The following is a 105887-nucleotide window of genomic DNA, read 5'->3' as shown; positions in this document are numbered from 1 at the left end:
AAAAGGGTCATTTTCAAAATGGCAATCTGTAACTAGGGGGGTGCCGCAGGGATCAGTGCTGGGGCCTCAACTATTTACAATACATATCAAGACTTGGATGAAGGAACAGAGTGTCTTGTGGCCAAATTTACTGATGATACAAAGATAGATGGAAAAGCAAGTTGCGATGAGGTCACAAAGTGGCTACAAAGGGATATTGGCAGGGATATTGCGAATGGGCAAAAATTTGGCAGATGGAATATACTGTGGGAAAATGTGAAGTCATCCACTTTGGGAGGAAAAATAAAAAAGCAAAATATTATTTGAATGGAGAAATACTACAAAATGCTGCGGTACAAAGGGATCTGGGTGTCCTCGTACATGAAACACAAAAAGTCAACATACAGGTGCAGCAGGTAATCCGGAAGGCAAACGGAATATTGGCCTTTATTTCTAGGGGGATGGAGTTTTTTTTTTATTCGTTCATGGGATGTGGGCGTCGCTGGCGAGGCCAGCATTTATTGCCCATCCCTAATTGCCCTTGAGAAGGTGGTGGTGAGCCGCCGCCTTGAACCGCTGCAGTCTGTGTGGTGAAGGTTCTCCCACAGTGCTGTTAGGAAGGGAGTTCCAGGATTTTGACCCAGCGACAATGAAGGAACGGCAATATATTTCCAAGTCGGGATGGTGTGTGACTTGGAGGGGAACGTGCAGGTGGTGCTATTCCCATGTATCTGCTGCTCCTCTCCTTCTAGGTGGTAGAGGTCGCGGGTTTGGGAGGTGCTGTTGAAGAAGCTTTGGCGAGTTGCTGCACTGCATCCTGTGGATGGTACACACTGCAGCCACTGTGCACCGGTGGTGAAGGGAGTGCATGTTTAGGGTGGTGGATGGGGTGCCAATCAAGTGGGCTGCTTTGTCCTGGATGGTGTCGAGCTTCTTGAGTGTTGTTGGAGCTGCACTCATCCAGGCAAGTGGAGAGTATTCCATCACACTCCTGACTTGTGCCTTGTAGATGGTGGAAAGGCTTTGGGGAGTCAGGAGGTGAGTCACTCGCTGCAGAATACCCAGCCTCTGACCTGCTCTTGTAGCCACAGTATTTATATGGCTGGTCCAGTTAAGTTTCTGGTCAATGGTGACCCCCAGGATGTTGATGGTGGGGGATTCGGCGGTGGTAATGCCTTTGAATGTCAAGGGGAGGTGGTTAGACTCTCTCTTGTTGGAGATGATCATTGCCTGGCACTTGTCTGGCGCGAATGTTACTTGCCACTTATCAGCCCAAGCCTGGATGTTGTCCAGGTCTTGCTGCATGCGGGCTCGGATTGCTTCATTATCTGAAGTATAAAAGCAGGGAAGTCATGCTACAACTGTACAGGGTGCTGGTGAGACCACACCTGGAGTACTGCATACAGTTCTGGTGCCCTTATTTAAGGAAGGACATACTTGCATTGGAGGCAGTTCAGAGAAGGTTCACTAGGTTGATTCTGGGTACGGAAGTGTTGTCTTATGAGGAAAGATTGAACAGGTTGGGTCTATAGTCATTGGAGTTTAGAAGAATGAGAGGAGATCTTTTTGAAACATACAAGATTCTGAGGGGACTCGATAGGGTAGATGCTGAGAGGATGTTACCCCTCATGGGGGAATCTAAAACTCAGGGACATAGTCTCAGAATAAGGGGTCGCCCATTTAAGACGGAATTGAGGAGGAATTTCTTCTCCCAGAGGGTCGTGAATCTTTGGAATTCTTTACCCCAAAAAGCTGTGGAGGCTGAGTAATTGAATACATTCAAGGCAAAGTTAGACAAATTTTTGATCAGCAAGGGAGTCAAAGGATATGGGGAAAGGGCGGGAAAGTGGAGTTGAGGTTAAAATCAGATCAGCCATAATCTCATTAAATGGCAGAGCAGGCTCGAGGGGCCGAATGGCCTACTGCTGCTCCTATCTCTTATGGGTCACCTTATCGAATGCCTTTTGAAAATCCAAATGTACGATATCCACTGGTTCCCCTTTATCTACCTTGCTAGTTATATCCTCAAAAAACTCCAGTAGATTTGTCAAACACAATTTCCCTTTCATAAAACCATGTTGACTCTGCCTAATCATATAATGATTTCCTAAGTGCCCCGTTGCCATGTCCTTAATAATAGATCCCAGCATTTTCCCGACTACTGATGTCAGACTATCTGGCCTGTAGTTCCCCGTTTTCTTTCTCCTTCCTTTCTTGAATAGCGGTGTTACATTTGCTGAATAGCGGTGTTACAAAGGAAGGAGGCTTTGCTGGAACAGAAGGATATGTTGAAAGGATTAGTTGAAGAAGGGTGGGAGGAGGCTCACGTGAAGCATAAATACCAGCATGGACCTGTTGGGCCACATGGCCTGTTTCTATGCTGTACTTTGTAATTCTTTGTAATATGGCTAGCACAAGGTATGTTTTGTGGGACAGGATACCTTTCAAGCTTCGCAAAGGACCATTCATCAGATGGCCTGGCATGAAACTAGCTATGCTTCTGTATTAACACTGTTGAGATTGAATCTCACTCAACGTTTAAACCTAATTCTAAGCCAAGCTCTTTCATTCTCTTTTTAAACTTTTTCGTGTTTTTTTTTTACAGTCATCAAGGTGAGAGATGTCAGTGTCAATGAACAAACTCCATTGCCTTTGTATGCTATACTGTTTGTATTGAGTACTTCCAGGTCAGGTACAGCATAGATTAAATGCAGAGTAAACCCTCTGCTCTGCCCCAGCAAAATGCCTTGGTCCAAATCTCAGAAGAGCACCAGTTTGATATTTTCCATTTCCCAAACCAGCCATCCTTGTGTCCCCTCTGAATGAAGCAGCCAATATAGTGCCAAATTAGAGAACAATTTCCCCATGCCCAGGGGAAATCTAGATCCATAATTGCCCAAACCCCTTTAGATAGGACTCTTCCTGCTAGAAAAAATGACTTTCATGTTATTGATTGAGCTGGATTGGAACCAAGTTCATGAATGGGAAAGGGCAGTATGGACCACCCAGTCCACCCATGTTCCTACATTCCATTGCACTGGGCTCTCCACAAGAATTTTTTTCTTTTGCAACACTTCATCAGGCAAAATGATTGTAAGGAAAGGCCTATTACTAGAACATAGTTGTGTTGTCATCTGTTATTGTGTAAAAGCATTCTTTCTCAGAAGGCTGGCTATTATCTTCACAACTTAGCAGCATGCGGAACATGAAACCAGAGAAGACTATAATTTAAACCGCAAACCAAATTTTCCATTTTAGGTATTAAAAGTAAAAAAAGCGTTCATGCAAGAATCCTAAAATGATAGTTACCGGGGAGGCAAATCACCCTGCCATCAGAGTAGAGTTTGGATCCAACTTAAGAAATGTGTATCAAGGAGGGTGGGGGGGGGTGGCATTATTGATTAAGGAGAATATTGCAATGCTGGAGAGGGAGGATGTCCTTGAGGGGCCAAAGGCAGAATCTACTATTTGGTTAGAGTTAAGAAACAATAGAGGTGCCATTACACTACTGGGCGTATTCTACAGGCCACCAACTAGTGGGAAGGATATAGAAGAGCAAATTTGCAGGGAAATTACAGAGAGGTGCAAGAACTATAGAGTAGTGATAATGGGAAACTTCAACTATCCTAATATAGACTGGGATAGTAATAGTGTAAGGGGCAAAGAGGGGGAGGAATTTCTGAAGAGTGTTCAGGAGAACTTTTTTGATCAGTATGTTTCCGGCCCAATGAGGAAGGAGGCATTGTTGGATCTAGTTCTGGGGAATGAAGTGGGTCAAGTGGAGCAAGTGTCAGTGGGGGAACATTTAGGGAACAGTGATCATAGTATCATAAGGTTTAGATTAATTATGGAAAAGGACAAGCAGCAATGTAGAGTAAAAATATTTAATTGGAGGAGGGCCAATTTCAGTGGATTGAGAATGGATCTGGCTCGGGTAAATTGGAACCAAAAATTGCCAGGCAAAACTGTAATCAAACAATGGGTGGCCTATAAAGAGGAGATGGTTCAGGTACAGTCTAGGTATATTCATTCCTATGAGGGGGAAAGGTAAAGCAACCAAAGCCAGAGCTCCCTGGATGATGAAAGAAATAGTGAGTAAGATGAAACAGAAAAAGGGGGCGTTTGACAGCTGTCAGGTTGATAATAAAAATGAGAACCTGGCTGAATATAGAAGGTACAGAGGAAAAGTGAAAAAGGAAATAAGAGGGGCAAAGAGAGAGTATGAGAACAGACTGGCAGCTAACATAAAAGGGAATCCAAAAGTCTTTTATAGGCATATAAATAGTAAACGGGTAGTAAGAGGAGGGGTGGGGCTGATTTGGGACTAAAAAGGAGATTTACGCATGGAGGCTGAGGTACTAAATGAATACTTTGCATCTGTCTTTACCAAGGAAGAAGATGCTGCCAAAGTCACAGTAAAAGAATGAGATACTGGATGGGCTGAAAATTGATAAAGAGGAGGTACTAGAAAGGCTGACTGTACTTAAAGTAGATAAGTCACCCGGTCCGGATGGGATGCATCGTAGGTTGCTGAGGGAAGTAAGGGTGGAAATTGCAGAGGTGCTGGCCATAATCTTCCAAACATCCATAGATAGGGGGATGGTGCCAGAGGATGGAGAATTGCAAATGTTACACCCTTGTTCAAAAAAGGTTGTAAGGATAAACCCGACAACGACAGGCCAGTCAGTTTAACCTTGGTGGCGGGGAAGCTTTTAGAAACGATAATCCAGGACAAAATTAATAATCACTTGGACAAGAGTGGATTAATAAAGGAAAGCCAGCACAGATTTTTTAAAGGCAAATTGTGTTTAACTAACTTGATTGATGAGGTAACAGAGAGGGTTGATGAAGGTAATGTGGTTGATGTTGTGTATATGGACTTTCAAAAGGCGTTTGATAAAATGCCACATAATATAGGCTTGTCAGCAAAATTGAAGCCCATGGAATAAAAGGGGCAGTGGCAGCATGGATACAAAATTGGCTAAGTGACAGGAAACAGAGAGTAGTAGTGAACAGTTCTTTTTCGGACTGGAGGAAGATATACAGTGGTGTTCCCCAGGTGTCAGTGCTGGGACCACTATTTTTTTAATATATATTAATGACTTGGACTTGGGTGTACAGGGCACAATTTCAAAATTTGCAAATGACTCAAAACTTGGAAGTGTAGTGATGAGGATAGTAATAGACTTCAAGAGGACACAGACAGGCTGGTGGAATGAGCGGACACATGGCAGATGAAATTTAATGCAGAGACATGCGAAGTGATATATTTTAGCAGGAAGAATGAGGAGGGGCAATATAAACTAAATGGTACAATTCTAAAGCGGGTGCAGGAACAGAAGACTCGTGCACAAATCTTTGAAGGTGGCAGGACAGGTTGAGAAAGTGGTTAATAAAGCATACGGGATCCTGGGCTTTATAAATAGAGACATAGAATACAAAGGCAAGGAAGTTATGTTGAACCTTTATAAAACACTCGTTCAGCCACAACTGGAATATTGTGTCCAATTCTGGGCACCGCACTTTAGGAAGGGTGTGAAGGCCTTAGAGAGGATACAGAAAAGATTTACTAGAATGGTTCCAGGGATGAGGGACTTCAGTTATATGGATAGACAGGAGAAGTTAGGGTTGTTCTCTTTAGAGCAGTGAAGGTTGAGGAGATTTGATAGAAGTGTTCAAAATCATGAAGGGTTTAGTAAATAAAGAGAAACTGTTCCCATTATGGAAGGGTCGAGACCCAGAGGACACAGATTTAATGTGATTGGCAAAAGAACCAAAGGTGACATGAGGAAAACTGTTTTTACGCAGCGAGTAGCATATTTGGATTTTCAAAACATTTGATAAGCTGAACAAGAGGTTGTTACACAAGATTAGGGCTCATGGGATTGGGGGTAATATATTAGCATGGATTGAGGATTGGTTAACGGATAGAAAACAGAGAGTAGGAAAAAACGGGTCATTTTCAGGTTGGCAGGTTGTAACTAGTGGGGTGCACAAGGATCAGTACTTGAGCCTCAGCTGTGTACAATATATATCAATGACTTAGATGAGAGGACCGAGTGTAATGTATTCAAGTTTGCTGACGATGCAAAGCTAGGTGGGAAAGGTGTGAGGAGGACGCAAAGAGGCTGCAATGGACAGGTTAAGTGAGTGGGCGAGAAGGTGGCAGATGGAGTATAATGTGGGGAAATGTGAAATTATCTACTTTGGTAGGAAGAATAGAATAGCAGAATATTTTTTAAAAGGTGAGAAACTATTAAATGTTCGTATTCATAGGGATTTGGGTGTCCTTGTACATGAATCACGGAAAGTTAACATGCAGGTACAGCAAGCAATTAGGAAGGCAAATGGTATGTTAGCCTTTATTGCAAGGGGGTGGGAGTATAAGAGTAAGGAGGTCTTGCTCAATTATATAGGGCTCTGGTGAGACCACACTTGGAGTACTGTGTATAGTTTTGGTCTCCTTACTTAAGAAAGGTTATACTTGCCTTAGAGGGGATGCAACAAAGGTTCTTGAGATTGATTCCTGGGATGAGAGGGTTGTCCTACAAGGAGAGATTGTGTAGAATGGGCCTATATTCTCTGGAGTTTAAAAGAATGAGAGGTGATCTCATTGAAATATATAAAATTCTTAGAGAGCTTGACAGGGTAGATGCTGAGAGGCTGTTTCCCCTGGCTGGAAAGTCTAGAACTAGGGGTCTTAGTCTCAAGATAAGGTGCGGCCATTTAGGACTGAGATGAGGAAAAATTTCTTCACTCAGAGGGTTGTGAATCTTTAGAGCGGGGGAATGGGACTAACTGGATTGTTCTTACACAGAGCCGGCACGGGCTCAATGGGCCGAATGGCCTCCTTCTGTGTTGTAACCATTCCATGATTCTATGATTCTATAAGTGCAAACTGTCTGGTCAAAGGCTTTATTGGCATGAATGGATACTGACTCTAGTGGAATCTTGACTTGCTTGTGTGCCACTAGCACTATTAGAAATCTGTGATAGTAACAGGATCTCATTAATAACTCAGTTTTATCATTGTGATTTTCTTGCCTTCCTTTCCTTTTATGAATCGGTAATTGTATATGATCTCTAAAGTTTAAAGACTAGAGATTTTTTTCTGCGTACCCCTGTTTATAATGTTACTGATTCATGCCAATAATGAACGTGATTACTTGAGGACTAGCACTAATAAAATCCCATCTGATACATGCAGTACATCAGGGCTGGCAGTTGGTTGGTACAATTTTGACAAACATAGTGTCAATAAAAAAAGAGACTTAAATGTTGAGATGGCTCTGAACATTTGAGCACCAACACACAGCATTATAGAGTGCAACGGAATAGGTTCACTCCTCCATTGCAAGTTCATATTTCCTCTTTCTCAGAATTTAAATTTCTGTTGGTCTGTTCTATATTTCTAGTCCTATCATTACAGACTCTCGCTGTTCAGTCTCCACATACAATTCTTGCGTGTGATACTTCCTCTAAAGCTTTAGAGATGGGGGATAGTGCCCATGACCCCTTTTTTCTCATGGAACAACTTTACTTTTCTGCTTCAAGCCATTCCACTTGCGAGAAAATAAATAAATTAACACCCGCCAAAAAAATAGCTTTTGAAATCATCTATTTCATGATAAAACATTTCCTTTTAAGAGATTATGAAAAATTCCAATATTCTAACCATTGGATCAATAAATAACTCAGCTTTACAGATATTTTAGTAAATTATCCTAATTAGAAAATCAGTAACATTATAAACAGGGGTACACAGAAAAAAAACTCCATTCTTTAAACTTTAGAGATCATATATAATTACTGATTCATAAAAGGAAAGGAAGGCAAGAAAATCACAACAATGATGAAACTGAGTTATTAATGAGATCCTATTACTATCATAAACAGCGATGACTGTTTTCACCAGATGGGTGCAAAGATTCTTCTTAGCTGTTAGCTGTCTCATTCCTGTGTAATTAACACTCTCTGTTCCAACACTATATAAAGAATTAGAGTAATGTAAGGGCTGATTTTAACTCCTGGCACAAATCGGACAGGCGGGGTGAACAGGAAGCCCTCATGACATCGCGGGCATGAGGCCCGGGAGATTTTAACTCCCGACCTTATTTCCACTTGATTGACAGGCTGCCCCAATCGTGGAAGGAATCGGGCAGATGTCCATAAGGCACGCGCAATTTCTGGCAGACTTATATTTCTGACTGGCATTTAAAAAAATTAATCAATGGCTAGTATTAATTTATTATTCTGGACTTTGCTCTGGACTTATTTCTGGACTGCGCACAGTTCTGGTCACCACATTACAGGAAGGATGTAATTGCACTAGAGAGGGTGCAGAGGTGATTGCCAGGACTGGAGAATTTTAGCTATGATAACAGATTGGATAGGCTGGGGTTGTTTTCCTGGAACAGAGGAGGCTGAGGGGTGATTTGATTGAGGTGTACAAAATTATGAGGGGCCCAGATAGAGTGGATAGGAAGGATCTATTTCTCTTAGCGGAGGGGTCAATAACCAGGGGGCATAGATTTAAAGTGATTGGTAGACGGATTAGAGCGAAAATGAGGAAAATATTTTTCACCCAGAGGGTGGTGGGGGGTCTGGAATTCATTGCCTGAGAGGGTGATAGAGGCAGAAACCCTCAACTCATTAAAAAAATACCTGGATGTGCACCTGATGAGCCATGACCTGCAGGGCTACGGACCAAATGCGAGAAAGTGGGATTAGGCTGGGTGACTCGTTTCTCAGCCGGCACGGACAGGATGGGCCAAATGGCCTCCTTCCGTGCTGTAAATTTTCTATGATTCTATGATTTGTTCAAAACTGACAGACAGAAGGTTCTGTGATGATACATCCACAGCAGGTCAGATCAATAATTGGGATAAAGGACACTGCAGGGTATGGAAGAAGGGACCAGAGAATGGCTTTCATTAAATGTCACTTCATGGCACCTCCACCTGGTGGTCCATTCTATTTATGGTGTAGCAGGATGCAACATTTTACATTTGCTTTTGAAGTATGAAAATACAAACTACAAGAAGTATACTGTGCACTGGACTTAAACAGTTCAAAACTTTATGCAGTGGAGACTTGAAACTGAATATTAGAAAAAAACCTCTATTGATTTCTTCTCTCCTAGGGCTATAGAAAATTTCAAAAAAATAACATCCTAAAAACAAAAAGAAGTAAAAACACCAGCTGTGGTACTGAATCACACAGACCAGGATGGCTAATGGTTTCACTCTGTGAATTTTAGTTGATTTAGCTAGGATAACAGTCAAATGGCCAAAATTGGCTTCAGCATCCCCAGGCTAGGAAGGGTGAAAATAATCAACCAAGGTTTCTGCTTCTAATCACTACTCAGCAATCCCCTACTGGAAAATACATGGACATCAGGTGAGGGCAGGATCAGGTTTGATGTGATTCCAACATTCACTGTCTGGGCTCAGAGACAAAGAATGTCTGTTTAGTGGGCTGGAGATGGAGTGCTGCCAGTGGCTCTGGAACCATACTCTCTGCATAAGTCATTGTTGTCAAGAAAGGAGGAAAGGAAAGTAAGACAATTGTGGGACATTAGGAAGGAATGTTTGTGATTGATACAGCAGGATGTCCATTGAGCAATCAAATGTCAGGTTCAATTGTTATTTGAATACAAACTTTCTTTATGACCACGTTTCATCAGGAGTTTGCTGAGCCGCTAAACACTATTCAGCATTGAGTGCTCCATCAGTGGGGACATGGTGGCTTGTGGAGAGCTGCCAGAATCATACCTGCCCTCCAGAATATGTCTGTGCACTCTGCTGTGGGTGGAATACTTCCACTTGGCCATGTGTCATGCAGCTTCTTTGAAAAAGTCCATGGTTTAGGCAGTTTCTCCTTCTTAGCTTAAGAAGCAAGCATGCTGTTGGAAGACACTGTAAGAACCTAAGGGGGAAAAGGAGCAAATTCTATAACAATAACAACAACAACTTGCATTTATATTGTGCTTTTAACATAGTAAAACGTCCCAAGGCACTTCACAGGAGCATTATCAGACAATGTTTGACACCGAGCCAAAGAAGGATACTTTGGGACAGGTGACCGAAAGCTTGGTGAAAGAGATAGGTTTTAAGGGCTGTCTTAAAGATGGAAAGAGAGGCAGAAAGGTTTAGGTAGGGAATTCCAGAGCTTAAGGCCTAGACAGCTAAAGGCACGGCCGTCAATGTAGGGTCAAAGGAAATTGGGTATGCACCAGAGACTAGAATTGGAGGAATGTAGAGTTCTTGGTGGATTGTAGGGCTGGAGGAGGTTACAGAGATAGGGAAGGATTTGAACACAATGAAGAAAATTTTAAAATCGAGCGTTGCTGAACCGGTTGCCAATGTAGGTCAGCGAGCACAGGGGTGATGGGTGAACGGGACTTGGTGTGAGTCTACTCTACTAAACCCAGTTGGTTAATGTATTAATGCTCCGTACCATGAAGTAATAGCATATGGGTTCAGCATCATTTATAAGGGGGAATCCAGATATTGGCAGGAAGACAGCAAACCCTTTTAATGTATGTAGTCTATGCTATTGTATTTCATGCTTGCTTTTAAAGTTTCCTCCAAATTCTCAGAGAAAGTATACAAGAGTTGTATTTTTTTTAGAGAAACTCAGCAGCAATTGAAGTTATTTATCCAATCTTTTGTTCAGCTTTTGGAAAGGTTCAGCCATGCAGCCACGCACTGGGAGACTGAAGAGAGCACGGTAAAGCAGAAGAGGCAGTGAAGCAAAGTGATGGAGATAGCAAGGCAAAATGTGTGAGAGAGTGAATTAAAGCGAGAGAGAATATTGCAAAGTAAGAGAGGGGAGATAAAGTGAGAGTGTTAAGTAAAATGTGGAGAGTAAGACAAAGTGAGAGGCAGTGGCGTTGATTTGAACTTGTTTTGCCTGGCGTTAACAGGGTGGTAATGGCCTCAAAATCGGGTTGGTAGCCTTCCTGCCCCGTTAACCCCAACAGTGTGCCCGGTGCCATTTTTGAAAGAGGCCTAGCACTGGACACCTAAAGCACCTGCCTGTTTCAGGCATTAGTCCCATTTCAACATGCAAATCGAGTTCGAGGACCCGATTGGCATTTAGGTTGGGAATGGTCCGAGTGTTTGTTGTGCATGCACCAATTATTTCCACGGGCAAAAGAGCCAAAGGTCCCGCCGTGGTAAGTTTGATATTATGTTTGGGGCAGGGTGGGGGGGGGGTCAAAGAGAAGATGCCGTGCTTCTCCACAACTCCAAAAATAATCTGGGCCGCTGCCGCCCCGGGGCTCCCCCACCTATGCAATCACAACCTCCCACACCCACCCCTCCCCCCCACCCAGCACTAGCTTGATGGCAGACGAGGCGGCTCTATGTTGACCAGCCTTAATCCAGTGAGCTGCATCGGATGGCCGTTTGCCGCTCTGCAGTTTGCTTGCCCAATGTAAATGAGGCCAGTGCCTCAAAATCGCGGCTGCCTCTTTGCCGCTGGTACAGGCAACCGCTGGTTGGTCGTCCAAAAGTCAACATTGACCCTAGTGTGTGAAAGGGCATGATTCAAAGTAAAATGGTAAAGCAAAGTAAGAGAAAGAGAGAATTAAACTGAGAGAGTGAAGCAAAAGTGATGGAGACAGTAAGGTTCTCAGGGTGAGCAAGTCTATTAAGCCTTCCGCCCACATATATGATGCTTAAACAATTCCTAGCATTACATCAATAAAGCTGCTCGGATGTCAGGAGTCACTTTGTTCTGTAACTTTATCTTTCATTTCTTTCCAACTCATATAATCCTAATAAAACTTTTATATCCTCTTAATTTTTTATACTTAATGCTTTACTTAGGTTTTCCTTAGCCTTCGCAATCCCATTATCAAATTGAAGGTGGGATTGCCACCACTCAAAATTAGCTTCTGATCAATAAAAATCAACTCTAAAGGCTTAAGAGTTAGGTTTCAATGTTTGCTACCTATGTAGGAGAATGCTTAGACTTGTGTGTACACAGGAAAATGTACAGGAAATGCATCAAAGAAAACCTGGAAAAATGTAAGGATAAAATAATTGTGTACAAGAAAGTGTGCTGATGATTTGGCAATACAGGGATTCACATCCACATGGTGAGTTTCAAGTTATGGTTACACTCTATTCTCTGGGGTCAAAAGATTTGAGTCCAATATCAAGAGCTTAGGTTTATAATTTAACTTGGCAATCCACTGTACTGCATTATTGGAGGCACTGTCCTTTGGATGAGACAATAAACTAAAATTCCATCTGCCTGTTCCGATGGTTCAGGTGGACGTTAAAGATGCAGTGGCACTATTCAAAAGAGAAAGAGGTCTCCTGTTGTCCTGACCAACATTCTTCCCCCAACCAATACCACCAAGAACAGGTTAAATGACCATTCATCTCATTGTTGATTAGGTGATCTTGCTATGTGCGTAAATTGTTGCACATTTGCCTGCGTAACATTAAAAAGTAATTCATTGTATGCAAAGTGCTTTGAAACTTTTCTGAAGGATATGATTAGTTCCGATATATATGCAAATCCTCCCTTCTTTCAATGCATCCTAGCTGCCAATTACGTAGGCAAGATCTGGAGGCAGTTCTGCTGCCCATACTCTCACCTGGGGAATGGAAGTACATGGCTTGAGAGGAACTACATTTAGGGGAAAATAAAACTAAAAAAAAGACAAAGGCGGCCATTCCAGTACAATTAAAATGGCAGCTTACAAGCTGGCACAAGTAGGCCTATGCTTGCACATTCATTAATGTGTGCTAGCCTCTGTGCCTTTTTTTGACAGTGACTTTCTGGATGTTACAATACTCAGTATACAGGAATTTCTGCCAAACGACATGTCACTGAATACTAATTACGACCATTAGTTAATGGAAGTAGAATACTCCAGTTGTCAGTCAAAGTGTTATTTGCCTGAAATGAACAATGGACTGACTGTGGTTGCTTAGCACACACAGAAAAAGCTGTAAATGAGTATTCAAGCTGCACCATAACAAAGCCCTCCTTTAGAGTAATTTAAAGCTGCAATACTGTACTTGGTAAATACAACTTCTTGGTTTGAAATTTATGTCAAAATAAAGAATAATGGATACAAGCCAATATTCTAATTGAGGGGTTCAGGGGTGGAATTGCTCTATCTGTGGTAATGTTGCCAGCCATTTACTGCTTATAGCTGCACGGTTATTTTGGCGCTAACCCTACTTTTAGCATAATTACCACAACTCCATATTTTCTGCAGTTAATTAAGCACAGCTGCAATGCATTACTGCACGACAACTAAAACACTAATTATACCAATTATTAAAGAGCGGACTAAAATAAAGCCAGCCTGCAATTTTCTACATCGGATAGCAGTATGATCCACGTGTGCTAGAAGTCACAATTAAAATGGGGCTAAATACTGCTTGCGCACACTGACTCTTTTAGCCACACTAATGAGTAGCAGGAATGTCTCATCTGAGTGAAGTATTTATTTTGGCAGCAGCTGCCTGACAATAGAAAAGAGCAAAAAGAAGGAGAATTTAGGGATGAGGTAATATCCTTTCAGAAGAACATACTGGCAAAGAAGCAAATGTTTGGCTTTGACAAAACAGTGGCTTCTGTGTTGGTTTTCCCTCCATTGACACTGTGCTTATTGACCTATACTGTCAGTTGCATTCAGAGCTGGAATCACCATCTTTGATTCCCACTATGTTACCTGTAGCTGTCAAGCCTCTGCAGCTCTCAACATCTATTTCACAAGTTCCTTTTTTTGACATTCCGAGGAGTGATTATACAGGAATCCCATCATACGCCATTTTCAAACAAATTCAGGAGTTCTCAAATGCAGTGCTAATTGGGCTTTTCAATGTACCTATAACAATTTGGGAAATTTTTGTATCTTTTAACTGCTTTAGATCAGGAAAATATGTCTCACAAATTCACTTCAGCCAGCAATATCACAAAGAGAAACACACTAGCCTGGATTTTAATTCTAGGTGAGAGTTGTGTGGGTGGGGCCGAGGCAGCTGGCAAACTGTTCGGATCCCCCGCAGCATGAGGCCCGAGAGATTTTAACTCCCAGGCCTTATTTCCATCTTGGAAGTCGGAGTCCCGCCCGAACACGGCAGGAATGACTACCTAGCCAGTGGGGAGTGGGATTTCAGGTAGCAGGTCATCACCGGGGACCCGAGGGAACAGTCCACGGCATAAGGTAAGTGGTGAGTGGGGGTCTGGAGGGGAGTGCGGTCAGGGAAGGAGGAGGGAACCCTGGGGCAGGGAAGGCCCAAGGTTTTCTTGTGGGGGCCGAAGGAACACAGCTCCTCCTCCCAGCCCACAAGGGAATCAAAATCAAATTAATTTGGTTAACATTTCTGGGACTTTTCCGGCCCTGTTCCTGCTTGCCTCCAGATTTCACTGCCGGCAATGCGTGACTGCCGCGGTCGGCAGTTAAAATCATGTTGGGGTGCTAACCGCATCATAGGACCCCAACATTTAAATATTAATGAAGCCCCAGTTTGCCTACAGCCTGATGCCGAAAGCCTGGCTGTTAAAATGGGAGCAGGCGTGAGCACGTTGGGAATGGAGAGGAAAGTGCATGATCTCTATTTTAACCACCGACCTGCCCCATTCCCACTGGGCAGCCAGAGTTAAAATCAGCTCTATTGTATTTGTAGCAGAAGTACAGACAAGTTCTCTGAACTGAAACCCCTAAAGAATTTGAACTTAAATCAAATCATTGACACTTTGAAGGACAATGCGAATATTATATGTCAAACCCAGTTCATACTTTGTGATTCTAACTGCTGTCAGGTATCAAACGCAAATAGATTTCTAGATGGCCAGGAAACTACAGTTCACACCTATCTACTCATGTTAAAAATGGCTAACATCATGATTGCCTGAACATTGAGAGAAATTGTTTGATTTTCAAAGGGACCCATCTTTACATGAAACAATGGACATCTGATATAATTCAAAAACAGTTTTCAGCTTCCTATTTTAGCCCCCAAGCTTTGACAATGCAGCCCCATGAAGCCTAGGAAGCTTCGTACTATTGGTACTTAAATTTCTGATTTGCTGGTTTGTCCTGTTTGAATTTTGTGGGCCTGGAGATTTGGAAAGGACTGTTTCTAGTGCTGCTGTCTCTTTGATGGATAAATCCTAAAACAGAACATCAAGATCTGTTAATATTAGTAATTTGATGTATATGCAAATTAACAGGAACACAGATTTAACTTTATATGTAGCTCGCAAGGATCTATGAGGCCTTTGAAGATAAAAGCTTGGACATCCCTGTCCTATTTGACTTGCTGATAAGACACACCCAAAAGGACCTCCATGCAGAATTGTTCCTGTCTAATTCCCAACTGAGACTGTATTTTCAAGAGTTTGCTGAAGTTTCTAAATGGAATACATGGGATTATCAGTCCACCTGAGGTAATGCCTCATGTTTGAGATGAAATTAATTTGATGAGTTCTATGATTTGTTTGAAATGTTAAGGCATACAGTTTGATAAATTAATTTGTAATTTCTAGTTGTGAACAGCTTAGTCTCAGAGAAATATTCGACAGAGCTCACAATTTCAAACCATTATCATTTTTTTTCTATTATAGTGTAAAAGCTGTTAATATTTTGATTGCTTGCTTGGATATTGTTTGTTAAGGGTAATCTTCAAAGAGATAAACCCTTATAATCCAGGAACCTTCTCGATAACCTAACTCTTCTAGTCATCTAGCCTCTTTTATATAAAGGGGTAATAGGAACTCTGAGAAGTCATCTCATATGGATGCTGTCTTTATCTTTAAATTATTGAAAGTGCTACATTACTATCCAGTTGATCTTTTTGCTGTTGTCTATTTTTTAGTATTTTCTATTTTATTTGTAAATAGAGCTGAACAAGTGATCTTATCTTGTGTGCAACAGTCCAGTGGCATGTTATATTTCCACTTCTGAGGAGGCAGGAGAACAAATGAGTATTTGATGTATTCTCTAGTAAGCATTTACCACAATTCAGGGTTAATTGTTAGGTGTTGGAAAACTGCCCAAACGTTAACCATGATTTCAATAGAACATTGCCCCATTGTTTTTCTTAGTACCAGTGTTGGTAAATTCACTTCAGCAGAGAGTAGTTTTTCACTTAGAAAGGCTGATAAAGCTCTGTCCAATAAAGTCCTAATTGAATAAATAAATGCCATTTCCCAGTAATGGTTGCTGCAATTGGGCATAGATTTCAATCACATTTAGAGAGGCTTATCTGATGTAATTCGAGCTCAAAGGAGTGAAACAGCAAAGAATGTGCTGATTTGCAAACTTTCATATCACAATGCACAAAATATGTGAACACAGAAAATGAGTATAATGCTTACATTTTCATTTGAGAATTTGTTTTCTTTACGACCCCTTCTAGTAAGATAAACAATGAACACAATAGTTTGAAGAAGCATCTAGTTAGGTGTCTCTTCAATGCATAGTTAACTTAAAAAGCAGACTAGTGGTATCTTTATTGATGGCATCATAGAAGCGTAGAAAGTTACGGCACAGAAGGAGGCCATTCGGCCCATCGTGTCTGTGCTGGCCGATAGAGAGCTATCCAGCTTAATTCCACTTTCCAGCACTTGGTCTGTAGCCCTGTAGGTTACGGCACTTCAAGTGCACATCCAAGTACTTTTTAAATTAGTTAAGGGTTTCCGCCTCTACCACCCTTTCAGGCAGTGAGTTCCAGACCCCCATCACCCTCTGGATGAAACAAATTCTCCTCAGCTCCCCTCTAATCCTTTTATCAATTACTTTAAATCCATGCCCCCTGGTCACAGACCCCTTTGCTAAGGGAAATAGGTCCTCCCTATCCACTCTATCTAGTCCCATCATAATTTTATATACCTCAATTAAATCTCCCCTCAGCCTCCTCTGTTCCAAAGAAAACAATCCCAGCCTATCCAATCTTTTCTCATAGCTAAAATTTTCCAGCCCTGGCAACATCCTCGTAAATCTCCTCTCTACCCTCTCTAGTGCAATCACATCTTTCCTGTAATGTGGTGACCAGAACTGTACACAGTACTCAAGCTGTGGCCTAACTAGTGTTTTATACAGTTCTAGCATAACTTCCCTGCTGTTATATTCTATGCCACGGCTAATAAAGGAAAGTATCCCGTATGCCTTTTTAACCACCTTATCTACCTGTCCTGCCACCTTCAGGGATCAGATATTGTGCAGTGATAATTGTTAATAAAGTTAATACGTGTACAAAAACCTAAAGTGTGTATGCAAAGGGGAAAAAGCCAGAATGTGGTAACTGTTAAACAATGTAATTTTCAGATCAAAAATGAATGGGCAAATTCTGGGTGGTCCTGTCAATTAGAACAATGGCCTAAAAATTGCTGGAGTGGGGCAAGGACTTTTTTGCCTCACCCTTCAGATCGTATTATTTTTGCACTGCAATTTGACGGAAGTCCAAATTGATAATGGTGAAGTCAACGGGGCATCTGGGACCTCATGAACATTGGGTCCAATGGTCTATCTCCTTAACCAGTAAAATTCAAGGATAGAGAAACAGAGCAAATGACAGAAAAGGAAATAGAGTGAATTAGAGTCAAATTAGATGCAGAAGGAGAAAGAAAGAGAGGGAAAGAGAGTAGATTAAGAGAGAGAAAGAAAGGAAAAGTAAGACAAAAAAATGTAAATTTAAAATACCTCTAGGAACAATTTACTACCTGCAGGAGTGATACTCCAGTTTCATTGTTCCCTTTCTGGGACTCCAAGGTTGAGTAGTGTGTCAGGATCATTAATCACGTTATTAACAGGGACCTAACGATATGAATTACTAGCCTTAAATAACTGTGGTGAGATTAATTAGAAATAACGGCACAAATTCAGCAATTTCTTGACACACAATGAATGGGGAGGCCCATGGCGAGATGGTAATTTTTTCAATTTTGGCAAGGCTAAAGGCAGAGTGCCACAAATCATCCTGTTATTTGTGGTGAATCGTGACTCACGGCATATCTCTTCTTTGCCACAAATTGCTGGTTTTTTTACGCACTCATAAAGGTTAGCGCCGTGAATTCGCCATTACTTTTGCAGCAATTTTTGGGCCAATGTCCTTTTGCATTTGGGACTTGAGTTTAAATGCAGTCCAGGTTGATAGGATGAAAGTATCCTTTCTCTAGTAGCTGTAAAGGTTCTATGCAAAACTAATTTGTACAGTCTATACCCAGTTCTTAATGAATGGAGGCGCACAGTACAAAACTGTCCATAAGGTTACAAATTGCCAATCCGATTAGAAGCCACAATGATGGCTGGTGTGTGAAATGGAAATATCATACTGATAAAGGAAGCTACTCTTCTGAGCTTCAGGTTAAAGTTCATTGTTGGGGTAGAGTAGAGGGATATTTACTTTATATCTAAGATACACCTGACCTGCTTGGTGCTGACATTGGGTGAAAAAAATGTTTCCAGAACTCAAAATTTCCCCTCACTTTCCACCCCCCCCCCACACCGTAGGAAAATAAATAAATGAATAAAATTGAAAGGCTCTATTGAATCATAGTTGTCATTGAGGGTGGGTGGATCTTAAGTACACTACACAGATTGATAGTGGGCACATAGGCTGTGTGATTAACCTCTCATGATAGCAGAGGGAGCTATGGTAACAAGGAGGAGGACTCACTATAGTCTTGCACTAGTCCGACTTGATTGTTCTATGTTTTTCATATTAGTGTTATCTTAAAAAATTGATATAACCAAAATCAAATGTAGCTTGGTTTGCTGTAAAAAGAATTTGTAGTCATTAAAATTTAACCCATTTGCCAACAAGAACAAATCAAAACAATATTTATTCATAGTGTATTTGGAATTTGCTGTGTCAGCAGGATACAGATTCAAGAACTCAAATGTAGTCACAAAAATAACATTTCTGCTTTTATGTGAATTATGTGCTACTAATGTGCACCCCAACTCCCTTTGCCCCACTACTGGTGGCTGTGCCTTCAGCCATCTAGGTCCTATGCTCTGGAATTCCCTCCCTAAAACTCTCTGAGGTGGAAATGGAGGCCAGGGTGGGAGACCAGAGTGGGAAATCGGAAGTCTGGTCGGGGGGAGCGGTGGCGATCGGCGATGGTTGGGTGCGGGGGGGGGGGGGGGGGGTAGTCCCACATTCTTTAAATGTGGTAAGTAAGTATATTTCAAAAACTTATCTTGTTGGTAACAGGCTGGTACCGACTGCCTCAGGACAAACTAATCATGCGGTGGGGGCTTCAAACAGATGTTAGGTCCCTTATTTGCATATGCAAAAGGTCTAACACCTGTTTCAAGGGTGGGCACTGCACAATGATTTTTTTTTTCCTTTTCCATTATGGCAGGTGATGCACTTCTGGCCAGAAGTGTGTGCATGCTTCCTGCCCGCCATATTTGGGGCTTAGCAGGCCTGTTAGTGCCCGAAAAATGAGCGCTGCGTGGCTGAATTTATAAGCCTCTGTCTCTGTACCTCCCTCTCCTCCTTTAAGATCCTCCTTAAAACCCATGTCTTTGACCAAACTTTTAGTTACCCCTACTAATATATCCTTCGCTGGCGCGGCGTCCATTTTTGTCCAATTACATCTCTGTGAAGCATCTTGAGATGTTTTTCTACATTAAAGGTGCTATATAAATGCAATCTGTTGTCGTTATAGACATTATCGAAATACATTCTCCATGACCTCGACATTTGCAGGAAGGGTGCGGGGTGCTCGATAGCACGAATAAAAACCAGCAAGGCTGGGGACGTGGAGGTCCTGCCGCATTTAACAGCAGAGCCTCATTATAATATTATAATGTGGGAGCCTGATTTAAATATGTTAATGAAAAAACGGCAATGGACACGTATACGATGGATTGGGGACGAGTTCCCCGTTTTAACATTTTTAGCCGCAGCCCCCCCCCAACCCTCATCCACCCGTCGTGGGGGGCGGGGGGGTTAATATCAAGGCCTATATGTTTTGTGGTGAAGTGAAAACAAGACCATCAGGTAAAGATTCATTCTCCAGTTGTTTTCTTTTATTACCTTTTAACTTTCCATCAGAGGAGTGGGTCAGTGGCTAGACTCTGACTACATGATAGTCAGGAAGTAGTTTTTCCCAACACCCGCCCAAAACAAATTCTCTGCAAAAAATTAGACAAATCTGCTTTACATACAGTCTACACTTCAGCTCTGCTCAAATACACAAAGCATGATGCTCAATTCATAGGAGAAAATTGGGTGCAATTTTATGCACTTTATAAACTGGGAATTTGCGTTCTCTAGGTATGCTAATATGTCAATTACTTGAAAACTGAGTGCATCTCATACATTACAGTAGGGTCACCAGGTCTAATACTGGACATAGGGTGAGGTTGGGATGGAGCTAGGAGATTTGGCTTAGGAAAATCATTAAAATTGTATTAAGGCACATCATTTCAGCTGTTATGGGCTTCACAGAATTTACAGCACAGAGAGAGGCTATTCAGCCCACTGGACTAGCTCTTCAACTGGAATTATCTACTAATCAGGGGATACCTTTATTTCAATGCCATCTTTCTCTCTTTTTCTGTTTTTGCTGCATGATTTTCTGACTCCGGCCTGTTTTACAGCTATTTGTGTAAGTCACGAGATCATTGTGGATGAGGGAGGCCATTTGGCCTATCTCAGTTTATCCACTATAAAGTCCCTTCTTTTCATGCATCCAATTGGTTCTTAAATGTTCCCAGAGTTTTAGCATGTCCATTCCATGTGTTGATCACGCTATGTGTGAAGAAGAATTTTCTGATATCAGTCCCAAATTTGCCTTTTACTAGTTTGAGCCTGTGACCCCTTGTTCTATTCTCAGTTTCTCCAATCTTTCCTCATAATGGAGACCTACAGATCAACCTTATGGCTGTTCTCTGCAATGCTTGAATATCTCTCTTGTGTCTTGGTGACCAGAACAGGTCACAGTACTCAAGGTATCATCTGACCAGAGCACTGTACAGTTTGATCATGACTTCCTCTAACTTGCATTCTACTGTTTTGGCTGTACAGTTCAACATTCTATTGGCTTTGTTGATTGTTGCACTGCATCAATTGGACATTTTGAGCAACGAGTCTTCTAAGATTTCAAGGTCTTTGCTGCAGATTTGGATACAGTTCCATTCACAGAACTCACAGAATAGGAACTTGATTTGAAGGCCCTGGTTGTTTTGAAACCATAAACCATTCAAATTGGTCTAGTTTTGATATTTTACCATAAACTGGTTGGAAGAAATCTGCCAAATACTGGGTATAAAAAGGACCGAAGCGACTAGAGAACTGGACATTTACTGCCCAGTTTACCTCGAGAAAATACAGCCTGGCCAAAAAAACTCATGGCCTCCCTGTATTAAACACAAGCACAATTGCAAGAATGGAGGAACATATATGCACACAGTAGATGTGTGAAAAGGAACATTTAAAAAAAATCTTTAAATTTTTGTGCCCATCAAGACTGGGGCGTAGATATTTTTTCTACTTTGTGTCAGCAACAACCACTTGAAAGTCAGGTATAGCACAGATTAGATGCAGAGCTAAATTCCCTCTATTCCTTTCCAATTTATGTGCCTTAATTCAAACAATAAAAGAGTGCTATTCACTGCACCAATTTGTAATTTCCATTATCCACACCAGCTAACCTTGATGGCTTCTCTAAGAAATGCCATCGGCTTAGTCTCAATTGCTGCCAAATTTGGGTAGCTCTTTTACTGTGTACTCACTAAGAAGTGGATTGAGACTGCCCAGTTTCATTCCACTTTAATCTCAATAGTATGGTCAGAATTCATCCCCAAGTCCCAAAGGCAAAAGGACAGCATACAAACCCACTGCACCACCCAGTCCCTCGCAATGATCATTTCAACATGCTCCTGATAAAGGTTATATTTAGAAACTTTTGCTATTTACTTGACCTGAAAACACGTGGACACAATGTTTTTGAAATCCTGGATTAAGAACACACCAAATAAGTCAAACTGACAAATGTTTACACTTATCTCAGAGCAGCAGTGAGCAAGTAGGTGCATACCAGAGAAGTTGTGTAACCCAGTAATAATGTACTTTAAAAAAAACTCATAAGAGCCCAGCACCAGTCATGCGACGCTGTATCACATTACTGCTCTGTGACAATGCCTGTAACATGTACTGGTTTGCGTTATGGCACCACATTTCCACTATGAGGTCTTGTTCTTATTGGCAATAATTTATGAGTGAGCACAAGTTTAGAAATTAAAACAAAAAAAGACCAAATTTGTGATACAGTGTACAAAACAACAGCTAGCTGGTGATAGCATAAGCGCTGGCACAGTTACAGACAGACGATGTTTATAAATTGCTTTAGCTTCATCCTCACTTTTTATGATGTCATCTGACCCTGTCAGCTGTATTATACCCTTAGAACTCCTTCCCACTATCCTACATGAAATGTGACTATTTTTCTCCATTGCGTTTATAATAAAGGTCATTCAAAGTCAAAGGTCATTCAAAGTCAAAAGTCAGTAGTTTGGCTTCTAACTAACTAAATTTGTGAATCTCTAGTGTCAATCTTATATTGACCAGCCAGCTTTGCATCTTTTCAAAATCCAACGGATCAACAGACTTTGTGACCAACTGACTGAACATTTAGAAAATATTATTGTACATGTCACTGTACCATTGATTGATATTCTGTTATTTAGGACAGTGACTCAGGTACCAAAATCGATATACTCCTGGATGCCATTATTGTCAATTGAGGGTCAATTTTAACCCAAGTGGGTTTCGGGCTGGCAGGCGGGGGCGCGACCATACGCATTTGCTGGCCTAGATTTCAGGCCCGAGGTATTTTAACTCCCGGGCCACATTAAAATTTGACTGGTGAGTTTCCCACCCAATAGCGTCGGGAACGAGAAGCCCGTCCACTTTCTGTGTGTAATTTCCGGCTGGCCTCCACAGGCTAATTTAAAGCAGGAATCCACCTCTTAAAGGCAGGTTGCATTCACTTTACTGACATTGCTGTCATTTAGTGCTGCAAACTGAAAGATGAGTCGGAAGCAAGCCCCCAGGTTCTCTGAAGCCTCCCTGGAGGTCCTGGCGGAAGAGGTGAGGGGGAGGAGGGAAGCTCTCTTTCCCGTCAATGAAAGGAAGAAACCCAAAATGGATGTTCACCAGGCCTGGAGAGAGATAGCTGAGATTGTCAGCTACAGGAGCATTGCCCCCAGGACTTGGGTTCAATGCAGGAAATGTTTCAATGATCTGACAATAGCAGCAAGGGGACTACAATCTTCATTTCTCCAATTCTCTCTCAATAACACCTGGCAACAGTCTTTCCTCCGTTCGCCCAGCACTCTGAACAATTCTTCAAATGCATCAAATCCTTCACCATCCATCACATGGGCACACTATACCACCTTTGATTCTCAGTCCAAACACACACTCATCACTCGCTTGTTGCCTTCAGAGCAGCTACTAACAGCATTCCCTTCTCATATAGGGGCTATTGTAGAACAAGGAACTCTTCTGATGACTCCTTTCTCACTTCACACTCCAGCCACTTGCTTTCCATTCAACACCACCTCATACTGCTTGCATTTTGCTTCTTCTCCCTCTCAGCATATGAACTACAAGCAGAAGCCCTATGCATCTGCACTCTCCTTTTCAGTAGCCACTCACTAACTCTCACCCTTCCTTTCTGCTGAAAAAGCAGCGCACAACACAAGGGGGAGGAGTAAGACCAAGGGAGGAACACTCAGCATCATGATCCTCTCTCAGCTGGAGCACCAAGCTCTCGAGATCACTAGCCCCTTGAGAACTGTCCGAATTAGGGATTTCGAGGCTGGGACTTAACTCTCTATTACTTGTACCCCTTCATGTACCTCAGAAAAATGCACAATCAGTTTGACAACATCAAGCTGCATTATGAAGGCTGTCATCTGCTGCTGTGCAGCCTGTCAATGCCAGACCAGCTCTTGTCCCTTTTCTCTAAGTCCTTCTCAGCAGAAGAAGACACCTCACAAGCTGGAAGCGGACTCCTCCATACTTTCAGCCATGGTGCTGAAATTCCTTGGCAGGCCTTCCAGTATCTTGTATAACTGCTTGTGTGAGGCCAGCAGTTCTCTTTTCATAGCTGGGCCCCTGAAGGAGAACAATCCTTCTGAGGAGGCAACATCATGCGCTCCATCCCTTCCAAGCACCAGCACAGATACCGGCACCCTGGCTAGATTAGAGAGTGAGTTACCGATGACTGCACCCAGCACGAGTGAGCAGGAGCAGGCAGTGGTGGCAGGGACAGCCCAGTAGACAGCTCACTAGAGGGCAAGGTTCTCTCCCAGCTCCGCTGAGGAGGACAGAGATTGAGACTTCAGGGGCCCAGCTATGAAAAGAGAATTACTGGCCTCGCAAAAGCAGTTTTACAAGGTATTGGAAAGCCTGGCAAGGAATTTCAGCACCATGGCTGAAAGTATGGAGGAGTCCGTTTCCAGCTTATGTGGTGTCACCTTGCACAGCATCACCACTCTGTAGTCTACCTTGGAGCTTGTGGCCAGCTCCAGAGATGCTGTAGCCAGGCCCTCACAACAGGAGTCGATGTTACCAGCCTTTGCAGCTTTGGTAGAAGTTCAAGTGACTGCCATCCAGACTCTGGGCTCCACCTAGAAGAGATTGGTGGACCGAATAGATAGGGGCTTTCAAGGTGTCACTCATCTCCTGCTGTCTGCTCTCGCACAGATCAAAGGGGCTGATGAGCTGCAGCTCCATGGGAGTGGCAGGGGAGCAGTACATGTGGTTCTCTCTCAGGATGTCAGCATATCAGCTTCCTCGACACCCCTCAACCAGTACCTGCCATGGTGCCAGAAAGCCAGCTGGGCTAGATTGCCCAGGCAGCAGCCAAAGTGCTGCAGTCTGCAGCTGGGCCCTCACTGGCTCGAGTAAGTTGCTGGCCACAAGCATCTCAAGGGTCCCAACATGAGCAACAGCAGTCTGCCACCAACTTTGCTGAAGCCATTGGTAGAGTTAGTCAACCTTATTTTAATAATTGCACTATTGGTTGACACTTGGATAAGAGATGAATTCAAGGCAATTGTTGCGTTTGGCATTAAATGAATTACCTTTATCACATTTGGCATTTTGGTTCGCAAGCCCAACAAGAGAGGGGGCAGTTTCGGATTTAGTTTTAGGGCATGAAGCTGATCGGGTGGAAAGGTTATCAGTGGGAGAGCATTTTGGTGGTAGTGATCATAATTCAGTTAGATTTAGTGTAGTCATGGAAAAGGACAAAGATAGAACTGGAGTAAAAGTTCTCAACTGGGGAAAGGCCAATTTTACTAAGCTGAGATGTGATTCAGCAAAAGTGGACTGGAAACAGCTACTTGAAGGTAAATCAGTGTCAGAGAAGTGGGAGGCATTCAAGGGTGAGATTCAAGGGGTTCAGAGTAAACATGTTCCCACAAAGAAAAAGGGTGGGACTGCCAAATCTAGAGCCCCCTAGATGACAAGGAGCATACAGAGTAAGATAAGGCAAAAAAGGGGAGCTTATGTCAGACACCGAAAGCTCAATACTGCAGAAAGTGTAGAGGAGTATAGAAAGTGCAGGGGTGAAATTAAAAAGGAAATTATGACAGCAAAGAGAGGGCATGAAAAAATATTGGCAAGTAAAATTAAGGAAAACCCAAGAATTTTTTATCAATACATAAAGAGCAAGAGGATAACTAAGGAAAGAGTAGGGCCGAGACCAAAAAGGTAACCCATGTGTGGATGATGTGGGTATAGTTCTTAATGAGTATTTTGCGTCTGTCTTTAAAAAAGAGGGGGACGATGCAGAGATTGTAGTTGAGGAGGAGGAGTGTGAAATATTGGTTGGGATAAACATAGTGAGAAAGGAAGTATTAAGGGGTTTAGTATCTTTGAAAGTAGATAAATCGCCAGGCCCGGATGAAATGTATTCTAGGCTGTTAAAAGAAGCAAGGGAGGAAATAGCGGAGGCTCTGACCATCATTTTCCGATCCTCCCTGGCTACAGGTGTGGTGCCGGAGGATTGGAGGACTGCTAATGTTGTACCGTTGTTTAAAAAGGGAGAAAGAGATGGACCGAGTAATTGTCGGCCAGTCAATCTGACCTCGGTGGTGGGCAAATTATTAGAATCGATTCTGAGGGACGGCATAAATCGTCTTTTAGAAAGGCATGGGTTAATCAAGGACAGTCAGCATGGAGTTGTAAAGGGAAGGTCGTGTCTGACTAACTTGATTGAATTTTTTGAGGAGGTAACAAGGAGGTTCGATGAGGGTAACGCATTTGATGTAGTGTACATGGATTTTAGCAAGGCTTTTGACAAAGTCCCACATGGCAGACTGGTCAGAAAAGAAAAAGCTCATGGGATCTAAGGGAAAGTGGCTATTTGGATTCAAAATTGGCTCAGTGGCAGGAAGCAAAGGGTAATGGTTGACGGGTGTTTTTGAGACTGGAAGGCTGTTTCCAGTGGGGTTCCGCAAGGCTCAGTACTAGGTCCCTTGCTTTTTGTGGTATATATTAATGATTTGGATGTGAATGGGGGGAGCTTGATCAAGAAGTTTGCAAATGATACAAAAATTGGCCGTGTGGTTGCTGGTGAGGAGGAAAGCTATAGACTGCAGGAAGATATCAGTGGACTGTTCAGGTGGGCAGAAAAGTGGCAAATGGAATTCAATCCAGAGAAGTATGAGGTAATGCATTTGAGGAGGGGAAACAAGGCAAGGGAGTACACAATAAATGGGAGGATACTGAGAGGCGTAGAGGAAGATAGTGACCTTAGAGTGCATGCCCACAAATCCCTGAAAGTAGCAAGACAGGTAGATAAGGTGGTTAAAAAGACATACAGAATACTTTCCTTTATTAGCTGAGGCACAGAATATAAGAGCAGGGAGGTTATGCTAAGACTGTATAAAACATTGATTAGGCCACAGCTTGAGTACTGCGTACAGTTCTGGTCACCACATTACAGGAAAGATGTGATTGCACTAGAGAGGGTACAGAGGAGATTTATGAGGTTGTTGCCAAGGCTGGAGAATTTTAGCTATGAGGAAAGATTGGATAGGTTGGGGTTGTTTTCTTTGGAACAAAGGAGGTTGAGGGGAGATTTTAATTGGAGGTATATAAAATTATCACGGGACCAGATAGATTGGATAGGGAGCACCTATTTCCCATAGCAGTGGGGTCAGTGACCAGGGAGCATGGATTTAAAGTAATTGATAGAAGGATTAGAGGGGAGCTGAGGAGAATTTTTTTCACCCAGAGGATGGTGGGGGTCTGGAACTTACTGCCTGAAAGAGTGGTCGAGGCAGAAACCCTCAACTCATTTAAAAAGTAGTTGGATGTGCACTTGAAGTGCCGTAACCTACAGGGGCTACAGCCAAGTGCTGGAAAGTGGGATTAAGCTGGATAGCTCTTTTTCAGCCGGCACAGACACGATGGGCTGAATGGCCTCCTTCTTTGCCGTAACTTTCTATGATTCTTGAACTTCTTTTCACAGCAGCTTCTAAGTCTGCATTGTCAATATGTCATTCATTTAAAAGTTGCTGAATGGCTTCAATGTTCTTTATTGCAGGTTTAAGGGAGTGGTAAAGGGGGTAACAAAGACTGTAAATGCAGAGGGGCTTTGTGTCACTTTTCAGAGAAGGGAAGTGAGCAGGTCACCGGAAGTACTGGTCCATCAACTGATCTCTGGCCTATCAGGCTGAAATATGCTATGCTCACCCTCCTTCTTCTGCGCCTTCATCCAATTCTTCTGCATCAGATGATGACTCTTCCTGTTGCTCTGCCCATCCAATCCTCTCTATATATTGCAACATACAGCACATTACAATGATGCGACAGGCTTTGTGTGGGGCATATTGTAGGGAGCCCCCAGACCCATCCATGCACCTGAATCTTTGTATCAGTAGTGCAGCAGTGTGCTCAAGGATAGTGCTGGTGGTGCCAAGGCATTGATTATACCTGAGCGGTTCAGGTGTGGTGGAGTTGTGGAGGCGTGTCATTAGCCATGGCAGCAGCCATTCGTTTACGTTCCTGGAAGGATGGAATAATGGGGGGAACGTTGAGGGTTGCACGATGAAGGCATTGTGACAGCGACCTGCAAAAGTGGCAGAGACTTGCATGATCCTTCTGCAATGATCACACATCAGCTGGGCATTAATTGTGTGATAGCCCTTCCTGTTGATAAACGCTGCTAATTCATCTTCTGGTGCCTTGACGGTTACATGAGTGTAGTCTACAACACCATGGACACAAAGGAAGCCAACCATTGCTGCAAATTCCAGAACTCTCTCATTTTCAGTGCTGGCGCCCAATGAAAATGCTGGCTCTGGCACATATAGTGTATCGGTGAGCTGCTTGTTGCAGCTGTACACTGCCGACTGGGAGATGCAGATGTTGTCCCCTTTAACAGCCTGGAACGAGCCTGAGGCAAAAAGGTTAAGGCTGGCGGTGACTTTGACAGCCACTAGCAAAACATGGCCACTTGGGCCAGCAGGCATCAGATCCTGTTGCAGGTAGTTGCATAGATTAGCAACTGCCTTCTACTGCAGTGCCCCTCAGTCATATCAAGGAAAGTGACTCGGCTTATTGACCCTATAGGCTGGGAAGCCCTTCTACGAGCAGCCCTCCTCGCCTGCCGTCTTCTAACACGCCCGCTGCAGCTGTTATCCTGGCCGTTGAGGCTGCTGCTCCTCCTCTTCCTCCATCCAAAGCAATGAAGCAAAAAGAGCACTGTGAGCTTAATCAGGGTGAGTGAGGCAAAAAAGACAAAAACAAACAATCTCCAAGCTCAAAAATCCATTGGAAATCCAGTCAGCACAATAGCACACAGATCCATATGATCTCGGTGTCTGGAGCTGAGTTCCCCTTTAAATATTGCTTCCAGTCAGTCAGTGCCTGATACCAATTCTCATAAGATTTTGATTTAGGGATCAGTGGGTTGGTCTCTGGGTAGGGCTTCTGTCCTGCCCAGTTAAAATCGTGTTGATGTCCTAATTACATCATAGGACAGTGATTTACATGCATTCCTGAGGCACCTGTCTGCTTCTGATGGGCACCTCAGCCACCTAAATTAAGTCAGCAGTTGGCAGCCAGCAAGATTACAGCAGGTACGGGGCAGTAAGTCAGATCAATCGATTTTAATGCCCCCCCCACCGCCCCATTCCTGCCCGGACCGTCTTTTTTATTCAACAGAACATATCTAGGGGTTTAAATTAAATAAACCCCCGGTACTGGGCACGGGCATCGCAGTCCGCAATTAATCCACAGCCGGTGGTTCCGTCACAGGTAGCACGAGACATGGAAAAAATAAGCTACGGGTCTGCACAGAGTCTGAACGGCGATCAGACATCACACACGTAAAACACAGATGCAGGTCCTATCCCTACGTTTACAAACTGATGAGTTATGTTAAAACATTGAATAAAGGTTGCGCACTACTAAATCCCACATCCTCCAATCTGCATGCCAGACCTCATCAAGCTGACGATCTGAGTTTGTACCAGGCTCATGAGAGTGCATGCGCCAAGGTTCTCTGCTGATGAACTAGAGACCTTGGTGCAAGGGGTGGACAGAAGAAGGGGCATCCGATATCTGCAGTGGGGACAAAAGGCCCTCCAGACATATGCTGAAGAGTAGGGCAGGCAGTCGGGGACGAAGTCAATGCCAGGCGCGTAGCACCACGAACATGGATGTAGTGCAGGAAAAATCTCAATGCGTGGTCAAGATGAGTGAGGCCAACTGTCAAGTGGCATCTCCTACCAACTGCATCTCCTACCAGCTGCATCCACTGCTCCACGCACTAAACACCCCCCATCACCCACATACCAACAAACTCTTTCAATCAGTACTCCACTCTTCCAATCAGTCGCTTCCATTCACCCTCACACATTACCACTATTGCAAGCCGCATACCCACAACTCACAGGCCACACACACTGGAAGCTATTCAACAATAACAGGCGCATCACCCAGACATCCTGCAGGACACTCACCGACACACTTCTCGCTTTCTTGCAGGAGACGGTGGCGCATAACAGGCAGCAGCAAGTGGCAGTTTCATTTAGCCCCTCGAGCCTGTTCTGCCATTCAGTGAGATCATGGTTGATCTGTGACATAACTCCATATACCCACCTTAGCCCCATATCCCTTAATACCCTTAGTTAACAAAAATCTATCCATCTCAGATTTAAAATTCACAATTGAGCTCGCATCAACTGCCGTTTGCAGAACAGCGTTCCAAACTTCAACCACCGTTTGCGTGAAGAAGCGTTTCCTAACTTCACTCCTGCAAGTCCTGGCTCTAAATATTAGGTTATGTCCCCTCGTTCTAGTATTCAAGGATAGGAAACCTCCAAAAACAGGTACAAATGCATCAGCAGCTAAAATCAATAATCTATCAACTAACCTGTAAATCCTGCATCGTCCCTTTAAATAGCACTGGTGGGGGGGGGGGTCCTTCAGGCACTCTATGACATGTTTAGCTGGTTGTGATTAAGATAGTGTGTTGAGTGGAGCGTTAAGAGCCAAAATGGTGTCTATCATTTTAAATCAGCATTGCACACTGATTGAACGCATATTCTCCTTACTTTACACGTTGCCAGCGTTCGTTATCTGCGCATGCGCTAAGCCCATTACCAAGATGGCGTCTGGCGGACGTGCGCGCACATCGCAGACACCATCTTGGACATTCGAGAGGCCACGCAGCGCCTAAACAATGGGCGCTACATGGCCCAATTTCTAGCCTCTAATGTCTTAACTAATTTTAGCCTTGATTTTTTACATTGTATCATAGTAGGTACATCACAGGAGGAGGCCATTCGGCCCATCGTGCCTGTGCCGGCTCTTTGAAAGAGCTATCCAATTAGTCCCATTCCCATGCTCTTTCCCCATAGCCCTGTAATTTTTTTCCCTTCAAGTATTTATCCAATTCCCTTTTGAAAGTTACTATTGAATCTGCTTCCACCACCCTTTCAGGCAGTGCATTCCAGATCATTACAACTCGCTGCGTAAAAAAATGTTTCCTCATGTCGCCTTTGGCTCCTTTGCCAATCATCTTAAATCTGTGTCCTCTGGTTATCGACCCTTCTGCCACTGGAAACAGTTTCTCCTTATTTACTCCGTCAAAACTGTTCATGATTTTGAACACCTCTATCAAACCTCCCATTATCCTTCTCTGTTCGAAGGAGAACAACCCCAGTTTCTCCAGTCTCTCCACATAATTGAAGTCCCTCATCCCTGTTACCATTCCAGTGAATCCCTTCTGCCCCCTCTCTAAGGCCTTGACATCCTTCCTAAAGTGTGGTGCCCAGAATTGAACACAATACTCCAGTTGAGGCCTAACCAGTGTTTATAAGGGTTTAGCATAACTTCCTTGCTTTTGTACTCTATGTCTCTATTAATAAAGCCCAGGATCCCATGCTTTTTTAACAGCCTTCTCAACTTGTCTTGTCACCTTCAAAGATTTGTGTATGTGCACCCCCGGGTCTCTCTGTTCCTGCAACTCCTTTAAAATTGTACCATTTAGTTTATATTGCCTCTCCTCATTCTTCCTTTCAAAGTGTACCACTTCACACTTCTTTGCATTAAATTTCATCTGCCATGTGTTTGCCCATTTCACCAGTCCGTCTATGTCTTCCTGACGTCTGCTACTATTCTCCACATTGTTTACTACATTTCCGAGTTTCATGTCATCTGCAAACTTTGGAATTATACCCTCTATACCCAAGTCCAGATCATTAATATATATCAAAAAGAGCAGTGGTCCTAATACTGACCCCTGGGGAACACTACTGTATATTTCCCTCCAGTCTGAAAAACAACCATTTCTGTCTACTACTCCCTGTTTTCTGTCCCTTAACCAATTTTGTAGCCACGCTGCCATGTCTCTTTAATCCCATAGGGTTTAATTTTGATAACAAGTCTATTATGTGGTACTCTATCAAATGCTTTTTGAAAGTCCAGAGACACAACATCAACTGTACTACCCTCATCAACCCTCTCCATTACTTCATCAAAGAATTCAATCAAGTTTGTCAAACACGATATGCCTTTAACAAAATCCATGCTGACTTTCATTTATTAGCCCATACTTTTCCAAGTGCCCATTAATTTTGTCCCGGATTATTGTCTCTAAAAGTTTTCCCACAACCGGCATTGGGCTGACTGGCCTGTAATTATCAGGTTTATCCCTCTCTCCTTTCTTGAACAGGGGTATGACATTTGCAATCCTCCATTCCTCCGGCACCGTCCCCATATCTAAGGAGGATTGAAAGATTGTGGCCAGGGCAATTTCCACCCTTTCATCAGTAATCTGTGATGCATCCCATCTGGACCAGGTGACTTTTCTACTTTGAGTACTGCCAATCTTTAAAGTACCTCCTCTTCATCTATTTTTATCCTATCCAATATCGCTACTACCTCCTCCTTTACTGCTACAATGGCAGCATCCTCTTCTCTTGCAAAGTATTCATTTAGTACCTCAGCCATGCCCTCTGCCTCCAGAAGAAGATCTCCTTTTTTGACCCTAATCGGTCCCACCCTTCCTTTGACTACCCTTTTACTATTTATATGTTGATAAAAGACTTTTGGGTTCACTTTTATTTTATCCACTAATCTATTTCCACACTCTCTCTTTGCCTCTCTTGTTCCTTTTTTTTTAGATGTCCTCTGTACTTTCTGTATTCAGCCTAGTTCGCTACTGTATTATGAACCTTACATTCGTCATAAGCCTCCTTTTTCTGTTTCATTTTAATGTCTATATTTTTAATCATCCAGGGAGCTCTAGCTTTGGATACCCTTCCTTTCCCCCTCGTAGGAATGTGCCTACTCTGTACCTGAACCAACTCCCCCTTGAAGACCTCCCATTATTCAATTACGGTTTTGCCTACCAATTTTTAATTCCAATAGAATGATAGAAAATTTACGGCACAGAAGAAAGCCATTCAGCCCATTGTGTTCGTGCTGGCTGAGAAACGAGCCACCCAGCCGAATCCCACTTTCCCGCATTTGGTCCGTAGCCCTGCAGGTCACAGCTCTTCAGGTGCACATCCAGGTATTTTTTAAATGCGATGAGGGTTTCTGCCTCTACCACCCTCTCAGGCAGTGAGTTCCAGACCCCCACCACCCTCTGGGTGAAAACATTTTTCCTCATTTCCGCTCCAAACCTTCTACCAATCACTTTAAATCTATGCCCCCTGGTTATTGACCCCACTGCTAAGGGAAATAGGTCCTTCCTATCCACTCTATCTAGGCCCCTCATAATTTTGTACACCTCAATCAAATCACCCCTCAGCCTCCTCTGTTCCAAAGAAAGCAACCCCAGCCTATCCAATCTTGTCTTATAGCTAGAATCCTCCTGCCCTGGCAACATCCTCATAAATCTCCTCTGCACCCTCTCTAGTGCAATTACATCCTTCCTGTAAGGTGGTGACCAGACAATCCACCTGGGCAAGATCCCTTTTTAACTCACTGAAATTAGCCCTCCTCCAGTTAAGCATTTTCACATTTGATTGTTCCTTGTCCTTTTCCATAACTAAACCTAAACCTACATAAACCTAATGATATTATGATGACTGTTCCTCAAATGCTCCCCCACTGAAACATGCTCCAACTGCCCCACTCCATTCTCCAGAACTAGATCCAGCACTGTTTCCTTCCTCGTTGGGCTGGAAACACACTGTTCCAGAAAGTTCCCTTGTACACATTTCAGGAATTCCTCCCCCTCTTTGCCCTTTACACTGTTACTGTCCCAGTCTATATTGGGATAATTGAAGTTGCCCTATTATCACTACTCTATAGTTCTTGCATCTTTCTGTAATTTGCTTGCAAATTTGCTCCTCTATCTGTTTTCCAACATTTGGTGGCCTATAGTATACACCCAGTAGTGTAATAGCTCCTCTATTGTTCCTTAATTCGAACCAATTAGATTCTGTCTTTGACCCCTCAACCACATCATCCCTTTCCAGTCTATAATAGTTTCTTTGATCAATACTGCCGCCCCCTCTCCTTTCTTTCCTTCCCTATCTTTCCTGAATACCTTATAGCCAGGAATATTAAGTACCCAATCCTCCCCTTCTTTGAGCCAGGTTTCTGTTATTGCCACTATATCATAGTCCCATTTGGCGACTTGAGACTGCAGCTCACCAACCTTATTTACCACGTTACGTGCATTTATGCACATGCAGTCCAAACTCATCTTAGTCTGCCTAGAAACATAGAAACATAGAAAATAGGAGCCAGGAGTAGGCCATTCAGGCCTGCTCTGCCATTCAAAATTAACATGGCTGATCGTCTAACTCAGTACCCTGTTCCTGCTTTTCCCCCAGATCCCGTGATCCCTTTAGCATTAAGAAATATATCTATCTCCTTCTTGAATACATCTAATGACTTGGCCTCCACTGCCTTCTGTAGTAGAGAATTCCACAGGTTCACCACCCTCTGAGTGAAGAAATTTCTCCTCATCTCGGTTCTAAATGGCATACCCTGTATCCTTGGACTGTGACCCCTGGTTCTGGACTCCCCAGCCATCGGGAACATCTTCCCTGCATCTAGTCTGTCTAGTCCTGTTAGAATTTTATATGTTTCGATGAGATCACCTCTCATTCTTCTAAACTCTAGTGAATATAGGCCTAGTCGACCCAATCTCTCCTCATACGTCAGTCCTGCCATCCCAGGAATCAGTCTGGTAAACCTTTGTTGCATGCACTCCATGGCAAGGACATCCTTCCTCAGATAAGGAGACCAAAACTGCACACACTACCCCAGATGTGGTCTCACCAAGGCCCTGTATAACTGCAGTTAGACATCCCTGCTCCTGTACTCAAATCCTCTTGCAATGAAGGCCAACATACCATGCGCCTTCCTAACTGCTTGCTGCACTTGAATGCTCGCTTTCAGCAACTGGTGTACAAGGACACCCAGGTTTCGTTGCACCTCCCCTTTTCCCAATCTATCACCATTTAGATAATAATCTGTCTTTCTGTTTTTACAACCAAAGTGGATAACCTCACATTTATCCACGTTATACTGCTTCTGCCATGTTCTTGCCCACTCACCCAACTTGTCTAAATCACATTGGAGCCTCTTTGCATCCTCCTCACAGCTCACATTCCACCCCAGCTTTGTCGTCTGCAAACTTGGAAATGTTACATTTAGTTCCCTCATCCAAATCATTGATATATATTGTGAATATCTGGGGCCCAAGCACTGATCCCTGCGGTACCCCACTAGTCACTGCCTGCCACCTGGAAAAGGACACGTTTATTCCTACTCTCTGTTTCCTGTCTGTCAACCAATTCTCAATCCATGCCAGTATATTCCCCCCAATCCCATCTGCTTTAATTTTGCACACTAACCTCTTGTCTGGGATCTTATCAAAAGTCTTCTGAAAATCCAAATACACCACATCCACTGATTCTCCCCTATCTATTCTACTAGTTACCTCCTCAAAAAACTCCAGTAGATTTGTTCAGCATGATTTCCCTTTCATAAACCCATGCTGATTTTGTCCAATCTCATTAATGCCTTCCAAGTGTTCTGTTATCACATCTTTTATAATAGACTCTAGCATTTTCCCCACTACTGATGTTAGGCTTTTTTAAATAGTGGGGTTACATTTGCCACCCTCCAATCTGTAGGAACTGTTCCAGAGTCTATAGAATTTTGGAAGACGATCACCAATGCATCCACTATTTCCAGGGCCACTTCCTTTAGTACTCTGGGATGTAGATTATCAGGCCCTGGGGATCTGTCAGCCTTTAGCCCCATTAATTTCCCTAGCACTATTTTTTTTACTAATACTGTTTTCCTTCAGTTCCTCCCTCTCACTAGACTCTTGGTTCCCTAACATTTCTGGGAGGTTATTCGTGTCCTCCTTTGTGAAGACAGAAGCAAAGTATGTGTTTATTGTCCTGCCATTTCTTTGTTCCCCATTATAATTTTCCCCATTTTTGACTGTAAGGGACTTACATTTGTCTTCACTAATCTTTTTCTCTTGACATATTTATAGAAGCTTTTACAGTCAGTTTTTATGTCGCCTGCTAGTTTATTCTCACTCTATTTTTCCCATCTTAATCAATCTCTTTGTCCTCTTTTGCTGAATTCTGAACTGCTCCCAATCCACAGGCTTGCCGCTTTTTCTGGCAATTTTATATATCTCCTCTTTGGATCTAACACTGTCCCTAATTTCTTTTGTAAGCCACGGTTGAACCACCTTTCCTGTTTTATTTTTGCGCCAGACAGGAATGAAAAATTGTTGTAATTCCTGCACACGTTCTTAAGCATTTGTCCCCTCTCTGATGCTTCCTCTTTACTCTAATGCTATTTGTCCCTCCCAGTCATCTGTGTACCTTGTTTCTGTTCTCTAATGTTTCATCCTGGTGCCCGTCCCCCCGCCAAATTAGTTTAAACCCTTCCTTTAAACATGAAGGAGTTACATGCCTTCGATTTAAACAACAACTTGCATTTATATAGCGCCTTTAACATAGTAAAACGTCCTAAGGCGCTTCACAGGAGCGTTATCAAACAAAATTTGACACCGAGCCACTTGAGGAGATATTAGGACAGGTGACCAAAAGCTTAGTCAAAGAGGTAGGTTTTAAGGAGCGTCTTAAAGGAGGAGAGGTAGGAGAGGTAAAGAAGCGGAGAGGTTTAGGGAGGGAATTCCAGAGCTTCGGGCTTAGGCAGCTGAAGGCACAGCCGTCAATGCTGGAGTGATTAAAATCAGGGATGCACAAGAGGCAAGAATTGGAGGAGCGCAGAGATCTCGGAGGATTGAAGGGCTGGAGGAGGTTACAGAGATGGGGAGGGGCGAGGCCATGGAGGGATTTGAAAACAAGGATGAGAATTTTAAAATCAAGGCATTCCCAGACCGGGAGCCAATGTAGGTCAGCGAGCACAGGGGTGATGGGAGAATGGGACTTGGTGCGAGTTAGAATACGGGCAGCAGAGTTTTGGATGAGTTCAAGTTTATGCAGGGTGGAAGATGGGAGACCACCCAGGAGAGCATTGGAATAGTCCAGTCTGGACATAACAAAGGCATGGATGAGGGTTCCAGCAGCAGGTGAGCTGAGGCAGGGGCAGAGACGGGCGATGTTATGGAGGTGGAAGTAGGCGGTCTTGGTGATGGAGCGGATATGTGGTTGGAAGCTCATCTCAGGGTCAAATAGAACGCTAAGGTTGCAAACGGTCTGGTTCAGCCTCAGACAGTGGCCAAGGAGGGATGGAGTCGGTGGCAAGGGTACGGAGTTTATGGCAGGGACCAAAGACAATGGCTTTGGTCTTCCCAATATTTAGTTGGAGGAACTTTTTGCTCATTGATGTCGGACAAGCAATGTGACAAATGAGAGACAGTGGAGGGGTCGAGGGAGGTGGTTGTGAGGTAGAGCTGCATGTCGCAGCGTACATGTGGACTCTGATTTGCTTTCTGATGATGTCGCCGAGGGGCAACATGTAGATGAGAAATAGGCGGGGCCAAGAATAGATGCTTGGGGGACTCCAGAGGTAATGGTGCGGGAGTGGGAAGAGATGCCATTGTAGCTGATTCTCTTGTTACGACTGGATAGATAAGAATGGAACCAGGCGAGCGCATTGCCACCCAGCTGGACGACGGAGGAGAGGCATTGGAGGAGGATGGTGTGCTCAACTGTGTCAAAGGCTGCAGACAGGATGAGGAGGGATAGTTTACCACGGTCACAGTCACATAGGAAGTCATTTGCGATTTTGATAAGTACTGTGGCAGGGGCGGACACCTGATTGGAGGGATTCAAACATGGAGTTGCGGGAAAGTTGGGCATGGGTTTGGGAGGCGACAACATGTTCAAGGACTTTGGAGAGGAAAGGAAGGTTGGAGATGGGGCAAGGACGGAGGGGTCAAGGGTGAGTTTTTTGAGGAGGGGGGTGATAATGGCAGATTTGAAGGGAAGGGGGACAGTACCTGAGGAGAGGGAACCGTTAACAATATCAGCTAACATGGGGGCCAGGAAGGGCAGTTGGGTGGTCAGCAGTTTAGTGGGAATAGGGCCGAGGGAGCAGGAGGTGGATGAGCTCGGAGAGGGCATGAGGGGAGATAGGAGAGAAAGTAAAGATGCGAGTTCAGGGCTAGGACATGGGGGAACCGTTGGGGAAATTTGGCGTGGTGGACTAAGGGAAGGGAGGGAAGTGGCAGAGGCAGTCGAATGGATAGTCTCAATCTTAGTGACAAATAAGTTCATGAGCTTTTGCACTTTTCGTTGGAGGTGAGGGTGGAGGGGGCAGGGGAGAGTAGGGGTTTAAGAAGACGGTTTGTAGTGAAGAGAAGCCAGGGTTATCTTTGCATTCCAGGATGATTCTGGAATAGTGAGCAGTTTTGGCAGAGGAAGTCCCGATAGTGCTTTATGTGGTCCAGCCAGATCTGGTGATGAATAGCTAAACCAGTTGTCCGCCATAAACATTCAAGTCTGCGTCCCTTGGACGTAAGGGAGCGGAGATGAGGACCAAACCAAGGGGAACGACCAGGCTGAGAGAGAGTAATGGTTTTAGTGGGGACAAGGGCATCAAAAGTGGAGGTGAGGATGTGATTGAGCAGATTGGTAGCTGCAGAAATGTTGTGAATGGAGGGCCAAAAGCTAGATAGTTGGGAATTTGAAAGTGCCGTTGTAAGTGACCTGGGGGAGAGTTTTTTCCAGGGGTGAATGCAGAAGGAAGTGAGGTTGGGAGGGGGGAAGGGGGATGTGTAGTGGAGAGCAATACAAGGAAGTGATCAGAGATGGCCTTATCTGTGACATGATGGGAGTAGAGAGGCCACGTGAGATGGAAGGTTGAGGGGATGGCCATGAATATGGGTAGGGGAGTTTATATGGAGGGAGGATATAAAAGAAAACTTATTTGTTTATTAAAGGGGCTATGTGTTCATTAGAAGGATTTAACAAATGTTTTGACGTTTGCAGAAAGAACCATGCATCATTTTTGTCAGGATGACATCACATACAAGTAATGCAATAGTTAGCTTCAATACAATTTCCAGGATTACATCATTGGTTTGCAGATTAGTTTGTCAAATACTTTCTCATGAAGATGGGGACCCTTTAAAACTATTGATAGAGGACTGGATGGTGCAGTGGATTACAACACTGTCTTTTCATTTCTGTCCCAAGTCTGGTTTTAACCTTTTGCAAATGGTGTCTGATCTCCAAAATAAAACCGCAGGGCCCTACATTCTTGGTTAAGGTCTTTCCCCCCCCCCCCCCCCGTTGTCGAAGGTGGAAAGCCTGCAATCCCTTACCCAATGGTGCGCAATTATAGGACTGTTAGGAAGTCCTTATTCAGCTAAACAACAGTGCTTTATAATTTGCAGCTCAGGAGTACAAACAGATGGCTGGAGACCCCCCCCCCCCCCCCGCCCCCGGGGGTTCCTCTGAAGAGATCCCCAGTGTGCAGGATTTACTTTCGGTTGCACGACTGAGTCAGCTCACGACGGTTCAGTGGTGCACAGCGGCATCTCGTGGCTGGCAACGGCAGCGAAGGCCCCGGGGAGACGCCGCGGCGCTGGGCCACACGCCGGCACTCAAGTGCTTCACGTTCTCCGGTAGGCAACGACTCTCCTACCGCCCGCCGCCCCCCAATTCAGTGGGTGTATTGGGGGTTGGGGGAAGAACTTTGCCTAAATGTAACGCGGGAAGGCATATAAAAAGGAACCATTTCGAATGAGTGTCGAAAGCTCTTTGTGAGCGGCCCTGAAGCTGCTGATCCAGTTGAGGATATTTGTTGAAAAGAGGCGGGTGTAGTAAGAATATTAAGGCGCTCACTGCTCGATGTGGATGCTGTTACTCAGATGGCGAATACTGGAATGAAACAGAAACGGATTTAGGAATTCAAAGCACTAAAATTGCACTTAAAAGTGTCCATTCCCCCAACACACACACTCTTTTCATTATCATCAGGCTTCCAAATGTAGGGGTCAGAAGTTCAGCTATTGGGTGAAACATTTTATTTTTAAAATGTGGTCCAGTTAATCGTTTGCACAGACATTGAGGAGCAGCCCCTTCAGAATGAAATGGGAACAACGTCAAAAAGTAGACGTTTGTTTCTGAGCTACTCGGGCAGGAGCAGCTGTTGGTGAGACTGAAAACATGTAATTCAAATGGATCGGTAAAATTTTGGTAACAAAAACAGAAAATGCTGCAAACACTCGGCAGGTCAGTCAGCATCTGTGGAGAGTGGACTCTTAGGCTGCCTATAACTTTTGCGGCCTGGTTGAGTCTGTGTTCCATGGAGTGTGAGAGGCTGCAGCCCCTCATGGGGCTGTTCCTCAATTTTTGGCTGCACTTCAGTCCCACGCTCCTGACCTTTGTCCATCTGGTGCGGAGGGAGTTAGGCAGGTCGGAGGACCTCCTTGTGGGTCTGCTTCTGGGCCTGGCCAAGATGGCCTTCCACAGGTCCAGGTTGAATGTGGCCCCTGGGGATGTTTTCCTCTGGTTGGTTGGCTCTTTTCCAAAGTGGAAGATGTCAGAGATGAACAGCTTTTAAACAAGTACAGAGCCAGAGAAAGGGGGCAGGAAAAGAACAAAAGGGTGTGATAGGGTGGAAGGCAAGAGTGATTAAATGACAAAAGTGATGATGGTCCAAGACAAAAGGGGGTCATGATTAGACAAGTATAGAAACAAAAGATGGGTCCAGAGGAGGTGTAAATGGCCACACAGCTCCTCTGACAGGTTCTGGTACAATATGTGCTGCCGGTACACTCCCTTGGTGGGTAATAGCAAGGGGGATGCTGCTTCCTGACATGGTTTCTCACTGCTGCTTCTCTTCCACGATGATGCTGGACAGGGGTATACCCCATTGCAAAAGCCATTGCAGCTGCTTGATCCTTCAAAATAATCTCTGGTTCAGAGACTGACAACAATTTGGTTATGTTTAGTGCAGGTCTCAGTGACACAAAAGCAACAAAATCATAAGAAAAATCACTGTAAAGCTGTAAAAATAAAACTACAAAATCTGAGGCCTCTTCCGAGGTTGAATTACGTTGATTAACAGGTGACCTAACAAGTCCTGCTGCACCTCAGCAGGACTTGTTAGGTCACCTGTTAATCGACGTAATTAGGTCAGGGTTTTGGCAGACATATGGCAGAAGCAAACAGTCGAGGAAATTCGCGGGTAGTGAATTTTCAACGTAAAACCTGTGTAAATCAGCTACCCGGCAATTTCCAAGGAAAAAAACAGTGCAGCTCCGATCTTGCATCGTAGTTACACTGAAATTTTCCAGGGCCGTTAACTCACCTCTTCTCGCTACAGATGCTGATGGACTTGCTGATTGTTTCTAGCATCTGCAGTTTTTCTTTCCTTTTGTTTAAAATTATGATAACCCTTTTCAGCTGCTAGCCCATTTCTGGTTGGGAAGCATTAATACATCTTTTCTCTCTTCAGATGCTGAACTACCTGCAGTGCATTCCCAACATTTTCTGATTTTATTTTACTTGCTAGCCCAGTTGGTATGCTGAAATAATTGGCCTAAAAAAATTAAAAATGAAGTAAACTGTGGAAATCTTCAAATTTAGAACAATAAGAATAAGAACAGAAAATGCCAGAAATGCACAAGTCAGTCAACATTTATGAAGAGGAAATACGGGTTTTGACATTTTGAGTTTCTACCCTACATCAAAAAAAATCTATTACAATATTTTGAATATAAAGAAGACCCCATAGAATCCACACTCATATGTAATACATGCTTTTCTCTATAAAAATGTTCATATATAATATACATCCAAGTTTCAGGCTCATTTTCCAATGCAAAATTACACTTCCCAAAGTCTATAATCTTTTCAAGCCCTGTGCTTATAAACATTTTTGCATATAACATGCACCTGAGTTTCAGGCCCATTATTCAATGTAAAGTAAAGGATATTATAGGGTGAATTCCACAATCCTGGAGGCTACAATGTTGTAGTTTCAATTCTCCGATCACTACTGCCTGCAAGTGTGGCTTTCCACAGGGGATGTGGGGTCACTGAATTCAACCTTTAAATATAACAAACCTACAACTTTCAGATGCTTGCCAACTGATTTAAATATGGTAAAAAAGATAACAACTCGATCAAAAATAAAAATGGAAATGAAAGCTTTTGAGCAGGGAATCAAATTAGTACCACAGCTCGTTGGTACTCGAGAGCCACTTACAGCCCAGCTCACCTGTGATCCTCAGGAGATCTGCTGCTCCATGTGTCTCTAGGCTTTAGTTCACAGTTCAACTATTGATGATGCTGGAACCGATATTCAGGAAAAGGGAAAAGATAGAGGGGGTAAAATACACAACCTGTTACTTACCTGGCACCGACTCGATGGGCCGAATGGCCTCCTTCCGTGCTGTAATTCTTCTATGATTAAAGGGGAAAGCAAGCCTAGAGGAGTACTTTTTTTATTCAAAGTATTCTCCCATTTTATATCGAAATAGACTACACTCACAAGAATTCTATTTAACACTTTTTAAAATCCATTTTCTGAGCTGCCAGAAGCCATGCAAAGCCAGAACTCTTGCACTGCCAGCTCACTCCATGACGTTACAGACCGTGAACATTCTGTGCTTTCAGAAGTGACTCCTTTTGGAAGCAGAAGGAGCTGTAACTTTGTACTGCCTTGACAGCTGCTCTAGAGCCACAGAAACCGCACTACTGCCATGGTCGGGGGTCCACGCCACCACATCAGTTCTTCGACCAGTCCGAAGTTCCAGGCCCTGTTTCTAATGCAACCACCCTGGGACACCTTGCAGGTACCAGGACCACACTGAGAGCGGCGCAAGAAACACACTGAGCAGAAAAGACAGACAGGTACAAGGAGAAACAAGTACGTGGAACAAAGAGAGAGACAGAAAGAAGTGTAAGGAAGACAGAGAGAGAAAGTTAGAGGTATGAGGAGCACATCTTAGATAAACTCTGCAAAGGTCTGGAGTCCAAATCCAAAAATGAAGATCACCTTTAAAAATTCAGAACTAAAAGAGCTGAAATCCCATGCTTGATTTTTGAAGTCACCTGTTCTCATTATTTGAAGCCAATGGATGAAACTTCACAGCAAGAAGTTGCACATTTGTGGAGTGGAATAAGGTAAGCTCTATGAATAAGGTAAGTTCTATGAATGTCATGTCTTCTTGAAATTTTGGATTGCATTATCAAATTCAATTTATACCTCTCCCCTTTTTATTGTTCTCTTTTTAATCTTTTGCCTGCAGCACAGTGTCTTTGAAAATAATGTATTGGGTGCTTCCTCCACCCACTTTTGTTTCTGTCAAGACTCCAACTCTCTAGCTATTATTGTGGTGTTTAGTGCGATTTGTACTAAGGAATGAGCTGAATGGGTTCATCAGTCTGTAGGGACAATATGACCAACAAGACATCTGACTGCCATTATCAGTGGATTTTGTTTTCTACACGGTGAGTGAGTCTCTGGGGTTAGTAGCTTTGTAGTAGTATTGTAAAGAGAAACAAAGCAAGCTGACAAATCAGTCAATTAGTGAGCCCCCTGCCTCCATCCTTGCCTCCCTCAGTTTCACTATTCATATGTATTTGTCACCGTATCTATAACTCTTCCTGTGTGTATATTTTTTGCTGCATGTGCATCTCTTTATTATTTAAGTGTATATGTGTATGACTGTTTGTGCTTGTATGTATCAATCTATATGTGTCCTTACGTGTGTAGCTCTCTCTAACTGTCCCTTTCTCTGTGCATCTCTCTGAATGTGACTGACTTTATGGGGTAGAAATCGTACGAGTTATGCCCATTTTTTGGGTGCAAAGCATACCAGTTTAGCAGTGGGAAGGCCTGCACCCAATCCACATAGGCGTTGGTCCCACTGCTAAATTCATGGGGCCCGTTTTTGAGGATGGATGCTTCTTGAGTATGTTAATGAGGGGCCAAATGCCTGTTTTTGAGGATGGATGCTTCTTGAATATGTTAATGAGGGGCCAAGGACCTCTTTTCAAAATTAGTCAGCGATGAGCGGGGTGTTAGACCTGCCCTGCTCAGGCTTCTTCAGCCCCAGAGGCCTCCAACAACAGCTAAGTGTAAAAACTTTTATTTTAATTTTTTTTAAAAACCCTTCCTGCAGAGCTAGGAGGAGCAGGAGTGCTCCCCCGACTTCACAGGCGTTGCGATCGGTCTCTTGCGCCCCCCACCCCCACCACCGTTTGGCAAAACATTATGACCACAATTTCACACTGTTTGCAGCATGTTTTTATACACACACAAACACATGCATACTGATCTCCTGTGGCATTGCACGTGGGAAAGTATGACCAAGTGCAGTTGTCGGGTAAGTGAGGTTAGAGTGTGGGGAATAATTGTACCAGAATGTGCATTCAGTCCCCATTTTAAAGTCATGCATTCTGTCCTTATTTTTATATAATACTCTGATTTAATATTATTTATAAATAGCAAAACTTGCAGCAATTTGGGAAGCAGAGATCTAAAATGTTGCTTGGAACATTGTAATTTCTCTGCAATACAAGCTGAGGATCTAGGAGATGCAAAACTGAGGCATTGCAGTGCCAACACTGGTGAGTGGGTGTAATGACAGCACGAGTTTATATGGGTACTTTCCATTATAAATGAGCTCATTGGAATTATTAATAGAACTAGCTGACAGAAAGTGTGCTCAGAAGTATGATTTTTAACTCACACATATATTTACAAATTAAGATGAATTATGGTGATACATTTTAGGTCACATTGTGCTCACAGATTAATACAGAGAGGTATACACACAGTTGAGTATGCTTAGATCGCACTTCACAAAAATGGATGGTGCTGATTTTTGGGGCGTGGTTACAGATCAAGGTGGGATCGGGGCACTTTATTTACTGGGTACAAGCAGTGTCATCTGGAGTGTTGGCCCACTTTGATGGCATGAGAGTTGATAGGGTAACCTGGAGGGGGGAATGGAAGGGCCAGACACTTGGCCGCTCGACAGGTACTGCTCTGACTAGCAGACGCCTCACAGGTATTCAGGTGTTTTGCCCACAGGTTGATAGTGATAATGCTGAATCCACACTTGAGGTACACATCTTGTGTACAGCATATTTTTAGTGATATTATTCAACTTGATAAATAATTGGTATCTCAATGTACAATAATTTGAGATAATCGTACTTAGCTAAGTTACTTTTCATATTCTGCACAACTATGATTGTAGTAGATACTGTGCTGAATAAAATGATTCCTAACTTATTGTACTTTATTTAAAATTAAGCTTTGAAAATATGACGTGCTTAGAAGCAACGCCAAATACTCACTGTAGTGTGATGGTGACATCATCAAATTAATGCTGCAAATTGCACATCGGAAAACCTTAGATCAAAATTATTTCTAATGTTTTCCTACCAGCCCTCCCCCTCAGTCTGAATACAATACTTAAACCACAACCTAGAAAATTAGATAACATAAATTATACAGGATTATTCTGAGAGGGTAAATTATATTTTCAGTGCCCAGTGGAGTGATAATTCACCCAAGTGACAAAAAATGATCACACATGAGTGAACTGTTACTTGACAGTTGGCAGCGATGCACACAACATCCTCAAATTCATTTAGAGGCTGCGCTGAGATTATCTACAGAACAGAGTATCTGACTGGAGGTAGTCTGTTTGGGGTGTTTCTTTTCCTCATACCAAAGACCATTGTATAATTCATTCATGCCTGGAGCACTTATAGGCTTTTTACACTGGAGAATGAACGCTAGCAACGCAGCCATTTGGGAAATGTTCTTCATGCTGTATGGAATGGTTTTGAGTTAAAGACATAAAAAGAAAACAATGTGATCATTGGAAATCCATAATAAAAAATATCTATCAGTAGCCATCAATTCTGATGAGGCTTCTCTAACCGTCACATTAACTTTCTTTTCTCTTTCAGATGCTGACAAACCATCTGTGTACTTTCAGCATTTTCTGTTTTTATTTCATGTTTTGGAATAAAGCTGAATAAGAAATTCCATTCAGGATAGTGTACTAACATTTTTTGAAGTTGGATATTTGTAATTGTGTTTTTAGAATTAGTAGGAGAGATTTTCCTGAGTCTGGGCCCAGGCACAATGGATCGCTCCGGTGCAGTGAATCTAGGACATGCCTGTAAAGGAGCCTGCCTGATTTTCCTTGATTAAATTAAGTGGAAGGAAAAATCGGGCAGGTTCCTTAACAAGTATGCACTCTGACCCGCCTGATTTTCTGATATTTGTTGCACCCAGGAAATCCAGTGTGCCTGGGTGCAGACTCAGGAAAATCTCTCCTATTATCTGGAATAATGACATTTTATTTACGAGTTAGATCTCTGCTTTAGAAGATATGTTCCTCATTAAGGAACAGAAACTCGGATTTCCAATGCCTGAAAACAAGATATTGGGCATGATTTTTACCTGGAGCCAGGAACTCAGCGGGTGGGTAGATTACCGTGTGGGAAACCCGGAAGTAAAGTGAGCATGTCAGAATCTGCGATCGCAACGCAATTGAAGACACTTAATTTTACTTCCAGGTTTTGCGTCTCTAAGCTGCGCAGTGGGAGTACTGTGCACTCGCATGATGCGACCTGAAGGCCACTATTTAAAGGGACAAAGCAAGAATGGATTTTGGAGAAGAAAGGAGGAAAAACACAAATGGCTTCCAGGAGAGTAAAGGCAACACCGAGGTTTATTGATGCTTTGCTGGAAGTACTGCTGAATGCAGTGAGAATGAGGAGGGAGGTGATGTACCAAGTGACGAGAGGAAGAAACCTGGTTCTGCTATCAAAAAGGCATGGTTGGAGATGGCAGGAAAGGTGAGCAGCAGGAGCACAGTGCCCAGGTCTTGGCTGCACTGCAGGAAACGGTTTAATGACCTAACCAGGTCAGGAAAAGTGAGTACATTTGCTGATTCACCCACATCCTGTGGTGGACAACACACCCCTCCTCACATTCCGCCTTGGTAAGCCTACTCCATTACAATACTCCTCACACCCACTAAAGTTTCACCAACAACCATCCTTTTCTATGCACTTGCTCACCTCCCCATTAATGCACCCACCAGTGCCACTCAATCCAATCCTGATGCAATGTGATGCATCTGTCTGATAATAGCCCTCTAATGCATTATGTTGATAATTTTTCATTTTTCTTATATCGGCACATAAAATGTATAGATTTTCACCACTTCCACGCCATGGCCATTATTGCATCCTGAGTGTTAAGTCGCCCTTTCATTTGCTTCATCATGAATGCTAATATATGACGTTACCCATTGCAATGGGTGTGTGTGTGTGGTTGAAGGACTGTTTTATGCAAAGGGAAGGGGGGTGTTGGTGGTGATTATGCCAGGCAGCCTTAGTATCTCAGTCTTTTTATTTTGCAACTCTCATTATGAGAACCTGAGGGATGAGGGCATCCCGCGCAGCAACGTGCGTGAACGGTCTGGCGATGGGTGCCCCACCTTCATTTTCATTTTCCTCCTCCTCCTCCTCTTCAATGTTGTCACCAACAGAGGATACTTGACGAATGCCTTCATCCTCCTCCAACTGTGAACCTCTCCGCTGTGCCATGTTGTGCAGGATACAGCACACCGTGATTATTCTGGGCACCCCCGCTGATGAGTACTGAAGGGCTCCTCCAGACCTATCCAGGCACCTGAAACGCATCTTCAACTGCAACATGCCTATGGCTTGCTCAACGACGGTGTCATGTGGCTCTGGTTGTATCGCTCTTGTGCCTCGTTGGTGGGATTTCTCATTGATCCACGTTTGCAGGGGGTATCCTTTGTCTCCAAGGAACCAGTCCTTAAGTCTGTCTCCTGTTTGGAAGAGGTCTGGAATGTTGGACTAGCGCAAAATGAATGAATCATGACAGCTGCCGGGGAATCTGGCGCACAGCTGCAGAAATCTCTTCCGGTGGTCGCACACCAGCTGTGCATTGATGGAGTGATAGTCCTTTCGGTTTCTGAAGGCTCCTGGCTCATGGGGTGGTCCTCAGATTGCCATGTGTGTGCAATCGATTCCGCCCTGCACCCATGAGAAGCCAGCCAGAGAATTGAAACCCATTGCCCGCTCGTTCTGGCTGATGCCATCGCAGGGAAAGTTCACGTAATCGGACGCCCTGGCAAACAACCCATCCATCACCTGCCTTACACACTTGTGTACAGAAGATTGAGACACCCTGCAGATGTTACTGGCTGCCTCTGGATCCTTCCATTGTGCCAAGAAAGTGAGGGCAGTGGTTACTTTTACTGTGATGGGCAATGCATAGCGACCAGGTCCAGCGGGGAGCAGCTACTCCTCAAGGAGCCTGCAGATGTCTGTGACCACCTGCCGACTCAATCTGAACCTGCGTAGACACTGCTCCTTAGAGAGGTCCAGGAAGCTCAGCCTTTGCCTGTATACCCTCTCACATGGTTAGTGCCTCCTGTGACCTCGGCCCCTCTGTTGGTCCCCTCTCTGCCATTCTGCAAGTCCTCGTTGTGCACCTTTGTCTTGTGAACCTGCAGATCCCAACACAGCACGATGTGGCTGCAGTGCATGGTCATTTTTGTCCTCCTCAGATGTCCTCTGGAATACATCCATTGCGCCCCCAACCTTCTATCTTGTCAGTTTGAGAGACTCCAAAGTCACCCTGAAGCTTTCTCAACAAAGAACTCTCAGTCTCAACACAAGAAGAACTCAGCCAAATGTTGGCCTGAGAGAACTGAGAGACCAGATGCAATGCTTGAGCTTTTATTGAGATGCGTCAACCACAGATTTAAAGGAGAGGTTAAATTCATTTCAGACTTAGAATCAACAAAAAATTAAGTACCTCAACTATTTCAATGAGGTAAATTGCCCCTTTAACAATCCGCTCACTGGCATTAAGTGGGGATGGGATTTCCGGGTTTTGGATGTGAGCATCCAAACGCGCCTGGGTTAAACCCGGAAGTGGGCGGGTTAGTTGCAGTCATGCTTCAAAAAACTCTTATTTTAACCTGCCCCCCAACCCACCCTTCTTTGGAGTTAAAATTACCCCTATTGACACTGACATACTGGTAAAGAATTGAAAAAATATATATATGTTTGGAGGCATAATTCAAATTTGACCTATACTGAAGTGTATGGTAGCCTCATGGTTACGTTGCTAGATGTAGCAACCTAGAGGTTGTGAGTTCAAACCCCACCATGCTAGTTAAATCCAATAAAAATCTTGTAATTTGTGGGCTAGTACTCGATTGAAAACCAGACTGGCTCACTGATGTCCTTCAAGGAACAGACCTGCTGCCTTGGTCTGGCCTATAGGTGACTGGTCCCACACTGTGTGGTTGAATCAATGCCCTCAGGGCAAATAAGGATGGGTAATACTGCCTTGCCAGTGTCACCCACATCCCAAGAACAATATGAAAAATAGATCTTTAAGATCTTAAATATAATGTATATCACCATGTGTGAATGATAGAGAATATCTGTAATCCATTATCTTTGACCAAATCTTGGTTAAATCCAAACAGTAATTTCATTTCAGATTTTTATTTTTTCATCTCTCCAATTTTCTCCTCTCCCCTCATCTCCAGAAGGCATTGACTATACCATTTATGAACAATAATTTCAACTATATTCCTCTTGAATTACTAATTTATCAATTACAAAAAGATTGGAACTTTAAATTAAATATCCTCCTTTGAAATTTTGATCTGGGATTTCTCTGAAGGGCCAGTGAGTGGATGAATGTTTCGAGGAACTGAATAAAATGGCAGTTACCACCCCCAAGAAAGGAAATTATTTTGTGTCTTAAACTCAGTAACAACAAGCAGATTATGATATGAAGTGTTATGATAATATGCATGTTATATTGTAGTTATTTTTTAAACACACTTGTCAGCTAAATTACAGATTATCATGAAATGGCACAGGTGATGAAAGATAGTCATTATGAATTATGTATGAAAATATTTTACAACTGCAGAAACATGTAATATAATAACAGCACCGAATAACCTTTGACTCAAGGTGATCTCACTAATGCATGACAAAATCTATCAATCCTTGGTCTATGTTTACAACAACTCATTTGGAAAATCATTTAACAAATAAATGCTTTACTGACAGCTAAAAGAGAAAAGAGATGACCTTCAGTGAATTTGACATGTGTTCAGTAACTATTGATTGTATCGCCATAAAATTTCCACTTAAATTCCATTTGCTTAAGTGAGTGAAAAAGTGAAGCCTATTATTTTAGACATTAGGTGTATAAAAATACCCTGTGGAAAATAATTCAATAATGACTCAATTAGTGGCAGCTCTCAAACTGCTCGCGGTTTTAAAATGTGTAAAATTAATCATGCTGGAAGTAAGTTTGAAACCAGGAACACAACGCTTTTTTTTCTGTAATAAAAAAGAATGGGTGTGATATAAAGAAGGTCCTTTGCTGCTAGAGGGAAACAGTAGAATATGATGCCTACACTACTGCCACAGAGAAAGAAAGAGGAAGTGGTACAGTTTTTCACCTAAATGTGGAATAGTATACAATGCAAAGTGTTACCAGGCAGTATACATCAAGTGGTTGAGATGACATCATAAATTGCAAGAGTGAAGCTTGATTAGTTTAAATATATCATGCAACCACTGAAATGTGTTTCTGCCTCAGAATAAACTCCTGAGTGTGTGATTTTATCTAATACTTAACAGCGATTTACCTTTTCAAGAGTAGCTACTATGCATTTGTAGAAGGATTTCAAACAGATAACAGGCTTCAACTGGACTACTGTGCGACTAGAGAAGTAATATTGGGATTTATTTCACTGGGTGATAAAGGGGAATGTCAAAGCCACTATATGAATATTACAGAGTCATAAATGTTAGCACAGAAATAACCCATCAAGTCTGCGCCTGTGCTTTTCTTCACGTGAGCCACCTGTTCTAATCTCACTCTTCTGCTTACTCCCCATTGCCTTTATTATTCCTGTTTTTCAAATAATTATCAAATGTTCTTTTAAAATAATTCATAGATTATTCTTCGTAAGTAGAATCCATCACATGAGTTAAATTCTAATGGGAATTTACACAGCAGATAAATGATTGGAATGAAACACTGGGGTTCAGCTGCTGTGCTGGCTGAGAACAAGTATGTCAGCACTGACCACAAATTGAACCTGGGATCCTCTGGATCCTATGGCTGGCTTTCACACACAGGTAGAGCATTTATTCACAAAGCCATCAGGGAGCCCTTTTTAAAAAAAAATTAATTACAGCAATAATCTTTTAAAAATCCCTGCCATCGATATGTGAAGACATACATTAATTAACTGATATGAGGGATGGAGTGAGAAAAGGAGAGCTTCTTTTTGAACTAGGTGACATTTCCATCACAGGATAATCACCTAGATTTTCCTTTTGATGGATATTAATGGTTTACCACCTACCTGCCACTTGGTGGAGCAGGCTCGAGGGGCCGAATGGCCTACTCCTGCTCCTATTTCTTATGGTGATTTTTCAATAACTGTCATTAACTGAAAGACTGAAGTAGTGGACTGACCATTCCATAGGTCAGAAGTCCATCCACCAATAGAGAGAGGTCTTCCAGGTGATGTAGAGAGCTCGGTACCAGAACTCAAAATGTTCTGCAATACTATTTGAATATATATTCCACCAAGCTGCCTGTCCACCCTGCTTCAAGATAATCTATTGATATGTGGGTCTGCTTGGTGTGTTTGTACAACCTGATCTTACTGAATTGTGCTCTCCAACTACTTAGTGACTCACTAAGAGACAATCTGTGTGTGCAGTTGGAGAGGGAGGGGGAGGGTGTAGCTTAAGGAATAAGCTGAATTTTTGCTTTTTAAAATATGTAGTAATAGATGCTTTTGGCTCGCATTGTAAAAGTTGATTTGCCATTAGGCACCTCTGCATTTAGTAAAAAAAAAATTAAATCATAGGAATATTACTGCCATATAAAATCATGTTCTTGATGGAAATCATTCATTTTTTATATGATATGATGGAAGCATATCATTTTTGGCACTCATTTCGAGCACTCTAACAGCTTGTACATTGCTACAGTTTGTATCAAGAGATTTAAACATAGAGGCAGTTTGGTGACATTTACAAGAGATTCCAAGGTTACGGTTTTACAGTTTAATAAGATAATATTAGCATGGGTAGAGATAGGCTTAAAAGATTAAGACAAATGTTTTGCAAATGTGAAGTAAAACAAAGGCAGCTGTTCACAGTAATTGTACATGAGAATGTCAAGGTTTCAATCTGCTGGTTTATTCAGATAATACAAGGCTTTCATAGTTCAAACAAAAGTTGTTTTAAAATTTAAAATACAAACACAGCATATGCAAAATTTCAAGGCTATTCTTATTCTTTCGTATTTCATATAATGCCACCAATCAATGTTCAATTGATTCTTTAATAGTTTCACCTCCTTTATAGTATTTAGTTAGGTAACATTGGTTTTAGAAATACGATACGTGGATCTGCATTGCATGTTCTCCCTACAGGAACTTCTTCATTTGCTGGATACTATATGTCTGGCCAACTTTAGTATACGGTAGATTTTAACTCAGTAAAAATCTCATTTGAATTTGTTTAGAATGGGGAGAGAGAGGGAACGAGGGGGAAAAAGGGAGGAAAGAAGTACAAGATCTGTTAGTGGGAGAAATTTGCAGACCCATACTCCATTTTCTTTCTCAGTTTTATTAGAATTGTAAAATAGAACAATATTCTGGGAGGAGTGCTTTCAATCTAAATTACTCCCCAAGAAACACTACAAAATGTTTGTTAAAAACATCTCCTACCCAAGAGGGAATACCACTTTCTGTTGGTAAATACAGTTTAATGGATCACCTAGCTGACGTACCTGGATGATTTGGGCCTGAGATGATGATGATCACCAGAAGGTTTTGGCTCAAATCTGCCTCCTCCAACCCATTCTGTCTTGTGCTTCCCGCTTCAATTCTCCATACAATCTCCCATTCTTCAGGTGGTACAAGGGCATCTTTTCCTCCCTTTTGGTCTTTTTCCTTTCATCTGTCCTTCTAGCACCTCTTTCAACCGATGATACTGAACTTTATATTTATGTTTCAATTCCAGGATAAGCATCCAAGACTGGAAAGAGGAATGGTAGTCAGACAGAGAGGCCCATCACATGTGTCTTCAGGTTATTCTTTTCTGAGTCGGAGACCCAACAAGTAGAGTCTCCAAGAGGATGTATTTTCCAAAATAAGACTACCAACCATCTTCTCTAACAAAGAAAAGCTTTCCAATATGTTTTTCCATATTTAAGGCAGGAATACTTTAGATTGAGCGTGCTGTTACATTGCACAAAGTGAATTCAGAGGTGTAGCAAATGCTGAAGTGATATCACAGCATTTTGTACAGTAGTGAGAGAGCTGGTGGGTACTGCCCCAGAGATAGAAAGGAATTTACTAAGTAGTGTGTTATTTGAGACCATAAAGTATTATAACAGCACCATCTGGGGTAGTTGAGCAAAGTTATCAATATTTATTGCACACTGATACCTGGCTATGTCGAGCTGGATTCTTGTTTGATTATATTTGGTTTTGTTGATACTATTATGCCAAAAATATAATTCGTGTTTAAGTTTATTTGTGCTGTAATAGGTAATTGTGTAAAACTAATAGTCAGATACTAATTATTTTTGCTCTACAAACAGTTCATAGCATACCACCTGGGAACCTCTCTCTCAAGTGAGATGAACTGTAGAGAAACAATTTGGAAAGAAACTGCAGCATTTGGTGGGAGGAGCTTAAACGTCAATTTATTTCATAATGGTCATCATCATCGTTAGCTAAGCTATCGATAAGATGTATGTTTACTTCTTAGTTCTACCTTCTATGGACTTGTGTTAAACTCTTCTTTTTTGTTGTAATCATGGAATGGTATAGGCAGCAGTGGTTACATGCATCCAGGACCTGAAGGGTTTAAAAGGAGAGCATTTTAGCAGCTCTGGTGATCACACGCCTGGGAGCTGGCAAGCAAGATAGAACAGAATTAGCCTCGGTTAGCAGACGTTCGTGTCTCCCAGGACACCTGTTCTGTTGAAGCTTGTTTTTAGGACTTTACGGTCTGATTCACTGTTAAACCTGTTACATACCATAAAGCCTATTAAAAAAGATTACATTGTGGAGTGCCTTCGGTGAAGGTTCCAAACCACATTTTATGCATCTACCGAATGAGTCCAGCAGACTGTATAGTTTAGCACTACACCAGACAGTAATTTTGCCTACGAGGCCATTGGGAAAGCTTATCTACTCCTTTACTCAACCCAGTGTCTTTCACTACTGACCTTGGTGCTTCACCTTAGTTCTTCGTCAGCAGGACAAATCCTGGTTGAGCATGTTTCAATTAACACATCCATCATTGATGCAGTATTTTCATTATCTTCCTGTTTCTCAAAAATATTCTACATTATATTTTGTAATTTTGACAAATGTAACTACGTGTACAAATGGAGTTGTATGATTTTACTTGCATGACTTCAACTGGTAAAAATTGCAAAGTTGGTCAAAATGTTGTCAAACCTACAAACTTTCCCATTCAGAAATTCATTGATGTATTAAATTAGCACACATTAATGGTGTCCAGAAGAATGAGAAAGCATTCAGATCATGCTCTTAGCATATCATCCTTAATAGTCTTCCTAATTACGAGAGCAAAGAGAAGCAGTTGACTTCATTCATTCTTCCTATAACCTATTCCTTTTACATTCTATCTGTATTGAAACATAACTCAGAATGTGAAACGGTTTCATGCCCTGGACTCTGACATATTTCAGAGGGAAAAGGGATTTTCTGTGTGGTGGTTGTTCATCCTCTTGGCTGGGCCCCTTATCCAAGGTACTAAAGGGGTGTCTCATTTTCAGAACGGTGTCTCATTTTCAGAAAGGTTGATAAAGATCAAGGGGGATGTTTTCTGCTTTTCAAAACCATGGTGTTAATTTAGTACTGTAATTTTATTTTTCTTTTAACAGCTTTTTAATGCTAATTACTTCCATTTTCCATTGGGTGAGTTTGATCAATGGGCTTGCCATCAGAAAGCAGGCCAATTAGAGTCATCTTCAATAATGATCCTTTGGCACCCCTCAAGTGGCTTAACAGTCACTTAACTGGTCAAGTAATGGTCCATGACATCAATCCAGTGCTAAAGGATGGGAAATTGTAGGAAATTAAGCACAGCAGTTAATTTATACAGTCCATTTCACTGATGCATAGCTGTTTTTGGATTTTGAAAGATGAATTTATACATATATATATATATGTCCTTTGGTTCTTATGCCACATATATATATATGTGGCATAAGAACCAAAGGACATTCCCTTATGTGTGTAATCAGCCTGAGTTGTGAAATTAAAAAAGAAATTAGGAAAGCAAAGAGAGGGCATGAAAAAATACTGGCAAGTAAAATTAAGGAAAACCCAAAAATGTTTTATCAATACATAAAGAGCAAGAGGATAACTAAGGAAAGAGTATGGCCTATTAGAGACCAAAAATGTAACCTACGTTTACGTAGGCAGGACATGTGGGTATGGTTCTTAATGAATACTTTGTGTCTGTCTTCACAAAAGAGGGGGATGATGCAGAGATTGTAATTAAGGAGGAAAGGAGTGTGAAATATTGGATGGGATAAACATAGTGAGAGAGGAAGAATTTAGGGGTTTAGCATCTTTGAAAGTAGATAAATCGCCAGGTCCAGATGAAATGTATCCCAGGCTGTTAAGAAAAGCAAGAGAGGAAATAGCGGAGGCTCTGGCCATCATTTTCCGATCCTCCCTGGCTACAGGTGTGGTGCTGGAGGATTACTAACGTTGTACCGTTGTTTAAAAAGGGAGAAATAGTCTGAGTAATTATAGACCAATCAGTCTAACCTCGGTAGTGGGCAAATTCTTGGAATCAATTCTGAGGGACAGCATAAATCGTCATTTAGAAAGGCATGGGTTAATCAAAGACAGTCGGCGTGGATTTGTTACTGGAGGGTCGTGTCTGACTAACTTCATTGAATTTTTTGAGGGTTGATGAGGCTAACGTGTTTGATGTAATGTACATGGATTTTAGCAAGGCTTTTGACAAGGTCCCACATGGCAGACTGGTCAAAAAAGTAAAAGCCCATGGGATCCAAGAGAAAGTGGCAAGTTGGATCCAAAATTGGCTCAGTGGCAGGAAGCAAAGGGTAATGGTTGATGGGTGTTTTTGCGACTGGAAGGCTGTTTCCAGTGGGATTCCGCAAGGCTCAGTATTAGGTCCCTTGCTTTCTGTGGTATATATTAATGATTTGGACTTGAATGCAGTGGGGGGGGCTTGATTAAGAAGTTTGCAGATGATACAAAAATTGGCCATGTGGTTGACAGTGAGGAGGAAAGCTGTAGACTGCAGGAAGATATCAATGGACTGGTCAGGTGGGCCGAAAAGTGACAAATGGAATTCAATCCAGAGAAGTGTGAGGTTATGCATTTGGGGAGGGCAAGGGAGTACTCAATAAATGGGAGGATACTGAGAGGTGTAGAGGAACAGAGGGACCTTGGAGTGCATGTCCACAGATCCCTAAAGGTAGCAGGAAAGGTAGATAAGGTGGATAGAACTAGCCGCGCCTCTAGCCAAACTGTTCTTGTACAGCTACAACACTGGCATCTACCCGACAATGTGGAAAATTGCCCAGGTATGTCCTGTCCACAAAAAGCAGGACAAATCCAATCCGGCCAATTACCGCCCCATCAGTCTACTCTCAATCATCAGCAAAGTGATAGAAGGTGTCGTCAATAGTGCTATCAAGCGGCACTTACTCACCAATAACCTGGTCACCTATGCTCACTTTGGGTTCCACCAGGACCACTTGGCTCCAGACCTCATTACAGCCTTGGTCCAAACATGGATAAAAGAGCTGAATTCCAGAGGTGAGGTGAGATTGACTGCCCTTGACATCAAGGCAGCATTTGACCGAGTGTGACACCAAGGAGCCCTCGTGAAATTGAAGTCAATGGGAATCGGCAAAACTCTCCAGTGGCTGGAGTCATACCTAGCACAAAGGAAGATGGTAGTGGTTGTTGGAGGCCAATCATCTCAGCCCCAGGACTTTGCTGCAGGAGTTCCTCAGGGCAGTGTCCTTGGCCCAACCATCTTCAGCTGCTTCATCAATGACCTTCCCTCCAACATAAGGTCAAAAATGGGGATGTTCGCAGATGATTGCACAGTGTTCTGTTCCATTCGCAACCCCTCAGATAATGAAGCAGTTCGTGTCTGCGTGCAACAAGACCTGGACAACATCCAGGCTGATAAGTGGCAAGTAATATTCGTGCCAGGCAATGACCATGTCCAACAAGAGAGAGTCTAACCAACTCCCCTTGACATTCAACGGCATTACCATCGCCGAATCCCCCACTATCAACATCCTGGGGGTCACCATTAACCAGAAACTTAACTGGACCAGCGACATAAATACTGTGGCTGCAAGAGCAGGTCAGAGGCTGGGAATTCTGCGGCGAGTGACTCACCTTCTGACTCCCCAAAGCCTTTCCACCATCTACAAGGCACAAGTCAGGAGTGTGATGGAATACTCTCCACTTGCCTGGATGAGTGCAGCTCCAACAACACTCAAGAAGCTCGACACCATCCAGGACAAAGGAGGCCACTTGATTGGTACCCCATCCACCACTCTAAACATTCACTCCCTTCACTACCGGTGCACCGTGGATGCACTGCAGCAACTCGCCAAGGCTTCTTCGACAGCACCTCCCAAATCCGTGACCTCTACCACCTAGAAGGACAAGGGCAGCAGGCACATGGGAACAACACTACCTGCACGTTCCCCTCCAAGTCACACACCATCCCGACTTGGAAATATATCGCCGTTCCTTCATTGTCGCTGGGTCAAAATCCTGGAACTCCCTACCTAACAGCACTGTGGGAGAACCTTCACCACACGGACTGCAGCAGTTCAAGAAGGCGGCTCACCACCACCTTCTCAAGGGCAATTAGGGATGGGCAATAAATGCTGGCCTTGCCAACGACACCCACATCCCATGAACGAATTTAAAAAAAATAAAAAGGCATATGGGATACTTTCCTTTATTAGCTGAGGTAAAGAATATAAGAGCAGGGAGGTTATGCTAGAACTGTCTCAAACATTGGTTAGGCCACAGCTTGAGTACTGCATACAATTCTGGTCACCACATTACAGGAAAGATGTGATTGCACTAGAGAGGGTACAGAGGAGACTTATGAGGATGTTGCCAGGGCTGGAGAATTTTAGCTATGAGAAAAGATTGGATAGGCTGGGGTTGTTTTCTTTGGAGCAAAAGGAGGTTGAGGGGAGATTTAATTGAGGTATATAAAATTACAATGGGACTAGATAGAGTGGATAGGGAGGACCTATTTCCCTTAGCAGAGGGGTCTGTGACCAGGGGGCATAGATTTAAAGTAATTGGTAGAAGGATTAGAGGGGAGCTGAGGAGAAATGTTTTCACCCAGAGAGTGGTAGGGGTCTGGAACTCACTGCCTGAAGGGTGGTAGAGGCAGAAACCCTCAACTCATTTAAAAAGTACTTGGATGTGCACTTGAAGTGCCGTAACCTACAGGGCTACGGACCAAGTGCTGGAAAGTGGGATTAAGCTGGATAGCTCTTTTTCAGCCGGCACAGACACGATGAGCTGAATGGCCTCCTTCTGTGCTGTTACTTTCTATGATATCAGAAATAATGCAACTTTTAAAATTGTGTGCATGGTCTGCCTGTTGTTTGTGTTGAAAATTAAAATTAATTTCTTGGTTTGTTCTGATCTTTTTTGTACATGTAATGATTTACTTAGCAACCAAACCTGGAGATTTCCCATGAGGGAGATTGAATTACATAGAATTTACAGTACAGAATCAGGCCATTCACCCAACTGGTCTATGCCGGTATTTATGCTCCATACGAGCCTCTTCCCACCCTACTTGCATATCCTTCTATTCATTTCTTCTTTGTGTACTTATCTCGCTTCCCCTTAAAGTCATCTATGCTATTCGCCTCAACTACTCCATGTGGTAGTGAATTCCACATTCTACCCACTCTTTGGGTAAAGAAGTTTCTTCTGAATTCATTATTGGATTCATTAGTGACTATTTTATATTTATGGCCCCTAGTTTTGGACTTCCCCACAAGTGAAAAGGCAGCTCTGCCCAATGCAGACTTTTCAATTGACCCTCATGAAAAATATGTTTCAAACACCTGAAGAGGATCATTGTACCCAATGTCACTGGAGTGTCTGGGCCTGTAGGGATTGGATGTTGGTTGATGAGGAAAATAAGGAAGTTGTTTAATAAATCGGCATTTAATAAAAAGTGCCTAAGGGTAGTTAAAGTACTTTAGACTCAATCATAGGATTACATAGAATTACACAGAGTCCACAGCGCAGAAACAGACTATTCGGCCCAAGTAGCCTGTGCTGGTGTTAATGCTCCACACAAGCGTTCTTCCACCTCTCTTCATCTCACCCTATCAGCATATCCTTCTATTCCTTTCTCCCTCATGTGCTTATCGAGCTTCCCCTTAAATCTATCTATGCTATTTGCCTGAACTACTCCTTCAGCTGAGCAGTACATCATGACTTTTAAACGGTTTATCATTCAACTGTAAAGTGTCAGTGGGTGGAGTACTAATTGAATTGAGAAAAATGCAGTAAACCATTTAAGAGTCTTGATAGCAGTTGGTGGGACGGGTGCATAGTCTCTCCTGCCAATGTCAACACTGAGCTAATTAATGTAATAATCACCACTGCTTAATGAAAGCTGCGCTCCTGAACTGGACTGTCTGTCTGTTTGTCAAGGGGAGGGAAAGGCGGTGATGGTGAGGGTGGAGCATTACGCTCAGGAGGGGAGACTTTCTTTCAGAGGTGCCAATTAATCAGCAGAGCACATATTGAACACATACTCTGCTAAAGAGTTTACCTGCTTCATTGTTGAATGAACTACAGCTCAGCAGGTAAACAAATTCCTACCTTGTTTGTATTTTCCTTAACCAGAAAACTGCTACATCTTTCTTTGAAAGCTCATCAATGAGACATTAACAAGCAACAGCAGAGGTGTCAATGTTTTAAGTATTGAAATCACTGCGATAGCCTCTCAAACTTGTTGGGGCTTGCCCAAGGGCCCCAGTGGTTCCTGGAGCATTTTTGGAGGCATAACTATAGCTTGATATTGAGTAAGCCACATTTAAAAGTCACTAAAACACAAGTTGTGTTTATTATTGAGTGTCATACAGCAGAATAGGTTACATTTTAAAAGCAAAATGAGTGAGCAGGTTCCTAATGTGTGAAATTTGAAAGGTCTGTAATGGGATTTGCTCACAATGTCATCACTCCAGCAATAGCTTCATGATTTTAAGAATAACATAAAACCTTTTTCAACATATTCATCACCGAGTGATTAATTTTTGATGAATCAGAACTTCACTCATTTACCAACACCAGACAAGCTCTTTCCAAGCAAATAACATATGCATTACATAAAACACATGTAGGCCTGTTTCACTGTTCCATAATTCTTGTAAACTCTCCTCACTTATAAAATGTTAATTGTCCTTTTCCTTAATCCTCCAATGCCAATACCTTCACTTGGTCCAACGATGCCATGCCACCAACACTCAAGCCAAAAGTTACCTGTGAGATTTTAACAAACGCCCCTCACGTTCACCTGATTGGATATTTCTCGACCAGAGAAACCTAAATTAATGAAACTTTGAGTGGCTGACTGCTTGTCAGTCACCTCAAAGGCTTGGCCTATCTCTATCACGGTAGGTTACAGTGAAACACGAGCGGTTAATGTATTGATGCCTGCGACGCCCTGAAAGTTTTTCTGTGAGTTTAGAGCACATTTAAGTGAGATGCACATAAAATCTGTCCGACTCAGGGAAAATCCATGTGAGTTGATAGGTCTTCAACAGCTGATTTTTCCAAAATATTTAGTGACAAATTTCACTCTTTTTTTCTTGTGTGGAAAACAATAATGTGATGGCTGGTGCCCATTGCACTGAAATACATCAGGCACCTATTCTTCCTGTGATCAGGTACAGAGGCCTGAGGTTTACCATGCGCCTGATGCTCTCAGTACTCCCAATGCAGCTGGGCAGCACTTAGAGAGCTGGTAGCCTGCACACAAAATGTGTGCAAGGTTCATTGAGGTCTTACAATTTATTTCACCTTATCTCAGTTTTCTGTCAGTTTTACTGTTCACCTCCGTGATTGTTACCATTAAAAAAGTGTAAAACAGCTCTCCAAGTAGCTGAAGATGAACAATCTGAAAGTACTCAGATTGCACCATCCACAGAGGTAGTTTCCTAGTCAGCCAGAATACGAGTAGGGCTTTCTTCAGTTTGCCAATGCATATAAGTTCATAGGTCTTCTTGAAGCAGATGGCACAATTGCCTAACTGGCTCCCTGCTAAACCCGAGCCTCCGGAGGCAGAACTCCTCAGTTATTGCTTTGGCCTGTAGGTGCAATGACCAGAATAGTGGTGAATGTGGACAGTATGCCTCTGGTGCCACTTGATATCTCTGGCAGCTCTACTGATTGTTTCTGTTTAGTCTGGAACCTTAGGGATAATTTTGCAAAGTTCTGTTGCCAGAGCAGAGCCTTCCCAGCTACAAATGCTGGTCAGAGATGTGGCTATAACACTACAGCCATGATTCTCTGACTCGTGCTCGCTGCAAGGGAGACTCCACTTCAGCAGTGCAGCCTCTTCAATGGAAGTAAAAATCGGGAGATGTGGAACGGGCTGCTGATTCTCCATCACCTGTTTTACACTATCGCCCAAAATCAAAAATTACCCCCCGCCATCGTTCCTGAAAGAAGCTAATATCCTGAATAAGGACCCATGACTTTGAACCTGATTTATAGTAAGTAACTTCGTAGGAATGTGCTTGCCAAAGGAAAAAGGTAATAGAAATATTATAATGGGCTTCATTAGTTGTATAGCGAGACCAGGAACTAGCATTAATCTGACAGCCAGAGACAAATTAGTATCGAAGTCATAACTACGTCATCTCATCCTGATTACCATATATTCATGAAGATTATACCAATGGGAGCTAAAACCACCAAGATCAAGGTCCGCTGAAATAGGAACAAGTGGGAACTCGGTGGCAAGTCAGTGCTTACTTTGCATGATGGTACTTGGATTTCTAGTTCATCAACAGAGGCCTTTAAACTTGCAGTTCTGCTCCACCACAGTTATCCACATAACACCCCATATCAAAGGGCCAAAGCGTAAGTATTCACTGTATAAACTTAAGCCAGTTATTAAACTGAGGCTATATGTTCATTTAGGCCACTTTAAAGAAAGCTCCCTCTGAAACAAAGGTCAGTCCTTACCTGATGTGCAGCAGGTGATTATTGGATTGTGATCCAGAGAAAGATTTTCCCCTGGATGATTCTTCCCCCCCCGTAGCCCAGGGGCACTGAGGCCAATTGTAGAAACCCCTATTACTACCCTGAGAATAGCTAACTTAGCACAGACCAGGGATTCAGCATTTAAGCTTGTTAAATAATGTATCACTGGCCTGTCAGGTTATAGAGATTTTCATAGCGTTGATAAGAAAAGTCAAGGATGAGAAAAGGCTATTTGATCCACCGCAGCTCAAGTCTCTTGTAGTGCAGCTCTCCCACAACAATTTACTAACAACCCTTACAGTTGTTTGGATTTAAGGGTAGTATCTGTATTAAATTGAATGTGTTTCATGAAAAACATATTTCCTTTTCAAGTAAATGAATATTAAGAAAATAAAAAGGTAACACTAAATTAACTTCTTTGCAAACGTTGCAGGTTTGTTCTGTGCGTTGTCCCACTTTTATTGATAAACCAAGCCCCATACTACAGTTAAAGAAGACAGGAGATCCATTTTCCACCTCCAGCCACCAACTTAGTTTTTTCTTGCAACTTTTCTTGTCTCTCCCATAATTATATCAAAACTATTAGAGTCAATATTTCTTGAGTTTCCCCTCTTGTTATCTGAGCTACAACTATAAAGTCTACGTGCACTTCCTCCTCTCTACATCCTGAAGTCAACTCTCATTACACTGTCTTTTATTCCAACTCATTCTTTCCCCAGAACTCGAAACTGTGGAACTCTTCACTTCTCAGTCTTCAGGTTTTTAAAACTCATCTAATCACTACTTCCAAATTTACCACATCTCTTTTATTCACCAGGTCTATGAGCGGTATTAGACTCCTAGATATAAAAGCATTTCTCAAATCAGGGAGATAAAGAGTTAAGAGTTGTTGAGGGTTGTTTGGCACAAAAGACAAAACCAACCTTCTTGAAAGAGATATGGAATTCCATTTGATGCCAGGGAAATTATGAGTGCGTCAATAGATGAATGACCACAGGTGAAATGAGCAAAGGTAAACAAGACCCTGGTATATAACTTTAAAAGGGTTAAATTCAATGAAATGAGGGAATAACAAAAAGAAAGAAATTGGGGGAGGATGTTCAGTAGAAGATAAGTGGAACACCTTTAAAGGTATATTACTGAGCATACAGGATAAATACATCCCCAAATTCAACAAGCTCAGACTATACAAATGTGACCCTAAATGGATTAACAAACAAAGTAAAAGAAGAAAAATGGCCTGCACAAATCCTGCAGGGTGTAAGGAGAAGGGACTCACTGGGATGAATACAAGAAAACATAGAAACCTGTTCAAAAGGGTCATAAAAGAGAGACCTGGAAAATAGCAAAGCAACTGTGGCTAAGCATAACAGAAAATTATACTTTAGTACCACAACAAGAGGGCAGTCAGAGAAGAAGGGAAGACCATAAAAGATACAAATGGGCTTCAATGTTTCCCAATGTTCTTGATTAATATCACAATACTTGCCACGTACCTTCAGCTCCAACATCGCTGTTGTCTTTGTCAGCTTTTCATTCATTTCATACCATGCTCAGAGCAGACACTTGTAACAGTAAGAAAACTAGAAATAAAAAAGAAAATTGAAGTCTTATCAGTGAAGATGAGCAAGTTAAGGTGTTTATATATCTGTTTTCTCAGAGCTTCTTACATTCTTCCACCATAATGGAAACCTGGACTCTGTGGCGCAAGGCTCCAGCCAGATTTCCCAATTTCAATAGGTGCTTTTCAAAGGGAAGAGAAATGTATTGGCTTGTGCACTGTTTTGACTGCAAGCCAACAAATCATTAGTGGCATCCAAGTAAAATTGCCACTGCAACATATAAGGTCCACTGGGCAGGATTAGAATGTTTACCACTTGACTTTACAGACAGAATTATGAGGGGCCCAGATAGAGTAGACAGGAAGTACCTGTTTCCCCTAGAGGACATAGATTTAAGCTGATTGGCGGAAGGATTAGAGGGGACATGAGGAAAAACATTTTTACCCAGAGGGTGGTGGGTGTTTTGAATTCACTGCCCGAATTGGTGGTAGAGGCAGGGACCCTCAACTCTTTTAAAAAGTACCTGGACCTGCACCTAAAGTGCTGTAAGCTGCAGGGCTACGGACCAGATGCTGGAAGGTGGGATTAGAAAGGACACCTGGTTGTTCTTCGAGCCGATGCGGACACGATGGGCCGAATGGCCCCCTTCTGTGCTGTATCTTTTCTATGGTTCTATAGAAGAGAAAATGCAGACTTTGGGCAGCATTGGATTTTTCACTGGTACTGCCAATGATAAAATAGTCCACTGGATGTCAATATCATAACCTATGGGGTAGATCTTGACTTTATGCGATCGTGTAAAACGGGTGATAGTGGGTCAGCAGCACATTTTACATCTCTCCCAAATTTTTATTTCCATTGAAGTCAATTGAAGACAGAATATTGTACAAATATGAAGTCCTCTTCATTTATACAGTGAACGCTTAAACTGAGGTAAAACAGACTCATGGGTCAGTAAGGATAGAAAGGTCTTTTAAGTTTCTTACTGTCAGTTACAAAATTCCTTCTGCTCCCCGCACAACTATTCATAGCTGAGAAAGTTAATACTGCTATGAGCTTTCTAGAATTGACCCACATAGCATTTCCCTTATTACTGAAATGCAAAATTTATATTAAAAAATATATATTTTTTACCAGAACAGCTTTCAGCTTGAATTGTTTTTGGAAATGTTAGATTTTAAAATAAAATAACTGCTATGACTTACAAATGGCCTAGAAAAAAAACATTAAAAAAGTCAGATAGATAAAGAAATTGGACCAACAACATAAATTAAAATATACCAGCCTTTGAATTTTACCGATTGTTTTAGCAAGATAGAACTGGTGACAGGTGATTATGATTAGTACAATTTAAAGCAGTTTAAGTACAGCATAAAATGACTTCTGGTGGCAAGATGGGCATTCAAGATTTGATTTTATTTTGAAAAAACTATTTCAAAGACAAAGGCTCTTAAAAAAATAAAATTAAAAAATCACAGTCAAGAAACAAAACCAATTTAGAAGCAAAAGCTTCTTGACAAGAGAGCATTTAACCGCCAGTAAAATAAAAGTTGATGGTGCTTTAATACAAAAAGCAGAGGCATAGCTAGCGGGAAGAAGGAGTACAAGAATATGTTGTTTCGATGGAAGTGTCTAATCCAAATTGACACAGCAGTACATACTGTAACAGAATGAGAGAGGGATGATATGTGAGCCATAGGCTTTTGAGAGCTCTGTTGGGGTACAGCTTTAAGAAGTGGTATAAAGTGTCAGCATGGCCAAAGCAAGGCAATATAGCTTTAAGAAATTGTTGACCTTAATTGCCTTTAATCAGGAGCGACTTCCAGTCTGTAAGGATAAAAGGCAGGGAAATAGTACAGTTGGAGAGAGGAGTTTGGAGAGGAAGGAACTGAGAGTGAGCAGGAGTATGCTGGAAGGTAATCCCTGTTACTGTTCTGTTCATTGCGGCACTTAAAGACACAACTGCCGTGGGTGAATAAACCTGACTTATTTTAACCATTAAGCTCTGGTCTGTGTGTCTAATTGACTGCTGGGTCCTGGACCTGCTTCAGCTTGTTACAATATGTATGTATAGGTGGAGAGATGAACTGCTGGAGAACTTTTCACCAAAACAAAGGAGACTGAACAAATGGCTTTGTGTAAATTATTTTATTTTCAGATGTTAAGCTCTCTTGCTATTAGATAGGTAATGTACACTTCTTCAATGCCAGCCTTGGAAATAAGGACCAAATCCAGTATCCCTCAGAGGGTGAGTTTCAGATCATTATTTCTGCTGACATAGTGCAGCTGTTGCAGAGTTTTTTTTTCTCCAAGCAGCTTTGATTTATTTATTTATTTTTTCTTCTTCTACCACAGAAGTCTTTAGTGGGAACAGGAAAGCATGCCCTGTTTGAGTTGTGATCTAACACCAGCTGACAGGCAGGTTTCAGGCAAATCTCTGGGGCTGCAGCCTCTTGAGTGGCTTTACCACTCCAGAACTCAATTACAGCAGAGTTTTATGCTCCACAGCAAAGCTGCAGCCTTTTTTCTTGATGCAAAACCCTATCACATGGAAAAGTAAATAAGTCATGATGATGATATGGTTCACCATCTAATATTCATTGTGGTACATATGTTAGGAAATTGGAAGCCAGAATGAACCCTTGCTCTTCATTTGTATCTACTCATAGCTGTGACTGCAAAAAAAAATGAAATGAGCAGAAAAGTTTGGTTGTTTACATAGCACATTAATAGCTATTCGTTTTATAAGAGTGACTGTTCACTCTTGATGGAAGAAATGTTAATTAGTTAATATAAATGGCATCTAATTACTGTCTGCTGAACATTAGCATTTGCTTTGTGGTATAAAGGTTTGGCTGGTGACATCTGCTTTAATAATGCAATGCACAGCTTCCTAAGGGGGACAGGGTTTGATTTGAAACTGAATATGGCGTACTTGAAATTCTCTCCCCTCAGGAACACTGACTAACTGATAAGTGCCATGAGCCAGAGTGGGGACTGATTCTGTCAAATCAGGCTCAAACAAAAGGCATAATGTGGAATCTTCTCAACTCTCTGAAGTAATGTGAACAGACACTTTTGACATTAGACAGTGCATCAGTTGTGGAACATTGTAAAGTTCACCTTCTTACCAGAAGGATGATTTTGGATGACAGAAAAAAAGAATCTGTTAATTTTTTTAAACTGAAAAATGTAATTTCATCACTTAGTGTATTTAGAATAAAACAACAGGGTAAGTGGCCTGGAAACTTGAGCCTTATGCCCTCTACTCCCAAGAGGTCAGAAGTTTAATTCCAAGGCCTGGTGTATAGCTTTTGAGTATCATCTCTGGATGAATGAATTTTGGTTCTTCCTCCATGAAGCCACTAGATGGAGCGATGCATAAAACTTGTAGAAGTCAGGAGCTCCATTTTGGTAGAAAGGGGGGAAAAAGTGGATACTGTCTGGCTCACTCTGGGGACAGTCACTCAGTTTGCAAGAGTGAGTTACTGAACGATAGTGATTGGAGTCTGTGCTTCCAGGCTTTTTTTTTAAATTGAGAAAACTACATGAATGATGACGGCCTGAAATGAAACACACTATCAAAGTTGAAAACAGTCAAAGAAGATAAGCAAAGTGCAGGCACAAATGGCTTTTTTTTTGCTGTAAGCTTCTATGGTTCTAGTAACATGAAGAAATAGTGATTTGATCATATTAAGCTTGGTCTGAGAAGGGAAGGACTAAGGAAGGCAACTAGTTCCATAGCTTTGAGGTTCTGGAACAGTTAGCATTGGAGGCAGTGCAATTCGTCTTGGTTTTGCTGTTCATCAGGAGGAAGTTGCATACTGGTGATCTGCGTCCATATATTGGATTATTTGGTTTCCTATTCCTGCAATCCAGATAACAATTGCTGGCCATTTCTGCACTTTCTATGCATTCAACCATTCTGTTATTCCCAGAAACCCTAGTGTCTACACTTATAAAAAGGTAGCAGTGTTATGTGATAAGTCTGTTTCTTCTCCTGTATTCCAAAAGGTAGTTGCTCAAACCATCTGCTATTTGTTGCACAAGGACTTTAAATATTGTGCTTGACATTACTTAACCACCGCTCTCGATTTTGCAGTTTTTTTTCTTCTACTTTTTTTTAAGCTTGATGATGTCCTGTTCTATAGGCCTTGGCTCTTTCTCTTTTTTCGAAGAAAAACATGATTAACTCATTGAAGCCTTTTTCAAATGGGTTCGGCGCTGGACTGTAATTCACTTTGTCTAAGTTTGTTTAATTCTAAGAGTGATGCAGCCAGTTTTGTTGAAATATAGTTAGGTGTTCAGATGATTTTCTTGCAATGTATGCACATAGCATGAGGAGGGCAGAAGATATTACTTTGGTTAATAAGGATACTTATGCAACACAAAAATCCAATTTTCAAGCGTGTACAGCCTGGCAGGGAAAGAAAAAAAGCAAAATACTGTGGATGCTGGAAATCTGAAATGAAAATGCTGGAGACACCAAGCAGGTCAGGCAGCATCTGTGGAGAGAGAAACAGTTAACATTTGAAAAAGGTCATGACCTCAGATGTTAGTGCTGTTTTTCTCTCCACAGATGCTGCTTGACCAGCTGAGTGTTCACAGTATTTTCTATTTATTTTGGAAGGAAAAGAAAATGGACAAAATATGCACTTTTAAAAAAATATTTTAAAATAAAAAAAAATTAAAATAAGAGGGATCAGTTAATACATGAAAACCAAGCCTATGTAAATGCTATGTGTTCACATTTGAAATTATAAGCTTGTAAGTGTATTCTCATTTGATGTAGAATTGAAATTCATTGTATGTTCAAACATTCATTACCTCTTCCTGGCAAAATTCTCTTGCAGTATTTTTCATACATTTTGTACGATAAAACTTAATTTCAATGTTCATGCTTACCCACAGATTTAAACATTTATTTGTTTAAAATATTAAAACAGGATCAAGGTAAATGAGCTGGAACATTTCATGTGCTGAGGGCCTGTGGAGCCAGTATAATGAGTAGAACTGGATTGATGGAGGTTGCTAATGTGTTTATCTGACAAGGGAGGAAAGTCATTCCGAACTTTATGGCTCGAAGAGTTAAATATAAATTGCTGGATCATTGTCAGATCAATGTCAGCACTAAGATTGGCTAACAATGTTGCTAAATGCTTGGAATTCCACATTGGCATCTTAAATCTGCTGTGTCATTGAACAGCGAAATCTCTTTGACAATGACATTCCTTCATTTAAGGTTTTCCCTCCCTTTTCGTGATCATCTTGTGTCTCATACCATCTGTGACTGAGTAGATGGGTAATGTAGTCCCAGGCAGACAAAGAACATAAGAACATTAGAAATAGGAGCAGGAGTAGGCCAATCGGCCCCTTGAGCCTGCTCCGCCATTCAATAAGATCATGGCTGATCCTAACCTCAAATTTAAATTCATGTCCAATTTCCTGCCCGCTCCCCGTAACCCCTAATTCCCTTTACTTCTAGGAAACTGTCTATTTCTGTTTTAAATTTAACTGCAAAGTGTTCATTAGAAGAGCACCTCAGGGATGACCGTCCCTCACTTATGATTTTCCTTCGGTCCTTCCCTTTGGAAGAACACATTACACCCTCTGCCCAGCATTTCTCCAAAGCAGGAGCTCACCATGCAGGAGATTGTGGGTCATGATTGCTCCATGGTACTAACTTTGGTGTTACAATCACCACCTGACACCAGGAAGCTCATCTTATGGTCTTCAACAAAAAAAGTCTTGGGTTGCTGCTGATATTCTTTTCCTTCTTGAATAAAGACTTCCATTACATTTGTGCCACGTTAGCAGACTGGTGAGTCTGGACATTGGCACCAGTGGCAGTGACTGGATAGTGAAGCAATAAAATTTTGATAGGACACAAAGGTTCAAAAGTGAGGGACAGTGCAGGCAATGAGTCGCTCATCCTCCTTTTCTTCTCTCCCCCTCCCCCACAACATGAACAGAATTAGAATTTAAAAAGAAAAGAACTAACAGAGCCAGGCCTTTAGCTTTTTTAAAAAAAAGCCAGATCATTGTTGAATCAATACCAATGCTATGATTTTGCCCTTATGACCTTATAAACCCCTGGTGTACACATTCAGAATATTGATTTTAGAATTTTTTTTTATTATATCCTCTCAGTGCTTCTGCGTAAAGATTCAATCTCCTGCTGCTGCATCTATCGCTACAAATCTAAACTCTGTTTAAAAATCATTTAGATCTGTGTTCATGGCAAAACAACCACTGGCATTGTAAACCACTCCTGGTCTTTTCCTGATATAGGGCTGCCTTTACTTTCATTATTACTTAACATTATTGACACAATACATGCATTTTTTTTCTCCCCATACACTGGTGCCCTGCAACTGAATTGAGCTTTTTAATAAGGTGCCTTTTGAGGATAAGCACCCCTATATTCACTTTTTTTATTTAGTTCTTTGATTTTTTTTTGGTGTCCCTTCATGCCCCCCTCTTCCCCCCCCACCCCCCCCACCCCGGTACAGAATCACCTTGCCTATGCTTGGAGCCTCTCTGACATACCTGCAATTGGGAATTATAACAACTTGCACTTAAAGAAAGAAGCTGCATTTATATGGTGCCTTTTACGGCATTAGGACGTTCCAAAGTGCTGCACTGCCAATGGAAGTACTTTTGAAATATAGTCAGTTGTAATGTAGAAATGTGGTAGCCAGTTTGTTCAGTGAGGTCCCACAAACAGCAATGAGATAAATGACCAATTAAACTACTTTAGTGATGTTGGCTAGGACACTGGGGGAAATCCTATGATCTTCGAAAAGTGCCATGGGATCTTTCACGTCCACCTAAGAAAGCAGAAAGGACCTTGGTATAACGTCTCATCTGAAAGACAGCACCTCCAACAGTATAGCACTCGAGTCAGCTGAGATTGTGAGCTCAAATCCTGGTGTGGGGCTCGAACCCATGACCTTCTGACTCAGATGAGAGTACTACTACTGAGCCAAGTAGCACCATTAACAACATAGCAAATTGCCCCAAGGTGTTTGAGGTGAAAAATGGATGTCAGTTCGTAGCAGAAGAATTGAGGCAGGTGACTGAAGGGATTGTTAATGAGAGAAAGCCTTGAAGATTTTTGAAGGTGGGGAGAGAAGTAGCAAGGCAGAAGAGATTATGAAGAGAGCTCCAGAATGTGGGGCCTAGACAGCTGAAGGTCCTGCCACCAAAAGTGGTGGGAGAGAATATGAAAGGGAGAGCAGAGGGCCTGGAAGAGATGTCAGAGAGGGGAGACTATTTGGGTGAATTTGTAGATGAGGATTTTGACACCAATACATTGGGGGATAGGGAGCCAATGGGATGATCTTGTATCTGACCCATTCTTCTGTCCTCATTCACTGTACTAATGGAGGTGGGGTGGGTGGGGGGGGGGAAACTCAGCTGGCAATTTTAAAACTAAACTCTGATGGGAAGTATCTATTCTAGCATTACTGGAGATACAAAATACTGAAGCAATCACCCAAAAACTAAGTTATTTTCTGAAAGCTTGCAACAGCTTTTTTTTTCTCCCTTTTTTCTGATGAAGGTGCAGACTCATGGGGCATGATTCCAGAGTGCCAGCAGCCTTCCAGTAACTTGCCCAAGTGATCATTACCAATGTGTAACCCCAGACAGTGTCAGCAGGTGATCCAACTGTGGATATTACATAGAATTTACAGCCTAGAAACAGACCATTCGGACCAACAGATCTATGCTGGTGTTTATGTTCCACACAATATATTATCTATCTATCCACCTACATGGTAAAGACAGAGTGAATTGCTAACAGTGAGGACTTTCAACTGGGAATTTGGTGAATGTGGGAATTAGATGCAGAGGGGGAAGGAGGTGCTAAATGATTTAAACTGAGGGACTATAAACTGATGTCAATTTTTAAAACTTTAAAATAAATACATAAGATTAAGTAATTACTAATTATTTCAAAATCATGTGAAATCCGTTTACTAAATATAATCTAGATCTCAAGTAATTCTATTAGTCCTAGAAATAAACTACTGATATAAAAACTAAAAATGGCAGTTCAAGCTTTGTCAGGACTGTAATATGTGGGGGTTTGTGGACAGTGAGACTGTCCTGGATTGCCACATCTGCAGTGTCTCTGGTTTGAGATACTCCGGCTCAGAGCCTTTGAGTTGGAGTCTGAGTTAGAGACACTCTGACACATAAGGGAGGGGGACGTTAGTCAGCAGGGTTGTGGGAACTTAGGAGAAGTAGAGAAGGAGATCCCACAGATACTGGTCCTATCCAACAGTTAAGAGGTACTTGATACATATGAGGATGAAGGCTGCAGGGAGGATGCCCAGAATGCTAACCATAGTACCGTGGAGCATGAGGCAGTCCAAGGGGTAGGGTCAAAATAGAAAGGTTGTGGTCAAAGGCTATTCTATAGTCAGGGGATAGATAGCATCCTCTGTAGTTGCGACCAAGAGTAGAGGAGGGTGTGTTGCCTATCTGGTGCAAGGGTAAAAGAAATTTCGGAGCAACTGGTCAGGAACTTGGAAAGAGAAGGGGTGGATCCAGTTGTTTGGTGCCAACATGGAACATGTGACATAAGGAAGAACAAGGAGGTGGTCTTGCTAAGGGAATATCAGAAGCTAGGAAATAAATTTTTAAAAAGCGGGACCTCACAGGTGGTAATCTCGCTTTACTACCTAAGCCATGTGCTAATTGGCATAGGGATTGGCAGATCAGGAAGGTGATTGCGTGGCTGAAAGTGGTGTGGGAATAATCTGTAGCGAGGAACCAGGTGTAATAGGAATAACTGAAACATGGCTACATAAAGAAAAGACTGGCAACTAAATATTGCAGGTTACAACATAATCAGAAAGGATACAGAAGGAAGAAGGGGGTTGGAGTAGCTATACTAATTAGATAACATAATAGTAGTAGAAAAAAAGAGACAACTAACAGAAGGCTAGAAACAGAATCCATATGGATTGAAATAAAAGATAAGAAGGCATCGTTCATGTTAATAGGAATATACTACATACTACCTAATAGTAGAAAGGAGGTGGGGGAAGAAATATATAAGCAAATATGTGACATGAATAAAGGACATAGAATAATCATGGCAGATTTTAATTACGCTCTCTTCCCCCTCCTGCCCCCCCCACCCCCCGCCCCCCAAATAAACTGGCAAGAAGAGGTAGGTACAGGGAATGGAGTTTGTACAATGTGTGCAGGACTCCTTTCTTACCCAATATGTAAAAAGCCTAACAAGAGAGGAAGTGCTGCTGGATCTAGTAATGGGAAATGAACCAGAACAGATAAGAGAAGTAAGTGTATGGGGACATCTAGGCACAGCGATCACAACATAATAAAGTTTAAGATAAAGATTGAGAAGGACATAAGACAAAGACCAAAGTAATAAAGTGGAGAAAAGCTGATTATTAAGAAGATGAGAATGGAACTAGAGAAAATCAACTGGAAAAATTTACTGACAAAGAAATAGAACAGTCGTGGGAAATATTTAAAACGGTGATCAATAGAGTCCAGATAAATATGCTGCTAAAAAGCAAGAACAAACTAGCCAGTAATGACACCATAGATAAATTAAGAGTAAAACTGAAACTAAAGAAAAAGGCATACACTAAGTACATAGACAACAAAGGAGAGGATGACAAAAGGAATATGAAAAGTTTAGGAAAGAAGTCAAAAAAAAATTAGGAAGGCTGAGAAATTACAGAATTAAATTATCAAGGAATATAAAAAGAAATAGTAAAGTATTCTAAAGACACATAAATAACAAAAGTGAAATCAGGATAGGAAAAGGGCCACTAAAGGATACATATGATAAACTCACAGGTAATGCCAGTGAAATGGCAGAAATATTGAATAGTTACTTTGCCTCAGTATTTATCAGGGATACTTAACATGGTGGGCATGACATTAGGAGATATCAAAAAAGCTATGAAGACATTTAAGACAGAAAGGGAGGAGATAATTGATAAACTAATCAAACTTAGGGAGGATAAAACCCTGGTCCAGATGGATTGCGTCCATGCACATTAAAAGTTAAGGAAGAGATAGTAGAGGCACTATTGGATATAGATTTTAAAAAATTATTAGAAAAGGGAATAGTGCCAGAGGACTGGTGGATAGCTAATGTGATTCTTATATTTAAAAAGGGAGATCGAACAAGACCAGGGAACTATAGACCAATTAGCCTAATGTCGGTGGTAGGAAAGATAATGGAATCCTTACTCAAAGATGTAATAGAAAACATCTGGAAACCAAAAATATAATAAAGAATAGTCAGCATGGATTTCAAAAGGGAATGTCATGCTTCACCAATCTTATTGAATTCTTTGAAGTAACAAGGTAATGTAGTAGATGTAACATATTTGGATTTTCAAAAGGCCTTCAATAAGGTACCGCATTGTAGACTCGTGACTACGGCCAGAGCGTGTGGAGTTGAGACAAGTAGCAGAATGGATAGCTGGCTACAAAACAGAAAACAGAGTAAGGCCTTAATACCTTTAACCCCATCAGTTTTTTTTAAATATAAAACTGTTCATTAGACTCCAGAGTAGGTGTAGCAAATAGATAATTTGGCTGTTGGAGACCAGGATGGCATTCATGCCCCAAGTGGCTTGTTCAAAAGGCCTCTGGACATTCAAAAGCTCCTACTTCACAGTACACTGATCATGTATACATTTCTGGTACCAAATGCTCTTTGTAGCTTTCAAAATGTACAAATGTCATGTTGTATCGTGTGTGGCTGGAAAATTATTTCCTACCCACTTTTTATTAACACTGTTATAAAGTAGTTATACAAAAGAAAGGTATCATTCAATCAATCTTGGTGGCTATAATCTATTCAATTATGTTCTCTATAACGTGGGGTACGGTACATGCAGAGCAGGGTACATTACTGCAAAAACCTTCCTACATAACATTCACTGTTAGTGCCAACAAGACTGGAACATAAGAAATAGGAGTAGGCCATATGGTCCCTCGAGCCTGCTCCGCCATTCAATACGATCATTGCTGATCTTCTATCTCAACTCCAATTTCCCACCCGATCACCATATCCCTTGATTCCCTTAGTGTCCAAAAATATATCGCTCTCAGTCTCAAATACACTCAATGACTAAGCATCCACCCCTCCACAGGGTAGAGAATTCCAAATATTCACAATCCTCTGAGTGAAGAAATTCCTCTTCATTCGCAGTCCTAAATGTTCAACCCCTTATTCTGAGACCATGTCACCTAGTTCTAGACTCTCCAGCCAGGGAAAATGTCCTCTCAGCATCTACCGTGTCATGCCCTCTTAGAATCTTTTATGTTTCAATGTGATCACTCTCATTCTTCTATAGTCTTGAGAGTTTCGGCCCATTCTACTCAATCTTTCCTCATAGGAACAACCCTCTCATCCCAGAAATCAATCTAGTGAACTTTCATTGCACTGCCTCTAAGGAAAGTATATCCTTCCTTAGGTAAGGAGACCAAAATTGCACACAGTACTCTAGGTGTGGTCTCACTAAAGCCCTGTACAATTGCAGCAAGACTTCCTTACTCTTGGACTCCAACCCCCTTGCAATAAAGGCTAACATACCATTTGCCTTCCTAATTGCTTGCTGTACCTGCATGTTAACTTTCTGTATTTCTTGTACAAGGACACCCAAATCCCTCTGAACAGCAACATTTAATAGTTTATCTCCATTTGAAGAATATTCTGTTTTTCTATTCTTCCTACCAAAGTGAATAACCTCACATTTCCCCACATTATACTCCATCTGCCACCTACTAGTCCACTCACTTAACCTGTCGATAGCCCTTTGCAGACTCTTTACATCACCCTCACAGCTTACTTTCCCTCCTAGCTTTATATCGTCAGCAAACTTGGATACATTTCATTCGGTCCCTTCATCTAAGTCATTAATATAGATTGTAAATGGCTGAGGCCTGAGCACTGATCCTTGCGACACCCCACTAGTTACAGCCTGCCAACCTGAAAATGACCCGCTTATTCCTACTGTTTTCTGACTGTTAACCAATCCTCAATCCATGCTAATATATTATCCGCAATCCTGTGAGCCCTAATCTTGTGCAGCAACCTCTTATGTGGCACCTTATCGAATGCCTTTTGAAAATCCAAATATACTACATCCACTGGTTCCCCCTTATCTACCCTGCTAGTTACACCTCAAAACTCTAATAGATTTGTCAAACACTATTTCCCTTTCGTAAAACCGTGTTGACTCTGCCTAATCGTATCATGATTTTTTAAGTGCCCTGTTACTACGTCCTTAATGATAGATTCTAGCATTTTCCCGACTACTGATGTCGGGCTAACTGGCCTGCAGTTGCCTGTTTTCTCTCTCCCTCCTTTCTTGAATAGCAGGGTTACGTTTGCTACCTTCCAATCCGCTGGGATCGTTCTAGGGAATTCTTTTAAAACTCTAGGATGTAGGCTATCAGGTCCAGGGGATTTTGTTGGCTTCTAGTCCCATTAATTTTTCTAAAACTTTTTCTTTACTAATCTTAATTACTTTAAGTTCCTTCCTCTCATTAGACCCTTGGTTCCCCACTATTTCCTTTTTTTCGTCTTCTACTGTAAAGACAGATATGAAATATTTGTTTAACGTCAGGCTATTTCCTTATTGTCCATTATAATTTCTCTTGCCTCTGCCTCCAAGGGACCCACATTTACTTTCGCTACTCTTTTTATATACTTATAGAAACTCTTACAATCTTTTTATATTTTTTGCTAGTTTACACATTCAATTTTCTCCTATAAATTTCTTGGTTATCCTTTTTTGAGTTCTAAAACCCACCCAATCCTCAGGCTTACTACTTTTTTTTGGCAGCATTGCAAGCCTCTTGTTTTGATCTAATACTATCCTTAACTTCTCTAATTAGCCATGGTTGAATCACTTCTCCTGTGGAGTTTTTATTCCTCAAGGATATGTATATTTGTTGGGAATTATGAATTATTTCTTTAAATGTTTGCCATTGCTTATTTACCATCATATCTTTTAATCTAATTTCCCAATTTACCTGAGCCAACTCGCCCCCTCATACCTACATAATTGGCCTTGTTTAAATTTAAGACCCTAGTTTCGGACTTAAGTACATCACTCTCGTACTCACATTATAATAAAGGATCCTCGGGGGAAGAGTGATCATAAGATTACTAATTAATCCTGTCTCATTACACAACACTAGATCTAAAATAGCCTGAATCCTATTCTCATGTAATTAGAATGGTTGCAATTATTCTACAAAAGCTTTTTCAACTGCTAGGCATTGATTATTGTTTCGTGATGTCTAACAGTGTGGAATTAAGCAGTAGAAATCTATGGTGATCATTGGCAGAGCACCCTGTGCAGTGTGGCTGGTAGATGGCCTGATGTACATACTGGCCTTCATTATCATTTTTATTTAAATAAGGTGCATGTGGACTTGTCAGGTCGATTTGTGAAAAGGGTCAAATCTCATTTGGAAATTCAGGAACTTCATTTCTGCGGTGGCAAACCAGCAGGGAAAAAGCTTCCGACCCAATTTGTTGGCCAGTCAACTAAGTTGTCTCAAACACAGAAACAGCAGGGAGTTTCAGGATCCAAGAATTTAGAGGAAGAAGGTTTTTTACACCGTGTAATAACTTAATGGAATAGGCATCAGGAAAGGCCATTGGCATGGACAATATAAATGGGTAGAAAGAGGATTCAGTGGCCCGTAAATTGCTCCAAACTGTGTTCACCGCTCCACAGATTTATACTCACCCACTAACTTACTTTACTGCGAGAACTTCCTCTAATAGGAAGCTAAAAGTCCGGCGTCAGCTCCAGCGAAGCTAGAACCCACGGAAGATGTGAGAGGAGCACTCTCTCCCCTCGACCAGATTGCAGCATCCTTGAAAAGCCGCGAAGAGTCAAAACCTTGACGTACAACCCGCAACACAAAAACCAGGAAGTGAAAGCTCCAACAATAAAATCCATTTGTAAAATAGTTATAGACATTGGTGGGGGGAAGGAGAGGGGAAGGAATATGAAATTAAATAAAAGACAGAAGGAAAAAATTTAATGACCAAAAGCTATTAAAATAAGGGGTAATAAGACTCCACATTATTAAGTTAATTTTTTGGCAGTCATAAGACTTACTGCGCTGTAAAAACTTAGTTTAGACCCAGTATATTTAAGTGTACCTGTTAGTGGCGATATTAGTTTAGTTTCCAGCTGGGTAGAAGAGCAAGTTGGCGCTGGTCCATTGATTGTAGCTGTTGATATCCCTTTAACGCGAACCTGTCAGATCGCCGGCGAACCAGGAAGAGCAAGTTCTGGATTTTCGCATTGACGCGTGTGCGGACATTGGTACGCTCTTTCATTTAGCCACTAACAATGGTGAGCGTTGTTGAGCTCACCATTCTTTTTAAAGCAATTTCTGGCCCAATGTGTTCCTGAAGAGAGAATGGGATACAATGAGGAGGTGGGCAGATCAGGTTGAGGTCTATCAAAAAGGAGTAATGGCTTTTTCCCTGTTCCTAAGAATGTTTTTACAGCAACCGTCTGGTCTCCCTGAATTTGTAATAATGAGGTTTGACTTTATAAAATAAACATCAAGAACCAGAGAGGTTTGTTTCTAACTATATTCAAGCAGTCCTTACCTGGATTAGCATCACATCATCAAAGCTAATGTATTACAAGACAGGCACTTCTGGGCTGAAGAAAAACTGTTGTGATGCTGTCAAACTTACTCAGCTGGAGTTCTCATGAAGCTAACGTTAATTTATTTCTTTAGAAAGCTGGCTTGTAACTTTAGGTGACGTGTTTTGCTATGGTTATAATGAGCCTTGCAGCAGCATGCTTTGTGCTGAAGCAGGAAATGGAGAGCCGATTAGAATACTATTCTACAATAGAATACTTTCCTGCAAAGACTCCATCCCTTTCTCTCAGCTTCTCTGGGAGTAATTTTAACACTAAATAACGGATGGGCCGGGTGGAAGGTAAAAATAACAGTTTTTTGAAGTGGGACTGCAACCCGGTTTAATCCAGGCGCATTTGAATGCGCATCTGAAACCCGGAAGTCCCCACTTAATGACTGCATGCGGATTGTTAAAGGGCAATGTACCTCATTGAAATAGTTGAGTTACTTAATTTTTGTGGATTCTGATGCTGAAATGAATTTAAGCTCACTGCATGGGTTTCCCATGGCTTCTGATTTTCCAAGTGAAAGCAAACGAGAAAGGTCAGATCCATGAGGTCTTTTGCCTTTATTTCACTGCATGTGGGCCAGGAAGAGTAGGAGTTCTTCATCCAGGCCCAATGAGCTCACCTGGCACAATCGGATCCCTGTGATCGGCCGACCCCCCCCCTAACTCCAACTTCATCCGACTGCCCATCCGATCACCTCCCTGCCCCCAATCTTCTCCAAGCCATTTTCTTTCTCCCCCCTCCCCCCCAGCTATTCTCCATGGCCCACAGTCCTCTCCGATTCATAGTTCCTTTTCCTCCTGACAGACAGTGCGGGAAAACCAGAAGCAAAACCAATTACCTGCAATTGAGTTGCAATCGCCATGTGAACATCTACTTACCTGCTGGGTTCCTGGTTCTGAGTAAAAATCATGCCCTCTATCTCTGTCATATTTGCTTTCCTATGGCATCCTTCTGTTCTTTCCAACTGCTATCCCATATCTAACATCTAACCTCCCTTTTTTAAGGTCCTTGACCATGTTATTGCTTTCTAGCTCTATACTCATCTTACCCAAAATTCTTTCTTCAAATTACTACCATCTGGTTTCCATCCTGCTCACAGCACTGAGACAATCTTAGTCAAATCACCAATGATCTCTTCTGTGACTATAATCCTCCAGACCACCTTGTCTTGCTCAACCTCTGTGTTGTTCAATGTGATCGACCACTCCACCAACTCTCCTCATTGGTCACTTCCCAGAGGAACGTCCATTCCTGGTTCCGCTCCTACATGAACCAACGGAGTCAGCACATCTCAAGTAATGGTTTCTCCTCCTGCCCCCACTAGGTCACTTCTGGAATATGCATAGGTTCTATCTGTATGGCCCTCTTCAATTACATGCTATTCCTCAGTTGATGGTAGAGCTTTTAGCTATCAAATACCTACACTATGGAATTCCCTCCCTTGCCTCTTCTCTCCTTGCCTTTAGAAACTCCTCGAAACGTATCCTTTCACCATGCTTTCGGTCAACTCTCCTAATTCTCCTACTGCTTGGTTGGTTCTCTTATATGAAACATCTTCTGGCATTTTATTGCATTAATGGTGCTATAAAATGCAAACTCATGTCATTGATACTTAATTTTCCAAAGCAGAGTTTCTAAGATGTCCTCCTTCTTGCTCTGCTGAAGTTTGCTGTGATCAAGAAAATCCTTCATCATATTAGCCCCATTTCGCTACACTCAACCCTTTTCCCCAGCCCCGCCTTGCACTGGCAACCGGGTCCTCTTGTCCTCAGCTTTAATCCCAGCATCCTTCACAGCCACATTTCTGCCATTTACAACATAGTCCCAGCACCCAATGATTGCTTTACGGAAGGATCCGCCCCCTTGTGACCCAACTTGGTGGGGTCAGGGAGAGATCAACTAATTTACATGAATGGTGCAGATTCTTGCATCACTCGTGCATTATGGGTGCCTGCCGTACATGAGAGGCTGCAAAGTGTGACAGGCTGCCTCCCCCTGGAAACATCTCTATCTTGTGGAAAGGGTAAAAATCTCAACAATATCACAGGCCTGGAACCCCAAGGTGAGCCCTACATTCCTCATTCAGCAGGTTAGTATGCCTGCTTTTCATTTGGCAAAGACCACCAGCAATTGCTGTAGAAGTCCAGGACCAAGCCTATCTGGGTCCTGGCCTAATTTGCAGCCTTTCGACCAGACCCCCATCAGGAGTGCGCTAGAAGGGCCATAGATTTTCTGCCTGTTATCTGCACTCTTGATCTTTATATGTTGTTCAGACCTCTTTGTTTTAGTCAGTCCAAAAAGGACTCTTACTTTCAATCATTTCTAACAAAGAGTCCCACTTGAAATATTAATCTGTCTTTTCTCATTTCAGATGGAGAATGCAGAGGTGGCTAATTGTTGGGGAGCTAACTTGAGGGAACTTGGAAAAGTGGGGAGGTTGTTGGGATGTATAGCTCTCAGTTGCATTGATTTAATCAGGATGTCCCAATTCTGTAGGGGAATTTCAATCCTGGATCTCTGAATCCTGAACTGTCCAAAACGTACCTCTTATCCTACAAACTTATTCAGAGAGACAGGCCTTAAAATCAGGGCCCAATGACCAACACCAGGGATCATTTATCTTACCATGTGCAGACATCAATATTCAAATAACCTAATGAGTGTTACATGTCATATTTTCCACGAATACAAATTAAGTGCACTTCTGTCTGCTATCTGCTTAATTTGTTTTTTTCTCCACATTTTGAGTTATAAAAATAATTATAGTTCATGAGTTGTTACAAAGTAGTAAAACTCATCTTGAGGTTATAAACAGCTCAAGCTTCACTCTTGTGCTTTGTAACATCTTGAATCCCTTGACCGGATTCCCAGGAATCCATTATTCTTTACCCCTTTTTTGTCTATACTTTGTTTAATACCTGCTGTGTAGGCTTAAAGATCAAACACATTTTCTACACAGTGAATATATTCTTTGCCTATTTATAAAACAATTTCACTTTTTGTGTATAAACACTTCCCCCTATAAATGTAGATTGTGTGTTTAAAATATATTGCTTACCATTCAATGTGTGGAGTGAGTCTATTTTACATTCAGTAGTAAGAGCTTCAGGCTGCTCACAGCCTAACAGGCAGCAGAGAGAGCTGTGAGGTTACTGACAATTCCACTTAGATCAGTCAGTTTATCAGGTCAAGTGCAAACAGGGATAGTACCGTATGGTTTGGTTTTGTATATGCAGCTGTCTTCTCACTATGCTCAAATTTGGAATAATTTGATATTTTTAAATCCTACAGGAAGTGATATATCCACAGCCTTGACCCTTAAGTGACCTAAGTAGATTATGAATTGTATTCATTTAACAGCTCAGGAACAAGTACCTCAGGTAAGTGGGGAGGGAAAAAAGGGGTGCATTCTGAAATTATCCAGGGGCAACACCAAATAGGAAAGAGAATTCTGTGCCCACTTGTTTTTTAGTCTGCATTTCTAGTCCCGATTGTGCCTCAGGGCGTGAGTACGGCATGCAGGGCACACAATGGGGTGGGCGGCAAGCTCACATCTCGGTCCCGCGTGAGGCCTAGAGAGATTTGAATTCCCGGGCCTCATTTCAATGTTGGAGGTGAGTCTCCTGACCGAACCTGGCGGGATTCACCAGCTGGCCGGTGGGCAGCAGGAGGCTCACAGGAACAATCCCCGGTACTGAGATCAGGGGGGTTTAGGGAGAGGAGGAAGTCTGGGGCAGAGTAGGCCCAAGGTTTTCTTGAGGAGCGCTCCTGCACCTCCGGGTATATGAACTAAAAAGATGAATGTTTGGGAAGCAGTGATCACAATAAAATTTAGTTCTCCATAAGAATAGAAAAAGAAAAATTGAGGACAGGGGTATTTGAATGGAAAAAAAGTAAATTATACAGCAAGATAAAATAAGGGACCTTGCCTAGATTAAATGGAGGGAAAACTTGGTAAATAAATGGGAAATATTTAAACAGGAGGTAGAAGGATAAAAATGAAGTATACTTCAGTAAATAAGAAAGGGTGTGTATCAAGGGCTGGTGTTCCATAGGTGAATTGGGAAATTAGTTTAAATCTGAAGCTAAAAGAAGCAGCATTTAGAGCTTACAGGGAAGACAATTAAAAAGAAAGTCAGAACAAATATAAAGCAGATAGGAAAGTTATGAGCCTGGAGATAAGACGGGTTGAGGAAATATGAGAGCGATAAGAAATGAAGGAGTCGAACTTGAAGTGGTTAGCGAATGATGGGAGAGATACCAATGTCCTCGCAGGGAGGTTAACTAATGCTGTGGGGGAGGGTTTAAACTAATTTGGCAGGGGATGGGTACCAGGATGAAATATTAGAGGAGAAACAAGGAGCACAGAGGACTGGGAGGGATAAATAGCACTAAAAAATGGATCAGATGGGGCAAACGTGAGGCAGTCTAAGATGAGATTCAAGTGCATGTGTGTAAATGCATGTAGCGTGGTAAATAAGGTTGGTGAGCTGCAGACACAAGTTGCCACAGGGGACTACGATATAGTGGCAGTAACAGAGACCTAGCTCAATTGGGAACTTAATATTCCTGGCTACAAGGTATTCAGGAAAGGAAGGGGGAGTGGGGGTGAGGGTGGCAGTGTTGATCAAAGAAACTATTATAGCACTGGAAAGGAATGATGTAGTTGAGGGGTCAAAGGCAGAATCTAGTTGGTTAGAATTAAGGAACAATAGAGGAGCTATTATGCTACTGGGTGTATACTATAAAGCCACCAAATGGTGGGAAGGAGATAGAGGAGCAAATTACAGAAAGGTGCAAGAACTATAGAGTAGTGATAATGAGGGACTTCAATTATCCCAATATAGACTGGAATAGTAACAGTGTAAAGGGCAAAGATGGGAAGGAATTCCTGATCTGTGTACAAGAGAACTTTCTTGATCAGTGTGTTTCCAGCCCAATGAGGAAAGAAGCAGTGCTGGATCTAGTTCTGGGGAATGAAGTGGAGCATGTTTCAGTGGGGGAGTATTTGGGGAACAGTGATGATAATATAATCAGATTTAGAATAATTATGGAAAAGGACAAGGAACAATCAAGCATAAAAATACTTAACTGGAGGAGGGCTAATTTCAGTGAGTTTAAAAAGCGATCTTGCCCTGGTGGATTGAAATCAAAAATTGGTAGGCAAAACAGTAATGGAAGAATTCAAGGAGGATATGGTTCGGGTACAGAGTAGACACATCCTCACAAGGGGGGAAAGGAAGGGCGTCCATAGCCAGAGCTCCCTGGATGACTAAAAATGTAGAGATTAAAATGAAACAGAAAAAGGAGGCTTATGATGAATGTACAGTTCATAATACAGTAGAGAACCAAGCTAAATACAAAAACCTAAAAAAGGAAATGAAGGGCAAAGAGAGTATGAGAACAGATTAACGGCTAACATAAAAGTGAACCCAAAAGTCTTTTATAAATAGTAGTCAAAGGAAGGGTGGGGCTGATTAGGGAACTAATAGGAGATCTTGTGGAGGCAGAGGGTATGGCTGAGGTACTAAATGCATACTTTGCTTCGGTCTTCACTAGAGAAGAGGATGCTGCCAATGTAGCAGTAAAGGAGGAGGTAGTAGCGATATTGGAGAGGATAAAACTGAAGTGGCTGTACTTAAAAGGTTGGCAGTACTCAAAGTAGAAAAGTCACCTGGCCCAGATGGGATGCATCCTAGGTTACTGAGAGAAGGGTGGAAATTACGGAGGCTCTGGCCCCAATCTTCCAATCCTCCTTTAGATATGGGGGTGGTGCCAGGGGACTGGAGAATTGCAAATGTTACACCCCTGTTTAAAAAAGGGGAGAGGGATAAACATGGCAAATTCAGGCCAATCAGCCTAACGTCGGTGGTGGGAATACATTGAGACAATAATCTGGGACCAAATTAATTGGTATTTGGAAAAGTATGGGCTAATAAATGAAAGTCAGTACGGATTTGTTAAAGGAAGATTGTGTTTGACTAACTTGATTAAGTTCTTTAATGAAGTAATGGAAAGGGTTGATGAGGGTAGTGCGGTTGATGTGTATATGGACTATCAAAAGGCGTTTGATAAAGTACCACATGATGGACTTATTAGCAAAATTAAAGCCCATGGGATTAAAGGGACAGTGACAGCATGGATACAAAATTGGCTAGGGGACGAAAGTAGTGGTGAACAGTTGTTTTTCAGACTGGAGGGAAGTATACAGTGATGTTCCCAGGACTCTGTATTAGGACCATTGCTCTTTTCAAATATATATTAATGATTTGGACGTGGGTATACAGGGTATAATTTCAAAGATTGCAGATGACACAAAACTCGGGAATGTAGTAAACAATGTGGAGGATAGTAACAGACCTCAAGAGGATATAGATTGGTGAAATGGGCAGACACGTGGCAAATGAAATGTTAATGCAGAGAAGTGTGAAGCAGTAGATTTTGGTAGGAAGAATGAGGAGAGGCAATAAGGGGTACAGGAACAGAGACCTGAGGATGTATGTACACAAATCTTTGAAGGTGGCAGGACAAGTTGAGAAGGTTTTTTTTTAAAAAAAGCATATGGGATCCTGGGCTTTATTAAGAGGTACAGAATACAAAAGCAAGGTAGATATGCTAAACCTTTATAAAACATTGGTTAGGCCTCAGCTGGTGTATTGTGTTCAATTGTGGGCAACACACATTAGGAAGGATATCAAGGCCTTGGAGGGTTCAGAAGAGATTTACTAGTATGGTGATGAGGTGATACTAGTATACTAGATGAGGGACTGCAGTTATGTGGAGAAGCTGGGGTTGTTTTCCTTACAGCAGAGAAGTTTAAGAGGAGATTTAATAGAGGTGTTCACAATCATGAATGACTTTGATAGAGTAAATAAGAAACTGTTTCCAGTGGCAGAGGGGTCGGTAACCAGAGGACACAGATTTAAGGTGATCGGCAAAAGACCCAGAAGTGACATGAGGAAACATTTTTTTTACGCAGTGAGTTGTAATGATCTGGAATGCACTGCCTGAAAGGGTGGTGGAAGCAGATTGAATGGTCACTTTCAAAAGGGAATTGGATAAATACATGAAAAGGAAAAATTTGCAGGGCTATGGGGAAAGAGCAGGGGAATGGGTCTAATTGGATAGCTCTTTTAAAGAGCCAGCATAGGCATGATGGCAAAATATGATACTAAACAAGTACTTTATCTGTTTACAAAAAGTAAGCGACTATTGGGATTGAAGAACCCAATTTTGTAGAGCAATTTGGAGGTTATGATTCAAAGAGCAGTTAGTCAAACTTAAGGTCCAGATATCCCCAGAACTTGATAGTTTATAATCCAAGGTTCCTGATGGAAGTTGGGGAAGAAATAGTGGTGGCTTCGACCATACTTTTCTGAAATTATACGAAAAGGAAAATTGTGCCCGAAGACTAGAGAGTGGCAAATGTGACACCGCTCTTCAAAAAAAGGAGGCAGGGATGAGGCAGAATATTTTAAACCAGTTAGTATTACTTCACTTGGGTGTAAACTACTAGAATCTATAACACATAATTAAGTTACTAAGCACTAGAGAATCATAAGCTAATCAGGCCAGGGAGGCAGATTTCAGCAAGGCATGTCACTCTTGATCAATCTTATAGAACTCTTTAAAGAAATAACAGAGGATGAAGAAAACACAGTGGATATGGTTTATGTGGATATTAAAATTCTTTGGTAAGGTACCTCATAGGAAACTTTATGGCAAGTTAAGGAGAATATGGTCACATGAATGGTGAGATGGGTGGGGGCAGAAATCAAAAGGGAGGGGTAAAAGGAAGTTTCTTTGGAATGGAAAGGTGAGTTGAGTTGTGGTCCACAGGGATCCATGTTGGGGCTGCTTTTGTATTTATTAATACATAAATGATCTGGATTTTGAAATTAAGAGCAATATTGAAATTATATGATCACACCAAATTATGGGGTATGGCAAATTATGACTAGGAATTTGAAACAGTGTAGGTGGACAAATAGACAACAGATACAGTTCTGTGTAGAAAAATATGATTTAACACATTTTGGAAGTGAGAATATGGACAAAGAATACACTTCAAATGAGCAGAGGAACCGACTGATCTTGGTGTGCTGATACACAGGTCATCAAAGGTGGTATTGCAAGTAAATGAGGCCATAAAAAAGATACACACCATCCTTGTTTTTGCATCTAGAGGCATGGAATCCAAATGCAAGGAGGTAATATTGCCTTTAGGTTGCAGTTGGAATATTGTGCACACTTTTGGGTTACCCCATTATAGAATGGATAGAAAAGGTGCAGCTTAGATTCAACGGGTTATTACCTGGGATGAAGGATTACAGTTATGAAGAGACTTGAGAAGTTAGGACTTTTTAAAATCAAGCCAAGAAAATTAAGGGGTGAACTGATAGCAGTCTTCAAGATTATGAAGGTGAACAGTGTTTCTACTAGTCAGTGAGATGCTATCGAGTACAAATTTAAGATAATCACAAAGAATTAAAGGGGAGGTTAGAAAAACATTTCTTTACACAGAGGATAGTTTGAATGTGGAATTCTCTGCCACAAACTATTGTTAATACTGAGTCCATTAACTTTTTAAAAGGGAAGCAGATGGTTGCTTAAAAAAGGAAGAATATTAAAGGGAATAGAGAGCGAGTAGGCGAGTGGCTCATGTGGAGAAAAAGGACCGTGCGGTCCTCATCGACTGAATGGCCTATTTCTGTGCTGTAAATTTCTACGGTTCTATTTTTTTTTTCATCACCGTTGTGCCATGAAACAAAAACCTCTAATTCTCCTGGCAGCATACAGAAGAGCAAGCTAATTGTGCCAGCCATTTAAATCTCATTGAAGTAAATGTATATGACCCTGGGGGGCTGTAATTAGTCAGTGTGACTGTTGAACACCTTCAAAATAAAGTGGAAAATCTGGCTCCTCGGTACACTAAACTGGGTTCATAATGGAATTTTTTTCAAGTGGAAACAGTTCAGCGATATAAAAATACTGGTGTTCCGAATTCTGTTTAACTTGTTTATATTGCAGGGCATGTTCAGAGCACCATCAATAATATTGAAACAATTGTACATGCCACTTGCGTTTACCACTGGTGAATCTGGAGGGATGGAATGAAGCCACCTCATTAAGTCATGTTCTGTGCCTTCAGATGCATGTATGTCACTTAATTCATATTACAGCACTGCCTCAAAGGTGAGGTGGATCACTTCATAAATGAAGTAATTAAACACCAAGGCAACAGGTTTGGACTTTCCTGTAGCTCCCAGTCAAAGAACTTTAAAATTGGAGAAAAAGATGCAACAGATCCTGGAACTCAGGAGTGATGGGCAAAACTGTCAAACAATGGGCTTAGTGGAAAAGGTCACTCATTATTATACTGGAACTGACAATGACTCCAAGTCCACCTGCTAATAGGGAAGAAACTAGTTAAGGTGGATCCAAATCTAACTATCTTCCTGGGATAGACCCAAGCACTTCAAGGTAATCAAATGCAAAATCATCAGGCAGGTTAGGATAAGAGGCCTCATGGCAGGCAAGTGTACTTCTCGAAGATGCACACATTATCCAGATATCAACAAACAAAAAGCAATCCATTGATTCATTGTAGAAACTAGAGCAGCAACACATTGATCATGATCTCATGCATAATTACAACAACTTACATTTATGTAGCGCCTTTTAATGTAGGAAAACATTTCAAGTTGCTTGACAGGAACATAATCAGACAAAAATTGACACCGAGCCAAAGAAAGAGATACTGGGAGGGGTGACTATAAAAACTTGGACAAAGAGGTAGGTTTTAAGGAGGATCTTAAAGGACTGAGAGGTTTAGGGAGGGAATTCCAGAGCTTAGAATTGTGGTGAAGGAAGTTTGGGGGGTTGGGGGAAGAATGTGTAAGAGTTGGAGGAATGCAGAGTTCTCAGAGGGTTGTAGAAGTTTACAGACATAGGGAGGAGAGAGACCATGGAGGATTTGAAAATGAGGATGAGAATTTTAAATTTGAGGCATTGGTGGACCTCGCCTTTGGTTCAGCGATGGGCGGCTGGCCAGGAGAAAATTGGAATTGAAATAGTCGTGTCTGGAGGTAACAGAAGCAAGGAATGAGAAATTAATATTTGGCATTAAATTAGTCATGGTGACATTTGAATCATGGTAACACATTTGACTCTGATTCTGCATTGTCAGTATGTCACTGATTTGGAATTTGTCTTTTTTAATGCAGGATGAAGGGAATGGTGAAGGATGTTAAGCAGAGGGGCTCTAAGTTCTCAGGGCATCGGAATGACTGAGCAGTTAGCTGATCTTTCACGTCTCTTGTTGCAAGGTGTCCCTCCTTCTTCCTTCTTCCTTGACAATCCCCTTGGTTTTCCTTGCCTTCCTGATCTAATGAGGACTGCTGCTGCTCTTCCTTCAAATGCAGGTCTCGGCAAGGTGTGGCTGTGCAGTATGTAACGCACCACCATGCTATGTTCTGGTGCTAATGTTGCTTTAATGGCAACACGATGATCTTTTTCTAATATTTGTGCTTGGCAAGCATTGCATTTATTACCCATCCTTAGTTGCCCTAAGGGTCAACCATATAGGACTGGAGTCAGACGAGACAGGGATAGCAGGTTCCCTTCCTTGAAGGAGGACATTAATGAACCAGTTGGGTTTTTACAACAATCAGCAGTTTTCATGGTTATTTTCTCTGGTGCTAGTCCACAAATGAACAGATTTACTGAATTCAACGTTCCAACTTGCCATGGTGGGATTTGAACTCTCAATCTCTGGATTGCTAGTCCAGTACCATAACCACTAGGTTACCGTACCCACTATCCTGAACGTGAGGGAAGCTAGCCACTGCTGCAAACCCCTGAGCTCTCTTGTGTTAACTGAGGTCAATGGTACCGCTCAGCCCTGGCAAACAGGGTGTTGGTCACCTGCAAAATGCAGCTGTGTACTGCAGACAGGGAGATGCAGCTGATGTCCCCTGTAGCAGATGAGAAGAAGCCAGTGGCAAAGAAGTTAAGGACTGTGGTGACTTTCACAGCAACTAGCAAAGCATGACCCCCTGGTCCAACAGGCACCAGTTTTTAAAAAAAAAATCTCCATGATTGAATTGGTATATGCATCATCTGGTGTTCCACTGAGCTATACAGACCAGGAAGGGTGAGAGCAAAACTAACTAGGGTTCCTGCTCCCAACCATCATGCAGTGGCCCATGTTAGAATGTGAAACTGTATGGATGTCAGATAAGGGCAGGATTGTGCTTAGCTGCAATTCCCTCACAGTGAAATAGCCTGTTGACATTCACTCTGGAGGCTCATGTATAAAGAATAGTTATTTGTATGAGGTGTGGGCGAACTCCTAGTCCCTGGGGAACTGTGCCTCATCCAAATGCCATTATTCCTCTCCAGTATGAGTCTCTGTTAGGAGAGGAAGGGAAAAAAACTGGAATAAATAAATAAAAGGTGTTAAATGTGATTCATTGTAACATTTCTCATTTTTTTAATATAGAAAAAAAACAGGATCCTGAAAGTAAAATGCACTAGTTAAGACCAAACTTTCCTTCAAATCCCTTTCACCAGCAGAAATCCATGTATACATCATATATGAAAGAAAATAATGTGACCTAAATGTCATTTATTTAACCGGGCAGCTCAATGTTTCCTGTACACAACAGCAGCCCATTAAGCTAGTGAACAGGTTCAAAGGGGGGATTTTAACCCCCAAGAATGGGTGGGTTGGGGGTGGGCGGGAAGTAAAAACTGCAGAAATTTGAAGCGTGACCGCAACCCGGTTCCAACATACCACTTCCGGTTTTAACGGAGGTGGGTCGGTCAGTGAAATCTCTTAAAATGGAGGCACACCGCTTCCTTATCTAAATTTTAGTTGACCCATGAGGCCACGTCATAGGACACCAATGGTCCTCCGAGAAAGGGCCGCAGGGATCCCAGCAGGTAAAAGGAGGCAAGAAGGGCTGGATCCATGAGGTAAGTGCATTTACATCCTTGCTTGTGGGCCAGGGCGAGCAAGAGTGCTTCCCCCGGCCTCCACCCCAAGCTAACCTCCCTACAAACAGCGCCCCCCCCACCCCCCACCCCTGCAGTGGCCGACTCTCTCTCCTCCCTCCTTCCCTCTCTTTCTCCCCCCCCCCCCCCCCCCCCCCACCGGTGGCTGACTTTCCTCCATTTCCCCCCCACCCCGTGGCCGACTCCTCACCTGCCGCCTTCCCTCGCAACCCTCCCCCCACCCCCAACCATGCCCAAAGAGTTCATTTTCTGGGAGGAAACAGTCTCATGTTAACGTGCACTAAGATTTTGCATGTTTGTGGGGGTGAAACAGCCCCAAATGCTTTGTAACAATTAAACTGGTGGGCTGGTGAACAGTGGGTGTGGTGTGCTAAGCACAGACTGTACCAGGGCTCAGAATCTCAAGAGTCCTACATCCAATCACCTAGTCATCGAAAGAGTAAAAGCAAATAATGCTGAGAGCAAAACTCAGTTCTTGTGTTAACCTGGATTCTGTGTTTTTGGTAACCACCTGAGTAGGATTTTTACTCAGGAAAACTAGCTGAAGAACTTATCTTTTGTATGGGTTTATGCTGATATTTTCAGCAGCAATCCATGTGAGGTTTTCTGTTCATATTGCTGAAAGATTTGTTTGGGAAGTAAAAGTTAAGACAGCAAGCACAGGAACTTTTATCTACTGAGCAGTATCAAGGCTGGGCCATTAGATCATTTGTTTTGGGAACTGTAACACAACAAGAGTCACCACCTTCAGGGGAAAAGTGGAGAAAAAGGGTGAAATTTGGGGTGGTTGGAGGAAAAGTATTTTATTATTCACCACCTTATGTTCCTCACTGACTTTGCCTTACCTCAACATAGTGCATATTTTATAGTCCATGGGTAATTGCTGCTGTCCAGTACTGCACTGAAAATGAATCTCAGTAGGCTATTTAATCTTGGGTGAGCAAGAGGTAGGGGAGGGGCCATCAGCCAGGCCAGATCCTGTTTCAGCTGATGTCAGTCCATATGCAGTTTTGTGCCAATTTATACTAAATTGTGGATGGTTCTATGTTCTGGACCTGTGCCCATTTGGAACCAGTTGAGAATGACCAAAATATTTGACATAGGACACCAATGGTCCTCCGAGAAAGGACTTTTTTTTATCGTCTTATAAATCCAGGTTGAATTCAAAGGCCAGTGGCCTAAAGTGATATTTTATTTCCTAGAATTTTTTTAAATTAAATTTTGACAGGTGATAGCAATTTCTTTTGTGTGAAGAAACTGAAAACTGAGTGTCAGAGTGGCAGACCACTAGGTCGCTCCTCCTTGTTGGAAAATGGGAATCTTGCTGGGGTACAATTCCATAGGCACCTACAGCCTTCTGGTACCATAGCCAAGTGGCCATGCTTCCATTGTAAGGTTAGATAGTGACTGTTGGCAGCCAAACTGACTGACTGACTAGAGAGAGGAAGGACGCAACACAGCCAGATTCTGCCTTCAGCCAAAATTCACACACTTGAGCTTTTCAGCCAGGGTCACCAAACAGTAATCAGGAGTGGGAAAATTGACTAAATATTTTCTATTTTTTTACTCAATTGTAGCACAAATCCTCACCCCAGCTGAAATCAGCCAACTTAGTACAAGTTATGGACTGAACTTTGGTTCCCTGATCTGTGTGGCTTAATAGCACACCCAAGTAGTGCATGTACCCAGTAAGTCAGCGGAGGAGCTGTTGGCTAATTCTTTTGTCAATTCTTGGCTAATTGATGGCACAAAGATGTCAGCCCACTTGAATCACAACACCACTGCCTACATAATACTGACTGGAAGATAACAATAGGGAAATGCACAACCCAGGCCATTGTGTCCCTTCAGTTCCAGGAGTAACGATGGCGATCTTTCAGGAGGAGGAGGAATAATGAGATCAAAAGCAAAATTTAGAATATAGCATTATTTCCAAAAAGAAACTGAGCAGTGTTAGCCTTGTGTCAGCAAAAGTGGGACAAATCAAAGATCAGCTGATATTAAATGCCCAGACTATTAATATTCACCTTTTAAAAAAAAAATGCCTATCACTTTGCTAGTGGCTTCTGACTCTAATCAAACTGCAATATTTTTCAAAGCATTGTTCTAGAAATTTTCAAGCTAGCTGCTAAAATCCGATCGTATCGCTATATGCTCCTAGGAAAAAGCATAAACTGTCAGTATCGTCCTGGGGTCCAACCTATTCCTTGCTGGCAAAAAGACACGGATCATTAAAAAAAATGAAATCCTTCCGTGTCCACTCTACTCCAGAATATTGGTCTACATGAATAATGTCATCCTTCACCTTAATGGACATTAGAAAATAAAGCAATTTTCCCAATTATTTTTTCCTCTTCTTGAGTACTGAGTGCAGTAGGATCAACAGTAGTCCTTTGTGTTCAGTTAAATGTGTCTAATTAAATGGACCCATTAGTTCTATCTACCACAACAACAGACCACAAAAAAAAAATCTCAGACATGAGTAGATAGAAGAATACGCTGTTATTTAGCTCTTTTCAAACTGTGGGCATGACCTGGGTTTTTAAAAGCTTGCAAACTGCTTATTGCATTTTCCTTTTTTAAATATATAAAAATACCAGTTGGAGTGCTTGTTACCAAACAGATTCTTTCTTGTCCCATTAGCAGACAAATTAAATTCCAAAAAGCAGTGTACAATCTGGCAAGAGGTTTAGGAGGAGAACAAGACTGATAGCAACCGGCTATTGCTACTTGCAAGTGAAGTCCATGATGATTCTTGATGGCACTGCAAAGCGGTTCCCTTTATCCATGAAGCGTATGAGACGCACTGACGTGACAGAGATTGTTGTGGCAGGAGCAACTGGAGAGTGTCCAGAGACTGAACACTCCAGTATTAACATCATCCCTGTGGATTCTACTGAGTTGATCTTCAAAATGTCAGTGGCTCGTAATTTCTAGCTAAAATAGGTAAAAAAAACAACACATACACAGTGCTTCCACATTTTTTAATCTCTGAAGACTTCAGATCTTTTGAAACTCTCAAGGCAGACTCGCACATAATGCATTCTTTATGTACGGCAGAGGAGTTCACAGGGGCCACTAGAGGAATCATTGCCTGAACTTGCTGCAGGCAGTGCAGTCAAATAAAATAGCACTTGAAAACCATAGAGAGGTTAAACTGGTAATGATACATTCTCAAAAGGAATGTGATAAAAGATGAACAATTTTAAGAGAATATGTCTAACCTCGATACATCAGGGAGAGCAAATATTTGCAATCCTGCTATCGTGGAGCAGCTGACTGCACCACAGTGTTCAGCAGCTTCATATTAGCGCATTTTAAACCTTGCGCCCTGTTCTTCAGGAGGTTGAGGAGAGAAGGCAGTGACGGCTGCAGAATCTGACATAAATGAGCTAAGTTTTGCTTGTCAGCTTCCTAAATTGTAAAGAATACCACTGGCCTCCCAAATAACTAATCTCAGGAATGGTTTATCTTCCTTCTCCTGGACGCTCTTCAGCCTTCTAGTCTGAACATTGACTTCAACAATTTCAGACCTTAATAATCCACATGATATTATTGTTGTATTCTTCCATTTATGTTCCATTGCTTCCCCTTCCAAATTTAATTCATTTTTTTATCTTCACAATGTCTTTTCATATGGCTTGACTGAGATAATGTGCATCAACATGCATCTCTTTCCACCAATCTGTTTATAGGCTATTAAATTTCTTCTTTCTGCAACTAGTTGGCATAGCTGAAATCTTAACATCTGCCTATTGGTCTCCCCCTACCCTCTTTGTTTTGGGGAGTCATTTAAAGCACCCCCCCCCCACCTCTTTATAGGCCATGCCAGTTCTGATGAAGGGTCCCACTCGAAACTGTCGTCTTTCTTTCTGTCTCAGATGCTAACTGACCTGTTGTGCATTTCTGGTATTTTTGCCTTATCCAAAATAACTAAATTTAGTTGATACAATTTTATTAACATTGACAAATCACAAATACTTGCATAGCTTTACTCTGATTGATTAGAAATGAATTTTTCATAGTAAGTAGAGACATTGGCCCTGAAAATCTGTAGGGATGCAATCCTGATAATTATGCTGGGTGTGCACCCCCACAGGAGTCCACTGCTGACCCCACCAGACTTCATAGGGGTAGTGGGAGAAGTCTGTAGGAGTGGGCCTTCACCGGTTTCAGGGCCCACTGCCAAAGGTCCTAGAAATGTCAGCATTAAAGGCCTATCGTGCCTCCCCCTGAAAGCAACAGTTGGTACCTTGAGCAGCCATTGAGTGCCAGGCACCCGTTAAAAAATATATATATTTGACACCAATCTTTAGGGCCCCAACCATGGACCCCTCCTCCTCTCCCCCCCCACTCCACAATGTCACTTACATATTTCAGGAGGCTGGTACATTGCATCTCACACAGTATATTGGCCTCCAAATGTAGCCAGGTCCTGTTGAGACCGAGGTAATGGGAAATCCTGGAATAGGGAGATCCTACCATCAGCCCCACTCCCTTCACATCAGTGTCTTTGTTTGGGATTCCCTGCTCTTCGCACTGCACCTAAAAAAAAAAGGCTGCTGGAAACTTCCATGAAAGACCTGGACCCAGTGTATAAGGTTCCTATGGTGTTTCCAGCCATTCTGCCCAACTCCCAACAGAGTTACGGGGGAAGTCCAGTGAGAGGGCTGAGTAAATTTGGGGCCGTTTGTACTTTCAAACTGGGAAATGTATCAACAAAGTCATCATCTTGGAACCTGTGCTGTGCACTCTTAACTTATATTTTAATGAATTTTGTGCTCAGCAAATGCAATAGCAGTGTTGTTAAGAAAGGAGGGAGAGTCTCCAGAGGTCCAGTATAGAACCGAGTAGGAGACATATTAAAGAATGATTCAACAATCTGCAGTGTGGGTTTATTACTGGACATATTAGGGGAGCGAAAGGAGAACAATGAGCAGCATAGGAAAATCAGAGGCCATAGGAGGTGGACCACCAAGATCCACTACTATCAAGGCAGCATGTCTACTGCTAGCAACAGAGCTACCTGTCCCTCACCAAGGATTGTGAGGTGTCTATGCCTCAACAAAGAAACCTTAGGTGAATCGTGCCATCTCTTGGAATCGTACCTGGAACCAAAAAGTAACATCAACACGCTGCCAGTAGCAGTAAAAAGTGACAATAGTGCTCAATATTTTTTGCTGCAGGCAATGACGGGAGACTTGGCAGGGATCAGTCAGTTTGCAGTTCAGCACTGCATTATCCAGGTCACAATTGTCCTGCTTCAACATGCTGATGAATGTATTAAGGTAAACATTAGCTTGCAATGACAACAGCAGGAAAGGTTGACATGTGTTTTGTAATTTCATCCCCTAGATGAGATTGCCAAATCAAATTTTGTGTTGCGGCCATGCCCACTATGAACTGGGTTAAGACTACTCAAACCTCATTTCGTGCCTGTCACTTACAAACTCTGAAATGGGAATGTACTCCATTTCCCAGAACCAATATCCTTCACCTAGATGAAAAATAAGAACTAAAAAAAATGAAATCACATCCTAAAAAAATTAAAAGTTGAAAAATATTTGAGATACCCAATAATAAAATGTTTTAGCATCCAGCTTGAGTCGTCAGTAAAAGCTGTTTTACTGCTGGGCTGGATTTAATGTGTGGACATTTTTGTGAAAAAAAATTGACAAGATTTGTACTTTACAAAAGAATTTTTAAAAAGTTTGAACATTATAAATGATTATCTGGACCACACAGAAAGGAAAGTCATGTCTGTGTGAAAGTTTATCCAATTTATCCAGACGCAGACAACCCTATGGGAAATACTAACATTTTTCAGTCTTCACACATTCAGCATTGGTGAGATATCAAGAACACAAAGACCACCTGCTGTCTGAAACAAGCCACAGCCACTCCTGCATGTAGTTCCAGTCAGGTCTGTCCCCAAGCAGTTGAAATGAGGATGGCCTAGTCACTCTTGAATGCTTCCCCGCAACCTTGACCTAATATTGGATGAGTTACACATTCCAGTGATTTTAGTTTGAGACAAGCAGCGGATCTCAGTGGGGCAGGGGAACTGCTGGCTTCCTCCAATAGATGGGAAATAATCTTACACGTGGATCACGATACCAAAGTCCACTGAACATTCCAATTTAGGGTAGGTAACTATCCCGTTTTTGAGTGGTGTGTCTAGAAATTTCCAAAAGTGTACATCTGACATCAAAGGCCCGATTTTAAATCCCCACACCTGACAAGAATGGAGCATGCTGGGTGTTAAATTTGGGGAGATGTCATACCTTGTTCATGCCACTCTCTCCGCATCATTTTAACAGGTGTATATTGGGCCGTGTCGAAGGCCCTTGTCCCAGGCAGGTGAAGGCCTCGTTAGAATGCAAAAGTCAGCATCCTATGATGCAGTTTGGACCCCGATGTCATTTTAACTTTGTGTTGCACGATTCATGCTGTGTCCTAAATCTGCTGGCAAAACCTGGTGCCAAGCGGGAGCAGGCCCAGAAGAGAATCGGGAAGGAAAGTTTTAAAAAAAAATGTTGTGTTTCCTTGTGTGCCAGGAGGAGCAGGAAAGCTCCTCCCATCCGCCCATGGGAACCTTAGTCCTCCCCCGACCGTGATGGCCTCTGGAACCCCCTCTGACTCACTTCTCAGTGCTGGGGACCTTTTCCACGGGTCCCCGGTGGTGGCCTCCTGCCACCCGAAATCCCACTCTTGCCAGCCAGGTAGTGATTCCAGCTGGGGTCAGGTGGGAGACTCACCTGGGAGATGGTTATGAGACCCAGGAGTTTAAATATCCTGGGACTCACACCAGCATAGCCATGCGAGCTCGCGCCCCGAATTAAAATCGGGGCTCAACATTCATTTTCTTTTTAAATAGAAACCCATTTGTTCTATTTAATTCTCATGTCTTATGAAATGGAGGCATATTCATTGTCAAGATGATTAAAGATCATGAAGAATTTTCTTCATCAGCAAAACAAACTTCATTAGCCATTTTGCTGCTGTCTGTTTTGGAGTTGGCAAAATTGGCAGAACTGCAAGTATGTTGTTCTGGATCTATAAACTCTTGTTGGGGGGTTAAGTATTCCTCTGAGTACATCTCCTTCTATTTGCTCTACCTCCAGCTGCATCTCTGTTTGCTCCTTCCCCCTCTTCCCAGAGTGGGATTCCTAGAAGGATCCCTAATAAGAAACAACTGCAATTCCAGAAGCCCTTTAACAAGTCAGAACCTACAAGCACTTTTAAATCCTGTAAGGTCAAAAATAGGCTTCAAAAGCATTATATAACTTTATCTGAGAACAGCTAAGGATCCCTCTAAATAGCGTTTGAAATAGCTGCCTTGGTACTTGTACCGTCCCTGGTTAGTAGGAGCAGGAAGTGGTGTTAGTCAGGGAGGAAGGTCAGAAAATAGTGTCAGCAATGTAACGACATCACTTGACCCTGATTCCAATTTATTCATGAGGCTCTAGGAATGTTAGTCATGTCACCAGAAGGAAGGTGGCACTAAGTGCCAACTCTCTCACCCCCAGGACTTCCAACCATTGCTGCAAGAAGTTTAATGAGCTTACCAGGGCAGGAAAGGGAACACACTGGACACTCTCACCATCCTTGCCCACCCTGGGCACCTTCACACTCTTCACCCTCTTAAAGCAACACTTGTACAAATAGCCCGTCACACTGCACTCTGGTTAAGTGGGGTTCTAATTTGGGATTTTGCACTATGGCTACCCAGCTCCCCTAACAGTAATTACTTACATGCGAAACCCTAAAACCCGTTCTTCCACTTTAACAGGATATTACTTCCACATCTCTTACTTCAACCTTCCCATGCTACTTGACAGACTCTCCTCAACTGCTAGCCTTCCCCTCATTTACTCTACCTTCTTGCAGGAGAAATTGGGGCACAATTCCTGCCAGAGGCAGGCCACAGGAGGGGGTATCCCCACCTTTAAACCCCTCGCGCCATATGAAGAGAAGGCAGTAGAACTCATGGGGAGGCACTCTGTTCTTGCCATGGCAAATGACGAGGTCAGTGGCATATTGCCGGCAACAGGTTAGAGATTGAATACCTACACTATTGCTCTAACATAGGTGAGGAGCTTGAAGGAGGAGAAAGTGCCAGAGAAGTAGGGGGAGAGACATAGGTGTAATTTGGTGATAAGGACCACGCCACCACCTCAGCAGTTCGGGCAGAGCATGTGGTGGAAGGTATAGCCAGGTGGGGAGACTTCAGTAAGGGCAAAGGTGTTATCAAAGCCATGATGTCAATGCAATCTTCCACAATAAGATCATGAATGCCAAAGGCCTTATTCGCAAATAAACAAACATTCTGGAAAGAGATGCAGAGAAGGACAGTGATTGCTGATCTGCTGATAATACTGCGTGGGGTGTGGGAGGGGAAGGAGGTTGGCAAAATTAGCCCCCACTGGACGAACTGTTTGGGAAGGTTAGTGAGAGAGTGGGATAGGGCAGTTGGGGTTGATGCTCGTAAGAAGGCAGCGATGAATGCCTCAATAGGCCCTTCAGAGAATGCCGAGCGAGGCATAGAGGGCAGCACTGGGCTTATCCAGGAGGGAGTCAAGACTGGAACGACGGCAGGAGAGTAGGAAGGTAAAGGAAGAGTGAAGGGTTGGGGTCGGGATTTGGGGGAGTGGGGGGTAAGTACCTGAGAGGGGAGAACTGAAAGGAGGCATAACTGTGTAAAAGGAAAGGGAGGAGACAGGAGGGAAGAGCCCGAGAGGGGTAAAGAGAAGAGAAAGAAAAAGGGAGACAGAAGTAATGGGTTTGGGTTTGGAGTGGCAGCCAAAATGTACATGTGAATGGACACAAAGGAAATTCTGGTTACATAGGCATGGAAAAGATTACGATAGATATGTTGTAAATGGAGAATAGGGAAGTGACAATAAGAATGAGTTCCAAAGTCAGAGGTCCCGTGGTGGGATGAAGTTGACTTGTAGATAGGGTGTGGTCCGCTTGGGGAACCAGCTAATTAATGACCAGCTTCAGAGACAGGTGTGAAGGGCAAGTGAGTCTAGAAGCTGTTTGAGAGGCAGAGTATCAGTGGGTGCACTGCTAGAGGTTTTCCTCTATAGAGAGCCAAGGAAGTGTGGAGAATTGACCATGAACCAGCATTAGGATGGTTCAGGGGTCTAGTGGAGGTGAATAGTGGCCTTGGTAATTGGTAGTGCACACCAACAGATCCAGTATACCAGTGGAGGTATATCAACAGTAACCTGGCTCAAACAGTGATGTAATCCTCAGCCAATCATAACACGAGGAAACATGTGATTGATGTAAACTCACTGACAGAGACCAAGCAAGCCAGCAGTAGGGATGCCATTACCTAACACTTCTCCAAGTGAAAGTGCTACCTGCTAATTTTGCCTTATAACTTGAATTTTCTAATTTTTTCCCATAACCTTTCTGCAGATTAATTTATTATTAAAGCCTGTCCCAGGTCATCTTGTTCATACTTGGAAAACTAGACCTAGCTTCAACTGTTGGCTTCCATAAAATGCAAAATAACTACAGAAAAACAAACCTTGCCTTTTAACGATGCCAACTTACAAATCCCCATTCTCATTATTATTTAAATTATTCATAAATGGCCTCTTATCATTGAAATGTGCCTGGAATCATGACTAATCTATTGACACTTGCTGCAATTTCCATACAATTTACGGTTTATTTTCTCCATATGGCGTGTGTTTATAATACTTTGTCAGCAATTTTCCCTGCTTTGCCTTGTATTCACTGTTATTAATCACACTTATTCTGATCTTGCCGACCGGGGCTCTCTATGGCTGTTTACATGAGATTGCCCAACATCAGTTTAAACGTCAATACATTTTAAAGTCAGATTTTTTCCTGATTATTCACCAGTTCTACCTACATGTATTACTTTAGCTCAGTGGCACTCATGGGCTGGCCCAGAAACCTTGGTAGACTCCATTTACTAATTGGTTTCTAGTCATGGTTTTTCCTGGCAGTGGGATGGTGACCGAGCTGGAATTCAATACAGTTGCTCTCCAGCAAAAGGAATCAAAGGAATGCTTTTAGGAGGCAAGGTAATCCCAGCTCCTATATAGTAAATGAAAGGGCCCCATTAAAAAAAGAACTTTTCAATAAAGCTTTTGGTCCTGTACTTTTCCCCCCTTCTTCCTGTGGAGACATGCCCACCCTCCTTCGAGCATGACTGAATTCAAGATCTCACTATATGGGGAATCACAAGCAGTGACCCAGATCCCTTCACTTAGTGATCAATACGTAGAATGGGATTCCATTTTTTTCTACATGTATACAAATCTAACATTTTAAATGTATTTTTCACTTTGTTTTTAACTGTTTCCAGTAGGACCTAGTAGTGTCCATGTGGCTAGACACTGCTGTGTAGCATGCAGTGCACCCTGTACATGACCATGGGAAGAAATGGCCTCTGAGCCCTCTCTCCCGAGTCTGTAAGCATGCTGGAAATAGTTTCTTTAATGGCTGAACAGAAGACATGAAACAGAAGACATTGATGCCCACGACAATGCAAGCCTCAGGAATACAATTTAGCCTGAGGTGTTTACATGAGTGACTATAGTGCCTGTGAAGTCTGTCAAGGTACAGTCAACCTATGTATTGTCAGTTCCACACATTTCCATCTGACATGTCCAGTGATACAGTCCCAATCTGCCTCATAGTTCCATTCCCCAGTGCATTATAAAGAAAAAGGAGATTCCTGACTCTTCTTTTTCCTATTTTCTCTCCTCCTGAAGGCATTTATATTTGTTGGTGTATGGTTTCATAGGCACCAGCAACCCTCCAATACCTCACCTACATGACCACTCTACTTCCCAGGAATCAGGAGTAGGAATCCTAGATATTTTTCCCCTTCACTAGCCCAGTATTCTGAAGCCAAACAGTGATTCGTATTAAATATCTTGAAGCTCACCCCCCACTACATCACAGATGACTTATTAGACACATAGCTATTTAACAATCCAGATATCTGTAGATGGTGGTTCTGTGCTTCTTATATTCACCACGATTTGAGCACATAATCTAGACTGACACTTCAGAGCAGTATTGATGGAGTGCTGTATTATCAGAGGCTCTGTCTTTTGAATAAGACATTAAACAGAGGTTGTGTTAAGTTGGATGTAAAAGATCCCATAGCCCTGTTTAACGACAAGAGAGTTTTTCGGTGTTCTGGACAACATTTATCCCTTAACCGATGCCACCAAAACAGATTACCTAGTCATTTATCTCATTTGTCATTTGTGTTACCTCACTGTATGTAAATTGGCTGCCACATTTGCTCACATAACAATGGTGACTGCACTTCAAAAGAAGGAAAGACAGGATAAAGTTCAAGAGAGTGATTGTGAGAATGAGCCAGAGATGGACAGAGGGAGTAAAAATTGGCTACCTCTGAGTGATTACTAGGCAGCAGTAAGGGATTAAAGTGGTTTTTAAATCATGATCAAGATATATTAAAAGCTATTACATTTAACAGTGACATAACTATGCTGTGTATATTCCATGTTCTTCCTGGCGCCATATTATTACCCTTCGACCCATGCGTGAAGTAATAATTACTTCAAAAAAACCTGATGGAGCGCTTGTTAGATTAGTCTATAAGACATACCTCATAGACAGTTACAATTAACGTGCAGTTCTTGTGATGGCCATCTGGTTAAAGCAAAGTTAAAGCCATAGCACCACCCTCAGCATGCTGGAAAGCAGTGCAGTCTTCTATCGGAGAAGAAGCACAGCACTCACATATACTCCATCGTTAGAAGGGCAACTGACAGTCCTGCAATCCTCCATCGATTGTTTTTTCTTTGCAGGAGTAAACAGGTTTTGATGCAGAACAGTGCATTTTATTGTGAAGTAACAGATAATGGACTCATATACTGTCAAAGACCAAACCAATAGAATTGCTATAGCATAAGTCAGACATGTTTGCATTTAGTCTTGCAGAATTTCACATTAGTTTTAGGGAGGAAAAGGTCTCACAAGTGCATTAACAGTTCCGAACTAATTTCTTTCCTGGGATTAGGGTTGTCAGTGTTTGCCCATGGTTCGCTCCTCTCCCTCTTCTCTTTGGTTGGCAGTCAGCAGCCAGGAGAGAAAGAGACACACATGAGTCTGAAGAAGCCAGCTTGAACAGCCCTCCCAGACATGTCCACATTTGAGGAATATTCCAACAACCAACTTGGTCATAATGCATCAGTAGTAGATATAGTCTATGGAGTTGAGACAAGCAGGTACTGGAAATAAAGCAATAGATTGTACTGAACGATATATAACTTTGTATAGTGTAAGGATGTATGACATTGCGTGAAGTAACTTTACTGTAGTATGCTGGGAGTTCAACCTATTATTGTAGCATGAAATAAGGTAGTCTGGTGCTGCTTTGTTAATGAAGTTATTATCCTTTGATTGCCCTAACTTGGTTCTTGACCAGTAGGTACTTGAGGAAATTAAGTTGCTGGGGGCGGGGCGAGCCTGGGCTAGCAGCAGACCTGTACTCCTGCTTCTCCTGGCTCTACAGAAATTAAAGTATAAAGAAGTTACTTACCTTTTTGTAGCCACTGAAGACCCAGAAAATTTGAGTGGCGCATGCATGGCTCATGATCTTGATGAATTTCAAGCAGAGTCCTAAAACAACAACAACAACATGTAAACATATAGCACCTTTAACGTAGTAAAACGTCCCACGGCCCTTCACAGGAGCGTAATCAGACAAAAATTGACCCAGAACCAAAGGAGACATTAGGACAGGTGACCAAAAACTTGATCAAAGAGGTAGGTTTTAAGGAGGGTCTCGAATGAGGAGAGAAAGGTAGAGAGATTTAGGGAGGGAATTCCAAAGCTCAGTGCCCAGACAGTAGAAGGCATGGCTGCCAATGGTGGGGTAATGGAAGTGGGGAATACACAAGAGGCCAGAGTTGGAGGGACACAGAGTTCTTGGATGGATGTAGGGCTGGAGGAGGTTACAGAGATAGGGAGGGACAAGGCCATGGAGGGATTTGAACACAAGGCTGAAAATTTTAAAATGGAGGCATTCGGGGACTGGTGCCAATGTAGGTCAGCAAGCACAGTGGTGATGGATGAACGGAACTTAGTGCGAGAAAGGATACGGGTAGCAGAGTTTTGGATGAGCTCAAGTTTATGGAGGGTGGAAGATGGGAGGCCGGTTAAGAGAGCATTGGAATAGTCGAGTATGGAGGTAACAAAAACAGGCGTTGGGGTTCTGATTTGCATAGTCAAGGCACCTTACACATGTTTCAGGCGGGCGTGCTGGACACTTGGAAGTCGCCTGCTTCCAATTTGATAACCAGTGAACTTCAGGGGGAGATGGCCTGAAATTGGTCCTTCCAACGCAAATCTTCTGTCCAAAAAGAGAGGAGAGACGAAGACACAGTGTCTTCAGGAGAGGATGGTAGACAATATATCCCACCATCAAACACATCTTCCCCTCCCCTCCCTTTCAGTATTCTGAAGGGGCCGTTCCCTCCGGGACACCCTGGTCCACTCTTCCATCATCCTCAACCTCGTTACCCTTCCTAAGGCACCTTTCCGTTCAAGCGCAGGAGATGCTACACCTGCCTTTTCACCTCCTCCCTTCCCACCATCCAGGGCCCCAAGCACTCCTTCCAGGTGAAACAGTGATTTACTTATATTTCTTTCAATTTAGTATACTGTATTCGTTGCTCACAATGCAGTCTCCTCTACACTGGGGAGACCAAACGCAGATTGGGTGATCGCTTCGCTGAACACCTCCATTCAGTCCGCAATCGTGACACTGACCTGCCGGTCGCTTGCCATTTGAATTCTCCATCCCACTCCCACTCTGACTTCTCTGTCCTCGGCCTCCTACACTGTTCCAATGAACAATGAAGCTCAACGGAAGCTCGAGGAACAGAACCTCATCTTTCGATTAGGCAACTTCCAACCTTTCAGACTCAACATTGATTTCAATAACTTCAGACTATAACCACTGCTCCCCTTTTTTTGGACAGCAGGTGCTGGTAATAGTTCTGCTGTTGCCACGTACAGCTCCTCTAGAATCATAGAACGGTTACAGCACAGAAGGAGACCATTCAGCCTGTCGGGGCCGTGCTGGTTCTCTGCAAGAACAATCCAGCTAGTCCGTCTCCCCTGCCCTTTCCCTGTAGCCCTTGCAAGTTTTTTTCCTTCAGGTACTTATCCAATTCCCTTTTGAAAGCCACGATTGAATCTGCCTCCACCACTCTTTCAGACAGTGCATTCCAGATCATAACCACTCGCTGCGTAAAAAAATATTTCCTCATGTCGCCTTTGGTTCTTTTGCCAATCACCTTAAATCTGTGCCCTCTGGTTCTCGACCCTTCCACCAACGGGATCAGTTTCTCTCTATCTACTCTGTCTGGACCCCTCATGATTTTGAACACCTCTATCAAATCTCCTCTCAACCTTCTCTGCTGTAAGGAGAGCAACCCCAACTTCTCCAGTCTACCCACGTAACTGAAGTCCCTCATCACTGGAACCATTCTAGTAAATCTTTTCTGCACCCTCTCTAAGGCCTTCACATCCTTTCTATAGTGCAGTGCCCAGAATTGGACGCAATGCTCCAGTTGTGGCCAAACCAGTGTTTTATAACCTCCTTGCTTTTGTACTCTATGCCTCTATTTATAAAGCCCAAGATCCCGTATGCTTTTTTAACCACTTTCTCAACCTTTTTTTTTATTCGTTCATGGAATGTGGGCATCACTGGCAAGGCCAGCATTTATTGCCCATCACTAATTGCCCTTGAGAAGGTGGTGATGAGCCGCCGCCTTGAACTGCTGCAGTCCGTGTGGTGAAGGTTCTCCCACAGTGCTGTTAGGTAGGGAGTGCCAGGATTTTGACCCAGTGACGATGAAGGAACGGTGATATATTTCCAAGTTGGGATGGTGTGTGACTTGGAGGGGAACGTGCAGGTGGTGGTGTTCCCATGTGCCTGCTGCTCTTGTCCTTCTAGGTGGTAGAGGTCGCGGGTTTGGGAGGTGCTGTCGACGAAGCCTTGGCGAGTTGCTGCAGTGCATCCTGTGGATGGTACATACTGCAGCCACGGTGCACCAGTGGTGAAGGGAGTGAATGTTTGGGGTGGTGGATGGGGTGCCAATCAAGCGGGCTGCTTTGTCCTGGATGGTGTCGAGCTTCTTGAGTGTTGTTGGAGCTGCACTCATCAGGCAAGTGGAGAGTATTCCATCACACTCCTGACTTGTGCCTTGTAGATGGTGGAAAGGCTTTGGGGAGTCAGGAGATGAGTCACTCGCCGCAGAATACCCAGCCTCTGACCTGCTCTTGT

At 42.4% G+C, this 105887-nt stretch overlaps 1 protein-coding gene and 1 long non-coding RNA gene across 3 annotated transcripts; one reads left to right on the top strand and one right to left on the bottom strand.

Moving 5' to 3' along the window:
• Positions 1-27679: 27679 nt before the first annotated feature.
• LOC137324309 (putative nuclease HARBI1) lies at positions 27680-28462 on the bottom strand. The gene has a single exon (XM_067988452.1). The coding sequence runs from the start codon at positions 28460-28462 to the stop codon at positions 27680-27682; it is 783 nt and encodes a 260-aa protein (XP_067844553.1).
• A 10932-nt stretch (positions 28463-39394) lies between these two features.
• On the top strand, positions 39395-81922 carry LOC137324157 (uncharacterized). Of its 2 annotated transcripts, none has more exons than XR_010963515.1 (3): positions 39395-39525; positions 46457-46738; positions 81839-81922. It is a non-coding gene; the product is annotated as an uncharacterized lncRNA (long non-coding RNA). The 2 variants fall into 2 exon arrangements; XR_010963516.1 differs by lacking the exon at positions 39395-39525 and adding an exon at positions 42538-43036.
• The last annotated feature ends 23965 nt before the right edge of the window (positions 81923-105887 follow it).

The sequence above is a fragment of the Heptranchias perlo genome, chromosome 8, assembly GCF_035084215.1.
Source record: "Heptranchias perlo isolate sHepPer1 chromosome 8, sHepPer1.hap1, whole genome shotgun sequence".
NCBI lineage: Eukaryota > Metazoa > Chordata > Chondrichthyes > Hexanchiformes > Hexanchidae > Heptranchias > Heptranchias perlo.
This window is presented reverse-complemented; position numbering and strand designations above follow the sequence as displayed.

What these genes read in the sequence shown, in the direction of transcription:
- LOC137324309 (XM_067988452.1), bottom strand. Translation starts at nt 28,462, where the DNA reads ATGCCTGCTGGCCCAAGTGGCCATGTTTTGCTAGTGGCTGTCAAAGTC.